The sequence below is a fragment of the Rana temporaria genome, chromosome 10 (genome assembly GCF_905171775.1).
Source record: "Rana temporaria chromosome 10, aRanTem1.1, whole genome shotgun sequence".
Classification (NCBI taxonomy): Eukaryota; Metazoa; Chordata; class Amphibia; order Anura; family Ranidae; genus Rana; species Rana temporaria.
Window position 1 is genome coordinate 133,437,440 of NC_053498.1, and position 144,179 is coordinate 133,581,618.

Here is a 144,179-nt window from a genome sequence, read left to right on the forward strand (position 1 = left end):
ACGTCGCTGCATCATCGTCGCAGCGACGGCGCGGCCACGTCACCGCGGATGTATTCCGCGGGGATTTTGATCTGATGGTGTGTACAGCCATCAGATCAAAATCCGCCAGAGGATTTATCCGCTGGAACCGGTCCGGCGGACCGTTTCCAGCGGAAATCCTCTCGTGTGTACAAGGCCTAAGTCTTGTTTTACATGGGGATCAAATACTTATTTCACTCACTGAACTGCAACTCCATTTATAGCATTTTGTTTTATGTGTTTTTTAGTCATTTTTTTGTTTTTAAATACACCTATGATAAAAAATGATAGACCCTTAATTTCTTTGTCAGTGGAAAAACTTACAAAATCTGCAGGGGATCAAATAATAATTTTCCCCACTTTATAATATTTGGGTGTTCTAAGTAATTTTCTAGCAAAAAATACAGATTTTTACTTGAAAACAACAAATAATAATAATAATAATAATAATAAAAAAAAGCCTGGTTTTAAAGTGGTTAAAGTGGTTGAAGTGATGAAACCTTTGAAAACTCAGGTGACAATCATACCTCAGTCAGCACTATCCCCATGACTGCTTTATAAATATATTTTATGATTATATTACAATGAAATGTAACCACCTTATTTCAAAAGAATATAAATAGAACTCAAACATTAAAGCTTAGTTGAAATCAGAAATCAAAGCGGTGAAGTTCAGCATTGCAGGACGATGGATTCCACAACACCTAAACTCTATCATGTACATGGAATGGATTCCAGAAGTCATCTGGATTTATATTTCTCTAATAAGGAGGAGATGGTCTTTGCAGAGGATTCTTTAAAATTTCCAATGGCGTGTCTTCACTATCTGCTCAGCACCGGTATGTACAGCATAGATTGATATTTTTACAAAAAATACTAATGTACATTATAATGTTGTTAATAAATCTAATGCCGCATACACACCATCACTTTATGTGATGAAAAAAAGTTTTTAAAAACGTCACTTTAAATTACCGTGTGGGGGGGAAAACGTTTTATGTCTTGTGAAAAACGACAAAAAAAAATTGAAGCATGCTTCAATTTTATGTGTCGTTTTTCAAAACGTTGTTTTTTACTTCACAGAAATTGACCGTGTGTAGCAAAAAACAATGTTTAAGACAACGTTTTTACACCCGCGCATGCCCAGAAGCTAGTTATGAAGCGAGCTTCAATGAAAAAACGTGGTGAACGTAACCTCGCTTTGCTAGAGCATTGTGAAAAAACAATGGTGTGTAGGCAACTTCGTCTTTGAAAATTGAAGTTTCAAAAACTTAGTTTTTTACTTCACAGAAAATTTCCTTTTTTTTCATCATATAAAGTGATGGTGTGTATGCGGCATAAGAGTATCACTCACATGAGTGGAGTCCCCATAGTTCTGTCCTTACAGCTTCCTATTGCTGGTAGAGGAGGAATGTTTTATTTCTTGCTCAAAAATCAAGCTGCTTCTATAGAAAAGGTTATTCACCTCACTTTGGGCTCTTCCACATTTTGTTGTGTTACAACCTGCAATTGAATTGATTGATATTTGATATCGCTGAGGTACATGAAATTAAATTGAATTTGTAAATAAATAACAAAGATCAACACAAAAAAGTTGGGTTTCCTCTGGAGCAACCAATCGCCCTTCTGATTTAGTATAATTGGTTGAATGAAGCCTACCTTTGGGTAATTAAAGGGGTCGTAAAGGTTCGTTTTTTATTTTCTAAATAGGTTCCTTTAAGCTAGTGCATTGTTGGTTCACTTACCTTTTCCTTAAATTTCCCTTCTTAATGTTTTTTTTCTTTGTCTGAATTTCTCACTTCCTGTTTCTCCTCAGTAAGCTTGCCCCCATCATCCATGGAGGTTAGTCAGCTTACTGAGGAGAAACAAGAAGTGAGAAATTCACACAAAGAAAAAAAACATTTAGAAGGCAAATCGAAAGAAAAAGGTAAGTGAACCAACAATGCACTAGCTTAAACCCCCTGGCGGTATTCCCGAGTCTGACTCAGGGTGAGATTTTCATACCAAAAGCGGTATCCCCGAGTCAGACTCAGGCTCGCCTCGCTGGATCCACAGGCAGTGTTTTCTTACCTTGTCCCTGGATCCAGCGATGCCACCGCGCTGTGTGAGCGAGCGGGACCTCGCTTGATTCACACAGTGTCCTCCTGTGCCGCCGATCTCCGTTCCCTGCGACGTTACGACGCACGGGAGCGGAGAACGGCGCCAAATTCAAAAATGTAAACAAACACAATACATACAGTATACTGTAATCTTCCAGATTACAGTACTGTATGTAAAAAATACACACCCCCCTTGTCCCTAGTGGTCTGCCCAGTGCCCTACATGTTCTTTTATATAATAAAAACTGTCCTTTCTCCCTGCAAACTGTAGATTGTCCATAGCAACCAAAAGTGTTCCTTTACAGTATGTCAAAAGTGGTTTTAGATCAGCTAGAAAACAGCGATAATAAATTATAATCACTTGCAGAATTGTGCGATAGCGATTTGTGGGGAAATTCATCATAAAAAAAATAATAATAATGACAGCGACAATTCTGCAACTGAGCAAATTTCAGTGATTTTGAGTTGATTACATTATTGAATAATTTTTATTAGAATTATATTATTATTTGTTATAATTATTTATAATTATTTATTATATTATAATTTATAATTTTGTTTTTAAAAAAAATGTCATACCCGGGATGCCTACTAGACTCTTGTTTGGTCAGATTTAAGTGAGTTATTCCTAAGAATTACAGACCTACAGTATAAAACGCCAAATTTCCTTGCAAATAATGGTACCGCTTTCAGCATCTTTTTTCTGAAAGAATCATACCGCCAGGGAGGTTAAAGGAACCTTTTTAGAAAATAAAAAACAAACCTTTACAACCCCTTTAATGTCCCTGGAGTAAGCAAGTCCAGGATAAGGGTTTAGACAAGTACAGTAAACCCTTGGATTGCGAGCTTAATTCGTTCCAGAAGCATGCTTGTAATTCAAAGCACTCTTATATCAAAGCAAATTTTCCCATAAGAAATAATGGAAACTCAAATGATTCTTTCCACAACCATTTATTCATAACTCCTTCCGCTTATATAAAAAGATTATAGCAATGTGATAAGTTGTGTAACCATAAAATGTCCATCCACAAATGGAAGCCTCTACAAGGGGATTAGAAGCAAAATCCATCAGGAGCTACAGAGTATAAAAAAGAATAGAGGAGCCTCCATGTGTAGCAATAAGTTGCTAAATGTTGTACCTTCATTAAATGTAACCATTTTGCTACACTTAGAGGCGCCTCTCTTCTCTTTTATACTCAGTTGTAACATGACGCTGCTCTTATATCAAGACATCGCTTGTAAATCAAGTAAAAATGTATTAAAATATTTTGCTTGTCTTGCAAAACGCTCTCAAACCAAGTTACTCTCAAACCAAGGTTTTACTGTACCAATAAAGGTTGGGTTCTAGAAATAATTTTTAGAAACTTCTCCAGTGGGTTTTAAAAAAACATTTTATTGTAAAAAGCTGTCTTGGGTGCCACTTCCATGGGAGGCAAACAACAACTTCAAGATTTAAGCCTCATACACACGGACAGACTTCAAACAAACTTTTCTGTGGATTTTTGTCCGAAGGGAGTTGGCCAGGCACACCCAAAGCATACACACGGCAGGACTTTTTCAGCAAACTTTCCCAACATCACGTGGTTTTTCTGCTCTTTACCGCCACCCTTTGGTCAACTTTTGCTATTGTTGGTTGATTTTAACATTGGTTCTGTTGCCTTATAAAAATGTTATGTCTAATCGCCATTAGCAACTAGGAATAATTGTACATAGATATAATATACAATAATGATAAAATGTATAGTGTGTAAGGGAGCATTCCAGGAACGGTTTGAACTAGACTCAGAGTCTAGTGTGTAAAAATCTATTCAACACCCTCCGTTTGATATGCATGAAGGCAAATGGATAATGTCGCAAGAGACGGCCCATCCACCTCACCTTTATGATATACAAACAACCCAGGAAGAGAGATAACAGCAGGAGGCTAGATGACACCTAGACACTGTAAATGACTCTTCCTGGACAGGAATGGCCATTGAAGGGATGTTGATGAAACATGAGTTAATTAACTTGTCTTCAAATCTATTTCATTCCTCAATTTAAGGTGGAAGGAAGCTGTGACCATATTAGGAAAGGATAGTAATGTCCAATCAGAGTGGGCCTCAGGGACCTAAAGTTAAGGTGGAAGGAAGCTGTGACCATATTAGGAAAGGAGAGTATTGTCCAATCAGAATGGGCCCCAGGAATATAAATTAAGACCTGGCAGTCTAGTTAGTTAGATAGAAGATATGAGAACAGATCCTGGGCCCAGGGGAACACCGTTCTGAAGGTAATATCAAGGAATCTTCTCCTCACGCACTTATCATAGCTTAATCATAATTTGTTTTCTCAATACTTTTAGTGTGATGTACTTACTTTGTATTTGAAACTAACTTTTATTTCCCTTACTTTAAAACTGTATATGTATGCAGTATGTTAGATAGCTAATATCTTTTCTATAAATAAATGTGTTATGTTGAAACTTTCACTCTGAATTGAACTCTCTTATTGTTAACCACATATCATATATGTGAGTTATTAAATCTTAAATATAAAGTTACTGGTTAACAGTTCTGAGCATGTGTGTTTGTACTTCGGACAAAAGTCCGATGGATTTCTGTACAAACGATAGGACTTTGCACCCTAGGACTTTTGTTGCCGAAAAGTTTGTCCGTTTGCAGAGCGAACTTTTGTCCGATAAAAAACGAAAAAGTTTGTCCGATGGAGCGTACACACGGTCGGATTTTTTGAAAACTTGCTTATTTTGAAGTTAGTTGGCAAAAAGTCAGATCGTGTGTATGGGGCTTAAGCCTCTATCCATTTACTCCATCCAATGGCACAATGAAGGGATGGAAAACTACAACTTGAGGTGGAGAGGTCAACAACGGCTGCCTGATCCAAAGAAGATTATTGTAAAACAGAATCATAAACTGGTACCACATTATGATGAGACAATAAGAAATTATCATTTATTTCTTATGGCTGTTTTATTTGGTGAATATGTCACTCTTATGCCTTGTACACACAATCGAAATTTCCGATGGGATAAAATCCGATGGAATTTTCCGTCGGAATTCCGTTCAAGCTGTCTTGCATACACACTGTCAGACCAAATTCTGACTGTCCAAAACGCGGTGACGTAAAACACTACGAAGAGCCAAAAAAAGAGAAGCTCAATGCTTCCGAGCATGCGTCGACTTTATTCTGAGCATGCAAGTTTTTTTCTCCTTTGGGGTTCCACACAGACTATTGGAATTTTCGATCAGAAAAAAAATAAAACATGTTCTATTTCTAAACTCAGACGGAAAAAAGTCAGATGGGACCCACACCCGGACGGAATACCCGATGAAAAAATTCCGTCTGACTTTTTTCATTGGAAATTCCGATGTACAAGGCATAAGTCATTATATTATCACTTTTTATGTTTTTGCTTGCAAAAGGTCAATTCACAAACGGAGGGGGTTATTTACGAACGGGAAATCCCCTTTGCACTACAAGTGCAAACTACAAGTGCAAAATGCACTTGAAATTGCACTGAAAGTGTACTTGGAAGTGCAGTCGCTGTAATTCTGAGGGGTAGATCTGAAATGAGGGGAAGCTCTGCTGATTTTATTATCCAATCATGTGCAAGCATGTGCAAGCTAAAATGCTGCATGTCCCCCTCGGATCTACAGCGACTGCACTTCCAAGTTCCCCTTTTAGTGCAATTTCAAGTGCACTTTGCACTTTCAGTTTTCACTTGTAGTGCAAAGTAGATTTGCCTTTCGTAAATAACCCCCATTATCTTACTTGTTTTCTATCTTTAAGGCCCAGTTTACACTTGTAGTGCTTGGCATGCAACTTTGGACCCCAAAGTCATATGACAAGCTGCACCCCATGTTTTCCAATGAGTGGCGTTCATATTTGTGCAACTTAGGACTCATGCACACAGAACTTTTTTCCTTCTGCTTTTAGGAGCGTCAGGCTTTTTTTTAAAAACATCTCTCCATGTTATTCTATGTGTCCACAAAGTCTTTTAGGAGCTTTTAGTGGCATGAGCGTTTTCAAGCTGCAAAAAGCGTGTTCTTGAGCAGTAGCGTTACAGCTGTAAAAATGCCTGACGCAGCTAAATGCATGTTAATGTGCTAAATGTGCATTAATAGCAATGATTTTCTTTTAACGCACTGTGTGCATGATGCCTTAAAGTCACAGCGACTTTAAAGGGGTTGTAAAGGAAACATTTTTTTTTCATAAGGCCCCGTACACACGACCAGTTTCCTCGGCAGAATTCAGCTTCCGACCGAGTTTCTGGCTGAATTCTGCCGAGAAACCCGGCCGTGTGTACACTTTCGGCCGAGGAAGCCGTCGAGGACCTCGGCGAGGAAATAGAGAACATGTTCTCTATTTCCTCGTTGTTCTATGGGAGCTCTCGGCCCGCCGAGGTCCTCGGAGGCTTCAGGGCTGTACTGGCCGAGGAACTCGATGTGTTTGGCACGTCGAGTTCCTCGGCCGTGTGTACGGGGCCTAATAAGCATCCTTTACCTGCAGACATTCCTCTTTTCACTTCCTCATTATTCGTTTTTGCTCAGAAGTTGCTCTATTTCTTCTCTGTTCTGTTCACTTCCTGCTTGTCTGATTGTTACTCACCACCGTGAGGGGAGGCTTTACTGTGGTGGTCAGTGACGTGCTCACCCCCTCCTGGGAACTACATCTGTGTGGCAGGACGCTCTCTACGTGTTAGAGACTTCAAGGAGGTGTGAATTACTGGGCGTGCCGCAATGCATACTGGGAAATGTAGTTCTTACATGAACGAGCACCGCAAACCAGGAAGTGAATGAGAGAACAGAAACTAGAATGCCGGAGGTGATATAGATGAAGGAATTTAATAGGTATTTACTATTTTTTTTAACAGAATCATTACACTATTCTGTCTGTCTACCTTGCAGACATTAATTTTAGGCAAAAAAATGTTTTCCTTTACAACTCCTTTAAAGTAGTTCCTCCTGTAATAGTTTGGTCAGACTTTCATGCAACATGAGGGCCATAGACTTCAATGTAAAAACTCAAAAGTCACATGAAAGTCACACCTGAATCATATACTTGTGTGTGACTTTGTAGAGCCCACGCAGTCTCATGGTCGAAGCCAAAGACGTAACACACTCGTCCAAAGTGGCATCAAAGTGGCATCTCCTTATACTCTCCTTACTCTCTCTTTCTCTCTCTCTCTCTCTCTCTCTCAGCTCCTTGCTCATCAGGCGCTTTCATATATGGAGGATAATGTGACAAAAAATGGTTGCTGGCCTAGCAGGAAATCCGAGAGCCATATTATATATTGGTTGGGAACAATTTTTTAAAGCTATTTTCACCTAGCAGTGTCATTAAATGCCAAATGCTGTGAAAAGGTGAAATCTCTTTTTTGGCAGTGAAATTAGTTATGGCTAAGATAACATCTGAATCTCTAATATTCCTCCAGGTCGAGTTAAGGGTACGTTTTTGATTGACATCAGCATTGGTTCCACCATTCACCATCTTTATTCCGCCTCCAATTTCTTCAAAAAAATTATCCTATTAAAATTCCAAGAGAGATGTATCATGGAACTGAACAGATGGCTACATGACCGTACCGGAGCATATGATTGGTCACATACATCATCAGCCGCAGCTGAGTTAGAAGGAACGAGGTGACTTGTCCCCTAATGATTCCTCACTTTCTGACTTTTCTTTCAGGTTTCTTTAACGACAACATCTATGATTTTGGAGTGTATTTAATTTTTTGTTTTGTTAAATATAATCTTTTTTTTCATGTTTTTAGTCAGGTAACTTTGAAATATTGTATTTGAAAAGTTGAAATCTATGTTTTCATCCATCAGATGGAGCTCTCAGCTCTTTATAATGTTTTTATTCAGGCTCTCCTTATCTACTGTGCTGGAAAAGGGTATTCACATTGTGTAAAGTAGAAGTCCAGTCACATTTAAACTTAACCTTGCTCTCACTCCCATTCTAAGCCCTATACTAACTATCCTGTAAAGGAATGATGCCTATGCTTACCTATTCTGAGGGCTCTCCCGTCCAGACCGACTACAGATGCCCCATAGTAAGCCTATGGGCGATGAGTAATCACTGCTCAAGGTTGGTCTCCACCTGTACCACCTCCACTACAAGGTTTTGGCCCCATCCATTACAGGCTTCACAGCCTGTACATTGTGAAGTGTCTATTTTAGAATATGTCTAAATTAAGGTGATATTATCGGATGTGTGGCTGACCAGACCCTTTTCCTCTACTGTGAAGCACATAATGAACAGGGCCAGCCCCTGGTATTATGCACTGGAGGTGGTACAGGTGGAGACCAAACATGAGCAATGATTACTCGTAATCTATAGGCTTACTATGGGGCAGCCTTAGTCAGTTGTCCCTCCAATACTCTAAAGTCTCTGGGAGCTGATCATGTGACCAACCAGACCATTTTCCTTTACTGTGAAGAGCACATGTTCATGTGGTGATAGAAGGAAGGAGCAGAATGACAGAGAGAGCATCACTGTGCTTCCTCTCATATCACTGTCCAGTCACAGAGTGGGGCGGGTCCAGCACAAACTGGACTTAGAGAAAGTGGGTTGAATGATCCTGGCTCCTAAAATTAATAGATATAAAGTTGATAGTATAGAGTAGATATAAACTAAAATCATGTTTAGTTGTATTTGATCAGAAATGAGTGGATGTGCTTTCCAGATATGTTGGAGTAGCTAGTGTATATTAGAGTGGTGTATTAGGCTGCCCATATTGATCAGATGCCCCTATACACACATTCAAGGTGGATGAATGAATCCTTCCCGCCGACCCTCCTCCAATGCTGTGTCCCGCCGACAACCCTCCTCCGATGCTGCGTCCGGCTGATATGTCCGTACCGATGTCAAGCATGTATTAGATAATGGGTCGGTGGAGTCAGAGGAAGAAGAATACCAGACAAAGAAGACAGAAGAAAGAAGAAGAGCGGAAGAAGAAGCAGCGAGAGAAGAGCAGCGAGAGAAGAGCAGCGAGAGAATGAGAAGCCCGGAGGAGGAAGATGCGGAATAAGATGAGGAAGACTAGAGGAAGAAGCGGGGAAGAAGCCCGCTGACAGCTGATGACTTATTGGTTGTTAGGGACGCGGGGGGCCGGTTTCCCGACCCCCTCCTTAGCAACCAGCTATATAAAGTGTAAAAAAGAAGCAAATCACTGTAAAAACGTGTGTCCAAAAACGCTGCAAGCACCACAAAAAGCACTGCAGAAAGGCTCAACATGCATAGATGTGAATCGAGCCTTAATCTTACCTCAAGTTTACTTTTTTCTGTGGGCTACGTCAGTCTTGTAATATTTAACCACACAGATTTACCTCTGAGTTCAGCACTTAAGGGTAACTCCACTTTCGTGGGGAAAAAAATAGCAAATGAAGAAAAAATAATATAGCGTGCACAATTGCGATACAATATTGTAATTGAATGTTATAAAAAAATACCTTTCCTTTTCAATCTGCAGCCGCTCTCTCCTGGGAACAGTGTGTTTTCCAGGAGACAGCGGCGGGGGTGGGTTGGGACGGGAAGTGGCGTAGACTCTCACGGTAGTCTATGCCTGGAAGGGGGTGCAAAATACCTGTCTTAGACAGGTATCTGCACCCCCCACCCCCCTGAAAGGTGCCAAATGTGTGTGACGTTCCTGTCTTGATATATGTGGTTTGATTAATTGGATCTCAGCTGCGGAGGTTTCTCAGGTGTCAACCAATTATCACTCTAATATATGGTAAGAGTTAATGGTTTAAATCATCACAACCTCAGAGTACCAACACAATCAAAGAGCTTATTGATTCATAAGCTAATATTAGTATTATAGGCATGTGCGGGAGCACGTAAATAATAGTGAGGATTGTAGTATATATTTAACAGAAAGTCTCTGGTATAAAGACAGCAGTAATGAGTTAAATTGTTGGCATATGACAGTTCATATAGATGAATCTTGGCAGATCTCAAATAAGCAGGATGGATAATATACATAAACAGAGTTCCTTAGGAAATGAAGCTAATACAGCCTGCTATCACTTTAAATCATAGATTCAGATACTTGCGGTACTGATGTCTTCCATGAGGAATAGCTGCAGACTGGAGTGGTGTGAGATATTCTCTGTAATGCTGGAAGCTGCAGAGGGTAACCTGAAGTCTGGGGAAACCTGGAGTGATGAGTGGAGGGGTTCCTGGTTGCAGACTGGGATGAGGAACCACGGCCTCAATTGAATACTCCTTCTGGGGTCTTTAGAGTGTTCCCGGGTGACGGCAGGGGTCCAACAAAATAGTGGAACACCCTGCCGTCATTGCTGTGGGTTTAAATAGCCCGCTGAGCGCGGGAATGGACGGCGTACGCTGCGGCGCGCTTCCGCGTTCCAGCGTGGAACGCAAGCCGCGGCGCACCGGAAGTGACGCGGCGAATGCAGGGAGACGAGCGCAGCTGTAGAAATCAGGTAAGGCTGCGCTCGTTTCACACAGGATAACGCCAGTGGCGTTACATACTCCCCTCCTCAAGGGGGCACTACCAGTGTTGTTATTAGGAGATGGACGATTAGGATATCTACGGTGAAATTGCCTGATCAAGCGAGGAGCATGTAGATGCGAAGAATTTTCCCAAGAGTCTTCAAGTTGGGTGTATCCTTTCCATCTTATTAAATATTGAATTATAGAGCCTCTTTTCCTAGAATTCAGAATTTTCCCAATTTCGTATTCAGTTTCGCCCATGACTTCAACCGGAGGAGGGGGAGGTGAAATTCTGTTAGGGAATGGGTTAGGTATGAATGGCTTGATAAGGGAAACATGGAATGAGGGATGAATTTTCCAATCAAGAGGTAGCTGTAGTTTTACTGCATTGGGATTGATCACATGAGAAATAGGATAAGGCCCTGTAAATTGTCGTCCAAGTTTTTTCGAGGGTATATTTAGGCGTAAATTTCTGGTGGAGAGCCAGACTAAGTCGCCCACCTTGTAGACAGGAGGTACTGATCTGTGGGTATCGTAATTGCGTTTTTGTCGTAATTGGGCAGCTTCTAAATTTGAACGTAGAATAGGTAATGTTTGTTTCAAATTGGCTAGATAATGATCTACTGCGGGGACGTTGTTTGGGAGGTAGGAGGACGGTAAACTGTTTGGATGGAATCCGTAGTTTGCGTAGAATGGTGAAAATTGAGATGAAGAGCTGGTAGAATTATTATACGCAAATTCAGCGTGGGGAAGTAGTTGAACCCAATCATCCTGAAGGTGAGTGCAATAGCAACGTAAGTACTGCTCCAAGATTTGATTTATGCGCTCCGTCTGTCCATTTGTCTGGGGATGGTAAGCAGTGGACATGCGGTGATCAATCTTTAAGGCATTACATAGAGCTTTCCAGAACTTAGAAGCAAATTGAGAACCTCGGTCTGAAATAATCTGAGAGGGTAACCCGTGAAGTTTAAGAACGTTATTAATGAAAGCTTTTGCTGTCTCAAGAGAGGTTGGTAGATTTTTTAAGGGAATGAAGTGTGCCATCTTTGTTAGTAGGTCCACTGTTACCATGATGGTATTTGCACCGTTTGATCTAGGAAGGTCGACTATAAAATCCATTGATACAACCTCCCATGGTCTATTTGATATTGGGATGGAAGCTAGAAGACCAAAAGGAGGTTTTCTAGATAATTTGTTACTGGCACAAATCTCGCAGGAGTTGACATAATCATGGACCATTTTAGCTAAATGGGGCCACCAGTAATGTCTTTTAACGAGATGAATCGTCTTAGTGATTCCAGGATGGCCAGCTAATGGGGAATCATGAAGTTGTTTGAGTAATGACAACTGTAATTCTGGAGGAACGTACAATTTATTCTTGTAGGTGTATGAACCATTTGATTGTTTTATGATTCCTTTAGGTAGATGGCATATATCCTTGGATGTAGTCTGAGAGAGCAACTGTCTGAAGGAAGTGGTTATTCCAATGAAATGGTTAGAAGGTATGATGGAATGTGGAGGAATTTCAGTAGATTGATCTTCAAACATGTGGGATAATGAGTCAGCCTTAATGTTTTGTGTACCTGGTCTATATGAGATATAGAAATAAAATCTGTCAAAAAATAAACTCCACCTCACTTGACGGGCGGAGAGAGTTTTACAGGCCTTCAAATGTTGTAGGTTACGGTGATCTGTGAGTATGGTGATAGGGTATGTAGACCCCTCTAGTAAGTGTCTCCAGTTGCCCAAGGCATCTTTGATTGCGAGGAGTTCTTTTTCCCCAATTGGGTAATTCTTTTCCGCGGATGTTAGAGTTCTGGAATAGAAGGCCACTGGGTGTAGGGGTTCAGACAAACTTGGTCTTTGGGAAAGTACAGCACCCAAAGCGAAATGTGACGCATCCACTTCTAAAGTGAAATGAAATAGGGGGTTTGGTAGTTGGAGGATCGGAGCAGTGGTATAAGAGAGCTTGAGTGAATCAAAAGATCTTTGTGCTTCAATTGACCAATTGAAGGGTGTGTTCTTGCTAGTTAAAGCATTCAGCGGTTTGACTATGTCCGAGAAGTTTTTGATAAACTTGCGATAATAATTTGAGAATCCAAGGAAGCGTTGTAAGGCCTTCCTTGAATGGGGAGTTGGCCAAGAGAGGATACAATCAACTTTGGAATGATCCATCTGGATTCCTTCAGGAGTAATTTGATACCCGAGAAAGGAAATGGTTGTTTGACTGAAAACACATTTTTCAAGCTTGACATATAAACAATGTGTTCTGAGTCTACCCAAGACCCATCTTACATGTTTAGTGTGTTCTTCAAAAGTGTCAGAGAAAATCAAAATGTCGTCGAGGTAAATTACAACACAAATGTCTAACAAATCACGAAAGATGTCGTTGATGAATCGTTGGAAAGTTGCAGGTGCATTGCATAAACCAAAAGGCATTACCAAATACTCAAAAAGTCCATATCGAGTCTTGAATGCGGTCTTCCACTCATCCCCTGGACGAATCCTGATTAAGTTGTATGCGCCTCTAAGATCTAATTTTGTGAAAATCTTGGAGGTCTGCAGACGCTCTATTAATTCTGGAATAAGTGGCAGGGGATAACGATCTTTTACCGTGATGTTGTTCAGAGATCGATAATCGATTATAGGCCTAAGTGAACCATCCTTGTTTTTTACAAAAAACATGGCTGCACTTGTCGGGGAAGTGGAGGGTCTGATGAAGCCTTTTCTTAGGTTATCGTCCAGGTAGTCCTTAAGATGAACCAGTTCAGGCTGAGATAATGGATAAATCCTAGCGGTAGGAATAGGCCTATCTGGGATAAGATCAATTGGACAGTCATATATTCTATGAGGTGGAAGTATCTCTGCATTGGTTTTGCTGAAAACATCAGAAAAATCATGTAGATAAGTTGGAAGACCCTGACAGTTAACACTAGTTAGGAGTAGGTTATAGACCGGGTAGCAAGTTTCTTTACAATATGCAGAGTCTAAAGTAAGTGAAGTATTGGACCATTGAAAAGTTGGTTGATGGAGGTGTAACCAGGGTAAACCTAAAACTATTGGAAATAAAGGTGAAGGAATGATGTCAAATACGAGGGTCTCGGTATGAGCATTACCACAAGTAACCAACAGGGGTGCAGTTTGAGATTGAACTGGGCCAGAAGAAGAAGTAGAACCGTCAATAAAAGTGACAGACAAAGGAGTTTGCTTTAACACATAAGGGATTTTATTTAAATTAACAAAACCTAAATCAATAAAGTTGCCACAGGCACCAGTGTCGACCATGGCATCAATGGTTGTCCTATCTTGGTCCCACTGTAAGGTAAGGGTGAGAAAGATATAGTGATTAGTGGTAGAGCCAGATGTAGTACTAGCTACATTGAATTTACCAATATTACAATTATTACCTTCAGACCTATTCTTTAGGATTGGGCAAGTAGACACCATGTGGTCAGGAGCGGAACAGTAAAGACAGAGATTCTGGGCTCTTCTTGTAAAAGATAAAAAGGAGTTGGCATATATTAGGGGAGGTCAGTTCCTCTCCAAATATAGGGATTTTTTGATGTGAGATGTGTTGCTCTTGGTATCCAAGGTAGGCGCACAAAACACAAGGTTTAAAGTAGTATCAAAAATAATTTAATCATGTAAATATAAATATAAAATATCATATTTCATACAGTCATTAATACAATGAGATATATATATGGTCAGAACCACAATTACATGAAAAACAGGGTATGGGGGAAATTGGTTATTTTAAGGAAGATTAATGCGGATTTAGCCAACTAGTTTCGCACTATGTGTGCTTCATCAGGGCTTGCATAATGTTCCTGTTCCTTTAATGCATGTAGCGGTCTGTGTATGACATAAAGATTCATCATTAATACAGATATAGTACAATAATTTAATATGTTTTATTTTAAACATTTGAAAAAATGTGTGTTTTTAACACATATATACATAAAGAGGGATATATAGTGCGCTTACCATTTCCGTTAAAAAGAGCTCCGAGAGCCGGGCAGAAAGGTCTGCCTAGAAATCTACAAAGAAGCACTGGATGCAATCAGGAGATTAGTTATTCCACTTATAATCAGTGGAAGCCAGATCCACTTGATTTTAGCAGGTGCGGACAATGAAATGTTTATGAGGATTTCCTCCCACAAAGAAGGAGAAGATACAGATGACAAAAAATGTATCTATATTCTTCCTAAAAGCAAGCAAAAAGATAAGGGTAATAGTAGAGAATATTGAAAAATATGTCTATAAATATATATTGTATAAATGAATTGTTAATGCATTTAATAGTAATGGAAAAGAGAATATCTAATGAAAGCTCAATGGAGATGTTTACCTCTATAGTAGCAAGGTTAAGCTTAGTGCTGCCAGATGGATCCACAGAGGTTCCCAATAGGTTCCCACAAAATTCTATTGATAAAAAATAAGTATATATATATATATATAAATATATCAGAAACTAAAGATTATCCCATATATAAATAATAGGACACAGTGCCTATAACTATTGTCATAGTAGGGCAACTGTCCATATATATATATGAAAACTAGATAGAGAAATAAGCAAGAATTTTTACCTTAAGTGGTGATAGAAAAAGAAAATTATATAGTACAGTGATGTTTCCTGTTGTAATTAGGGGATATAATGCCTCCGTTGAATTACACTTCAGGGTAGTATTGATGTAGTGGTTCAAAAACAATACCACATATTACCACTTAGAATCTAAAACAAATTGAATAAGAAAAGAATTTAATATTTTAGAATGGTGCATGTGGCTAGATAGCCTAAGTGGGGCATAGATTCATTGAATCAAGGAATAATTACCTTTGCTGAATGGTAATAGCATAAGGACGAGTGGAATCCGTATGCTGGCGTCTCGCATAAGATTGTATGGTCCTTCCTCCAGCCGTCCAAGCCAGCGTCTGACATGTCCATCGTCAGCGCTGACTTAAATAGCTACATTTCCACCGGAGGTGAAAAGAGTCAAGCTGACCCCTGGCGTCACCTCCGGTTCACGTGTCCCAAAACAGTTGCGCACGCAGATAGTGCGCTCCAGCGTGATGACGTATGCTGGAGCGCATAAGGAAGAGACATAAAATCGCTGTCTCTTAACAGCCAAATGGTAAACAGTTGGCTGGATGTGCGTGCGCGTCCCATCTGATGTTACTGATGGGAAACAGAGGCGTCTAAGAGACCGCGCCCCTTGTGTTGGGACATGTGATTGGCCGCATCACGCTTAGTGAAAATTTCAACCTCCCCCTGCATCCAGAAGCCCCCTGCGTAATGAATCATACAGCTCAGAGTTCAAAAAACGGAAATAATAATTTGATATGAAAGAATAAATAAAATATATACACAATTAGACATATATATAACTCCAGAGAAAAAGGCCAGAGTTTGTTTCTTAATTTTACAAAAATAAACATCCGATAAGGGTTCATTTTTACATTGTCTACCTAGAGGAGAAGATTGATAGAGGCAGTGTCCATAATAATCACGATTATTAGGGATTTTTATGCTGTCCAGCTATTTTATCTTATCATACAACCGGACAGAATAAGAGAGATAATCAGCAATGGATGCAAAATAAATCAACAACAGATACAGAAAGATCAAATAAAACAAAACAAAACAAAACCAAGTATAACACCATAAATGTAAAAATGCAACAAGTACAGAGATTATATATATATGAGTTGGACGCCAAGGGCGGAGCAATTGAGCCATCACAGTAGATAAGAAGTTATATATCTCTCGGAGAGTCCTCTAAGTATACAATATGCAAACACAATGTAGAGGCACACCTGCCAATGACCCATATATAGCAACTGAGAATAGATTATTTATACGGGGTCTTTTAAATGACATCTCTGTGATTCAAAACAAGTAACAACCAGTTTGTCATATAAGCAAATAATAATGAGCAACTGATAGACTTTACTTATAAGAAGGGTTTGAATGACAGTGACGTATTAAGCCCTGGTGAATATGTGGCTCGCTGGTCAAAAATCCAACGAGCCTCGCGTTGGAGGATTTTTTTGTCAAAATCCCCACCTCTTTCTGGTAGGGGGATGACTTCCAAAGCGAAAAAAGAAATAAATGAAGGGTCATAGCTATGGTGCAAGCCTACATGTTTGCAGATAGGAGTATAGAGCAATCCCGCGTCTAGGTAATAAAGATGGTCTTTAATTCTTCTCGCAAAGGTTCTCTTCGTCTTTCCTATATAGAATGCGCCGCAGCGACATTTAGCAAGATATACAATGCCTATGGTTGTACAATTAGCATGCCTCTTGGACTTAAGGAAGCCTCCTCTAGGGAGGAAACAGCCGTCTCCTTCCTCAATCCAAGGGCAAACATCACATTGTCCGCACTTATACGTGCCTGGTGTCTCAGGTTCCTGAAGATCCGGAGCATCAGGTACCAGATGGCTATGTGTAAGGCCGTCCTTAATGGATCTACATTTCCTATAAACAATTTCAGGTCTCTGAGAGATGTATTTTGAGATAATAGGGTCTTCGGCAAGAAAATGCCAATTATGACTAACCAATTGGCGAAAGATGTTTTGATCAGAGCTAAATGTGGTTATGAGTTTGGTTGTCGGATTGTGCTCTTTTTCCCTCTGCTTAAATAGTAATGTATCTCTGGTATTTGTCTTAGATTTTGTATATGCTTGTTTCAGAACCTTTTTGCTGTATCCTCTCAGTAAAAGTCGTGAATAAAGGGCAGATGCTTCTTTTTCAAAATCCTCCTCCTTTGCACAATTGCGCCGAAGTCTTAGGTACTGACTGTAAGGAATGCTTCGCACCAAAGATCTTGGATGCGAGCTAGAGTAGTGAAGAATAGTATTTCCTGCTGTTTCCTTTCTATACAGATTAGTGTAAAGGGTACCATCATCATTTATTGAGATTGTTAGATCGAGGAAGGGGATGCTTTTTGTATCTGACTGGATAGTAAATTTTAGGTTGTAATCATTAATGGATAAATATTCCATAAATTTACCTAATAGGTCCGCGCCACCCGTCCAGACGACTAAAACATCATCGATATACCTCCGCCACAGTAAGATGTGGCGGAGGTATATCGTGGCGGAGTCATCTGAAAAGATGGCTCTTTCCCACCCCCCCAGGTACAGGGTGGCATACGATGGGGCACAGGAGGTCCCCATCGCCACACCCTGCACCTGGAGGTAGGTTGAGCCATTGAAAACAAAGACATTGTTAGTCAGTATGTGCTCCAATAGAGTTGTAATGAAATTACACAATTTCCAATTATTGTGATCTTGCTCCCGCAAAAACTGGGAAACAACTTGGATCCCCTTTGTATGCGGGATACTGGAGTAAAGGGCCTCCACGTCTATTGCTGCCAAAATTGATCCTGCGGGTACACTCATACCTTCCACTATTTTAAGGAGTTCCAATGTATCTTTAAGATATGATGGCAATGCCATTACATGAGGTCTCAGTTGCATATCAACATACTTACTTGCAGTTTCCGTATGGCTGCCTATACCCGAAATAATAGGACGGCCAGGTGGAACCCTGATGTCCTTATGTATTTTTGGCAGTGAATAAAACGTAGGGGTTATTGGCCATTTAATCTCTAAATATTCCCTAAGGTCTTGATCAATCAGACCTTGTTGAAATGCTAACGAGATCAGGGAAATATAACTGGATCTGGCTTTTGGAACGTCATCTTCCGATATTGTCCGATACCAGTTACCATTGCATAAAATTTTGTTACACATTCTGATATACTGAGTCTTGGTCATTACAACCACATTACCCCCTTTATCAGAAGGTTTTATCACCAAATCACTATTACTAGTGAGTTGGGTAAGTGCTTGTTGTTGCTGTCTTGATAGATTGTTATCAGAGATTTTAGGGATTACTAGATTTTCAATTTGTTTCCTTGTTTGCTTAAGGAAGGCCCATACTGCTGGGGAAGTTTGTAGATTGGGGAATCTTTGTGATTTTGTCCTAAACTTACATGGTTCTGAGATCGGTTCTACCTCTAGTTCAGCTTCGTCAGAGAGATCAATTAGATCTTCCGAGCTCTCATTTTCATCCAACAGTTGGATTAAGATTTTTAAAGCCCTAAAGTCTTGTACTTTGAAGTCTTTGTATAGTTCCTCTTCCCTAGAGGCTATACGTCCCCTATCGGTGTCAAACATAAATTTATATGTAAGGTTTCTAGCAAACAAATGTAGATCTTTAATTAAAGTAAATTTATCCACTTTTTGTGAGGGGCAGAAACTAAGACCCAGTCTCAGCACCTCAATCTCAGTGGGGGAAAGGTTGTATGTTGAAAGGTTTACAATGTCTAGTCCTGAGTCAGCTGTATCTGTTTTACTACAAAAGGATCCATTTTTCCCAGTTTCATTGTCGGTAGTGGTGTAGACGGAATTAGGCAAGGTCCTAAAGGGATATTACCTAGGTTGGTTTGTCTATTACTAGTTTTGGGAATAGCTCCCTGTTCTTTTTGACTTATAGTTTCCCTTTCATTAGAGAACATTACCAAAGGAGTGTTACCCACCACCAGGTCACCACTTGTGTCTATTCCCAACTCTTGGTTCTTTATGGGTTGGTCAGTGGGAGCCTGAGGAGAGACCATGCGTTTTTTAAGTGTCCCCCCTTGTGCGTTATGCCCACCACCGTTACCGCGTTTGGGTGCACGTCCTCGTCCTGCTGGTCCTCGAAAGGGTTTTGGGATGGTTCTCTGTGAAGAAATAGAAGAGGATGAAGCTGATACATCTGAGTCAGATTTATATGCAGTCGGTTCATATTGATTATTACGTCTAAAGGTTTTCTTTCCCTTCTGATTAGGGTTATGATGCCACTTATATGCATAACCTCCTGCAAATGCTAGTTGATCCTTGTAGAACTTTTGGTCCTTCCTCATAATTACGTTCTTATTGTAGTTTTCTAAATGCTGTATCAAATCTGATTCCTTTTTCTGATATTCACTATTAGAGGTTAAGTGATTGCTTGAACTACGTAAGTTTTCAATCTCCCTATCCAATTCTGCAAGATCAATAATGTGTTTGTCCCTCAGCATTATCATCATATTAGAAGAACATGTATTCAAATTTTCCTCCCATTTGTCTTTTAGTGCTGATTCAGTCATTTCAAACGTGGGGAAAATTTGCACTCTCAATCCTTGAGGGTTGACCCTTTCTTTCAAATATCGATCAAAAAATCGAATATGCCAACCTAAGTTGGATTTTCTTTCCATTAATTTTTTAAGTTTCAGAAAGAAGACATCGAGTCCTACTTCCGTCTTTGCTTGGGATTTGTAAGAATTTTGGATAGTATCCAAAAACTTCTCCCAATCCAAGCCTGAAAACTGTGACATTATAGAAGTGAGAAAAAAGAAGGAAAATATGTAAGTAGCAAAGGAGAGAGAAAAGAGACCAAAGGAGAAAAAAGCAGAAAATATCTATCCTCAGTACTTGTACCTAATTCGGAACAGAGTTATACAATCAGACAATGTTGAACCTAGGTTGTTTTTTAGAGTTTCATAAAGAGTTCAAAGTAAGTAAAACTGATGTTTTTTGTTGTCACCTTAGTACTGGAGGTCATTCATCACTCAATTGCGGGTTTTGCACCCAAGGTAAAGTCAAGAAATAAATTATGTAAGTGAATGAATGACTTCCTCTCGAGCAACAGTCACTCACAATCCCATCAAAATTTGTAAAAGATAAAAAGGAGTTGGCATATATTAGGGGAGGTCAGTTCCTCTCCAAATATAGGGATTTTTTGATGTGAGATGTGTTGCTCTTGGTATCCAAGGTAGGCGCACAAAACACAAGGTTTAAAGTAGTATCAAAAATAATTTAATCATGTAAATATAAATATAAAATATCATATTTCATACAGTCATTAATACAATGAGATATATATATGGTCAGAACCACAATTACATGAAAAACAGGGTATGGGGGAAATTGGTTATTTTAAGGAAGATTAATGCGGATTTAGCCAACTAGTTTCGCACTATGTGTGCTTCATCAGGGCTTGCATAATGTTCCTGTTCCTTTAATGCATGTAGCGGTCTGTGTATGACATAAAGATTCATCATTAATACAGATATAGTACAATAATTTAATATGTTTTATTTTAAACATTTGAAAAAATGTGTGTTTTTAACACATATATACATAAAGAGGGATATATAGTGCGCTTACCATTTCCGTTAAAAAGAGCTCCGAGAGCCGGGCAGAAAGGTCTGCCTAGAAATCTACAAAGAAGCACTGGATGCAATCAGGAGATTAGTTATTCCACTTATAATCAGTGGAAGCCAGATCCACTTGATTTTAGCAGGTGCGGACAATGAAATGTTTATGAGGATTTCCTCCCACAAAGAAGGAGAAGATACAGATGACAAAAAATGTATCTATATTCTTCCTAAAAGCAAGCAAAAAGATAAGGGTAATAGTAGAGAATATTGAAAAATATGTCTATAAATATATATTGTATAAATGAATTGTTAATGCATTTAATAGTAATGGAAAAGAGAATATCTAATGAAAGCTCAATGGAGATGTTTACCTCTATAGTAGCAAGGTTAAGCTTAGTGCTGCCAGATGGATCCACAGAGGTTCCCAATAGGTTCCCACAAAATTCTATTGATAAAAAATAAGTATATATATATATATATAAATATATCAGAAACTAAAGATTATCCCATATATAAATAATAGGACACAGTGCCTATAACTATTGTCATAGTAGGGCAACTGTCCATATATATATATGAAAACTAGATAGAGAAATAAGCAAGAATTTTTACCTTAAGTGGTGATAGAAAAAGAAAATTATATAGTACAGTGATGTTTCCTGTTGTAATTAGGGGATATAATGCCTCCGTTGAATTACACTTCAGGGTAGTATTGATGTAGTGGTTCAAAAACAATACCACATATTACCACTTAGAATCTAAAACAAATTGAATAAGAAAAGAATTTAATATTTTAGAATGGTGCATGTGGCTAGATAGCCTAAGTGGGGCATAGATTCATTGAATCAAGGAATAATTACCTTTGCTGAATGGTAATAGCATAAGGACGAGTGGAATCCGTATGCTGGCGTCTCGCATAAGATTGTATGGTCCTTCCTCCAGCCGTCCAAGCCAGCGTCTGACATGTCCATCGTCAGCGCTGACTTAAATAGCTACATTTCCACCGGAGGTGAAAAGAGTCAAGCTGACCCCTGGCGTCACCTCCGGTTCACGTGTCCCAAAACAGTTGCGCACGCAGATAGTGCGCTCCAGCGTGATGACGTATGCTGGAGCGCATAAGGAAGAGACATAAAATCGCTGTCTCTTAACAGCCAAATGGTAAACAGTTGGCTGGATGTGCGTGCGCGTCCCATCTGATGTTACTGATGGGAAACAGAGGCGTCTAAGAGACCGCGCCCCTTGTGTTGGGACATGTGATTGGCCGCATCACGCTTAGTGAAAATTTCAACCTCCCCCTGCATCCAGAAGCCCCCTGCGTAATGAATCATACAGCTCAGAGTTCAAAAAACGGAAATAATAATTTGATATGAAAGAATAAATAAAATATATACACAATTAGACATATATATAACTCCAGAGAAAAAGGCCAGAGTTTGTTTCTTAATTTTACAAAAATAAACATCCGATAAGGGTTCATTTTTACATTGTCTACCTAGAGGAGAAGATTGATAGAGGCAGTGTCCATAATAATCACGATTATTAGGGATTTTTATGCTGTCCAGCTATTTTATCTTATCATACAACCGGACAGAATAAGAGAGATAATCAGCAATGGATGCAAAATAAATCAACAACAGATACAGAAAGATCAAATAAAACAAAACAAAACAAAACCAAGTATAACACCATAAATGTAAAAATGCAACAAGTACAGAGATTATATATATATGAGTTGGACGCCAAGGGCGGAGCAATTGAGCCATCACAGTAGATAAGAAGTTATATATCTCTCGGAGAGTCCTCTAAGTATACAATATGCAAACACAATGTAGAGGCACACCTGCCAATGACCCATATATAGCAACTGAGAATAGATTATTTATACGGGGTCTTTTAAATGACATCTCTGTGATTCAAAACAAGTAACAACCAGTTTGTCATATAAGCAAATAATAATGAGCAACTGATAGACTTTACTTATAAGAAGGGTTTGAATGACAGTGACGTATTAAGCCCTGGTGAATATGTGGCTCGCTGGTCAAAAATCCAACGAGCCTCGCGTTGGAGGATTTTTTTGTCAAAATCCCCACCTCTTTCTGGTAGGGGGATGACTTCCAAAGCGAAAAAAGAAATAAATGAAGGGTCATAGCTATGGTGCAAGCCTACATGTTTGCAGATAGGAGTATAGAGCAATCCCGCGTCTAGGTAATAAAGATGGTCTTTAATTCTTCTCGCAAAGGTTCTCTTCGTCTTTCCTATATAGAATGCGCCGCAGCGACATTTAGCAAGATATACAATGCCTATGGTTGTACAATTAGCATGCCTCTTGGACTTAAGGAAGCCTCCTCTAGGGAGGAAACAGCCGTCTCCTTCCTCAATCCAAGGGCAAACATCACATTGTCCGCACTTATACGTGCCTGGTGTCTCAGGTTCCTGAAGATCCGGAGCATCAGGTACCAGATGGCTATGTGTAAGGCCGTCCTTAATGGATCTACATTTCCTATAAACAATTTCAGGTCTCTGAGAGATGTATTTTGAGATAATAGGGTCTTCGGCAAGAAAATGCCAATTATGACTAACCAATTGGCGAAAGATGTTTTGATCAGAGCTAAATGTGGTTATGAGTTTGGTTGTCGGATTGTGCTCTTTTTCCCTCTGCTTAAATAGTAATGTATCTCTGGTATTTGTCTTAGATTTTGTATATGCTTGTTTCAGAACCTTTTTGCTGTATCCTCTCAGTAAAAGTCGTGAATAAAGGGCAGATGCTTCTTTTTCAAAATCCTCCTCCTTTGCACAATTGCGCCGAAGTCTTAGGTACTGACTGTAAGGAATGCTTCGCACCAAAGATCTTGGATGCGAGCTAGAGTAGTGAAGAATAGTATTTCCTGCTGTTTCCTTTCTATACAGATTAGTGTAAAGGGTACCATCATCATTTATTGAGATTGTTAGATCGAGGAAGGGGATGCTTTTTGTATCTGACTGGATAGTAAATTTTAGGTTGTAATCATTAATGGATAAATATTCCATAAATTTACCTAATAGGTCCGCGCCACCCGTCCAGACGACTAAAACATCATCGATATACCTCCGCCACAGTAAGATGTGGCGGAGGTATATCGTGGCGGAGTCATCTGAAAAGATGGCTCTTTCCCACCCCCCCAGGTACAGGGTGGCATACGATGGGGCACAGGAGGTCCCCATCGCCACACCCTGCACCTGGAGGTAGGTTGAGCCATTGAAAACAAAGACATTGTTAGTCAGTATGTGCTCCAATAGAGTTGTAATGAAATTACACAATTTCCAATTATTGTGATCTTGCTCCCGCAAAAACTGGGAAACAACTTGGATCCCCTTTGTATGCGGGATACTGGAGTAAAGGGCCTCCACGTCTATTGCTGCCAAAATTGATCCTGCGGGTACACTCATACCTTCCACTATTTTAAGGAGTTCCAATGTATCTTTAAGATATGATGGCAATGCCATTACATGAGGTCTCAGTTGCATATCAACATACTTACTTGCAGTTTCCGTATGGCTGCCTATACCCGAAATAATAGGACGGCCAGGTGGCTCGTTGGATTTTTGACCAGCGAGCCACATATTCACCAGGGCTTAATACGTCACTGTCATTCAAACCCTTCTTATAAGTAAAGTCTATCAGTTGCTCATTATTATTTGCTTATATGACAAACTGGTTGTTACTTGTTTTGAATCACAGAGATGTCATTTAAAAGACCCCGTATAAATAATCTATTCTCAGTTGCTATATATGGGTCATTGGCAGGTGTGCCTCTACATTGTGTTTGCATATTGTATACTTAGAGGACTCTCCGAGAGATATATAACTTCTTATCTACTGTGATGGCTCAATTGCTCCGCCCTTGGCGTCCAACTCATATATATATAATCTCTGTACTTGTTGCATTTTTACATTTATGGTGTTATACTTGGTTTTGTTTTGTTTTGTTTTATTTGATCTTTCTGTATCTGTTGTTGATTTATTTTGCATCCATTGCTGATTATCTCTCTTATTCTGTCCGGTTGTATGATAAGATAAAATAGCTGGACAGCATAAAAATCCCTAATAATCGTGATTATTATGGACACTGCCTCTATCAATCTTCTCCTCTAGGTAGACAATGTAAAAATGAACCCTTATCGGATGTTTATTTTTGTAAAATTAAGAAACAAACTCTGGCCTTTTTCTCTGGAGTTATATATATGTCTAATTGTGTATATATTTTATTTATTCTTTCATATCAAATTATTATTTCCGTTTTTTGAACTCTGAGCTGTATGATTCATTACGCAGGGGGCTTCTGGATGCAGGGGGAGGTTGAAATTTTCACTAAGCGTGATGCGGCCAATCACATGTCCCAACACAAGGGGCGCGGTCTCTTAGACGCCTCTGTTTCCCATCAGTAACATCAGATGGGACGCGCACGCACATCCAGCCAACTGTTTACCATTTGGCTGTTAAGAGACAGCGATTTTATGTCTCTTCCTTATGCGCTCCAGCATACGTCATCACGCTGGAGCGCACTATCTGCGTGCGCAACTGTTTTGGGACACGTGAACCGGAGGTGACGCCAGGGGTCAGCTTGACTCTTTTCACCTCCGGTGGAAATGTAGCTATTTAAGTCAGCGCTGACGATGGACATGTCAGACGCTGGCTTGGACGGCTGGAGGAAGGACCATACAATCTTATGCGAGACGCCAGCATACGGATTCCACTCGTCCTTATGCTATTACCATTCAGCAAAGGTAATTATTCCTTGATTCAATGAATCTATGCCCCACTTAGGCTATCTAGCCACATGCACCATTCTAAAATATTAAATTCTTTTCTTATTCAATTTGTTTTAGATTCTAAGTGGTAATATGTGGTATTGTTTTTGAACCACTACATCAATACTACCCTGAAGTGTAATTCAACGGAGGCATTATATCCCCTAATTACAACAGGAAACATCACTGTACTATATAATTTTCTTTTTCTATCACCACTTAAGGTAAAAATTCTTGCTTATTTCTCTATCTAGTTTTCATATATATATATGGACAGTTGCCCTACTATGACAATAGTTATAGGCACTGTGTCCTATTATTTATATATGGGATAATCTTTAGTTTCTGATATATTTATATATATATATATATACTTATTTTTTATCAATAGAATTTTGTGGGAACCTATTGGGAACCTCTGTGGATCCATCTGGCAGCACTAAGCTTAACCTTGCTACTATAGAGGTAAACATCTCCATTGAGCTTTCATTAGATATTCTCTTTTCCATTACTATTAAATGCATTAACAATTCATTTATACAATATATATTTATAGACATATTTTTCAATATTCTCTACTATTACCCTTATCTTTTTGCTTGCTTTTAGGAAGAATATAGATACATTTTTTGTCATCTGTATCTTCTCCTTCTTTGTGGGAGGAAATCCTCATAAACATTTCATTGTCCGCACCTGCTAAAATCAAGTGGATCTGGCTTCCACTGATTATAAGTGGAATAACTAATCTCCTGATTGCATCCAGTGCTTCTTTGTAGATTTCTAGGCAGACCTTTCTGCCCGGCTCTCGGAGCTCTTTTTAACGGAAATGGTAAGCGCACTATATATCCCTCTTTATGTATATATGTGTTAAAAACACACATTTTTTCAAATGTTTAAAATAAAACATATTAAATTATTGTACTATATCTGTATTAATGATGAATCTTTATGTCATACACAGACCGCTACATGCATTAAAGGAACAGGAACATTATGCAAGCCCTGATGAAGCACACATAGTGCGAAACTAGTTGGCTAAATCCGCATTAATCTTCCTTAAAATAACCAATTTCCCCCATACCCTGTTTTTCATGTAATTGTGGTTCTGACCATATATATATCTCATTGTATTAATGACTGTATGAAATATGATATTTTATATTTATATTTACATGATTAAATTATTTTTGATACTACTTTAAACCTTGTGTTTTGTGCGCCTACCTTGGATACCAAGAGCAACACATCTCACATCAAAAAATCCCTATATTTGGAGAGGAACTGACCTCCCCTAATATATGCCAACTCCTTTTTATCTTTTACAAATTTTGATGGGATTGTGAGTGACTGTTGCTCGAGAGGAAGTCATTCATTCACTTACATAATTTATTTCTTGACTTTACCTTGGGTGCAAAACCCGCAATTGAGTGATGAATGACCTCCAGTACTAAGGTGACAACAAAAAACATCAGTTTTACTTACTTTGAACTCTTTATGAAACTCTAAAAAACAACCTAGGTTCAACATTGTCTGATTGTATAACTCTGTTCCGAATTAGGTACAAGTACTGAGGATAGATATTTTCTGCTTTTTTCTCCTTTGGTCTCTTTTCTCTCTCCTTTGCTACTTACATATTTTCCTTCTTTTTTCTCACTTCTATAATGTCACAGTTTTCAGGCTTGGATTGGGAGAAGTTTTTGGATACTATCCAAAATTCTTACAAATCCCAAGCAAAGACGGAAGTAGGACTCGATGTCTTCTTTCTGAAACTTAAAAAATTAATGGAAAGAAAATCCAACTTAGGTTGGCATATTCGATTTTTTGATCGATATTTGAAAGAAAGGGTCAACCCTCAAGGATTGAGAGTGCAAATTTTCCCCACGTTTGAAATGACTGAATCAGCACTAAAAGACAAATGGGAGGAAAATTTGAATACATGTTCTTCTAATATGATGATAATGCTGAGGGACAAACACATTATTGATCTTGCAGAATTGGATAGGGAGATTGAAAACTTACGTAGTTCAAGCAATCACTTAACCTCTAATAGTGAATATCAGAAAAAGGAATCAGATTTGATACAGCATTTAGAAAACTACAATAAGAACGTAATTATGAGGAAGGACCAAAAGTTCTACAAGGATCAACTAGCATTTGCAGGAGGTTATGCATATAAGTGGCATCATAACCCTAATCAGAAGGGAAAGAAAACCTTTAGACGTAATAATCAATATGAACCGACTGCATATAAATCTGACTCAGATGTATCAGCTTCATCCTCTTCTATTTCTTCACAGAGAACCATCCCAAAACCCTTTCGAGGACCAGCAGGACGAGGACGTGCACCCAAACGCGGTAACGGTGGTGGGCATAACGCACAAGGGGGGACACTTAAAAAACGCATGGTCTCTCCTCAGGCTCCCACTGACCAACCCATAAAGAACCAAGAGTTGGGAATAGACACAAGTGGTGACCTGGTGGTGGGTAACACTCCTTTGGTAATGTTCTCTAATGAAAGGGAAACTATAAGTCAAAAAGAACAGGGAGCTATTCCCAAAACTAGTAATAGACAAACCAACCTAGGTAATATCCCTTTAGGACCTTGCCTAATTCCGTCTACACCACTACCGACAATGAAACTGGGAAAAATGGATCCTTTTGTAGTAAAACAGATACAGCTGACTCAGGACTAGACATTGTAAACCTTTCAACATACAACCTTTCCCCCACTGAGATTGAGGTGCTGAGACTGGGTCTTAGTTTCTGCCCCTCACAAAAAGTGGATAAATTTACTTTAATTAAAGATCTACATTTGTTTGCTAGAAACCTTACATATAAATTTATGTTTGACACCGATAGGGGACGTATAGCCTCTAGGGAAGAGGAACTATACAAAGACTTCAAAGTACAAGACTTTAGGGCTTTAAAAATCTTAATCCAACTGTTGGATGAAAATGAGAGCTCGGAAGATCTAATTGATCTCTCTGACGAAGCTGAACTAGAGGTAGAACCGATCTCAGAACCATGTAAGTTTAGGACAAAATCACAAAGATTCCCCAATCTACAAACTTCCCCAGCAGTATGGGCCTTCCTTAAGCAAACAAGGAAACAAATTGAAAATCTAGTAATCCCTAAAATCTCTGATAACAATCTATCAAGACAGCAACAACAAGCACTTACCCAACTCACTAGTAATAGTGATTTGGTGATAAAACCTTCTGATAAAGGGGGTAATGTGGTTGTAATGACCAAGACTCAGTATATCAGAATGTGTAACAAAATTTTATGCAATGGTAACTGGTATCGGACAATATCGGAAGATGACGTTCCAAAAGCCAGATCCAGTTATATTTCCCTGATCTCGTTAGCATTTCAACAAGGTCTGATTGATCAAGACCTTAGGGAATATTTAGAGATTAAATGGCCAATAACCCCTACGTTTTATTCACTGCCAAAAATACATAAGGACATCAGGGTTCCACCTGGCCGTCCTATTATTTCGGGTATAGGCAGCCATACGGAAACTGCAAGTAAGTATGTTGATATGCAACTGAGACCTCATGTAATGGCATTGCCATCATATCTTAAAGATACATTGGAACTCCTTAAAATAGTGGAAGGTATGAGTGTACCCGCAGGATCAATTTTGGCAGCAATAGACGTGGAGGCCCTTTACTCCAGTATCCCGCATACAAAGGGGATCCAAGTTGTTTCCCAGTTTTTGCGGGAGCAAGATCACAATAATTGGAAATTGTGTAATTTCATTACAACTCTATTGGAGCACATACTGACTAACAATGTCTTTGTTTTCAATGGCTCAACCTACCTCCAGGTGCAGGGTGTGGCGATGGGGACCTCCTGTGCCCCATCGTATGCCACCCTGTACCTGGGGGGGTGGGAAAGAGCCATCTTTTCAGATGACTCCGCCACGATATACCTCCGCCACATCTTACTGTGGCGGAGGTATATCGATGATGTTTTAGTCGTCTGGACGGGTGGCGCGGACCTATTAGGTAAATTTATGGAATATTTATCCATTAATGATTACAACCTAAAATTTACTATCCAGTCAGATACAAAAAGCATCCCCTTCCTCGATCTAACAATCTCAATAAATGATGATGGTACCCTTTACACTAATCTGTATAGAAAGGAAACAGCAGGAAATACTATTCTTCACTACTCTAGCTCGCATCCAAGATCTTTGGTGCGAAGCATTCCTTACAGTCAGTACCTAAGACTTCGGCGCAATTGTGCAAAGGAGGAGGATTTTGAAAAAGAAGCATCTGCCCTTTATTCACGACTTTTACTGAGAGGATACAGCAAAAAGGTTCTGAAACAAGCATATACAAAATCTAAGACAAATACCAGAGATACATTACTATTTAAGCAGAGGGAAAAAGAGCACAATCCGACAACCAAACTCATAACCACATTTAGCTCTGATCAAAACATCTTTCGCCAATTGGTTAGTCATAATTGGCATTTTCTTGCCGAAGACCCTATTATCTCAAAATACATCTCTCAGAGACCTGAAATTGTTTATAGGAAATGTAGATCCATTAAGGACGGCCTTACACATAGCCATCTGGTACCTGATGCTCCGGATCTTCAGGAACCTGAGACACCAGGCACGTATAAGTGCGGACAATGTGATGTTTGCCCTTGGATTGAGGAAGGAGACGGCTGTTTCCTCCCTAGAGGAGGCTTCCTTAAGTCCAAGAGGCATGCTAATTGTACAACCATAGGCATTGTATATCTTGCTAAATGTCGCTGCGGCGCATTCTATATAGGAAAGACGAAGAGAACCTTTGCGAGAAGAATTAAAGACCATCTTTATTACCTAGACGCGGGATTGCTCTATACTCCTATCTGCAAACATGTAGGCTTGCACCATAGCTATGACCCTTCATTTATTTCTTTTTTCGCTTTGGAAGTCATCCCCCTACCAGAAAGAGGTGGGGATTTTGACAAAAAAATCCTCCAACGCGAGGCTCGTTGGATTTTTGACCAGCGAGCCACATATTCACCAGGGCTTAATACGTCACTGTCATTCAAACCCTTCTTATAAGTAAAGTCTATCAGTTGCTCATTATTATTTGCTTATATGACAAACTGGTTGTTACTTGTTTTGAATCACAGAGATGTCATTTAAAAGACCCCGTATAAATAATCTATTCTCAGTTGCTATATATGGGTCATTGGCAGGTGTGCCTCTACATTGTGTTTGCATATTGTATACTTAGAGGACTCTCCGAGAGATATATAACTTCTTATCTACTGTGATGGCTCAATTGCTCCGCCCTTGGCGTCCAACTCATATATATATAATCTCTGTACTTGTTGCATTTTTACATTTATGGTGTTATACTTGGTTTTGTTTTGTTTTGTTTTATTTGATCTTTCTGTATCTGTTGTTGATTTATTTTGCATCCATTGCTGATTATCTCTCTTATTCTGTCCGGTTGTATGATAAGATAAAATAGCTGGACAGCATAAAAATCCCTAATAATCGTGATTATTATGGACACTGCCTCTATCAATCTTCTCCTCTAGGTAGACAATGTAAAAATGAACCCTTATCGGATGTTTATTTTTGTAAAATTAAGAAACAAACTCTGGCCTTTTTCTCTGGAGTTATATATATGTCTAATTGTGTATATATTTTATTTATTCTTTCATATCAAATTATTATTTCCGTTTTTTGAACTCTGAGCTGTATGATTCATTACGCAGGGGGCTTCTGGATGCAGGGGGAGGTTGAAATTTTCACTAAGCGTGATGCGGCCAATCACATGTCCCAACACAAGGGGCGCGGTCTCTTAGACGCCTCTGTTTCCCATCAGTAACATCAGATGGGACGCGCACGCACATCCAGCCAACTGTTTACCATTTGGCTGTTAAGAGACAGCGATTTTATGTCTCTTCCTTATGCGCTCCAGCATACGTCATCACGCTGGAGCGCACTATCTGCGTGCGCAACTGTTTTGGGACACGTGAACCGGAGGTGACGCCAGGGGTCAGCTTGACTCTTTTCACCTCCGGTGGAAATGTAGCTATTTAAGTCAGCGCTGACGATGGACATGTCAGACGCTGGCTTGGACGGCTGGAGGAAGGACCATACAATCTTATGCGAGACGCCAGCATACGGATTCCACTCGTCCTTATGCTATTACCATTCAGCAAAGGTAATTATTCCTTGATTCAATGAATCTATGCCCCACTTAGGCTATCTAGCCACATGCACCATTCTAAAATATTAAATTCTTTTCTTATTCAATTTGTTTTAGATTCTAAGTGGTAATATGTGGTATTGTTTTTGAACCACTACATCAATACTACCCTGAAGTGTAATTCAACGGAGGCATTATATCCCCTAATTACAACAGGAAACATCACTGTACTATATAATTTTCTTTTTCTATCACCACTTAAGGTAAAAATTCTTGCTTATTTCTCTATCTAGTTTTCATATATATATATGGACAGTTGCCCTACTATGACAATAGTTATAGGCACTGTGTCCTATTATTTATATATGGGATAATCTTTAGTTTCTGATATATTTATATATATATATATATACTTATTTTTTATCAATAGAATTTTGTGGGAACCTATTGGGAACCTCTGTGGATCCATCTGGCAGCACTAAGCTTAACCTTGCTACTATAGAGGTAAACATCTCCATTGAGCTTTCATTAGATATTCTCTTTTCCATTACTATTAAATGCATTAACAATTCATTTATACAATATATATTTATAGACATATTTTTCAATATTCTCTACTATTACCCTTATCTTTTTGCTTGCTTTTAGGAAGAATATAGATACATTTTTTGTCATCTGTATCTTCTCCTTCTTTGTGGGAGGAAATCCTCATAAACATTTCATTGTCCGCACCTGCTAAAATCAAGTGGATCTGGCTTCCACTGATTATAAGTGGAATAACTAATCTCCTGATTGCATCCAGTGCTTCTTTGTAGATTTCTAGGCAGACCTTTCTGCCCGGCTCTCGGAGCTCTTTTTAACGGAAATGGTAAGCGCACTATATATCCCTCTTTATGTATATATGTGTTAAAAACACACATTTTTTCAAATGTTTAAAATAAAACATATTAAATTATTGTACTATATCTGTATTAATGATGAATCTTTATGTCATACACAGACCGCTACATGCATTAAAGGAACAGGAACATTATGCAAGCCCTGATGAAGCACACATAGTGCGAAACTAGTTGGCTAAATCCGCATTAATCTTCCTTAAAATAACCAATTTCCCCCATACCCTGTTTTTCATGTAATTGTGGTTCTGACCATATATATATCTCATTGTATTAATGACTGTATGAAATATGATATTTTATATTTATATTTACATGATTAAATTATTTTTGATACTACTTTAAACCTTGTGTTTTGTGCGCCTACCTTGGATACCAAGAGCAACACATCTCACATCAAAAAATCCCTATATTTGGAGAGGAACTGACCTCCCCTAATATATGCCAACTCCTTTTTATCTTTTACAAATTTTGATGGGATTGTGAGTGACTGTTGCTCGAGAGGAAGTCATTCATTCACTTACATAATTTAATTCTGGGCTCTTCTTCTCTGTTTCTCAGCTGGGGATAATGGGCCTTTGATTGTGCCAACTTCCATAGGTACATCCCTTGGAGGGGATCTCCTGAAAGGTGGGGGTTGGTAGGAATTGGCACGTTCAGCCTTTCTTTCTCTGAGACGTCGATCAATAGAGAGAGAGAGATGCATGAGATCTTCTAAAGATGCAGGAATTTCAACACGGGCAAGCTCATCCTTCATAGACTCAGATAGACCAAGACGAAATTGATTTCTGAGGGCAACATCAGTCCACAAGGTCTCACGGCACCAGCACTTAAATTCTGAGATGTAGTCTTCTACAGGTCTTTTCCCTTGTTTAAGGTTCCTGATGGTATTTTCTGCTGTTAATTGTTTGTTTGGGTCCTCATATAGGTTAGACATTTCATCTATGAAGGTGTTAAAAGCACCTAAAAGGTCGCCGTGTTCTTCTACATAGGCATCAGCCCAAACTCTAGGTTCTCCTCTAAGATATGATATCAAGGTCAAAATTCTGACTCTGTCAGAGTAGTAAGTCCGGGGGCGTAACTCAAACATGAGACGGCATGAAGTAATAAATTGACGGAAATTTTTTCTGTCACCTGAAAAAATTTCCGGGGGGCAGACCTTAGGCTCAGGTCGCTCCCTAGGTTGAGCAAAATTTTGATTTCGGAGGAGCTCATTTTCTAACCGGAGGTCATTCATATTAGTGGTGAGAGTGTCCACACGCTGTGATAAACCCACTAAATGATTTGCAAGCTCCGCTGGATCCATTTTTATAAGGGGTTCCACTATTATGTGACGTTCCTGTCTTGATATATGTGGTTTGATTAATTGGATCTCAGCTGCGGAGGTTTCTCAGGTGTCAACCAATTATCACTCTAATATATGGTAAGAGTTAATGGTTTAAATCATCACAACCTCAGAGTACCAACACAATCAAAGAGCTTATTGATTCATAAGCTAATATTAGTATTATAGGCATGTGCGGGAGCACGTAAATAATAGTGAGGATTGTAGTATATATTTAACAGAAAGTCTCTGGTATAAAGACAGCAGTAATGAGTTAAATTGTTGGCATATGACAGTTCATATAGATGAATCTTGGCAGATCTGAAATAAGCAGGATGGATAATATACATAAACAGAGTTCCTTAGGAAATGAAGATAATACAGCCTGCTATCACTTTAAATCATAGATTCAGATACTTGCGGTACTGATGTCTTCCATGAGGAATAGCTGCAGACTGGAGTGGTGTGAGATATTCTCTGTAATGCTGGAAGCTGCAGAGGGTAACCTGAAGTCTGGGGAAACCTGGAGTGATGAGTGGAGGGGTTCCTGGTTGCAGACTGGGATGAGGAACCACGGCCTCAATTGAATACTCCTTCTGGGGTCTTTAGAGTGTTCCCGGGTGACGGCAGGGGTCCAACAAAATAGTGGAACACCCTGCCGTCATTGCTGTGGGTTTAAATAGCCCGCTGAGCGCGGGAATGGACGGCGTACGCTGCGGCGCGCTTCCGCGTTCCAGCGTGGAACGCAAGCCGCGGCGCACCGGAAGTGACGCGGCGAATGCAGGGAGACGAGCGCAGCTGTAGAAATCAGGTAAGGCTGCGCTCGTTTCACACAGGATAACGCCAGTGGCGTTACAATGTGTCACCGGAGTGGGGGAGGGTTTCCGAAAAGCGGAAGTTTCATTTTTGGGTGGAACTCTGCTTTAATATTAGTTATTTTGTCCTTGATCCACTCAGATCAGTTGGGCTTCATGCCTAGAGATCTCTTAAAGGGGTTGTAAACCCTCCTGTTTTTTCACCGTAATGCTTCCTATGTATTAAGGTTAAAAAAAACTTCTGTCAGTCACCGGCCCCCCAGCCCCCCGTTTTACTTACCTGAGCCCTGGAATGTCCCACGGTGAGGACGCTCTGTCTCTATAATAAACAAAAAATTGCGCTAACCCAAACCAAAATTAATATAGTGACAATATTGAACCAGAAGGCTGCAGTAAACAGTGTGAATACACATAAAATACAAAAAAAGGAACACAAACTGCGCCAACAAAAATCAGCTAGCACTCATGCTAGATGAATGGAAACATAAATGAACATGTAAGTCAATCATGTGAAAAAATGTCCCAAGAAATAAAAATAATAAAGAATCTTGTAGGTGTCAACATCTGAGACGAACAGCACCACAGTGAACGTTTAAACCATCCGTGAGAACCGCCACCACATGGAAAGCCTCTTACCAGATTGATAAGTAAACACAGCCTTAAAGACATATGATTTCCGTCAATGGATTAAACACAGGGTCCGGGAGCCACAGGATCAATCATCCAATGAGGGATCGCTACCTCCTTTGCAAAGATGGTCCGTGGATCATAGATGACAAAAACAGACTATAGCATAATACCGTTTGGTAACGTTTATTAAGTAAAAAAGGTTGTACTTACAAACACAAATTCAAAAGCGTGTAAAAGATGCCGGCCGGCACTAGAGGAGCCCTTCCTCCTTCACATCGAACATGGTGACGTCACTGTACGCCGTCCCAGACGCGTTTCGTCATAAGTTGACGTTTTCAATGGGGATGGGCAATACATTGACTCACCGCAATAAATAACCAGACCTCATTCTGACGTGCAAGGAAATGGCAGCAACAAAACACCATCTTAACTATGGGAAAGATAGCAATAATGCCCTCAGTGGCTCTAGAATAACTACCTAATTCAGATTAGCTATGCACCATACGAACAAAGGGTATATTAGTCACCAGAAAGTTAAAAAACAATTAAGTAAATTTATATGGAGCCGTTACCATTAGTTTAAAAAGTTTATTTATATACAACCAAAAATATATAACTAAATGACGGTAAAGGATCTTGTTACCGTACATATTACCTAGCGACCCCTAGTGGATACAATTGTTAATCACCTATTACAGAGCAATTAACAAATGGAAGACAAAAAACTGTTTGGACTGAAGAATTTATATGGTCACGCCAACAGCGTATGTGTGATCATACAATGCGTGCAACAACTAATATTAATAATAATATTGGTGAAGAAGAACCAATACAAAAATTACACTATTCATGACTGAATAGCATAAACAGTGCTAATATTATACTAATAGGGCCAGATCCTCAAAAGGGATACACCAGCGTATCTACTGATACGCCGTCGTATCCCTGTTTCTATCTTTGGAACTGATCCACAGAATCAGTTTCCCAAAGATAGGCAGAAGATCCGGCATGTGTAAGGGACTTACACTGCCGGATCTTAGGATGCAGTACCACATCCGCCGCTGGGGGCATTTCGAGTCGAAATGCCACTTCGCGTATGCAAATGAGCACTTACGGAGATCCACGAAGCGGTTTAGCTTCGTGAAATCTCCGTAAATACTTACTTTGCAATCGTAAAATTAGGGCTGCTTTTACAAAGTGTAAACTGTTTACACCTTGTAAAAGTAGACCCTTCTATGCAGCGACGCTGATTTTTTTTTTTTCGCCGTATCTTTTTTTTTTCCCAACGCAACTTTTTTTACCCGGCGCGATTCACAAAACACGGCGTAACGTAATTTCGCGCTATGCCCGTCGGGAAAATGAAGTCACGAGCATGCGCAGTACGTCCGGCGCGGGAGCGCGCCTTATTTAAATGGGACTCGCCCCATTTGAATTGGGAACGCCTTGCGCCGGCCGGATTTAAGTTACACAGCCGAAAATTTCTAGGTAAGTGCTTTGTGGATCGGGCACTTAGGTAGAAATTTTGCGGCAGTGTAACTTAAATCAGAATAGTTAAGTTACGGCGCCTCTTTGTGGATCTGGCCCATGATACTAAATATCAAAAACCTGTGACTGGTTAAAAATGTATCAATTAATTAGACCTCCCCAGAGTGGAAAAAAAACAAGGGGAATATTAGATTAATGTGTAAGGTAAGAGGAGGAGCGCCCAATCGCCTCCCCACCTTGCGACACCCAATCAGTGAATATTGAATCGATGAACCATACGCCATGTAATTAAATACATGATAATATGTTAAATTAAAAGAAAAATATATATTTAAAAAAAAAAAAAATTTATGTTATAAACATTCAAAAAAATCCAAAAACGAAATATAGAAAAAAAAAAAACATCCTTGCATGTCACAACTAGGTATAAAGAATACATTATGAAGCATCACGCATTGTTTATAAATGCATTTACATCAGTATCTATATTTAAACCATGAGGTATATAAGACTTTAATCGGTATATACACGCTTTTAATGAATTTGTGTTTGTAAGTACAACCCTTTTTACTTAATAAACGTTACCAAACGGTATTACGCTATAGTCCGTTTTTGTCATCTATGATTCACGGACCATCTTTGCAAAGGAGGTAGCGATCCCTTGTTGGATGATTGATCCTGTGGCTCCCGGATCCTGTGTTTAATCCATTGACGGAAACCATATCTCTTTGAGGCCTCGTACACACGACAGAGTTTCTCGGCAGAATTCGTCGAGAATCTCGGTGAAGAGCCGGATTCTGTCGAGAAACTCGGTCGTGTGTACATTTTCGGCCCGATGGAGCCGCCGAGGAACTCGTCGAGCAAATAGAGAGCAGGTTCTCTATTTTCTCGATGGCAGTGGATTTTGGCTCGACGAGTTCTTCATCGGGCTGTTTTTTAAACGAGAAACTCGGTCGTGTGTATGCTAAGAAACCTGTCAAAAACTTAGACACTGGAGACCAACATAGGTAAAACTAGCGTTTGGAATGGAGATAGCACATTCGTGTCGCTTCCAACATTATTTAATCGTTTATTTGCAGCGCTTTACACAATTTTTCCTAAGGGCACAAAACAGCAATATAATAATTTTTTTTTACGATATTCACACAGAGTTCCTTAAAATTAGGTGGAACCTTTTTCTTACTGGACTCAATATTTTTTATTTTTTTTATTGTCACCTTATTTTGGTCGTGTGTTTTAAATCCTGCTTTTAATCACCTTAATTTTAAAATTTTAAAAAATGCAAATCCTTTTATTTTTTGTAATGTCAAGTTCCCCCCATAGAAACCTTATTGCTTTGTCTTATCTCATGTGTCCCTTTCAAATTACACCTTATATCCAATTTTTACAAAATAAGAACCTGCCTTCTCACTTGCAAAATTGAAATGTAAAAAAATACAAGGACAAGTATGAACTGTAAAAAAAAAATGTACCATTTATTTTGGTAATAAAAAAATTTTTTATATGCAAAAGTCAGCACTGGAGAGCTTGCTGCCATTTGTGCACAGCCAGGTGTGGCCTGATGTGACTGGTGATCAGTTGGAGGCCAAAATGGGGACTTGAGAGGTTCATTCAGGAAGTCACGCATCAAGGTCTTGGACTCCCCGAGGTCAGAAACTGGAGCAGGGCAGGCAGATGTCACCAGGTTGTGGTACTACAGCAGCCTGAACTCTGGTACACCACATGGAAGTAAGGGAGTCACTTTCTTGATTTCTTCAAGGCCTTCCTTGGTGGCTTCCCTGCAGCCTGCTCTTTCACCTTCTCTGCAGCCTTCTCAGCAGCCTTCCTCTTCTGCCTGGCTGGAGGTGGTGCCACAGGGGTAGTACTCATGCCAGGAGGAGGAGTAGACGAAGGTGGTGGAGGATGAGTAGCCGACGGTGGTGGAGGAGGAGGTGGAGGAGGAGGAGGAGCAGTAGAAGGAGGAGGAGTAGTAGAAGGAGGAGTAGAAGGAGGAGGAGCAGTAGAAGGAGGAGGAGCAGTAGAAGGAGGAGGAGTAGAAGGAGGAGGAGCAGTAGAAGGAGGAGTAGAAGGAGGAGGAGCAGTAGAAGGAGGAGGAGTAGAAGGAGGAGGAGCAGTAGAAGGAGGAGGAGTAGAAGGAGGAGGAGCAGTAGAAGGAGGAGTAGAAGGAGGAGGAGCAGTAGAAGGAGGAGGAGTAGTAGAAGAAGAAGAGGAAGCAGAATGTTCAGATGGAGCAGGAGAAGAAGAGGAAGAAGAATGTTCAGATGGAGCAGGAGAAGAAGAGGAAGAAGAATGTTCAGATGGAGCAGGAGAAGAAGAGGAAGAAGAATGTTCAGATGGAGCAGGAGAAGAAGAGGAAGAAGAATGTTCAGAAGGAGCAGGAGAAGAAGAGGAAGAAGAATGTTCAGGTGGAGCATGAGAAGAAGAAGAAGGTGGGGGAGCTTGAGAAGGAGCATGAGAAGAAGAAGAAGAAGAAGAAGGTGGGGGAGCTTGAGAAGGAGCATGAGAAGAAGAAGAAGAAGGTGGGGGAGCTTGAGAAGGAGCATGAGAAGAAGAAGAAGGTGGGGGAGCTTGAGAAGGAGCATGAGAAGAAGAAGAAGAAGAAGAAGGTGGGGGAGCTTGAGAAGGAGCATGAGAAGAAGAAGAAGGTGGGGGAGCTTGGGAGTTATGTGGTGTGTGAGGATGGGGATGGCGGCAAATCACAGTGTCCTCCGTGAGAAGACCCCTCACCCCCTGATTTGCGAGGGTGATGAGGAGGCCCTCAAAGAGGAGGCGTTGGTCTAATGTCATTTCTGACATTTTGGCCAAAACCACTGTGACAAATCCCTCCTGAGCAGTGGGAGGCTGTTGCAGGGTTGCATGTGCGTCCCGAATGAGGGCTAGTGAGGCGTCACGCACCCTTGTATCCCTCACCTGCCTTCTCGGACGCAGACGAAGAGGAGACACCTGGCATCTTGTGCTTGGCCCAGCAACCTCGTGCAACCCACTTGGGCCTGCCACCTCATCCGCTCCACTTGGGCCTGCCACCACGTTACTGATACTTGGGCCTGCCAACACGTCCAAGATACTTGGGCCTGCAGCCTCCTCCAAGCCACTCACCCTGTCCTCCTCCTGCCTGGCATTTTCCTGATCCTCCTGCTGCCTGGTCTCGTCCTGTGTATGGAAAAAAAGTAAAGTTTTACTATTTTAAAAAATTTTTGTTTTATTTATTTAAGCTCCTGACTGTTGCATTTTTTTTTGTCACGACTTAGCTAAGCCAATCATTCTGACCCATGTTTTATGGTCAATCACACCACAAAAATTCATGGCCAATACTGACAAATTTTAGGAATAACACTTTTAGATCTAATTTTTATTTACCTTTAATAGCTTAATTTACATCTCTTTAACAACATTTAAACACCACACATTTGCACATTGAAAGTACTATATACCTGGCTCCAGCTGGGCAAATCCGGATCTTCATCCAGGATGGAAGGCTGCTGAGAGGGTTCTTCTGCAGAGGGAGCAGCAGGTTGGCTGGAGGGAAGGCTGGACCTTCTGTGGCTTCTGGGGCGAAGGCTAGAAAGTGACTCCCTAACCTCCAGGTGTTCATCCAGGAAGCTCAGTTTGCTGTAGTACCACAACTTGGGTTTAAATACCCGCCCTGCTCCAGCTCCAGACCTCATCGAAGCCAAGACCTTGTTGCGTGCCTTCCTGTAGGTGCCTCTCAAGGTCCCAATTTTGACCTCCAACTGGTCAGTTGTCACATCAAACCCCACCTGTCTCCGCACAAGTGGGAGCAGGCTCTCCAGTGCAGTTTTGCGCAATTCTCTATTTCTAGAGATGGGGTCTTTGGTGGCCCACAGAACAGGAAGTTCTTGCCACCTATCAATGAAGATCTCCAAGAAGTCGGGTCGGTTAAAGAGATTCATCTTTTCCTGTCCAAAACCAAGGATAAAAAAATAATGTCACTACACAATCTATAAAGTCAATTACTCTTTCTCACAAGCTAGCCCTTAAAGGGTCACTAATGGATAACTATATTTTTGGAGGAAATGACTGTTTACAGTGTCTAGAGACATACAAGTGCATACATATAATGTGCCTCTAGTTTAACTTTTGTTTTTAAATTTAGTTATTGTTTCTGTGAAGTAAAGAGACACACAGAACCCAAAAAAAATAAAAGCAGGGCATATTTTAATTTCTAAAATTATTAGCATTGTTTTGGTTGATTTTTAGACACACAGCTTAGACCACAGTGACAAGCTCCCCTGATAAATTTGAGAGGGAGCAGAACCAGGAAGTGATGATTTATGCAAATGATTACAGCTGCTTAAAAGCAAAAAGGGACAATGAGGACATGAAATCAAGACTGATATAATGTAAAGTTAGTTATTTCTGCCCCAAACAATTTTGGCTTATTGCTCCTTTAAATGTCTGTGTTTCCTGAATATGCCACTGCTGTCCCAAGTTCGAAGCATACCTACACGCTTGTCGTTCAAACGTCTTTCTTACGCAACCCGGTCGTATGGACGCTACATGTGTTCGAGCCTTATATACACTCCGCACACGACATCCGCCCATGCTTAAAAAAAATTGATGTTTCCCCCCCCGCCCCTTATCTTCCGTCGCAAAAACGACAAGGTGGAATTGGCAGCAGATCATGTTGGGTCAGTTCCTAGGAAACAGATGACCAGTTGTGTCGAACTAATAAGCCAGATCTCATCCTCATTTGTGTATGAAACGTTAGTTAGATAAAAGCACTCCCGATATAGTTTGGTCAAGACATAAAAGCGACCATTTGCATCAAGTTTAAACCGACTTGTTTTTAGAAGACATCCTGATGAGAACCGAGATTGCCCACACAACAGTAGTTGGATCAAAATGCATAATCAAAGCGTTGTTTACGTACGACGGCACTATAGCGGACCATTACCTTCAAATTTCAAACTGGCTATGTTTTAATTTATGAACCTAAGATGTAGGCCACAAAATCATTCAATCAAGAAAAACATGTAAAATGTAGTTACATACCGGTCTTTGACCCGATCGTTATCTCCGCCGTCTTCCACAAACTGTGAACGCCCCTTTTACTCACGTGGTAGCCCTTTATACACGCGCATGTGGGACTTTACGCACGTCTCCCCGCCCCTGACGTTCATGGTATCGTATTTTCCCCGCCCCTTTTCCATCTTTTTTTTGTTGGAAGCACATGGAGAATATGGCAGCACGGCGAATCCGTTGTAAGGCCTCCAACATGACCTTTGAGGAAATGGTGGAGATGGTCCTCATCCTCAAAGCAGAGGACTACGATGGGAGGCATGGGCCATATAAGTACCCGAACAAGGTCAAGGCCGCAATAATGGAGAAGGTGAGGAGGAGTCTCCATCGCAAATTTGGAGTGAAAAGGTCCAAGGAACAGATCCGAAAAAGGTGGTGTGACCTTAAGAAACGTGAGCCGGAACAAATGAAGAGGATCAGGAGAGTGATTAGAAGAAGTAAGTTTGTTATATATTTTGTAAGATTTGTTCCGCGCCATGTGTTTTTTATTTCAGGTTGTACTGTAATATTTTTTTAGGCACAATAATTTGTCGTCAAACTGGACGTCCATTCGGAACGACTAAATATTGTGTTTAAAATCCTACAAATTATGACATTTTTTTAAAATTGTGGTGAGATCAATCGTGAAAATAATGTAGATGTGCTATTAAAACCACAAAACTTTTTTTATTAATTAAATATACAGTAAAAGGAGAGTCTGCTCAGCAGTCGGTGACACATGTGGACTCATTTGCATAATTGTTGTCCCCTTTAATAACCCATTTTGGGCTTCACACAGAGCTGAGGTGATCCAGTGTATACTTTGTTGGCTTACATGTTTAAAAGTAGACCAAAGCTACAAGATTTGTCAGGATCTTTGTGAATGCCTTCAATCCTGTGTTTTGCCCTGAGGGGTTTTTCTAAACATCAATAGTCCCAGAAATTTTATAAAGTGAATCATATTCCTCTTTCAGGCCTATAAGCTATAAAAATCCTGTTTCCATTTTCTTCATTCTCGTAGGGCGTCATGAAGCAAGAAGGGAGCAAGAAGTCCAGCAAGCCACACCCCCGAGGGATGGTGATGATGCGCAGCCTGCCACCACATCAGGTAAAGTAACATATAACTAACCCAGCTTCAGGTAATGTAGATGTAGGCCTGCCTAATTTAAAAAAATTGTTTTGTCCCACATTTCAGGATCAGGTGGTGGCTTGGACAGGCATACTAAACAGATGCTGATCTCCGAAATATGGGCCTGCAGAGAAGAGGTGGAGGAGATACATCTGGCCAACAGAAAAATAAACGAAAGAGCAAGGAGGGTGGAAACTAAATTAAAAAATTTATTGGATGTTTTGGGGAGAGTCTGAATCTGAAAAAAATACCAAAAAAATTTTTAAATACCAGATTTTGATGTTTATTTAATTAAAAAAAAAACAAAAAAATAATAAAACCAGATTTTATACTTTATTTAATTAAAAAAAAACAAAAAAATAATAAAACCAGATTTTATACTTTATTTAATTAAAAAAAAAACAAAAAAATAATAAAACCAGATTTTATACTTTATTTAATAAAAAAAAAATCAAAAAAATAATATAACCAGATTTTATACTTTATTTAATAAAAAAAAAACCCAAAAAATTATAAAACCAGATTTTATACTTTAATAAAAAAAAAACCAAAAAAATAATAAAACCAGATTTTATACTTTATTTAATAAAAAAAAACCCAAAAAAATAATATAACCAGATTTTAATGTTTATTAAGAAAAAAAACCAAAAAAATTACAAAAATGATTGTATATTGTATGAGAAAAATCACCCACAAAAATACAAAAATGATTGTATATTGTATGAGAAAAAAAAACCAAAAAAATTACAAAAATGATTGTATATTGTATGAGAAAAATCACCCACAAAAATACAAAAATGATTGTATATTGTATGAGAAAAAAAAAACAAAAAAATTACAAAAATGATTGTATATTGTATGAGAAAAATCACCCACAAAAATACAAAAATGATTGTATATTGTATGAGAAAAATCACCCACAAAAATACAAAAATGATTGTATATTGTATGAGAAAAATCACCCACAAAAATACAAAAATGATTGTATATTGTATGAGAAAAAAAAACCAAAAAAATTACAAAAATGATTGTATATTGTATGAGAAAAATCACCCACAAAAATACAAAAATGATTGTATATTGTATGAGAAAAATCACCCACAAAAATACAAAAATGATTGTATATTGTATGAGAAAAATCACCCACAAAAATACAAAAATGATTGTATATTGTATGAGAAAAATCACCCACAAAAATACAAAAATGATTGTATATTGTATGAGAAAAAAAAAACAAAAAAATTACAAAAATGATTGTATATTGTATGAGAAAAATCACCCACAAAAATACAAAAATGATTGTATATTGTATGAGAAAAATGACCAACAAAAATACAAAAATGATTGTATATTGTATGAGCAAATATACCAAAAATTTTTGTAGGGTATTTATGAAAAAATAAAAATAAAAAAATTAAGAAAATAAAGAGCTTTTGAACATCAAAAAAGTGTGTGGTGTTTTTCCTAAAATACGTAAAATTTTCTATGTGTTTGGTTTGGGGGTCACCTGGGAAATGTTTGCTAGTTGATAATGAAAATACACTTAGTTACACTTAGTAAAGAACTCCAAACAACACAAGCAAGACATAACAAGTTTAGAAAAAAGATTATGATTTATTTTTTTGAAAGCTACAATTAGGGCAAATTTGATTGAGATGGTATTGCCCCCCTACCCATGAAATAGTCCATGTATTTGTCCCGGACTTCACGGGCACTCTGGGGGGGCAGTCCTGTGTGGCCAGCTTCAAGGCCCGCCAAAGTTTCTGCAGGGGTCAAATGTTGTGCCTCGGGCCCAACCAGGGCCATATAATTTGGAGATTGTCTCCGCAAAAAATTGTGGAGAATGCAGCAGGCAAAAATAATTGTATTCCACTTATATTCCGCCATGTGGAGAGCGGTGAGGAAAAGGCGGAACCGGCTGGCCATGATGCCGAAAGCGTTCTCAACCACTCTACGTGCTCGGCCCAGCCGGAAATTAAAGACACTCCTCTCTGGGGTGAGGGTGCGCTGAGGGAATGGCCTCATAAGATGGGGTCCCAGGGCAAACGCTTCATCAGCCAGGAAAACAAATGGCAGGCCTTCTACATTCTGGTCATCCGGTGGCAATGACAGATCATCATCCTGAAGGCGAAGCGCGAACTCCGTCTGCCTGAAGGCTCCCCCATCCGATACCCGTCCATTCATCCCGACATCCACAAAAAGGAATTCATACTGTGCTGACACCACCGCCATCAGCACAATACTGTTGAACCCCTTATAATTAAAGAACTGGGATCCTGAACGGGGTGGAGGCACGATGCGGACGTGCTTCCCGTCGATGGCTCCCCCGCAGTTGGGGAAGTTCCATCGGGTCTGGAAGTCCAAAGCCACAGACTGCCACTCCTGTGGTGTGGACGGAAGCTGGGGAAGAAAAAAAAAAAATTAGCCACATAACCTTGCAAGCAGATTATACAAAGACATTATAAGCATTATAACATTTCTGGGAACTAGCATATTATATCTAAATATATTTAGCCAATTAACACATTAAACACCCCCTCTGATGGGCCAGTGCCCAAGTTTGGGGGAGGGCTAGATGAGTTTGGGAGTACTAAAAAAAAAAAATTTTGATTATTGGTGAACATAGACTTTACAACACATTTTGGAGGGGAGGGCTAGATGAGTTTTGGAGTCCTAAAATTAAATTAAAAAAAAATTAAATATTGGTGAACATAGACTTTACAACACATTTTGGAGGGGAGGGCTAGATGAGTTTTGGAGTCCTAAAATTAAATTAAAAAAAAATTAAATATTGGTGAACATAGACTTTACAACACATTTTGGAGGGGAGGGCTAGATGAGTTTGGGAGTACTAAAAAAAATTAATTTTGATTATTGGTGAACATAGACTTTACAACACATTTTGGAGGGGAGGGCTAGATGAGTTTGGGAGTACTAAAAAAAATTAATTTTGATTATTGGTGAACATAGACTTTACAACACATTTTGGAGGGGAGGGCTAGATGAGTTTTGGAGTCCTAAAATTAAAATAAAAAAAAATTAAATATTGGTGAACATAGACTTTACAACACATTTTGGAGGGGAGGGGGGGGACATTACAATGGATATAACACAATACATTGGGAAGTGACTAGACTAGGTAGGTTGGGGCCCAGGATAGCATGCTGGGGAGGTAAGTGATGGGAAATATGCATGTAGGCCAAAAAAGGGGCATCAAAGTTTACATCATGCATGGGGGCAAAGGGGACATTCACAGCATATTCCAGACATGGTAATTAGGGAAGGAGGAGATAACTACAAGACATTAGCATACATTATAGACATAAAATGTGATATTAAAGGAGAAAACTTACCCTCATATATTCCTCCTGCAGAACCTGGATGATGGCAGAGCAGGTGTCAGGAATGATGAGGCCCAGAGCCTGGGGGGAGATGCCCGTCGAGAACTTTAAGTCCTGAAGGCTTCTCCCAGTTGCCAGATAACGGAGGGTGGCAACTAGCCTCTGCTCAGCACTGATGGCTTCCCGCATAACGGTGTCCTGCCTGGTAATATAGGGGGACACCAAAGCCAACAGGTGCTGAAAGACGGGATCAGACATCCTCAGGAAATTCCTGTAATCAACAGGATTATTTTCCTGAAGCTCCCGCAGCAAAGGCATGTGAGAGAATTGGTTCCTACGGAGCAACCAATTCTTGGTCCATGAACGTGTCCTCCTCCTGTTCATGAACTCCTCATCGTCTAGGTCATAAACAAACAGACCTATAGACAGAAGATGCTTAGCACGAAGTCGGCGACGACTAGGTGCCTGCAACATGGCTACAAGGCTAGTTACGAACGACAAATCAGAATTGCACTAAACAGACCGCAGTGAAGAACAGCAAGACCTATGAAGAACGACCCTGACAATGAAAAACGCGGGGACAGGACCGCAATGTAAAACAATACGACCTGACCGCACGTCTCGATTGCCTAGATACGACCCACACAAGTACAAACTGAACGGCAGAGATCAATCTGAAAGCACAAAGACTGAAAAGCACGAATCGTCACTCACCAAACTTTTACTAACACGCGTAAACACGGAATCAGCAAAAGGAGCCCCAAGGGTGGCGCCAACAAAATCAAACCTCCCCTTTATAGTCGCGTCATACGTCGTGAGCGTCATCGCGCCGGAGAACGACCAGATTTTGGTATGTTACGTGTGTACGCAAAGCAAGCCTGCCGAGCTTCTCGACAAGTTCAACAAGAAACTCGACGAGCAACTCGACGGGCTTGGCACGTCGAGTTTCTCTGTCGTGTGTACGAGGCCTAAGGCTGTGTTTACTTATCAATCTGGTAAGGGGCTTTCCATGTGGTGGCGGTTCTCACGGATGGTTTAAACGTTCACTGGTTTAAACGTTCGTCTCAGATGTTGACACCTACAAGATTCTTTATTATTTTTTATTTCTTGGGACATTTTTTCACACGATTGACTTACATGTTCATTTATGTTTCCATTCATCTAGCATAAGTGCTAGCTGATTTTTGTTGGCACAGTTTTTTTTCCTTTTTTTGTATTTTATGTGTATTCACACTGTTTACTGCAGCCTTCTGGTTCAATATTGTCACTATATTAATTTTGGTTTGGGGTAGCGCAATTTTTTGTTTATTATTTGATTCCTTTTATTATTGCAGCTTGCCAGATTTTTTTCTGTATAGCCTTAAATGGATATATTTGAATTCCGGGCCACTAAGGTGGTTAATTAAGACAGTGTTTTTGAAAGGTTTAAAGATGATGAGGATGACCTGGGTGGGACCTTCACTAGGTTAAAAAATCTCATGATATCTGAAAACCATACCAAATGGGCTTATCTTGAAACAAACATCGGTCATCAGATGGTCCCCAGAAGCCTTAGGTGGGATGTAGCCCCGCAGAAGGGTGATACTGACTTGGAGGAATGGTTCAAATATTTTAACCAGGCTGGGGTGTCGTTTCTCAGATTTTTGGTGGGGAGAAAGTCCACCAAACTGTTGAAACCCGATGATGAGATCAAACTCATCAAAGATAAACTGAACCCTCTCACGGGTAGTGAGGAGTATAAGGATAAATCCCAAGGTCTCCTCAAAGCCCTTGAAAAAGAGGATAAGGATCAAAGAGCTAAGAAAAAGAAAAAATGCAACAGGGATTTGGGTGACTACCATGGCAACATTGTATTTAGTTGGCAAAAGGAACTGTTGGAGGAATTAGCAGAAGCAGCTTCCAGCGATATGGAGGTTTCCGCTCCTCAAGTGGGAGGAGCTGGTGTTGAGGTCCCTCATATGGTTCTGACCGTCTCCCGGTGGTTAATGGGGCCGGCCATAATCAGGAATTTGGGCCTCAATATTATGGTCCCCCATCTAGACCTAGGGGTCAGCCCCCTAGAGGTAGAAGGTGGGGACAAGGCACCCAAAGGGGGAGGGGATCACACATTGATCATTTAGATGGTTGGAGACAAGGTCCGGAGTCTGACTGGGACTCCCAGTCACCCTCCTACTATCAATCTGGGGGGTTGTCTGGATGGGATTATAATGTCCCAGTACAGAACTCATTTTTTCCCTTGGGGGATAGAGATGGCCCTGATGGTGATTGGAGGAATAGTAGCGTTCAGTACTCCCAACCCCAATATCAAGGTGGTATGAATGGTGCATACTCCCAACAGGGTCATAATAGGCCCCCTAACTCCCGAGCCCCTGTAACGCCCAATGGTTCTGCCAGTTGGGGTTTTCACAAACCCACGCAGGGCAAAAAAAGACAGGGAGAAAGAGGAGAGGAACCGGAGGGGGGAGGCGGGCTAGAGCAGCTCAAACGACCAAAAATATAGGAATAGGACAGGGTATTTTTAATTTAAGTTCTAAAGTGCTAACTATGTCTGAGCAACAAGTTCTGGATCAGGGCCTTAAATTTGCGACACCTAAAAGTTTAGACAAATTCCATACATATATGGACATCCATAAGTTTATCAGAAAACTCAACATTAAACGATATATGGCAGGTATTCCTTCTTCTGATCAGGCCAGTCCTAGTGAATACATCCACTCTGGGTTGTCCAACGCTTCGCTTTTTAACCCTCCGGGCACCTTAGCTCCATCTCTTAAGGTGTTCCGAGATGTGTTGTTAGGGGATCTTGATAAGATGAATATTTAAAAAGCTCATCTGAAGAAAGATTTACAGGAGGGATTGGATTCCCTCTGTAATAATAAAGAGTTGGTGATTAAACCAGCGGATAAGGGGGGGGGGGGTATTTTGGTCCTAGACAGGGCTGACTACCTTAAAGAAATGTATAATATTGTTGGAGATACCAATACATATTCAATATTACCATGTGACCCTAAAGTCAGGTTCACAAGGGATCTTGAGGCCTTAGTAGCTAGAGGTTTCTATGAGGGGACCCTTACCTCCAGAGAGAGGCTATACTTGGTACCTAAAGCCCCCCATACTCCTACCATCTATTATTTATCCAAACTACATAAAGATCCGGTCTGCCCCCCCCGGGACGTCCCATCGTGAGTGGTATAGATTCTATCACGTCCAGGGTGGGCAGATATGTGGATTTTTTTCTACAGCCGTTGGTGTGGGAAATACCGTCCTATGTTAAGGATTCCAGACACATTATTAACTTATTGTCGGGTATCCCCCCTAAGGCAGATATATGGATGGTGACTATTGATGTCACATCCCTCTATACTATCATTCCACATAATCTTGGTCTTGAGGCAGTGGAATATTTTTTGAGTAAGAGTTCAGGCCTTCCTGAGAGACAGATTGATTTCCTTATGTCTCTTCTTAAATTTGCGGCAGCCTCCAATTACTTTTGGTTTAAGGGGTGCTTCGATAAACAAGAGACTGGGGTCACCATGGGCGCGAAATACGCCCCGAGTTTGGCTAACCTATTTGTGGCCAGGTGGGAGGAGGATGTCATCCACTCTAGGGATATACCACAAATAGCCCTGTGGGCTAGGTATATCGATGACATCCTCCTCCTATGGGATGGCCCCTATGCTGATTTGGAGGAGTTCATGACCTCCCTGAACCAAAATCAGAGGGGGATACATCTAAAATTTGAAGCTAGCCAGTCTGAGATCCATTATCTGGACCTCAAAATCCGGATCAGAAGAGAGTAATTTACCACCTCCACTTTCTTTAAGGTGATCGATCGGAACTCGTTTATTCCAACTAGCAGTTGTCATCATAGTTCCTGGCTTAGGGCAGTGCCGAAAAGCCAGTACCGTAGGCTCCGTAGGAACTATTCCGATCCCCAGGAGTTCCTTGAACAGGCTGAGGCAGCCCTCAAAATTTACACTCGCCTGCTCGCAAAATGTGAGTACATTTTGAGGGCAGGAGAGTGTGGGCTGCCTGGGACCAGGGGGGGGGGGGGCGAGCAAGAAGAGGAGAGTCCCTGCTGCCGCTGCTGTTTTCGCCATCGCCGCCGCCACCGTCTGGTCCCCCCCACACTATTGCAGACAACCTTTGCTGGGTAGGAGAGGAGCCGCCGCGTTGTTCAAACCGCGGGGAACATGACAGCTTTCCATTCAATAGCTATGTTCCCCGCCGTGCGCGTCATATACAGCCCCTCCCCCCTTGTCCGGGAAACTTTGATAGACAAATCACCCATCCCATCCATGGGATGGGTGATCTGTCTATCAAAGTTTCCCAGACAAGGGGGGGAGGGGCTGTATGATGCGCACGGCGTCGGCGAGGAACGCAGCTATTGAATGGAAAGCTGTCATGTTCCCCGTGGTTTGAACAACGCGGCGGCTTGGGGCATCTGACCACAGGAGTGCAAAGGAGAATGGGCTGCTTGGATAGGTCAAACATCACGATGGAGCCTATGGGAGTGGTGGATCCGGTAAGTAAAACTGCTTTACCTCACGTGTAGCGTAGCTTTGAGAAAGCCCGCTGGGCACCTATGCATATGGTGGGCGGTGGCAGAATCACGCTGGGACTAGGTGGAACTGTGTATGCTGAGGATTGTATTATGAAATGGTTGTTTTTTACTTCTTAAATGTGAGTGGATTTTTATATGGAAATAAATACTTTTTATTAGCGATATGTTTTTTTCCTCTTGCCTCCTATATGATTGACACCAAACTGAGAGCTGCTCAGAGCCATGTATTTATTTGGAGTGTACAGCCAGTGGGAGCGGTGCCTCTTATAGCACTACAATGCACATATAGAACTCCTGTAATTAGTGAGGTCCATTCAAGCGATGCACTGTTTTGTGACTATATATATATATATATACAGCCCTCAAAATTTACACTCGCCTGCTCGCAAAATGCCAGTACATTTTGAGGGCAGGCGAGTGTGGGAAGCCTGGGAGCAGGGGGGGTGAGCAAGGAGAGGAGAGTCTGAAATAGTGTGGGGGGGGGGCTCTGGCTGAAATAGTGTGGGGGGGGATTCTGGCTGAAATAGTGTGGGGGGGATTTTGGCTGCAATAGTGTAGGGGGGGACTCTGGCTGCAAAGTGGGGGACATTTTGCTGCCCTGGGGACACATGCTGCATTGGTAGACATGGGCAGGCTGCATTTTTGGGCACGGATGAAGTTGTTGTTAATATTTATTTTTATAGGTTAATTCTGCATAAAATATTTAAGTGTCATTTCGTGAGATTTATAAGGGCGTGTCTAGGGGCGGGATTATGGGGTGGGGAATGGTAGGGGTTGGGCGGGGCAACTGGTGGCGAGTACGCCTTGAGGCCTGGCTAGTAGCTCAGGACTTGAAATTTTGAGCCCTGGGCTGAGGTATTGACGGGTCGGTTTGTCGAGAAAGGATACCAAAGGGAGTTTTTGAGGGACACTTTGGAATCTGTTAGGACAACTGTGCGAGAAGACTTGTTGATTGAAAGGGGCCCCCAGGATCGTGATCGTTTCCCAATGGCTGTGCCTTTCGTTACTTCTTATCCTATTCAACATAGAGGTATTAAACAATTAATTAACAAACATTGGCACATTGCAAAAAATTATACGGTATTGAAGAGCATCCTAACGGATAAACCAAGGGTCATTTTCAAGGGTATATCTTCTTTACGTAGTCATATAGCACCTAATGTTATACAGTAAATCCCCCAGTCAGTACTAGGTTTTTTTTTGCCAACTTTCTGGCTTTTATCAGTGCAGAAGTTGTAGAGTGTGCTCCCTCAACTCTTGTACTAGTCGAAGGACTACCACCTTCACATGTACTGCCACTCAGAAAACCCTGTGCCACCGTGGGGGTAGTCTACATGCTGCAGTGGCCCTGTGGCCTGCAGTATGTGGGCCGGACTAAACGCCCGCTTCGGGTACGCTTGAACGAGCACATTACCAATTGGGATGAGCTGAACATACCCGGGTTCGGTTCGCATCAGAACGTTCGAACAGACCGCGGGTTCGCGCGAACATTTAGAACCCCATTGAAGTCTATGGGACTCGAACGTTCGAATTCAAAAACGATCATTTTAAAGACCAATATTCAATTTAATGTTGGTAAACGTCTTTCAGAACCCGGGTCTTGCCCCAAGGAACATGTATCAATCGAAAAAAATATTTTAAAAACGGACGTTTTTGCGGAGCAGCGATTTTAATGATGTTTAAAGTGAAAAAAAAAAAATGAAAAATTACTTCAAATATCACACCTGCTGTGTGTCTCTAGTAGTGGCACATGTTTAGAAATGTCCCTGCACAACATTAAATTATTATAAGAACAAAGTAATTTAATACTGGTTGCGCACGTGCTGTGTGGGAACAATATCTCGATTATTTTAGGGGTGGTGGGGGGGTGGCATTATCTTTTTGGGAAAGCAAAATTGTAGAAAAAAGGGCACCCCTCAAACATACTGTAATTGGAGCGCAACAAGGAGCCACGTGCAAAGTATTGCATCAAAAATTGTTATTAGGCGCCCCTGTTACACAGGGGCATAAAAATGTGTCCGTAGGCGCAACATAACACTGCAACCCCTCCCAATATCTGTAATTGGAGCGCAACAAGGAGCCACGTGCAAAGTATTGCATCAAAAATTGTTATTAGGCGCCCTTGTTACACAGGGGCATAAAAATGTGTCCATAGGCGCAACATAACACTGCAACCCCTCCCAATATCTGTAATTGGAGCGCAACAAGGAGCCACGTGCAAAGTATTGCATCAAAAATTGTTATTAGGTGCCCCTGTTACACAGGGGCATAAAAATGTGTCTGTAGCCGCAACATAACACTGCAACCCCTCCCAATATCTGTAATTGGAGCGCAACAAGGAGCCACGTGCAAAGTATTGCATCAAAAATTGTTATTAGGCGCCCCTGTTACACAGGGGCATAAAAATGTGTCCGTAGGCGCAACATAACACTGCAACCCCTCCCAATATCTGTAATTGGAGCGCAACAAGGAGCCACGTGCAAAGTATTGCATCAAAAATTGTTATTAGGCGCCCCTGTTACACAGGGGCATAAAAATGTGTCCGTAGGCGCAACATAACACTGCAACCCCTCCCAATATCTGTAATTGGAGCGCAACAAGGAGCCACGTGCAAAGTATTGCATCAAAAATTGTTATTAGGCGCCCCTGTTACACAGGGGCATAAAAATGTGTCCGTAGGCGCAACATAACACTGCAACCCCTCCCAATATCTGTAATTGGAGCGCAACAAGGAGCCACGTGCAAAGTATTGCATCAAAAATTGTTATTATGCGCCCCTGTTACACAGGGGCATAAAAATGTGTCCGTAGGCGCAACATAACACTGCAACCCCTCCCAATATCTGTAATTGGAGCGCAACAAGGAGCCACGTGCAAAGTATTGCATCAAAAATTGTTATTAGGCGCCCCTGTTACACAGGGGCATAAAAATGTGTCCGTAGGCGCAACATAACACTGCAACCCCTCCCAATATCTGTAATTGGAGCGCAACAAGGAGCCACGTGCAAAGTATTGCATCAAAAATTGTTATTAGGCGCCCCTGTTACACAGGGGCATAAAAATGTGTCCGTAGGCGCAACATAACACTGCAACCCCTCCCAATATCTGTAATTGGAGCGCAACAAGGAGCCGCGTGCAAAGTATTGCATCAAAAATTGTTATTAGGCGCCCCTGTTACACAGGGGCATAAAAATGTGTCCGTAGGCGCAACATAACACTGCAACCCCTCCCAATATCTGTAATTGGAGCGCAACAAGGAGCCACGTGCAAAGTATTGCATCAAAAATTGTTATTAGGCGCCCCTGTTACACAGGGGCATAAAAATGTGTCCGTAGGCGCAACATAACACTGCAACCCCTCCCAATATCTGTAATTGGAGCGCAACAAGGAGCCACGTGCAAAGTATTGCATCAAAAATTGTTATTAGGCGCCCCTGTTACACAGGGGCATAAAAATGTGTCCGTAGGCGCAACATAACACTGCAACCCCTCCCAATATCTGTAATTGGAGCGCAACAAGGAGCCACGTGCAAAGTATTGCATCAAAAATTGTTATTAGGCGCCCCTGTTACACAGGGGCACAAAAATTGTGCCTTAGGCCACGTGCAAAGTATTGCATCAAAAATTGTTATTAGACGCCCCTGTTACACAGGGGCACAAAAATTGTGTCTTAGGCCACATGCAAAGTATTGCATCAAAAATTGTTATTAGACACCCCTGTTACACAGGGGCAGAAAAATTATGCCTTAGGCCACGTGCAAAGTATTGCATCAAAAATTGTTATTAGACGCCCCTGTTACACAGGGGCACAAAAATTAGGCCTTAGGCCACGTGCAAAGTATTGCATCAAAAATTGTTATTAGGCGCCCCTGTTAAACAGAGGCAGAAAAATTAGGCCTTAGGCACTGGTGGCGGAGCACAGAAAAACAAAATTTCTTACTAGCTAACAGCATGAAAAGTGAGGAGGAGAAGGATATTCCATCAGCAGCACAACAGGACAGTCACTCAGCATCAGCAGTCTCAAAGGGATCTGATATTTCAACACAAAATTCTTATTCAGTAACATCAGCATCAGGTGCTTGGTAGCCGGTGTTGATCCAAGCCTGATTCATTTTGATGAAGGTCAGTCGATCAACAGAGTCGGTGGAGAGGCGTACCCTGTGATCGGTCACAAAGCCTCCAGCAGCACTGAATGTGCGTTCTGAAAGAACACTGGATGCAGGGCAAGCCAGTAGCTCAATTGCGTACTGTGCAAGCTCTGGCCAGTGATCCATCCTCAAGACCCAGTAAGCCAGAGGATTTTTCGTGGGGAAGGTGTCCAAGTCGGATCTTGCCGCTAGGTATTCCCGGACCATGTAAACCAGACGCTGGCGATGGTTGCTGGAACCGGTCAGACCTTGGGGCTGCGGACTAAAAAATTGTCTGAACGCATCGGTCAGACGGCCACCTTCTCTACCGCTCCTTCTCTGACTCACCGAAGCCTCAGCAAGACGTTGTCCAGGGCCAGGTTTTGGTAATCCCCCCGGTTCTGGGAACGCATTGCACAGACCCTTCTGCAAGGCCTCCCGCAGTAGTTTCATCTTCTGCTCCCTCTGCGATGGCAACATAAGATCTGTTACCTTACTCTTGTAACGTGGATCAAGGAGAGTTGCCAGCCAGTAATGATCCCTCTCCTTGATAGCACGTACACGAGGATCCTTACGCAGGCTTTGCAGGATCAGGGAGGCCATGCAGCGTAGGTTTGCAGAGGCATTCGGGGCACAGTCCTCTGGGTCACTGAGGACGACAGGATCCTCAGCCACCTCATCCCAGCCACGTAAAAGTCCACGTGTTCCTTGGGACTGTAAATGATCCCTTGAAGACTGCTGCTGTTGATGCTGAGTGCTAGGCTCCACCTCCATGCTGCTGATACAATCCTCCTCCTCCTCCTCTTCCTCATCCTCCTCCTCCTCTTCCTGTGTTCCAGGTGGGCAAGCAGGAACAGTGTCTGGATAAAGGGGGCCTTGAGAGGTAAGGAAGTCCTCCTCTTCCTCCCTCTGTTCTGCCTCAAGGACCCTGTCCATTATTCCACGTAGGGTGTGCTCCAACATGTGAATAAGCGGGACAGTATCACTGATGCATGCACTGTCACTGCTCACCATCCTCGTGGCCTCCTCAAATGGTGACAGGACAGTGCATGCATCCCTGATCAAGGCCCACTGGCGTGGTGAAAAAAAACCAAGCTCCCCTGAGCCAGTTCTGCTGCCATATTGGCACAGGTACTCATTGATGGCCCTCTGCTGCGTGTGCAGCCGCTGCAGCATGGCCAACGTAGAGTTCCATCTGGTGGGCATGTCACAGATTAGGCGGTTCTTGGGCAGGTTGTATTCCCTCTGGAGGTCTGTCAGCCGAGCAGTGGCATTATATGACCTCCGGAAATGCACACAGACTTTCCTGGCCTGCCTCAGGACATCCTGTAAGCCAGGGTACCTGCCCAAGAACCGCTGCACCACCAAATTGAGAACATGCGCAAAACAGGGCACATGGGTGAGTTTTCCACGTCGCAGGGCAGAGAGGAGGTTGGTGCCATTATCGCTGACCACCATTCCAGGCTTCAGCTGGCGTGGCGTCAACCACCTCTGAGCCTGCCCCTGCAGAGCTGAAAGAACCTCTTCCCCAGTGTGGCTCCTGTCTCCCAAGCACACCAGCTCTAGGACCGCATGGCATCTCTTGGCCTGCATTCCTGCGTAGCCCGTCGTACGCCTACGGAGCACGGCTGGTTCTGAGCCAACATCACCACAGGAAGAGGCCACAGAGGAAGAAGAAGAGGAGGGGGTGGAGGAGAGAGGTGTGTCACAAGCAGTTGTAGTGTTTTGGAGGCGTGGTGGTGGAACAACCTCCAAAACTACTGTACCTTGACCTGCGTCCTTCCCAGCTGCCAGCAGAGTCACCCAATGGGCCGTAAAAGACAGGTAACGTCCCTGTCCATGCCTGCTGGACCATGAGTCAGCGGTAAGATGCACCTTACCACTGACCGCCCTGTCCAGCGAGGTATGGACATTGCCTTCCACATGCCGGTAGAGAGCCGGAATCGCCTTCCGTGAAAAAAAGTGGCGTTTGGGTACTTGCCACTGAGGTACTGCACATTCCACAAACTCACGGAAGGGGGCAGAATCTACCAACTGAAAAGGTAGCAGTTGAAGTGCTAGCAATTTTGCTAAGCTAGCATTCAACTGCTGGGCATGTGGATGGCTGGGAGCGTACTTCTTTCGGCGCTGCAGCAGCTGGGGCAGGGAAATTTGTCTGGTAATATCAGTAGATTGGCCGGATGTACTACCACTACTACGTTGTGACACACCTATTTCTACACCTTCGGTGCAGGCTGCAGAGAGGACTGGGGGTCTAGTGGGGTTTGAGGTCACAGAAGGGCAAGGGGAGGACCGCTTTGGTCTTTGGTGTGGGTCTTTCTGGTATGCCTGCCAACGAGCTGCATGGCAGGTCGACATATGTCTGGACAAGCATGTGGTGCCCAAGCGGGTGATGTTTTGGCCACGCGAGATACACTTGAGACATATGTTGCAAACAGCAAAGGTAGGATCTGATGAACAGGTTTCAAAAAAGGCCCACACCAAAGAACTTTTGCTGTACCGTTGAGACACAGCAGCGCCACGTAATGCAGTTGGTGTACTGCCCTTAAGCTGACCCCTGGAGGGCTTCCTGCCTCTTTGAAGATGTGCCTGTGCCTCGTCCTCTTCCTCCTCCTCCTCTCTCCTACCAGGCACCCAGGTAGAGTCAATGACCTCATCATCCCCTCCCTCCTCATCATCACTGGCGACAACCTGGCAGTATGCTCCAGCTGGGGGAACATCACTCCCAGATTGTTGTCCCTCTCGGCCACCCCCTCTCCCTGGGCTCACATCAATGCCTTCCTCTATCAGTGTTCCGTCATCGGAGTCTTCAAAACGCTGCGCATCTTCAGCTAGCATGTACCCAACACTGTGTTGAAACAGTTCGGGGGACTCCTCAGGAGGACACGGTGGGACTAGGGAAGGATTGTGTGATCCCATTGTGCAGAGGGTAGAGGACGCCTTGGCAGCTGCTTTGCCAGACAAACTATAATCAGTCTGTGTGAGAGAGGATGAGGAGGATGAGGACGGCTTGGTCATCCACTCAACTAATTTCTCAGCATGTTGAGGCTCAACACGGCCAGCTCCCGAAAAGAAGGACGAGCGGCCACGGCCACGTGCTGAAGAGGATGCACCACATCCATCACCAGCGTTACCTCTAGATGCAGAGCCTGCTTGCCCTCGTGACTCTCTGCCTCTCTTTGTCCTTCCAGCCATAGTTATGCGTTCAGGTGTTATGTAACAAAATAGTCGCTGTCACACCAACTGCGTTCAGATGGTATTAAACAGCAACCACACAGTAAGAGCGACTTGGCTCAAGTGTAAAGTAACAAAATAGTCGCAGTCACACCAACTGCGTTCAGATGGTATTAAACAGCAACCACACAGTAAGAGCGACTTGGCTCAAGTGTAAAGTAACAAAATAGTCGCAGTCACACCAACTGCGTTCAGATGGTATTAAACAGCAACCACACAGTAAGAGCGACTTGGCTCAAGTGTTATGTAACAAAATAGTCACTGTCACACCAACTGCGTTCAGATGGTATTAAACAGCAACCACACAGTAAGAGCGACTTGGCTCAAGTGTTATGTAACAAAATAGTCGCTGTCACACCAACTGCGTTCAGATGGTATTAAACAGCAACCACACAGTAAGAGCGACTTGGCTCAAGTGTTATGTAACAAAATAGTCGCTGTCACACCAACTGCTTTCAGATGGTATTAAACAGCAACCACACAGTAAGAGCGACTTGGCTCAAGTGTAAAGTAACAAAATAGTCGCTGTCACACCAACTGCGTTCAGATGGTATTAAACAGCAACCACACAGTAAGAGCGACTTGGCTCAAGTGTTATGTAACAAAATAGTCGCTGTCACACCAACTGCTTTCAGATGGTATTAAACAGCAACCACACAGTAAGAGCGACTTGGCTCAAGTGTAAAGTAACAAAATAGTCGCTGTCACACCAACTGCGTTCAGATGGTATTAAACAGCAACCACACAGTAAGAGCGACTTGGCTCATGTGTAAAGTAACAAAATAGTCGCAGTCACACCAACTGCGTTCAGATGGTATTAAACAGCAACCACACAGTAAGAGCGACTTGGCTCAAGTGTTATGTAACAAAATAGTCGCTGTCACACCAACTGCTTTCAGATGGTATTAAACAGCAACCACACAGTAAGAGCGACTTGGCTCAAGTGTAAAGTAACAAAATAGTCGCAGTGACACCAACTGCCTTTAGTTGCTATTAAACAGCACGCACGCAGTAATAGCGACTGCGGTCAAATGCGATTTAACAGCACGCACGCAGTGACACCAACTGCCTTTAGTTGCTATTAAACAGCACGCACGCAGTAATAGCGACTGCGGTCTAATGCGATTTAACAGCACGCACGCAGTGACACCAACTGCCTTTAGTTGCTATTAAACAGCACGCACGCAGTAATAGCCACTGCGGTCAAATGCGATTTAACAGCAAGCACGCAGTGACACCAACTGCCTTTAGTTGCTATTAAACAGCACGCACGCAGTAATAGCCACTGCGGTCAAATGCGATTTAACAGCACGCACGCAGTGACACCAACTGCCTTTAGTTGCTAATAAACAGCACGCACGCAGTAATAGCGACTGCGGTCAAATGTGATTTAACAGCACGCACGCAGTGACACCAACTGCCTTTAGTTGCTATTAAACAGCACGCACGCAGTAATAGCGACTGCGGTCTAATGCGATTTAACAGCACGCACGCAGTGACACCAACTGCCTTTAGTTGCTATTAAACAGCACGCACGCAGTAATAGCGACTGCGGTCAAATGCGATTTAACAGCACGCACGCAGTGACACCAACTGCCTTTAGTTGCTATTAAACAGCACGCACGCAGTAATAGCCACTGCGGTCAAATGCGATTTAACAGCACGCACGCAGTGACACCAACTGCCTTTAGTTGCTATTAAACAGCACGCACGCAGTAATAGCCACTGCCGTCAAATGCGATTTAACAGCACGCACGCAGTGACACCAACTGCCTTTAGTTGCTATTAAACAGCACGCACTCAGTAATAGCCACTGCGGTCAAATGCGATTTAACAGCACGCACGCAGTGACACCAACTGCCTTTAGTTGCTATTAAACAGCACGCACGCAGTAATAGCCACTGCGGTCAAATGCGATTTAACAGCACTCACGCAGTGACACCAACTGCCTTTAGTTGCTATTAAACAGCACGCACGCAGTAATAGCGACTGCGTTTCTGTGCAATTCAATAGCCCAGTTGCATTAACAGCGACTGCGCTTCTGTGCAAATAAATTGCACACGTGCAGTAACAGGTAATGCGTCTGTGTGTGCAATTAACTAGCACACGTTAAATAACACAGAATAATTATATTTAAAGTAAATCCCTAATGCAGGCAATACAACACGTTAGAGCGCTGCATGTAGAACAATCTCCTGCCTGACAGATACTAATAGATAAACTAGCTGAGCTGTACAGTTTATAAATATATTGACAACGCCTAAGGATGTGAATATATTCTCTACAAACTGTACTTTTAACTATACTGACTACACTTCCTACTCTATCTATCTATCTATCTATCTATCTATCTATCTATCTATCTATCTATCTATCTATCTATCTATCTATCTATCTATCTATCTAGTTAAGACACTGTGTCTCTATCTCTCTATCTCTCTCTGTCTGACTGACTGATCTTCTCTAGAACCGCCAACACACTACACTAGGCAGCCGTGCAGGCTGCCTTTTATAGTGGGGGGCGTGTACTAAATCCCCCTGAGCCATAATTGGCCAAAGCCACCCTGGCTTTGGCCAATTATGGCTCTTCGTTTTTTGAGCGCTGTGATTGGCCAAGCATGCGGGACATACAGCATGCTTGGCCAATCATCAGCGCTCAACGCCCCAGTGAATTATGGGACGTTTTGTGTCATTCGAATTTGGCGCGAACGACCCGTTTTGTTCGATTTTCGACGAACGATCGAACGAGCGATGTTCGAGTCGAACATACGTTCGAATCGAACGCGGAGCTCATCCCTAATTACCAACATTACTACTGGTTTTAAGAATCACTCAGTGTCGAAGCATTATCTTTTAGCACATAATCGGGATCCATCTGGGACTTTGTTTTTGGGGATCGACAAATTTAAACCTAATTGGAGAGGAAGCTCTCTGGTGAGGGAGATATCTAAGTTAGAAATGGCTTGGATATACCGATTAAAGTCTTATATACCTCATGGTTTAAATATAGATACTGATGTAAATGCATTTATAAACAATGCGTGATGCTTCATAATGAATTCTTTATACCTAGTTGTGACATGCAAGGATGTTTTTTTTCTATATATCGTTTTTGGATTTTTTTGAATGTTTATAACATAAAATTCAATTTTTTTTTTTAATATATCTTTTTCTTTTAATTTAACATATTATCATGTATTTAATTACATGGCGTATGGTTCATCGATTCAATATCCACTGATTGGGTGTCGCAAGGTGGGGAGGCGATTGGGCGCTCCTCCTCTTACCTTATACATTAATCTAATATTCCCCTTGGTTTTTTCCACTCGGGGGGTCTAATTAATTGCTATATTTTTAACCAGTCACAGGTTTTTGATATTTAGTAATTATTAGTATAATATTAGCACTGTTTATGCTATTCAGTCATGAATAGTCATAGTGTAATTTTTGTATTGGTTTTTCTTCACCAATATTATTATTAATAGTTGTTGCGTGCTGTCTCTATGCCTGGGGTTCTCGGCTCTTGATTGGATAGATTGTTAGCAGCGCAGCCATTGGCTTCCACGGCTGTCAATCAAATCCAATGATACGAGCGTCGGGGCGGGGCCGAGTCCTGTATTCGACAGCTATGGATGCCAAATGCTGGACTCGGGAGCGCACCCCGCCTAGGGGGTTATCCAATGCGGGGAGGAGCCACGAGAGTCGCCGGCGGACCCCAGAAAATAGTATTCGGGGCCACTCTGTGCAAAACAAACTGCACAGTGGAGGTAAGTATGACATATTTGTTATAAAAAAAATACAAACTTTAGTATCACTTTAATCTTATGCCGTGTACACACGATCAGTCCATCCGATGAGAACGGACCGACGAACCGGTGTCATAGGTTAACCGATGAAGCTGACTGATGGTCCGTCGCGCCTATGCACCATCGGTTAAATAACCGATCCTGTCAGAACGGGGTGACATAAAACACAACAACGTGCTGAAAAAAACGAAGTTTAATGCTTCCAAGCATGCGTCGACTTGATTCTGAGCATGCGTGGATTTTTAACCGATGGTTGTGTGTACCAACGATTGGTTTTGACCTATCGGTTAGCAATCCATCGGTTAAATTTTAAAGCAAGTTGCCATTTTTTAACCGAAGTTTAAATAACCTATGGGGCCTACACACGATCGGTTTGGACCGATGAAAACGGTCCATCAGACCGTTGTCCTCTGGTTAACCTATAGTGTGTACGAGGCCTTAGACGTCTGTTCATGAATCTACAGGCCTCCCATGATGACATTGGCACAAGAGTTCTAGTTGCTTTTAGATGCAGCCAAGGCCTTTGATTTGGTTGAGTGGGGCTAGATTCTGCAAAGAATGCAATATTACGGTTTCAACAGATCTCTGTTGTGAATTTATTAGCTAATGAATGGGCCTGTGTTCCGTTCCCTCTCTCTAGGGGGACAGGGCTGCCCACTTTCCCCACCCCTTTTGCTCTGGTGGCAGAACCCTTAGTGATGTAACCCCTTTATACATGATTTATGAATAGGCCCCTTAGTTGAGACTTTTTGTATGTATGCAGATGATGTGCTTTTACATGTCAGACTTAGGCCCCCTTTTACGAACCACTTTGCAGACCATTGAACACTTTAAGAAATTTTCTGGTCTCAAAATGAATTGGGACAAATCCTAGATCCTGCCTCTTGACAGCTTCCTGCCACCCAGTGATCAAGATCCTCTACCTCTGACAAGGGTTAATGAGCTAAAATATCTGGGTGTGCTAGTTACTAAGCCCCCTGCAAATTATACCTCCCTCAATATTTTACTCCTTTATAATATGGCTAAAGCTAAGATTCAGACTGTGAAAGTCTGAATCTTAGCTTTAGCCATATTATAAAGGAGTAAAATCATGGGAAGGATAAATCTGGTCAAAATGATCCTGCGACCTAAGATACTGTGCCTTTTATGGCACTCCCCTGTCTATCTACTGTACCTCTAAAACATCTTGAGGCTATACTTAGGTCCTTTGTCTGGGACTCCAATAGACTTCATTTGTCCTGGCGCACTTTAAAAAATCCTACAGGTTTGGATGGGGTTGCCTTGCCAGACTTTAGTCTGTAATACTCTGCTGCCCCTCCTCTGCCCCACTCAGAAGCAGATGTCACCCAGTTCCCCAATATCACATGATCGCACTAACCTACTGTACCATTACAAAAGGATAGGGATGGGCCCAAAACCCCCCCTGTTCGGTTCGCACCAGAACTCCGGAACAGGAAATATTTTAACCCGAACGACAAACCCCATTAAAGTCTATGAGAGCCGAATAGGAAAAATCAAAAGTGCCAATTTTGAAGGTTTATATGCAAGTAATTGGCCATAAAGAGGGTATGGGGGTATGGGTACTGCCCTGGGGGGACATTAATCAATAACATTTTTTTTTTTAAAACTATTGTTTTTTAGGAGCAGTGATTTTTAAATTATGCTTAAAGTGCAACAATAAAAATAAAAAATTCCTTTACATATAGTGCCTGGGGGGTCCCCTTAAAGCGGGAGTTCAACCAATTCCTTTTTATTAATTTTTTTCCCCTTAGCTTCCTGCTCGTTTGGTCTAGGGGAATTGGCTTTTAAAATTGGAATTTAAAATATGATCCGTACTTACCCGTTTTCGAGATGCATCTTCTTCCGTCGCTTCCGGGTATGGGTCTTCGGGAGCGGGCGTTCCTTCTTGATTGACAGTCTTCCGAGAGGCTTCCGACGGTCGCATCCATCGCGTCACTCGTAGCCGAAAGAAGCCGAATGTCGGTGCGGCTCTATACTGCGCCTGCGCACCGACGTTCGGCTTCTTTCGGAAAATCGTGACGCGATGGATGCGACCGTCGGAAGCCTCTCGGAAGACTGTCAATCAAGAAGGTACGCCCATTCCCGCAGCCCATACCCGGAAGCGACGGAGAGGATGCATCTCGTAAACGGTAAGTACGGATCATATTTTAAAACAATTTGCCGATTCCCCTAGACAAAACGAGCATTAATCTAAGGGGAAAATGTGCTCTCTGAGGGTGAACCTCCGCTTTAATGTGCCTCTAAAGTGGTACATCTGTAGCATGCAAAAAACATGTTACAGCTAAAATGTGATTTCTAAATAAAAAAATAAAAATGATTTGCAGTTACAATTGCCAACAACCAGCTATTGAAAAAATAAAGAAAAAAAATGGCATGAAGTCCCTTCAGTCCATACCAGGCCCATACCACACCATAATTAAACAACGTAGGGCCCCCCAAAATCCAAACCAGACCCTTATCCGAGCATGCAGCCTGGCAGGTCAGGAAAGGGAAGGGGACAAGCGAGCCCCCCCTCCTGAACCATTCCAGGTCACATGCCCTCAAAATGGCAGGCTCTGCCTCCCCCAAAGCACCTTTTTCCTATGTTGATGGGGACAAGGGCCTCTTCCCAACAACCCTGTGCTGTTGTTATCAGGGTATGCTATGCAGGCAGTGGGGCTTATTCCCTACCCATTCGCCAAAAAAGCATAATAAAGTAATAACCTAAAAGAAACCGTTTTTGACAAGTCCATTATTAAAACATTTTAAAATATTGTCCCTCGATTTAAAGCGGGATTCCACCCGCAATTATTTTTTTTTTTAAAGTCAGCAGCTACTAACAGTGTAGCTGCTGACATTTACTAAGGACACTTACCTTGTCCTACGTGCCCGCGCTGATGGCCCCCCCGATGCCGATCCCACGATCGATGCAGGTCCCGCGCCGCCATTCACACTAGGGGAAACAGGCAGTGAAGCCTCATGGCTTCACTGCCCATTTCCTACTACGCCTGTGTGAGTCTCGTGCCGGCTTGTGAATGGGCGGCTGCTCTCTGAGAACACACACAGTTCCCAGAAAGCAGCGCGCCCCATTCACTAGGAGAAGAAGAAGAAGAAAACATTCCGCGGTGCCGAAGAGGCAGATTACGGACTTCCGCATAGCAACAGGTATTTCGGGTGAGTATAAATTTTTTTTTTTTTTCACTTTTATTTTATTTTATTTTTTTAGTACTTTTGGCCAAATGTTGTTTTCCTGGGTGGAACTCCGCTTTAAATCCGTCATCAATCACAACGCCCGACACGAAAAATAGAAAAAAATTAAAAAGCTCTTGCCTCCTGGGAGGCCTCCCCCGCTCTGTGCTTTGACAGTTTTTACATAGGCAAGGGGCGTGACATCAGAAGGGGGGTGCCACCCAGTGATGTATCCAGGTGGCCCCGCCCCTTGCCTATATAAGAACTGCCAAAGTGCAGAGTGGGCAATCGGTGGGAGGCCTCCCAGGAGGCGAGAGCTTATTTTTTTCTATTTTTCGGGTGAATGGGTAGGGATACAATGTACCCTATTCACATAGGGTGGGGGACGAGCCCCACCACCCCAAAGCACCCACCTCTCCATGTTGATGGCATGTGGCCTGGTATGGTTCAGGAGAGGGGGCACTCGCTTGTCCCCTCCCCTATTCTGACCTGCTGGGCTGCATGCTTAAATAAAGGGTCTGGTATGGATTTTGTTTGTAAAATGTTATCATTGGGTGTCCCTTAAAATCTATACCAGACCCGAAGGGCCTGGCATGGACTGGGGGGAGGGGGGACTCCACGACATTTTTTTCTTTATTTTGTTACCAGCACTTATTATTCAGCTGTCAGCGGGGAAACCCATTGATAGCTGATGACTCAACGGTTGTTACAGACGCAACAGCCGGCTTCCTGATCCCACTCCTTAACAACCAGCTTACACTGCGCCATGACTGGGCAAAGCACAGTGCATTGAAGGGTGTTTGTTGGGGTGAACACCCAGCGAACACCCTGCAGGGGACCTTGAGGGACCCCTGCCAGGAGGGGCTTTACCTTGGGCTAGAGTTCAGGAGGCTGATCTGGAAGGATTCCACCACAGGAGGCAATTGGAGGCAGAGAGACAGTGACAACAAGGAGAGACAGTGAGTAGATCATAGACATGTGCATTTTGTTTCGTTACAAATTCGGACGAATTTTTCATTATTACAAAATTAACGAACGAAAACAAATTCGAATCGAATTTGAAAATAAATTTGAATCGAATTTGAAAAAATAGAAATCGATTTTCGAAAAACTACAATAAAATAGAATATAAAACAATAAAGCAATAGAATCAAAAAGAATAGAATAGAAGTTAATAGAATGTAATAAAAGAGAACATGACAGTCTTCCGAAATTCGAAATTCGAATAGTATAAATTTGAATTCTAGAATAGAAATTCGAATTTCTTATTGAATGAAATCGAATTTGAATAGAAAAGATTATAAAAGATAATTTTTATATTAGAATTTGAAAAAAATTTGACCGAATTCCTAAAAAGTCGATCAAATTTGAAAAATTTAATTAGATTGGAAAAAATTGACTGCATTTGAAAAAATTCTACCGCATTTGAAAAAAATCTACCGAATTAGAAAAAACTACCTCATTTGAAAAAAATCTACTAAATTAGAAAAAAACTACCACAATCGATTTTTTTTTACATATAACCATTTTCCAAAATTCAAATTTCATATAGAATGAAATCGAATTGGAATAGAATATATTATATTTTTTTCTATTCTGTTCTATTGTTTTTCTATGCTTTTCTTTTCTATTATTTCCTATTCTATTCTAATCTTTTCTATTGGAATTCTATTTCATTCTATACGACTTTCGAATTTCAGGAAATGGTTATATATCGTTTTGTTTAAATGTAGTAGCATTATTTCGAATTTGATAATTTTTTTCGAATTCGGTAGATTTGTTTTCGATTGCGTTAGAATTATTTTGAATGCGGTAGAGTTTTTTCGAATGCGGTAGAATTTTTTTCGAATACGAAATGAATCCCGAAAACTAATGTAATGAATGCAACAAACTTAACTAAACAAATTTAATTAAATAACGAATCGAAATGAAACGAAACAATTTTTTTCATCCTGCACATGTCTAGTAGATCAACACAGTGCAGGGACAGACAAGGGGAGTGACTGCCAGCTGTAGCAGTGCTCTTAAAGGCAGTAGTGTGCCAAGTCTTCATCCAACCTTGCCCTGGGGAGTCTCCATGTGTGTGTCAGTTGGGAGGACTGGTAAGAGAAAGCAGCCAAGTGAACTGGGACGAGCCTCTAAGAAGAGACAGAAGGTTGTGTGAGATGCTGTTCACTCCACATTGAGAGAGACAAATTATGTGGTTTGTGGCACCATCAGTAAATGGCCTCCATCCCAAACTTGGACAGAAAGAAAGAACATTTTGGTCAGGGGGACTTTGAATGAGGCCAATCACTATATAGAGTAATCACATAGGATATAAAGCACAGTATTGCTTGTATGAGTTTTTTACATAATATCCAACAAAAAAGTTATTTTTTGGGGGGACTTTGAATGAGAGATGTATACCAAAAAGCAGTCATTGCAAAGAACATATTACTGTAACTTGTGAGATCTTATACAGCATATTCAATGACAAAAAATGCATACACAAAATTGCATATACGCAAGGCATGCTAAAAACCACATATACATATTGACGCCATGATACTTTGCCATACCATGGGATGAAGACAAGTCCTACACAACATAGGCCACTGGAAGGGCTGGATGGTATTTAAAAGTCTTGAGTGGAACAATGTAAAAGACATATAAAATCATCTGTATGGACATCATGCATCTATGTGGATCTGACGCGTTTCGTTTACTCCACATTGCAACTTTACCAAGGGACTGTTCCTAGCCTGTAAAGGGCTGTTGCTGAACTAACTAGAGACTGCAAGTTCCCCAAGGAGTGAACCAGCAGGAGCTGTACAAGGGAACCAAGTTTGTGCAGGTGGAAGGAAGAAGAGGAATCTGTAAATAGGGAGGAAGTTGTCCCTGGTTTTAATTGTTGGATATTTTCATGTTGGGTATCACATAATCCCTTACCTTACACCATCCAAGTTATCACCCCCTAATAAAATAACAAAAAAACATGACCACATGACTGTATATTGAAATCTTTCCTGTAATGTCCATATTATGTATTTGTTTTTTCTTTCAGAGATCAACTTCAGGAGAAAGAAATGCGCCTAAGGTCGTCCATCAAGCAGATTTTGAAATGTGATTTTGAAGAGGAAAACATAACTTCCCCGGCGCTACTACCACTTGCTGATTGTATTATCAGTGCGTTGATACTGGAAGTTATCAGTAAAAATGAAGATGAATACATGAGGAATCTGGAGAAGATAATAAATCTGCTAAAACCCGGAGGCCAACTGTTACTTATTGGGGCATTAGATATGACTTACTGGACTGCTGGAGCAGAACGGTTCCATTGTTTTAAATATAATGAGGAGTTTGTGAAAAATGCCTTTGGTAAGGTGGGTTTAGTCATTGATTACTGTGCAGTGCAGAGGAGAAGCAATGTCAGCGATCTCATTGATTATAAAGCGATTATATTCATTGTAGGATGCAAAGGGGAGTAGTTGATTGGAGCACAATAGAGCCAAATAGAATTATGTAATGACCTACTAATGGCAGCCAGAAATCACAGCAGTTGCGCTAAAGTCAGTAATGTTATTTTGCAATAATCTGTGTTAAATTGTGTTATCAAATATCACTATCTTAATAAAGATCATTCAGAATATAAATGTGTGTTGACTTGTCTTGGAACAATATTGTAAACCTTTTATGTATACAACATATCTTTATTGATAACCAACGCATTTCAGGACATTTACTGTGTCCCTTTCATCAGAATATGGATAAAGATATATAAAAATGCAATATCAGCTCCAGTGTATGGATAATATATTAGAAAACATAAAAAAACATAACATAAAACTTAAAAAATTAACATTATCAGGTTAAATACCCAAACATTATTAAAAGTGTATGATGAGAACAAATATAAAAGAGATTACATTGATAAGTGTTGTACAGGAGGGCAGGGATGGGTCCTGGATGGCAGCTATATTTCCCCACTTTTACCCCTTTGCTGCCCAGGCCAATGTTCAGCTTTCAGCGCTGTCACACTTTGAATGACAATTTTGCGGTCATTCTACGCTGTACCCAAATGACATTATCATTTTTTTTTCACACAAAGAATCTTTTGGTGGGATTTTTTTTTCTAAACAAAATAAAAAAGACCAAACATTTTTTTTAAATGTTTTTTTTTTTCATAGTTTGTTATAGAATTTGGCAAACAGGTAAACGTTCTCCTTCACTGATGGGCATTGTTAGGCGGCACTGATAGATGGCACTGGTGGGCACTGATAGGTGGCACTGATGGGCACTGATAGGTGACACTGGTGGGCGGCACTGATGGGTGGCACTGATGGTCACTGGCAGCACTGGTGGGCACTGTTGGGACTGAATTGATAATCAATTCACTGATAATCAGTGCCCTTATTATCATTGTTGATGTCCCTTTAACACAAGCCGGTTATCGGCTTCCTTCTTCTCTCTTAGTGCTGTCAGTGTAAGGAAAGAAACACAGCTTTTGTTTACATCTGTGATCAGCTGACATTGGACACAGCTGATCCCATGGTAAAGGACCGCTGTAATTGGCCCTTTACCCCAATCTGTGATCAGTGAGTCTGAAGCCGAGGGAGAGAAGAGGACTGACTCCAGGTCCTCTCTGGATTGATAAGTCCTCATTTGGGACCCGAAATTTGGAGTTTCAGAGAAATATTTGGCTGAGAAAGAACCTCCTTCCCTCATTACAGGGACTTTCACTCAGAAAGGGTTCACCTGTTTGCATCAGAGTCCAGAAAAGGAGAAAGAAGGAAAAGTGCCAGTCTGTGAGGTGGAGTAGAGAAGAACACAACAAAATGAGCAATGTGGTCTTACGCGTGGCTGAGACAAGGTTGCTGAACTCTGATGACCTTCTCTTTGGGACCCCTTAGGAGAAGTGTGACTTGCAGTGAGCCGAGCGTTTATGTTTTGTACCAATAATTGATCAATTATTTTTGCTTCCGGAGGACAAGCTATTTTTTTCCATTGGCCTATTTTTGACTGTAAAAGGAACTGTTTGCTTTGACTAAGGTGCTCGGCTGATGATCTCCGGCTCCAATATCACAGTGTATAAATAATAAATACAAGTGAAATAAACGCTCAATAAGTGACAATATTACATCTCTTGAGAAGATGTCATGGGAGTGCATAAGAATCGAATATTAGGACAAATAAAATATACCAAACTAATATGTTGACTCCACAAGTTAAGTCCAAAAAGTTGTGCAAGGTGAATTCAATTAGAATCAGCAAAAAAATATATATAAAAAATAAAAAGTAAAAAGGTAGGAATGTGTAAAAAAGTGTCTCTTGATTGCCACAGTGGATAACACCATTCATAGGAGATCGCTTTCACAGGATGTTTCAATTGATGATCATGCAAACAATTCTGATAATACTGCAGCCACCACCATCTGATTGACTTTCACCCGATGTGCTCTTATATAGGCATGCGCTTACCAGAAAAAGTGGACCACTTTAGTGAAAAAGTAGGTCTGCAAAAGCTTGACAGGTTAAGTGCCTGTACACTAATCATCACACTTGAAGACTGCCACGCTTGTTGGATCAATGATATCCCAGAAATTCCATCCACAAAAAGACAGGAGAAAACTATAGTGCATTACCACTTTAATTAAAACATCTTTAAAACAAGCTGAATTGGCCTCTTACTTTTGTAGGTGCCTACCCGGCACTAGGACTGCATGCGTGGCTAGGGTACCCCAATTGGGTCTCGTGTGTTGCCGTGTTTTAGACGTAGATTCGTCTCTGCAAGACCTAGGAGCCGGATCAGCTGGGGAGCGTTGCTGTCAGACTCGCCGCCGACATATGTTTCGTGATTTACACGTCATCAGGGGGGCGTGTCTGACCGCGGGGTGTTGTGGTATATGTAGGCAAGATGGAGCTGGTGGGAGGTGTTAATGAGCATGTGATTCCAATACATGCAATCCCAGCGCCGCGCGGCATCCCGCCTCCAGAGGCTCATTATAATATACATCTCCATATTATTCTTACATTGTATTAAACCAGGGGTGGGGAACCTTTTTTCTGCCAAGGGCCATTTGGATTTTTGTAACATCATTCGGGGGCCGTACAAAATGATCAACTTAAAAATTAGCCTGTTATATTTGGTCAAACATTTTTTCAGGGGGGGGGGGGCGCTTCAGCAGCAGCGATACACAGTCGCATTTAACCCTTTCTTCATCCGCTAGCGGGGATTAAATGTGCCCCCCCCCTTGCATCACTGGACCCCTTTACATTACACAGCACCTTGCACCTCTGGACCCCTTTACATTACACAGCACCCTGCATCACTGGACCCCTTTACATTACACAGCACCCTGCATCACTGGACCCCTTTACATTACACAGCACCTTGCATCACTGGACCCCTTTACATTACACAGCACCTTGCACCTCTGGACCCCTTTACATTACACAGCACCCTGCATCACTGGACCCCTTTATATTACACAGCACCCTGCATCACTGGACCCCTTTATATTACACAGCACCCTGCATCACTGGACCCCTTTATATTACACAGCACCCTGCATCACTGGACCCCTTTACATTACACAGCACCCTGTACCTAGGGACCCTTTACATTACACAGCACCCTGCATCACTGGACCCTTTACACTACACAGCACCCTGCATCACTAGACCCCTTTACATTACACAGCACCCTGCACTGTGCAGGACATTAATACATGAGTTACCATGATCATTGACCAGTGCAGGACATTTACCTAGGGTTGCCACCTGTACGGGATTGACCCAGACAGTACGGGGTTTGAATCATGTGTCCGGGTCTCCTTCCGCCTTCAACCCGGACACATGATTCAAACTGTACTGGTGAAGGAACACTAGTAGTTAAATTGGGTAGGGGAAAGTTCTTATCCTTATACAGCAGTTCGGACAATTTAATCTGAGCCCCAATGTCCTCTTCTATACAGATACACTGAGTAATGTAATTGCCGGGAATCAGCAGCACAAGGATTACTCTGCTGGGACTATTTGATGATTTTCGGGCTCAGGCGAAGTAATCCTTGTGCAGAGGTTCTCGGCAATTACATTACTCAACCAGGGTATCTGTATAGAAGAGGATGTGGGGAGATTAGATTGTCGGGACTCAGAACTGCTGAATAAAGATAAGAACTTCCCCTAATGACATTGTGATTTTTTTTAATATGCAGCATGGGGGGAGGGGGTAAATGTCCTGCACTGGTCATGGTAACTCACAGTGCAGGACATTAATACATGAGTTACTATGACCTGTGCAACTGTGTAGGTAGGACATTTACCCCCTCCCCCCGCCGCCATGCTGAATATTAAAAAAATCACAGACAGTCATCACAGTTAATAATCTTCAGACTGCATACAGAATGATGCAGTCTGAAGATTATTAACTTTGATGACTGTCTGTGATTTTTTTAATATGCAGCATAGCGGCGGGGGGAGGGGGGTAAATGTCCTGCACAGTGCACAGGACATTAATACATAAGTTACCATGACCAGTGCAGGACATTTACTCCCCCCCCCCGACATGCTGCATTTTTTAATATGCAGCATGTGGGGGGGGGTAAATGTCCTGCACTGGTCATGGTAACTTATGTATTAATGTCCTGTGCACTGTGCAGGACATTTACCCCCCTCCCCCCGCCGCTATGCTGCATATTAAAAAAATACGCTATATGTCATGATGCTGTCAGCATGGCTTACTTGCTGCTGTAGAAATAGTTTGTCGTCGGTGGAGTGAGTCGGTGAGTGACGTCACGCCGCCAGGACGGGCGCCGCAGCCGGGCGGGGCTGCAAACCAAGGGGAGCAGCTCATCAGCTGCAGATGCAATCATCCTATTGGCTGAAGGCTGGCGCCGGCTAACAGGGACGGGCCGCAGGAGAGGAGTAAATGTATTGCTAAACACACTGACAATGAATGAATGATCGCCATGATCATTCATTCATTGTCAGTGTGTTTAGCAATACATTTACTCTGCTCCATAGTGACAATCGGCGGCGCTGTTTTACAAACCCATGGGGGGCCGGATGGAATGATTTTGCGGGCCGCAGGTTCCCCACCCCTGTATTAAACAATCGTAAACGTGTTAAAATATAAAAAATAAAATACGAACAGCAAATCAAGTGGCACGCAATGTACCTGACCCACCCAAAAAAACACTAACATTCCTCGACATACCAGGATTTCACTATTGCACCAGATGCAAAGCTTGTAAAACGACACGGAAAGCCAGTGCTCCCAGAAAACGCACACAATTTAAATCACATGTAACGGAAGAGATTTTACAGATTAAACCCCTGATAACATGCAATTCAGATCACGTAACATATGTGGTAGAATGTCCTTGCCCACTGCAATACGTGGGGAGAACCACGCGAAAATTGAGAATAAGAATCAATGAACATTTAGCTAATATCCGTAATGATGTCCCAAATCATAGCGTGCCAAGGCATTTTACCAGTCATCACAACAGTGATCCCACTTTGTGTACTTTTTATGGAATAGATAAAGTATCCAAACACTGGAGAGGAACACATATGACACGGAGTATATCACAAAATGAAACCATGTGGATACACAGGATTGGGAGTATGCACCCTAAGGGGTTAAATATAGAATTGGATCTGAATTGTTTTTTGGCCAATGACTGATGATGTATGGTATTTTATTTCCCCTGTGTATAAGTGATTATGAACCATTTACCAGCATAGCCTATCTAACATAATATAGCTCAAGGTCCGTGCACAATGGCCATCAGATCCAATACTATATTATCCAAAGTTGTGTTATCCTATGGTTTAAATTCCAAAACAATTAAAACACTTCTAATTCACTAGATGGCAGCATTATCTCCCACTGAATAACTTAGAATTTCCTTCCCCATTTATTTTATTTTAATATTTTAAAAAACTTATAATTTTTATCAATTATATGTACAAGTCATAAATAATGTAGTAACTGGGGTTAAATAGTAATGTACTTTTGATGCAGCTATGTATCACTATGTAGGGCATCCGATTGGGTCAAACCCTGTTGACATAATATTGATGTCCCACACTAAGTAGCAGTTCGATCGTTACATACAATGTAAGAATAATATGGAGATGTATATTATAATGAGCCTCTGGAGGCGGGATGCCGCGCGGCGCTGGGATTGCATGTATTGGAATCACATGCTCATTAACACCTCCCACCAGCTCCATCTTGCCTACATATACCATAACACCCCGCGGTCAGACACGCCCCCTGATGACGTGTAAACCACGAAACATATGTCGGTGGCGAGTCTGACAGCAATGCTCCCCAGCTGATCCCGCTCCTAGGTCTTGCAGAGACGAATCCACGTCTAAAACACGGCAACACACGAGACCCAATTGGGGTACCCTAGCCACGCATGCAGTCCTACAAAAGTAAGAGGCCAATTCAGCTTGTTTTAAAGATGTTTTAATTAAAGTGGTAATGCACTATAGTTTTCTCCTGTCTTTTTGTGGATGGAATTTCTGGGATATCATTGATCCAACAAGCGTGGCAGTCTTCAAGTGTGATGATTAGTGTACAGGCACTTAACCTGTCAAGCTTTTGCAGACCTACTTTTTCACTAAAGTGGTCCACTTTTTCTGGTAAGCGCATGCCTATATAAGAGCACATCGGGTGAAAGTCAGTCAGATGGTGGTGGCTGCAGTATTATCAGAATTGTTTGCATGATCATCAATTGAAACATCCTTTGAAAGCGATCTCCTATGAATGGTGTTATCCACTGTGGCAATCAAGAGACACTTTTTTACACATTCCTACCTTTTTTACTTTTTATTTTTTATATATATTTTTTTGCTGATTCTAATTGAATTCACCTTGCACAACTTTTTGGACTTTACTTGTGGAGTCAACATATTAGTTTGGTATATTTTATTTGTCCTAATATTGGTTTCTTATGCACTCCCATGACATCTTCTCAAGAGATGTAATGTTGTCACTTATTGAGCGTTTATTTCACTTGTACTGTTTAACATTACACTATATATCACTGGGATCCTCCTAGTGAGGGTGTCCTAATTGGTAAGATCACATACACTAGCGCCCTCTCTTATACCTATATCCAATTGCACAATATATCACTGTATATTTTGATTCAGAGGCGCAGCTTGTTAATTTAAGTAGTTTTGTTATTTATGTCATATGGTGATTTAATTAATTTACTTTTCACATTTGGCGTGGAAATACACCAAACATCCTATAAATAATAAACTCTTCTGTAAATAGTAGACATGTGCACACTGAAATATTTTGTTTCGTAATTTAGTTTTCGTTAAAATACATTTATTTTGTTACGTTTTTCATTAAAAAAAATGCATTGGTCCGAAAATCCAAATTAAGGTCGAATCTGTCATTGAAGGCTTATGGTGTCTGTCGAATGTTCTAAGAAGAAGAAGAAGAAGAAAAAAATTTTTTTTTTTTGACTCTTCATGTCTCTCTATGTCGAATCTTCATGTCTCTATAATGTCGAATCTTCATGTCTCTCTATGTCAAATCGTTTCTCTATGTCGAATCTTTTCTCTCTATGTAGAATAATATTGGACTAATAGAGTTAAGGTTAGGCACAATTAAGGTCGAATCTGTCATTGAAGGCTTATGGTGTCTGTCGAATGTTCGAAGAAGAAGAAGAAAAAAAAAAAAGAAGAGAAGAAGATTCGATAGAATCTTTTAAAAAAAAAAAATTAAATATTTGACTCTTCATGTCTCTCTATGTCGAATCTTCATGTCTCTCTATGTCGAATCTTTTCTCTATATGTCGAATCTTTTCTCTATATGTCGAATCTTTTCTCTTTATGTCAACTCTTCTTCATGTCTCTATAATGTGGAATCTTTTCTCTCTATGTGGAATCTTTTCTCTTTATGTAGAATAATATTGAGAGGGGGATCAGAGTGTAGTTACACTCTGATCCACATTGTTATGTTCAAAACAGGGTCTCTGTCTCAGCTTGGCTGTGCTGTGGGCTCATTCTGTTGTGCTGGGGTTTTCTTCCCACCCCAGTGCAGTAGATGGCAGCAGTGGAGTCAAGGTTTGGGTGCTCTTCCCCAGCAGCCAATCAGGATGTTGAGCCTCGCTGTGCATGCTGGGGAAGGGTATTTATGGGGCAGACGCCATTGGTTCTGGGTTCGTCTTCATCGTCCAGTGTGGCACCCACCTTTAGGGTGGCCACATCACGGTGCCCTGGCGTTATGACCTACCTGGCCGGGGCGTGCGTGCCATGCGGTGTTCCTGGTTCCGGGACCATGTTGGTCCAGAACATTTGATTTGAACATTTGGAACAGTGAGCTACTGGGTTCCCACCTTTGAGGATCCCAAGCGGTATTGCTGTTCGGTGGGGAGTAGAATTTGAGTAGCGCCAATGAGAGGCTGGCGGTCCAATAGGATTTCGTCAAACCACCGGGGATCAAGGTAGCCGGACACTGAAGGATTGATCACCTGTCAGTCGGTACCTAGGCAACATTAAGAAGGAGATCCAGGCGTAATTCACTTAAGGAGGATTTCCTCCGTAACTACAATCAGAGTGGGCCTGTGGCAGAGGTGTCTCCCTGACATTCACCAAGGAGGGTCTGTGGCAGAGACTTTATCCTACAAAGGTTCGAGTGATACTCCGGCTCCCAGGTCAGTGAGAGAGGCCTAACCGGGTACAATAAACCCACTCAGGCAGGAGTGGTGAAGAAAGTGTTACATATTGGAGCAGGACTGTTCCAAATACTATGCCTGAATCTGCTGTTCTTCTTCTTACAAACTCTATCCCTTTCATCACCAGATCATTGTTTTTACCTGGGTAATAAAGAGCACAGCAAAGGCACTTGTTGCGGACATCCTTTTAACTATTGCTATATGCACCATACACCCCTAGGAATTCTGAAGAGCCACGAGGTAAATGTGCCACCCAAAACAACCAGCAGCTCCTCTGGGGGTAATGCTACATATAATTACTTGGAATTAGAATTAGAATTAAAATTTACTTGGATATCTGGTGTTATTAAATACTTATATTTTTTCAATTTTATACATTTTTGTTCACATAAATGAGCTTTTTTTTGGTGGTCACCGCTGGGTTTTTTATTTTTTGTTATAAAATTTTGCAAATGGTAATTTTTCTTCTTCACTGTTGTGCTCTGATAAGGCTGCACTGATGCACACTGATGAAGCTATACTTATGGGCACTGATGAGAATGCACTGATAGGCGGCACTGATGGGCACTGATAGGTGACACTGATGGGAACTGATAGGTGGCACTGATGGGCAATGATAGGCAGCACTAAAGGGCACTGGTAGGTGACACTGATAGGTGACACTGATGAGGGGGCACTGATGGGCACTGATTGGCAGCACTGGTGGTTACTGTTGAGACTGCACTGATGATCAGGACACTGATCATCAGTGTCCTGATTATTGGTGTAGATGTCTCTTTTACACATGCCCTTTATTGGCTCTCCTCTCCTCACGCTGTCAGTGTGAGGAAGGGAATGCCGATAACTGGCTTGTGTTTACATTGTGATCAGCTGTGATTGAACACACCTGATCACATGGTAAAAGACCGCTGTGATTGGCACTTTAGCTCTATTTGTGTGACACAGTGATCACAGAGCGCGCCGCCCATGTACTGCAGCGAGCGCACTACATACGTGATCCTGGCAGGAAAAACTAGCCAGCCGCACTGTAGCCGTCATTTGGCAATAGCGCAATTGACAAGTGGGTTAATACAATATAATATTCGTTAATTATTACTGTAGCATGATGATATAGAAGGACACATGTCTCCAGTAAGTTTTTCATAGCTTTATTGAGGTACTGTATTTTTGTTCTGAAATGTTAAACATAAAAAAATTGCATAAAATAGAAAATAGGGGGCCAGATTCACAAAGGTTAGCGGATCTTTAGATCCGTGTAACCTATGTGTTTTAAGATCCGCCCTCGCAAGTTTGTGAGGAAAGTGTCAAATTCACAACACACTTACCTCCAAACTTGCGACGGCGGATCCTAACTCCCCCGGCGGAATTCTAATTCCGCGGCTGGGGGAGTGTACTATTTAAATCAGGCGCGCTCCCGCGCCGATTTAAATACGCATGCGCCGTCCGGGGAATTTCCCGGCGTGCATTGCTCCCACTGACGTCGCTAGGACGTCAGTGGTTTCGATGCGTACGCAAACTACGTAGTTCCGTATTCGAGAACCACTTACGGAAACTACGTAAAAAAAATACAAATCGACGCGGGAACGACGGCCATACTTAACAATTCTTACCCCTGCTTTTAGCAGGGGTAAGTATACGACGGGTACCGCGCTACGGAAACGTCGTAAGAACACAGCGTCGGGTCCGCGTACGTTACTGAATTTCGCGTATCTCGCTGATTTACATATTATTCAGTGTAAATCAGCGGGAACGCCCCCGGCGCCATTTTTAAATCCAAAAAAAGATCCGACAGTGTAACACAGTGTAACACTGTCGGATCTCAGCCCTATCTATGCGTAACTGATTCTATGAATCAGGCGCATAGATAGGACCAGTAAAAATCAGAGATACGATGGTGTATCTGTAGATACACCGTCGTATCTCTTTGTGAATCTGGCCCAGGTTATATAATAATACAAGTCACCTTCATGTTGACAAGAATAGAATAGACAATAATAAATAGTGAGTTGAATTGCAAACCTTTATTTTATTTAACCACTTGACACCCGCACGCCGTCATATGACGTCCAAAACGGGGACCTGTTATCCTGGGTGGACGTCATATGACGTGATGGGCTTTGCGGGGGGATATCTCAATGATGCCTGCACCCGGAGGCATCATTGAGATATCATTTTTTAGCGGCGGCGATCCTGCGCACCGTAAGAACGATCATAGCGGCGGTTCCGCCGCTAGATCGTTCTTACAGGCGGGCGCCCGGGCGCGATGTGATGACGTCACGCCCGGGTCCCCGTAAGTAAACAAACCGCAATTGCGGCTAGTTTGAATGAGATCTGTGAATTTTTTTTCACGATCTCATTCTTTCCAGCCTGCAGGAGAGATGTGGGGTCTTATTGCCCTTTATTGGCTCTCCTCTCCTCACGCTGTCAGTGTGAGGAAGGGAATGCCGATAACTGGCTTGTGTTTACATTGTGATCAGCTGTGATTGAACACACCTGATCACATGGTAAAAGACCGCTGTGATTGGCACTTTAGCTCTATTTGTGTGACACAGTGATCACAGAGCGCGCCGCCCATGTACTGCAGCGAGCGCACTACATACGTGATCCTGGCAGGAAAAACTAGCCAGCCGCACTGTAGCCGTCATTTGGCAATAGCGCAATTGACAAGTGGGTTAATACAATATAATATTCGTTAATTATTACTGTAGCATGATGATATAGAAGGACACATGTCTCCAGTAAGTTTTTCATAGCTTTATTGAGGTACTGTATTTTTGTTCTGAAATGTTAAACATAAAAAAATTGCTTAAAATAGAAAATAGGGGGCCAGATTCACAAAGGTTAGCGGATCTTTAGATCCGTGTAACCTATGTGTTTTAAGATCCGCCCTCGCAAGTTTGTGAGGAAAGTGTCAAATTCACAACACACTTACCTCCAAACTTGCGACGGCGGATCCTAACTCCCCCGGCGGAATTCTAATTCCGCGGCTGGGGGAGTGTACTATTTAAATCAGGCGCGCTCCCGCGCCGATTTAAATACGCATGCGCCGTCCGGGGAATTTCCCGGCGTGCATTGCTCCCACTGACGTCGCTAGGACGTCAGTGGTTTCGATGCGTACGCAAACTACGTAGTTCCGTATTCGAGAACCACTTACGGAAACTACGTAAAAAAAATACAAATCGACGCGGGAACGACGGCCATACTTAACAATTCTTACCCCTGCTTTTAGCAGGGGTAAGTATACGACGGGTACCGCGCTACGGAAACGTCGTAAGAACACAGCGTCGGGTCCGCGTACGTTACTGAATTTCGCGTATCTCGCTGATTTACATATTATTCAGTGTAAATCAGCGGGAACGCCCCCGGCGCCATTTTTAAATCCAAAAAAAGATCCGACAGTGTAACACAGTGTAACACTGTCGGATCTCAGCCCTATCTATGCGTAACTGATTCTATGAATCAGGCGCATAGATAGGACCAGTAAAAATCAGAGATACGATGGTGTATCTGTAGATACACCGTCGTATCTCTTTGTGAATCTGGCCCAGGTTATATAATAATACAAGTCACCTTCATGTTGACAAGAATAGAATAGACAATAATAAATAGTGAGTTGAATTGCAAACCTTTATTTTATTTAACCACTTGACACCCGCACGCCGTCATATGACGTCCAAAACGGGGACCTGTTATCCTGGGTGGACGTCATATGACGTGATGGGCTTTGCGGGGGGATATCTCAATGATGCCTGCACCCGGAGGCATCATTGAGATATCATTTTTTAGCGGCGGCGATCCTGCGCACCGTAAGAACGATCATAGCGGCGGTTCCGCCGCTAGATCGTTCTTACAGGCGGGCGCCCGGGCGCGATGTGATGACGTCACGCCCAGGTCCCCGTAAGTAAACAAACCGCAATTGCGGCTAGTTTGAATGAGATCTGTGAATTTTTTTTCACGATCTCATTCTTTCCAGCCTGCAGGAGAGATGTGGGGTCTTATTGACCCCGCATCTCTCCTTAAAGAGGACCTGTCACACACATTCCTATTACAAGGGATGTTTACATTCCTTGTAATAGGAATAAAAGCGATTGAAAAAAAAAAAAGTGTAAAAAAAAGTGTAAAAAATAAAGAAATAAGTAAAATAAAAAAGAAAAAATAATAATAAAAAAATTAAAATGCCCCTGTCCCCGGTAGCTCGCGCTCAGAAGCGTACGCACACGTAAGTCCCGCCCACGTATGTAAACGTCGTTCAAACCACACATGTGAGGTGTCGCCGCGTGCGTTAGAGCGTGTGCAACAATTCTAGCACTAGAACTCCTCTGTAACTCTAAACTGGCAACCTGTAAAAATTTTAAAGTGTCGCCTATGGAGATTTTAAAGTAACGAAGTTTGGCGCCATTCCATGAGTGTACGCAATTTTAAAGCGTGACATGTTAGGTATCTAGTTACTCGGCGTAACATCATCTTTCATATTTTACCAAAAAATTGGGTTAACGTTACTGTTTTTATATTTTTTAATTTATGAAACCATTTTTTTTACAAAAAAAAGCCGTTTAAAAAATTATTGCGCAAATACGGTGCAAGATAAAAAGTTGCAATGACCGCCATTTTATTCCCTAGGGTGTCTGCTAAAAAAACATATATAATGTTTGGGGGTTCTGAGTAATTTTCTAGCAAAAGAATGAGGATTTGTACATGTAGGAAAGAAGTGCCAGAATAGGCCCGGGAAGGAGGTGGGTTTTAAAGCCCGGTATTGAAGTGGTTAAAAAAAGAACTTGACAATCACAGCTCTATCAGCTGAAATCCCTGTGACCAGCATGTGGATTTAATAACATTAAAATTCATTTACTTAGCTGATCATGGATAAAAATATACTGAATGTTATGTACTTTGTAATGTTGAAACAAACGAAGATGGATTCTGTGACAAAAATTCTACCCCATCCATGGATTTGATGTTAAACGTTGATATCCATGTCTTTTTAGTTTCTATAAGGCCTCGTACACACGACCGAACATGTCCTCTGAAACTGGTTCGCGGACCAGTTTCAGCGGACATGTTCAGTCGTGTGTACATCCGACCGGACAATTTTACGGCGGATCGGACAGGTTTCCAGCGGACAAATGTTTCTTAGCATGCTAAGAAACATGTCCGCTGGAAGTCTGTCCGTCGGACATGTTCGGTCGTCTGTACGACTTACCGGACATGTCCGCTCGGCCAAAAGCCCTTGCATGCGTCAAAGTTATTCGACGCATGCGTGGAAGCATTGACCTTCCAGGGTCACGCACGTCACCGCGTCTTCGTCGCGGCCGCGTATCCTGTCCGCAGGGATTTTGGTTAGATGGTGTGTACAACCATCAGACCAAAATCCGGCAGCGGACATGTCCGATGAAAACGGTCCGGCGGACCGTTTTCATCAGACAGTCCGTCCGTGTGTACGAGGCCTAATGTGTACATCTAATTCATATTTAACATCATTTATTTATCATGCTATTTACAAACAGTAGTTTATTTATTATATATACACTGTGATATTGGTGTAGCGCCTGTGTACTTATCAGTACAGGTGCTATATAAAATTTAGTGGATGAGAGACTTACAGTACTTGCTCTCATCTGTGTTTGATTTAGTTAAAATTGGCTGTCGCCAACCCCAAGCTGTCCTGTGGGTCACTCTGTTCTCCAGAGATGCTGTCTCATTTCTGGACGGTAGGTGGCGCCAGAGGGGTTCGGGCGGAGCCGCTTTTCCTTAGCAGCCAATTAGAGGAGTTTTCCCTCGCGGAGCATGCTGGGGAGGAGTATTTATGTGGCGGAGGCCTCGGCTAGGGTTTCTTCGTGGGTTCCGGGTGCGGCACCCACCTTTAGGGAGTGCGCACATTACAGGCCCCGGCAAAATAGCCTACCAGGCCGGGGCGCACGTGCTACGCGGAGTTCCTGACTCTGGGCTCCTAATGCCCGGAGCAACTGATGCTAAAAAGGGGCCCTAGTGACTTACTGGGTCCCCCCATCTCTATTGAGAAGATCCCAAGCTGGGTGCTGTTCGGTGGGGGATCAGTCTGAGGAGAACCCGGAGGCAGGTGATCCAACAGGGGTTGAACGAACCATCGGGGATCTGGGTGACCAGACACTGACAGGTTGTATGTGGCAAACTGTCGGTCGGTAACCCTAAAAATATATACAGTATACTAGGAGGATTCGCTCTACTATCTAAGCTTCACATTAGGCCTGTGGCAGAGGTCTCATCTTTAAACCTTATACTCTATTAGAGCCAAGTCTGTGGCAGAGACTTGTTCCTTTCCCAGAAGTTTAATTGGCGCTCTGGCTGGCAGGCCTGTGAGAGGGGTCTGTCCAGGGGCACTTTACCCACTCCGGCTGGAGTGGCGACGTGAGAAAGTATAACTTTTGAAGGCAGGACTGCTTTCTTTATCCAAGGCCTGAATCTGTGAAGTTGTTCTCGTTTCACCAACCTATGCTGTCTACCTCAAGTTGACTGTTAGTCGTGTTGACCAGGATTAATACAAGCATTGAAAATGTCAGTCAACTGTTTGGACATTCCGTCATTGCTCTCACTGCCGTCATCACCCTTAGACACATCACAGAGGTAACTTAAATATGCCGATCCCAAATCTAACCAGCGGCTCCTCCGGGGGTAAGCGCTACATTGGAGCCGGAGATCATCAGCCAATCACCTTAGTAAAAGCAAGCAGTCCCTTTTACATGTACATCTACTAGGGGGGCACCCAATTTAACAACATAAGGGGCATGGACTTTTTCATCCATATTTTAAGTTGCAGCACTGTGTATGAGACCTTACTGTTCCAACAGCACAAGCACTTTTTTCGCTGGGGATTTAGTTTTTTTGTGTTTTTTTAGTGTTTTATTATTTTATTTAGTGTTTCATTATTTACTTTGTTGTATGCAGCATTTAGCGTGGTCTATTCTTTATTACCCTTCCCATAATCTCTGCTGCACTTATACAGTATATTATGACCACCCACACCAGCCTGTGTAACAGACCTCACACTTGAATTTTTCACGGCACAGCTCTTGGGGGGCAGCTCTTGTACTATCACAACATGACCAAGCTGACTAATGGCAATCTCTTCTGAGCCTTTTTTTTACAGGATGTCCTAGAAAAAAATAAGAGATTCTCATTGGTCAGCATGGTCACTTGGCCACATTGACCAAAGAAGACAACTCTCTATTGCATGCACTGTAATGTTACACAGCCTTCGAGGCTGTGTGCAGAAATGGCCTATTGCATGCATCTTGTATTCACCCTAATTTCTGTTCCTTTACATAGTTATGCAGTTTATAATGTTGATAAAAATACATCCACTCCTATGTAGTGTGATTTTTATTCTCTAACAATCCAGGTAGCCTTGTGTATTCTGTCTTGTGAAGAAGACATCTAAAGTTTTTTTTTAAGTATAGTTCTCTACTAGGGATGAGCCGAACACCCCCCAGTTCGGTTCGCATCAGAACGTGCGAACAGGCAATAAATTAGTTCGAACATCCGAACACCGTTAAAGTCTATGGGACTCAAACATGAAAAATCTAAAGTAATAATTTTAAAGGCTTATATGCAATTTATTGTGATAAAAAGTGTTTGGAGACCTGGGTCCTGCCCCAGGGGACATGTATCAATGCAAAAAAAGTTTGGTAAGTACCCCTTACCAATTCACATAGAGGGGCCGGGATCTGGGGGTCCCCTTTATTAAAGGGGTCTTCCAGATTCCGATAAGCCTTTTTTTTGCATTGATACATGTCCCCTGGGGCAGGACCCGGGTCCCCAAACACTTTTTATGACAATAACTTGAATATAAGCCTTTAAAATTAGCACTTTAGATTTCTCCCATAGACTTTTACAGGGTGTTCTGCGGCTTTTCGAACAAGAGTTCGACTCGAACTCAAAGCTCATCCCTATTCTTTACTTACATGGCTCCATTTATGTGGCCTCAAAAATCCTGGTCAGCACATCTTGTAATTGGCTACTATGCAGCTTCTGCCTGAAGACCTGCAGATGCCCTTTTGCAGGTAATTTGCATAAGTCTTTTATGTTAGTACTGTACCTGGTGCTGTTTAAAAAAAAAAAAAACACTACCTTAAGAGCCGGTTCACACAGGGGCGACTTGGGATCCGACTTGAAGTCGCCCCAAGTTGCGCTGTTGAGAAAAGCAATGGAAGTGAATGGAGCCGCCTTAATGTACACTACTCAAGTCGCTTCGACTTCAGAAAAGGTTCCTGTACTCAGGGGCAGACTGACCATTCGGTCAGTCGGGCACTGCCCGAGGGCCCCATGGTGGGAGGGCCCGGGCCGGCTTAGTCCGCCCCTGAAGGTGCCCGCAGCAGCGCAGCTTATAATACACAAAATAAAAAAAACTGTACCCCCAAGGAAGCAGTGCCATTGAACCATTGGCTGTGGCTATATGATCGGCTCGGAGGTATGAGATGGCCGGGATGGATGGCTCATCAGAGCCCTCGAGCCGTGCAGGGATGTTCAGTGACAGGCGCTCCGGCCACCTCTCTCCCTAGGGCATTCAGCTGATGGGGCGGGGCCATAAGTCACTGCCTTGGGGTACAGTCTGTGAAGGAGCTGGAGGCAGAGAGCACTGCACACAGAGCTGAGTGGACTGAGTCAGCCTGGAATTTTCCAATGGCATCCACACTGACCTGCCTTGTGTGCAGCAGCAGGTCAGTGTGATAATGAAAGCACTGCAGTTACTGTGTCTGTGTTCTAAGAGCCATGCTGAGTGTTACTTCCTGGTTCCTTCCTTCTTGCCCTGTGCTGTGTGCCTATTTAACAGGTGGCAGGTCAGGTCAGGTGCTATTCACTAGTGCACACTGATATCTAGTACACTGAATGCCACTCCATGCACTCAGTGTACAGTATTATATATAGGGAATAGCACTTAGCCCTGCTTCACTTTGGAGCAATTTGCCAAATCGCATGGCAATGGCACTACCCGCATCGGTGCGATGCACCATTTGTGCGCCGCACCGATTCCCAAAAGTAGTTTCTGTACAACTGTTGGTGACTTCTGGGTGCGATTTCCATAGACATCTGTGTAGCAACCCGCACAGATGTCTCTAAAATCGCCCGCCAAACTCGCACTGACATGCGGGTATGAAATCGTGCGAGTTTAGCTGAACTTGCACGATTTCATTCCTGCTGTCAGTGTGAACCTGGGCTAAGTGAGTGTTATTCCCTATATATACATTTCATATATATATATATATAGCGCCTGTGTACTTTCAGTACAGGTGCTATGTTAAATTTAGAGGGGGATGAGAAAGTTATTTTGCTCTCATCCATGTTGATTTGGTAAATTGGGTTTTTGCCAGGCTGGGCTGTCCTGAGGTTTCATTCTGTGTTCCAGAGATGCCTTTCCCTCTCTGGGTGACAGGTTGCGCCAGAGGAGTCCAGGCGGTGGCACCTTCCTGCCAGCAGCCAATCAGAGGAGTTTTCTCTCACGGGGCATGCTGCGGGAGGGTACTTCTATGGTAGATGCCATTTTGTAAGGGTCTTTGCCCGTTCCTGGTTCCACCTTTAGGGTGTGCGCACATCACGGGCCCCGGCGAGATGGCCTAGGTTCCACTCCTAATTCTAATCCTATTAGAGCCAAGTTGGTGGCAGAGACTTGTTCCTTCTCAAAGGTTCCGAGTGATACCCTGGCTGCCAGGTCGGTGTGAGAGGCCTGTCCAGGCTGGAGTGGCGACGTGAGTTAAAGTCCCATTGGAGGCAGGACTGCTTCCGTTATCCATAGACCTGAATCTGCAAATTCTCCTTTCACCAACCTTTCTCTATCTACCTCAAGTTAACTGTTTGCCATGTTGGGCAAGTAACAAAAGCACATAAAACAACATCCTGCTGTTTGGACATTCCGTCATTGTTCTCATCATCATCCCTAGACACATCACAGAGGTAACATAACACGCCGTCCCAATCTAACCAGCGGCTCCTGAGGGGGTAGCGCTACACGTGGGGGCTCGTCCGGGATCGGCTTTTACCTCTGGCAACGGAACTGTGAGTTATTTTATTATTGAGAGCAAGGAATTGTTGTGTGTCAAACTGTGCGGTGAAGAAGGAGTTAACCTCAGGTAGCCAAAGTCTGGGCGTATGTGCAGCGGAGTGTGTGCCTGCAACATGTCCAGACAAGTTCTTCAAGTGGGAGGAGCTACCCACCCCTGCGTGAGACGTAGGGCAAAGTTCTGCGCCAAACCAGCAGAATGATTGCCCGCCTACGAGAGAGTACCACATGCAAAATGTCTGCTCCCTTGGTGCCGTCCACCACTTTTCAGAGATTGAGAGCCCCGATGACTGCTCCGGGAGTGAAATCGTCATCGTCTCATCCACCATGACTCTGCTCTCGGCTACCTCACCATCCCGTTCTCCGGAGGTAAGCGAACTGGATGAAACGAAAAGAAATGACTGTGTGACTGGCGTGACAAGCACGCAAACCGAAGCTGTGTCTGAGGCTACCACCGTTAATGTGGTCTCAGTATGGCGTGCTGCTGCCAGAGAGGGCCCTACACAGCTCTCCCGGTCTACTGTCCCATCCAAGAAATCTCAGTATTTGCCTGCAGAGGAGTAATGGGGTACACATATACAATACAATGATTTAAAAACATCTATGACAAATGGTGCCCTGTGTGTAAGGAGAGTTTAAAGTTTGGATGAATATGATGTCTTGTATGGTAGACAGAGCTGGTTTAAGTCTTTTGTTTTAACCTGTCTGAATACCTAACAACAAACTATCTTATTGGAACTTAACTTTTATCTTTTTGTCTATGCGAATGTGTTGATGAGACTGATTTTGAATAATGTAGATATATATAGAATGAAATTGCAGCAGGGTGTCAGTGCGGATAATAAGGATTCTGTTTGGAATCTTGAAGACAGTGGCCCAGATTCGGAAGGGACTTGCGACGGCGCAGCGCCAGGTGTGCCGCCGTGGGTCCTAATCCGAGCCGTCGTATCTATGCGCCTGATTCTTAGAATCAGTTACGCATAGATATCCATTAGATCCAACAGGCGTAGGTCTCTTACACCGTCGGATCGTAACTTCATATTTTTTTCTGACCACTAGGTGGCGCTTCTGTCGAATTCCGCGTTGAGTATGCAAATTAGCTAGATACGCGAATTCCCGAACGTACGTCCGGCCGACGCAGTAAAGTTACGTTAGGCTTTTCCCGGTGTATAGTTGCCCCTGCTATATGAGGCATAAGTGCGGCGTACCAATGTTAAGTATGGCCGTCGTTCCCGCGTCAAAATTTGAAAAAGTTACGTTGTTTGCGTAAGTCATCCGTGAATGGGGCTGGACGTCATTTACGTTCACGTCGAAACCAATGACGTCCTTGCGGCGTACTTTGGAGCAATGCACACGGGGAAATTCCGTTCGGAAAAAACGTCAATCACGTCGGGTCACAGTAGATTTACAAAAAACACGCCCCCCTGATCCAAGTTTGAATTAAGCGGGCTTGCGCCGGCCGATTTGTGCTGCGCCGCTGCGACTTACGGAGCAAGTGCTTTGAGAATACAGCACTTGCCCGTCTAGGTTGCGGAGGCGTAGCGTAGAGCGGATACATTACGCGCGGACAACATTACGCCGCTTACTGTGAATCTGGCCCAGTGTGCCTCTCTGCAGTTGACCCTTTGAATGAGATTAGGCCAATCTTTGTGAGTGAAACACATCTATACTTTTGGGCTGCGTGTCCACTGGTGCAACTCCATTGTCGCCTGATTCAGGGTGCGATTTTGTGATGCAGCTTTAGTGCGACTGCGGTGTGGCTTTGAATGCGTTTTTGATCCAGAAGTCACATCGAAATGGTTCAGGTACCTTTATCAGTCACTGCAGCATTGAGCCACATAGATTGGAATGGGTGCTATTGAAATCAATGGGCTGCGAGTTGTAATGCGACTTTGGGTCCAAAGTCGCATGGCAAATCGCATCAGTAGAAACGGAGACTAAATCACACTGAATTATCTGGATGTATGTGAATCTATTCCTCTGTTTAAACTAATAACTGGGGATTGTAAGTGGTGTAATTCAATCTGGAAACACTGGCTATATTGTAACTGCTAAAAAAAAAAATCATAGTGTAATTAGGTGTTCGTCAGTTAAAATTGCCTCCTGTAGTACAAGCCATCATAGGGTCTAATCAAGCTTAACGCTTGGGAAGCCCTGTGGTACAGTAAGCATTTATTTTGGAATACTTTGGAAAGTCTAAGGGGAGAGTGAACCATTTGGTTTGGAAAATCTCTGGGCTAATTTTTTGAAGGACTATAATCAGTACATGGATTGTTCTGGCAAGTAGTGAAAAAAAAAGGTAAAGGTGGACGGGGAGGTACCCGCCAACCCAATCATGTCAAAGTGTAGCTAGCTTTGGAATAAGCGACCTATAAGGTTTGTGGGATCAGCTCAAAGTCCTTCGTCCGTAAAAGCATGGGAAATCAAATCGCTTCAAAATGGAAGTCTGACCGCGGGGAACCTTACTACTTGACTCCGAGGGAAGAAATTATAGATAAATATGGACCTTGGGTTGTGAAATATATAGATGATGGGAATCGCTAGACTGGAAATGGTATTTTTAAGAGAAATGAGAGATGCTTGGAGGGCAAGGATGGTAGGATAACAGAACTGATGAGGTGAGTATTTTTAATAGGGACAGCCACGAACAATTCACATCCCCAGAGAAGTGATGAACAGAGGTTATGGGTTTAAGTAGGATATAGAACATGCGGATCTGTGTAAGGTCTTGAGGTCATATTTGACCTAGCTAAGTGTGTTGTGCGGAAATGTGTGAGATCCATGGATTGTGAGGTTGTGTGTGATGGCATGATGATTTGTTTTGTGTTGGTTAAGGTTTACAAATTGGGAATGGTGTTCTATAGTTCAAAGAGCAACCACCCCCCTCTCTTTCCTTGACACAAGTTAAATTGAGAGTGTGTGACGTGTGTTCTCAGCTGCTGACTCAGTGCTGACAGCCCAAATGACCCCTCTTTTTTCCAGGTCTGTGAGAGTGTAAAAGAGATCATATTGACTTGCAAATGACCTGAGCCAAGGAAACTTCTGTAATGGTGAACCGAAAAGGGCATTTAATAATTTTTTTTTTTTTTTTTTACAGAAGGTTCTTCGAAAACGTTGTGATGAAGTATTATGATTGGTTAATAAATGGTACCGTTAAAAGTTTTTTTTACGAGTTGCTAATTTTTTCCTCCTACCATGGTGAAAACATATTTTTGGGGGGGAATTATTGGTATACCATAAAACAAAAATCCATATGGCATTAATATGTATTATAGTAATACATATTGATGAAAAGTTGAGCTCAACAATTTTTGGTATTTTTTTTAAAAAAAGTGCACGGTTTATGTAATATAATGTAATGTATATTTGTGTTTCATATGCTAATGTCTTGTTACAGGTATATAACCATTGTTTTTTTTGTTTCCAGGTTAAGAAAAAATTGAATGTTTATTACTAACAATTTGTGTTTTATCCCTCAGAATCGATAACTGGGTTTTCAGGATTTCAGAATAAGAGGAAATCTTTATGTTGGTCAGTCGGTCGGGTTTCACAAGGTTTAGGTTTTCATGACCATTATCTAGTTGGAACGTCTAGTGGTCAGTCCATTTGGCTATGTTTTTGGACCACCTAGTGGGGGTTACATGTTCGGATCCACTGAATAGCAGAACCAACTAACTGAAGTCTGTTTATTATTTTTTTATGAAAAGTTGAGTAAGACTGCAGGGGATAATTGGCACTCTAACACATATATTAGGCTAAGTAGCATTCAGGGGTGCCACACTTAGTGTTAAAAGGGTTTTGGGGTATTCTCCAGAGGTTGAAATGGATCGGCCATATATCCGTGGCATATCTGTTTTCTTATTACCGAAGATCAGCCATGCTGACACGTGTAGTTCCATAGACTGCTTAGCCTCAGGCTAAGGTATGCTAATGTCCCTAGCTATCTGTATGTCCCCAAATGAAGTTCACAACGGTTTCCTTCTGTGTCACAATGCGACACTATTTTCTCCTAGAGTTTATTTTTGTCAGTTGTGGTGGCTATTTGTTACCAATTGCCTAATGAATAGCTGTGTGTGTCCAGGCACACTGGTCGGCTCGTGTATCCCCTACTGTTCAGTGATCCCGGCGCCTCAGTGCTACAAGGGATTTTTCTTAGTCTATTGGTCAGTTGTGTCTGGTAGCACCCGTTCCCTTGAGCTGGATACACATTATGCAATTCTTGTTTTCCAATTTCTGTTAGATTTACCGGCAGACATGTAGTACGAGGGCCTGCCTGGTGGCATACGAGTTGAAAGTGCATAGGTATGGCCTCGTATTGTATAGTTTTTGGGTTGAGTCTGGAGAAAAGGTGTGCAGGAAGATTGTATGGGGTGATATAAGCTCTTGGCTGTTCCAGAGGCCCTCACTTCCGATATATATGTGGGCATGCAGTATTCTCCTCAGTTAATATCCATAGGTGTCCTTCCTGTCCCAGATTACTTGTGTACCTTAACTGGTGGTCTGTGACTTGCATGCCAAGAATATCAGTGCCCCAGGGTGGTACTAGACTCCTGTCTTTCATGGGAGTCCTGTCTGAATGGTGAAGGCAGTTTGTTTTGTAGGGGTGAAGGATAACATAGTCTAATTACTGAATTGATAGAGGAGGGAGAAAGTGTGCAGCCTCTATGAGGGATCGGGTGTACCTGGTGGCAGGTGGTTTTCAATCCGGGTATCCAGACTATTTCCCATACTAAAGAGAGGCTCAATGGCGACTGTCTTTGGAGCGGGAGGTGGGTCATTGGGTACCGTAATCACTATAGAGCTGGAGATAATAAGGAACACATTGGGAGGCCCTGGGCTACATATCAGGGAAGGGTTAGGTAAATCCAACTTGTTCTATTCTCATCCCTAAGGGCAGGGACGGAACTTTGGGCATGGACGGAACTTTGTGCATATATCACGGTCAATTTGGGTACTATCCTATCACTCTGCTGGGTTACACCCCGGAGTCCATCCGGTTCTGAGGGTTTTGAGTCCAGACAGGAATTGAAAGAAATATTGGAATGGGTGACTAGTATGACATAAATGTATGTGGTGCAGGTACCCAGGAGACTGGCACCTATGCATAATAAGGTGTCTGTTGGCCAAACTAGAGGGTGCCAGGTGATACATCAATAGGGTGAAAACTTCCTCGTAGAGGCAGTGTCTCAAGCTTACCAGTCCTATAGAGAAGCTCTCAGTTACTGGACATGGGAGAGGTACACCTAGTTGATGTCTCACCTGAGCGGTTAAATCCCTGCACAAGTAATGCCAGTAACTACATACAGGAACATGCCCTGTTAAATAAAGGGAATAAACGCTGGCTAACAGGGTACAGTATGCCTTCATCACATGGCGCTGCAGCATCTCACAGTGGTTGATAAGACTATTACCCTGTATGTGCTGAGTATACACTGAATCAAGTGATTGTTAGGTGACCAGTGGCTTTCTCCCAGAGATGTGCGGACACAGAATGAGGTTCATGCAGGACGTTAATTTCCGAGGAGTAACCCAACAGAGGAGGGGTGTATTCAGCACTTTATAGGGGGAATAGGAGCTGGGATGGGTGTTAGTAATAGAATGGACGGCAGTCTCCTGAGGAACAAACCCGCAGCCATGGCTTCAGACAATAAACACGGCTTTGTTGCTCAGAGAGATTGGTGACAGTTGTGACAACATGCAACAAAGTTACATAAATACCCAGTTTAATATGGCTCAAGATTTTATTGACCATGATAAGGGGTTGGAAGAGAGTGTGATAGGGTATAGGACAAAAATATGTCAGTGGCTCTGGCGTACATGCAGGGGCAGGCGGAGTTATTGACCAGTATCAAGCTGATTGTACAAATATCTGTATGATGGGCGGTAGTCTGAGGAGTTAGCATCACCACTCCGTAAGACTTTGACAAAACTCGTCGCTTACACTAATCCAAAGTGGTAGCCAAATGCCGGGATGGGCTGTACTGGTTTGGATTGTGAAAGGGGAGGTGTTGTATGATCCCATATACGGAAGTGCAGACTCGGTCTGTAGATTTATTGAAATCAATGAGCTTACTGACTGGGGATTCTATCTTGGTGCATTTGTGGCTAAGTGACCCACATGTGAGCAGAGGTTACGGAAGCTGAGAGCAGGTTGATATTTCCCCTCTCAGAAGTGTGACCACAATGTCTTTTGCATTCCAGGTCAATACACGGTGGTGAATGAGGAATGTTGGGAAGGTATTTCACTCTGTGTTCTGGATGGGGAGATCATTGCGGGGGAGGAAACACCTAGGTATAATTTAGGACATAGGCGAGTTTTGTTTCTTTGTCCTAGAGGATACCGATGGGGTGTTAGTCATGGAACTAGGGTGTTCCTTGGACCTACCAGGTGGTAGTGGGGCATGGTCACTGAAATCAAGTCACAGGGATGGAGTTTTTGTGGGTTTGGTCATTATTTCAATGGTATATGTGCTGTTAGACTCAATACCAAATGCCGGGGTACTGGTGCTGGTATCACATGTCTAATCATGCACTGTTGTCAGCACTAGGTTGAATTGTACTCAGCTAGGTACACTACCTTGGGGAGTCCATTGTACCTCTTTTCTTGTCCTTTGGATGGATATAGACGGAACCCCGGGTTACAACCCGAGTTGCCCTGAAGAAAGGTTTTATAGCAAACCTGACATCCCCTTTACACTTACTGAAACTTCCGTTGGGATTCGGGGAGGAATTAAAAGTTAGGTAGTTAAACTTCGGGCAACAGGATTTAAATGGTGCCAACAGTTTGTGCAAGGCGTGAATAAAAAGGCCCGTCTCAAGGGGTTTATAATCTAAGGGGAGGGGGGTGGAACAAATATAATAACTGCTGGGAATTATCGGACATGGAGCTGGCTGAGAGAACATTTTAGGTGGAGGTTGGGTAGGCTTCCTGGATAAAATATTTTTTTGGACACCTAGGTGTGGAAAGGGTAGCGCCTGGCTGGACATATGGGGGGGGGATATTCCCCCATTAGAGCAAAGAGAGACCTAATAGATACTGCCTTAGGAGCAGGAGGTGTTGTCCTGAGTGGCCTAAACACAAGGGATTTAGAGGTACTCAGAAACAAGCTAGGTAGGTTGGCACAGCAGGTTGGGGAAGGGGTTGAGGTGCAGCTAGATGTGAATCATATTCTTGAAAATCTACAACATGCTCATATTGATGCTACTGCCTCATTGTCTGAGATAATGAAACAGAAGTTCACCGGACTGATAGCGGGATTATCCAAGGTACAGGAAGACATACAACTTGCTTTATCTTGCACCCAGGTACAATCAGAACTGTCCCAGGACCTCAGAGCAATGATTGCTTCAGCAGGACAATTTCCACCAAATCTGAGAAAACAAGCAGGTAGGGTAGTATCCAAATTTGCTATGAGTCATATGGATTGGTGGATGACTCAATTCCATGGCTGTCAAAACCTGACATGCACAGTCTCATCCCTGATTCCGGTCGCCGGGACTGAACATCGTGCTTATACCACAGTTGTTTTAGGTACTATCCTATCGGGCACTACCGTGTTACACCCCCGAGTCCATCATGATCTGATGGTTTATGAGTCTGAACAACCTCAAATGATTGATACTGATGGGTGCTGGAGGAAGGAAGAGGTGGTATTATGTCAAGGGAAACCGGATAGGATCATAAGACAACAATGCTGGCACAAGGAAGTGTCGTGTCTCATGGGTGCAGAGGAATTGTCCCAACCTTATGTAAAATACTTGGGGCAAGGGTATTGGTGCTGGTGTCAAATGTCCAATGATGCTCTATATTCTGCCTACGGGTTGAACTGTACTCAACGGGATACAGTACCTCAGGGAGTCTACTGTACATCTTCCCCGGTCCTGGGAATAGATATAGCCGGGACACAAGGACGTACCCCTGTTACCCCAGAGAAAAGGCTTGATATCAAACCTGACACCCCATACATCTACAGAAACTTCCTCTGGGATTTGGGGCTGAGTTAAAAGCTTGGCTGGTAGATTTTGGACAACAGGATGAAATATTAAATGTGCTGAGAGATGCTGAGAAACAAGCCACTATACAACTCACCCATGATCAAAATAAGTTGATCCAAGTATCCCACGCTTTAGAGGCAGACGCTAAGATTTCCTAGTGGGAAAGTATCTTTTGGTATAGTCCTAACGCTTCAGCTTTCCTAAACATTTTGCTCCACCCTGTTGTTGTTCTAATCTATGTAGCTTTATTGCTCTCCCTGATGCAATCAATGATGTGCATTACTATCAGGAGAATGAACGCCAAAACTATGAGAATGTGCACCTCAAAAAGGTATCTTCTCTCAAGGAACAGAAAAGCCACTAACTCAGAAACAAATTTCTGAAGAAGCCTGTTCCAATCCAGACCAGTACAAATGTACCGTTTTTAATACTCCTAGTTTAAATTTTTATCATGTTCGTGTAATTTTTTTAGTAATTTTTATTTCAATTTTTTTATTCATTTTTTATCCATTACAATTTTTTACTTTTCATTTTTCTACATTTTTTTTTATTTTTGTAAAATTTATTTTTTATTCATTTTTTCTCTCGGTTTTATTTCAATTTTTATTCATTTTTTAATCAATTTTCTCATTTTTTATTTTTGTCAGTTTTTTTTTTATTTATTATTTTTTTTCTCTCATTTCTCTCCCTGAAGTGTTATGGTTATAATTTTTTACTTTTAATTTGTTTTAAAGTTTTTTTCATTATTATTTTTTTCTCTCTCATTTCATTCAGGTGAGAAAAGTTCCAAAAGGTTTGAACTTTGTCCACCTGAAGGGGGGAGTAGTGCATAGACCTGGAAGGAAAAACTAAATAATGCATTGTCTTTTTAATTTCCCTTTTGTTGGAGAACTATATATTATTTTGTATTATTATTCTTTGGTTTGGGGAAAAGCCTCTAAAATTTTTTAGTAAGAAGTACAGTCGGGTTTGACTAAATTCTAAAAAGTTTGTTGGCAACCATTGTTTAGTCGCTCCTTTTTAATATTTTAATTTTTTATGTTTTTAACCCGACTTGTACATTGTTAAGTGACCATGATCATGTTCCCCTGTTGATCACCAATAGGGCAGAAAAGTCTATTTTTATTTTTTGTTCTTTTTTTTTTTTTTAAGAGAGGACCCTAGAACTATGAAAAATAGGGGGTGTAGTGGCGCTTACCAATATGAATTAACGAAATAATAAATAGTAAAAAATACACATATAAACGCACAGCAATGTGTAAAGCTTGACCAGTGTATCCAATTAAACGTGTTCCACTCCTATTTCCTTATATCCCACCATACATCAACAACCATGATGTGAGGGATGGATAATGTGAAGATAATGGGATCCAAAATAAATGACTAAAAAATGTATTTTAGTCAATACAAAAATCCAAATAAATAATGTGAAAAAATTATTTGCAATAATACGTGATAAAATCCAGTGCAATAAATAAATAATGAATGAATTAGTGAAAGAGGTAACATCCAAAAAATAAATAATTAATAAAAACACCTTAAAAAGTTATAGAAAAAATGTCAATATCTGCACTATATTGTGCTAAGAAAAGAATAGTGTTCAAACAATTGGTGTTCAAAAAATATATATAAATATGTGCTTCAATAAAATCTCCAAAGTGCATGGTGCTCTACAAAATAAAGTCCAAAATATCCAAGTGCTTGATTGAATATTTCCCCAAAGGTGCAATAGTGCTTGAACAAAGATGATGCTGCAATCCACTGCACGATCATTCAGTGTAGTTGTGCAGATCAAGCCTTATTAAAGGAAATTCTAGCCTCTCACCTCAAATCAGGCTATATATAGCCTATACTGATGTCAGTGTAGCCCAGCAGGTTCAGCTGTGGATGTATATCTCCAGGTCAGCTCAGCTCACTCCAGTCATCCGACCACAGATTTCCCAGAATGCTCTCAAACTGGCACTCAACAGAAGCACAATAGAATCCCCAAAGTGTAGTAGGCAATATGCGTTTAATAAAAAATAATATAGCACTCACATTTAAATTCGCTGTAATCAGCATGCAGATGATGACAGAAACAAATAACAGCAGTTCTCCGCTCTCGGCCGCGAGCGGAGATGACGTCACCGACAGCACTCCTCCTCCTGACGCGTTTCATGGCAGATCAACGCCACTTAATCATAGGTTGAGTTAGGCCCTAGAACTATATTTTTTCCTGTTGATCTAGGAATAAGCCTCTTCAATTTGTAATAATAAAGTGCGGTCAGGTTTACCCACATTCTACAAATTTAAATCATCTCTCTCTCGTTATTATCTGTGTACCTGACCAGCAAAAATTTCACCAATTACTAGTATGAGAGAGGAGTCGTTTGTTAACAGAACAATGTTTTATTTTTTATTTTTTTCTCGCTGTCAGCTAAAATTGACAGGGCAACTAGGTATTAGGTTTTTTGAATACCGATTCAATGCTCTTTAACAATCTAAAGTGGAATCTAAACTGCTTGGTTGGAGCAGCATTAAATCTGTAGTTTTTATTTTTTGTTTTTTCTATTCTCCATATTCTTTTTCATTACTCACCTCTCTTCCTTTCCTCCTTTAATAATATGCTCTCTAAGTTTTTCTTTTGGTTTCTATCATCCATCTTCTCAGGATAATGTAACTAGGACATCAGTCATATACGTTTTTAAGACGCATGAGCATTCCTACCCACCAGTGCCATATTGTACACCCAGTGAAACCAAAGTATCCCTGGACATCCAGGTTTTCATGTCTTAAAGTAATTCTACCTCCCCTAGTCTACCTATGGCTTTATAGTCATAAAGGCCACCCCACGGCTCCAGTCTGACATTCCTCCAATAACTGTATACTGACGTTCTCCTTTCTCCTTTTGTATTTATACATGACTGTCTGGCGGCCCACCCAACCACCACCTGAAGAAGCAACGACAACCAAGTCATTTTTTTTAAGACAAACGTGCCATGAATAAGACACTCCGAAACCTTCCTTCATCATGCTGAAAAAGTACTGTCTTGCAGTCCGATCCAATGGTGACGATCAGAACACCATCTTTCCAAGATACAGGACTAAATATATAAGGATTCCGCCATCAATGTTGGAATTCCACTCCTCCAATGCAGAGGGGTGATGAAACATTGCAGTACAGACACTCAGGGTTCGGATCTGAAGTCTCAAAGGCACCAGGACTGTCTCAAGTCTACCTTGATGAGTTATGGCGAGTTCAAGAAAGGAAGAGTCCGCAGTGGTGGTGGGGGAAGGGCCGGGGCTTCTGGGCCGTTGTGGGTGGGTACCGGATCATTGAAGGAGGACATAAGTTCAAGGATGAACTTCAGGGGGAACTGTGGTAGAGATTTTTCAAATCCATATTTATAAGATTTGTATGAAGATGTATATGTCTTTCTTTTACAAGGCTTTTTATTAATGTGACTGGGATTTGTCGTTAGATGACTCTGTCATCTAAGGAGCATGTTTTTGGAGTCAACGGCTTGCCCAGCTGTGAAAGTTCACCTAACCAAAGGTTCTTTTGAACCTATGTTGGCATAGGGATGTTACCTCAATGGGGGGGGGAATCTGATAGGAAGTGTCCCCTCATTGTATTAAAATAATTTCCTGCCATCTCCTGTCTGAAGACCACATTTAGATGGACTGTGTTAATTAGATAATAATACCAGGTGTGTGTGTATAGAGATTGGCCAGACAGGAAATATCCATTTAGCCAGGTGTCTTGTGAGATGCTAATTGTGGGAACTGGATGCCAAGACAATTCCTATGGCAAGAGGATGTGACAACAGGGGATTACTGGGGGGGGGGTCCTTATGTGCCATTCTGAAAAGACACATATTCAACCAATCATATCAAAGGTTTTTGGAGGGAGAATGTATAGACTGAGGGGTATAAAAACCAGTCAAGTTAGATTGACTGGTTATAAGTGTATGATGTCCTGATCAAGCAGACTGAATTATGATGGATGAGCTGACCTAGACATGGTGATGTAAATCTCTCTCCCTCTCTCTCTCGCCTTCCCTCTCTCTCTATCCCTCTCTCTCCCCCCCTCTCTCTCTCTCTCTCTCTCTCTCTGTCTCTACTTCCCTCTCTCTCCCTCTCTATCCCTCTCTCTCTCTCTGTCTGTCTCTCTGTCTCTCTCTCTACAACTTATCATTACTTATTGTTGAATCCTCTATAGCCATATTCTTATTAATATCATGTATGTTGTATCAGTATTCAGTAGTATCCTCTCTGTTTTAACAAGTAATATCATTTAGGCTATGGTTGTAAATATTGAATTAATACAAGTGTCTTCTCTGTATCAATAAATGTAATCCCTTTTCTCTTTTTCGCACCCCTATCGTTTGCTTTAATTTTTATATAGACAAAAAGGTTTTTATAGCTTATTTTAATTATTTACATGCAATATTTGCAATATTAAGATTTTATATGACAATGTATTGGGGTTAATTATTGCAACTATTGCCCACAAGTAGGTGGACATAGGTTAACCACTAGGGTATTGCAATCCATACACTATACTCATTCTTATTTTGGACAAAACACCTTTGAGTGTCTTGCACCTTTTTTTCTGATTGCAGCACACCCACCATTATAGAACAATTTTGGTTTTCATTTGCTCCAGCAACATTTGCATCGTAATTCATGAATCGACTTGAACATAAATCTCATCCCTAGTGCACATCAGTGCCATCTATCAGTGCCGCCTCATCAGTGCCCATCAGTGCAGCCTAATAATGCCCATCAGTGAAGATGAAAAATTACGTTTGCCAAATTCTATAACAAACGATGAAAAAAAATAATCTTTTTGAAAAATGTTCGGTCTTTTTTCATTTGTTTAGAAAAATAAATAAAAACCCAGTGGTGATTAAATGCCACCAAAAGACTCTATTTGTGTGAAAAATGTCATATGGGTACAGTGTAGCATGACCGCTGAATTGTCATTCGAATTGTCATTCAAAGTGTGACAGCGCTGAAAGCTGAAAATTGGCCTGGGTAGGAAGGGGGTAAAAGTGCCCAGTAACCAAGTGGTTAAAGGGACCACAACCCAAATAGTGGGGAACTATAGCTGCCATCCAGGACCCATCCCTGCCCTCCTGTACAACAATTATCAATGTAATCTCTTCTATTTTTCTTCTCCTCATAAACATTTAATAATGTTTAGGTATTGAACCTGATAATGTTTTTTTTATGTTTTCTTATATATTATCCATACACTGTATCTGATATTGTATTTTTATATAATATTTATCCATATTCTGATGAAAGGGACACAATAAATGTCCTGAAATGCGTTGGTTATCAATAAATAGATAAAAATATATATTGTATACATAAAAGGTTTACAATATTGTTCTAAGACAAGTCAACACACAATTACAGTATATACTGAATGATCTTTATTAAGATAGTGATATTTGATAACACAATTTAACACAGATTATTGCAAAATAACATTACTGACTTTAGCACAACTGCTGTGATTTCTGACTGCCATTAGTAGATCATTACATAATTCTATTTGGCTCTATTTGGCTCCAATCATCTACTCCCCTTTGCGTCCTACAATGAATAGAGCAGCTTTATAATCAGTGAGATCGCTGACATTGCTTCTCCTCTGCACTGCACAGTAATCAATGACTAAACCCACCTTACCAAAGGCGTTTTTTACAAACTCCTCATTGCATTTAAAACAATGGAATTGTTCTGTTCCAGCAGTCCAGTAAGTTGTATCTAATGCCCCAATAAGTAACAGTTGGCCTCCAGGTTTTAGCAGCTTTATTATCTTCTCCAGATTCTTCATGTATTCATCTTCATTTTTACTGATAACTTCCAGTATCCACACACTCATAATACAATCAGCAAGTGGTAGCAGCACCGGGGAAGTTATGTTTTCCTGTTCAAAATCACATTTCAAAATCTGCATGATGGACGACCTTAGGCGCATTTCTTTCTCCTGAAGTTGATCTCTAAAAGGAAAAAATACATAATATGGACATTACAGGAAAGATTTCAATATACAGTGATGTGGTGTGATGAGCAATTCTGCCAACATTCAGTTAGACTGTAATTTGACAAATTAAAATAAAATTGTCATACTAGTATAGCACCATTGGCGGCTGGTGCTCAAAATGTTTGGAGGGGGCGCAAACGTAAAAAAAAAAAAGAAAAAAGAAAAAAATTGCAGCCTCACTGTGCCCATCAAATGCAGCCACTGTGCCATCAATTGTCACCACTGTGCCATGCCATCAAATGCAGTCACTATGCCATGCCAAACGCAGCCACTGTGGCATCAATTGTCACCACTGTGCCATGCCATCAAACGCAGCCACTGTGCCATCAATTGTCACCACTGTGCCATGCCATAAAATGCAGTCACTATGCCATCAATTCGCACCACTGTGCCATGCTATCAAACGCAGTCACTGTGCCATGCCATCAAACGCAGCCGCTGTGCCATGCCATCAAGCGCAGTCACTGTGCCATGCCATCAAACGCAGTCACTGTGCTATGCCATCAAACGCAGTCGCTGTGCCATGCCATCAAACGCAGTCGCTGTGCCATGCCATCAAACACAGCCACTGTGCCATCAATTGTCACCACTGTGCCATGCCATCAAACGCAGCCACTGTGCCCCTTAATTGTCGCCACTGTGCCAATTGTCACCACTATGCCCCTCAATTGTCGCCACTGTGCCAATTGTCACCACTGTGCCCTTTAATTGTCGCCACTGTGCCCATTGTTGCCACTGTGCATGTCACTGTGCCCTTTAAAGGGTCACTAAAGGAAAACAAAATTTTAGCTGAAATGACTGTTTACAGGGTATAGAGACATAATAGTTAACTGATTCCCTTTAAAAATTATTAAAAATAGATAAAAACCAATCATATAATGTACCTACAGTTTAGTTTTGTTTTTGCTGTTGTTTCCTGGTTCTCTGATGTACAGAGCCAGTAGAGGGCAGTGATGGATTGTAAAACAAAACTGATTTGTGCTGAGGGGTTTTAGACACACAGGGCCAGATTCAGATAGGTTAGCAGATCTTTAGATCCATGTAACCTATCTGATTTACGTTACGCCGCCGCAATTTTTTGAGGCAAGTGCTTTATTCAGAAAGCACTTGCCTCTAAAGTTGCAGCGGCGTATCGTAAATCCCCCGGCGGTACAATTTAAATCAGGCGCTTCCCCGCGTCGATCGAACAACGCATGCGCCGTCCGCAAATGTTCCCAGCGTGCATTGCTCCAAATGACGTCGCAAGGACGTCATTGGTTTCGACGTTAACGTAAATTACGTCCGGCCGTATTCGCAAACGACTTACGCAAACGACGTAAAAAATGCAAAACTCGGCACGGTAACGACGGCCATACTTAACATAGGATATGCCGCACTTACCCCTCCTATAGCAGGGGTAACTTTCCGCTGGAAAAAGCAGAACGCAATCGACATAAAAAAAAAGCGCCGGGCGGTCGTTCGTTTCTGAATCGGCGTAAATGCTCATTAGCATATTCGACGCATAAAAGATATGGAAGCGCCACCTAGCAGCCGGCCTGGAATTGCAGCCTAAGATCCGACGGTGTAAGTCACTTACACCTGTCGGATTTTAGGCATAGGCATAGGCGTAACCTGATTCTATTAATCAGGCGCATAGATACGACGGCCGGAACTCAGAGATACGACGGCATATCAGGAGATACACCGTCGTATCTTCTTTCTGAATCCGGCCCAAAGTAATCACACCTCCTTGATTAGTGACCACAGAGAGAAATCTCCCAGTACTGTGGTTATCAGGAAACAGACATCCAGGAAGTGTCCAGAACAGAGAGGAATTACAGCAACATCAAAGCAAAAACAAACAATGAGGACATGAAACCAGGACTGCAGTAAGGTAAAGGAAACTATTTAGCTAAAATTTTTTTTCCTTTAGTGACCCTTTAATTGTTGCCACTGTGCCCATTGTCACTACTGTGCCCATTGATGCCACTGTGCCCTTTGTCGCCACTGTGCCCATTGATGCCACTGTGCCCTTTGTCGCCTCTGTGTACATTATAGAGGCTGATTACATCATAGAATAACATTGCATGTAATATGTACATTATAGAGGCTTATTTACACACCATAGGTTACACAGCGCAATTGCTTACTTGCTCCGGCGTTACGAATGCTCCTGATTCAGGAACATTGTAACGCCAACTGCAGCCTAAAATCTGCGTGGCATAAGGCTCTTATGCCACGCTGATTTTAGGCTGCATTCTTGCATTGACCGCTAGGGGGCGCTCCCATTGTGATCAGCGTATAGTATGCAAATTGCATACTAACACCGATTCACAAAGTTGCGCGGGCCCTGCGTACGCAATGTACGGAGTTTCCGTACAGCGTTTTTAGCGTAAGGCTGCCCCTTCTAATAGTAGGGGCAGCCAAAGCTAAAGTATACCCGCCCTTCCCGCGTCGCGACGTTCAAATTTTACGTAGTTTGCGTAAGTGATTCGTGAATGGCGCTGGACGCCATTCACGTTCACTTTGAAGCAAATGACGTCCTTGCGACGTCATTTGCCGCAATGCACGTCGGGAAAGTTTCCTGACGGAGCATGCGCTCTATGCTCGGCGCGGGAGCGCGCCTAAGTTAAATGATTCCCGCCCCCGGCGGGATCATTTACATTGCGCGCACTTACGCCGGGCAATTTTGCCGGCGCGCCCTCGCAATTTACGGAGATACTGCTCCGTGAATCGAGGGCAACGGCGCAAATTTGTGGGGGCGCAGGGCAAAATCGTTGCCCTGTGCCTCCGCAAAAAAAGAGCAAATCTCTTTGAATCTGGGCCACTGATCCTATATGAATAACATTGCTCTATGTAATATGCACATTATAGAGGGTCGTTTATTCTGATCATGTCTAAGAATAGCACTGCTCTGTTTAATGTGTACATTATAGAGGCTGATTCACCCTGATCATGTCTAGGAATAGCATTGCTTAATATGTACATTATAGAGGCTCATTACATCATAGAAAAACATTGCACAATGCAATATGTACATTATAGAGACTGATTTACCCTGATCATGTCTACGAATAGCATTGCACTGTGTAATAGAGGCTGGTCATGTCTGGGAATAGCATTGCTCTGTGTAATATGTACATTATAGAGGCTGATTTACTATATCTTGTTGACTTTGCAAACTGTAACTTTCTATACTGGAAATGTGATGAGAAGGACAGCTGTACATTTCAGCCCCTGTCTGTACACAGGGATGTCCATTTTATTGCAATCACAGCTGATTTACTAAAGTAATTAATATCCCGTTCGCATGTTATGTTCCCCTACAATTACAGATGTGATGGGAATAAAATAAAATCAGGTTTTCATGACACGATTGATCACAGCACCACTGTAAAATGCACTTACCTTTCTGCTTTCATGTCCCTCGATGTCTTGAATCTTCTCCCGCCTTGGTGACGCTTCAGCCAATTAGGTTACCAAGAACAAGAATCCGGGAACCTGATTGGCTGAAACGGCCGTCAGTCTTATCCAAGGAACGCAGGGGGGCTGCGTTCCGAGGATAGTCATCCGAGAGCCGGAGGGCTGTACTCGGAAAGCCTATCAGAGCCGCTGGCTTCCGCTCAGCCAACCAGCTGCCGTTATTCATGTAATCGGCGCCCTAAGGTCCAGTTATATGAATAGACCAGCGGCAGCTGGCAACAATAATAACATACATTCATGCAATACATGAATGTATGTTATTTGCGAGAGAGGGTGGCGTTGCAGCGCCCTCTATAGACAGCCGCCAGAACTGCAGTTAAAGTTAAAGTTAAAATGACAAAACAAGCAAAATAAAAATTCTTAAAGGGCCCAATTTTTTTTTTGTGACTACAGGAGGGGCGGCGGCGCCCGGGCGTCCCCTATGGACGGGCCGCCACTGTATAGCACTACCCCCGTAGGAGTTGCTAATGGCAGGGTTCCCCACTACTGCACAGCCAGTCACACAGCATTTCCTTCTTGTATCCAGGCACAGTGATCAATCAGACCTTTGGCTTGTTTTTGTTGTTGTTTTATTAGTGGGTGACAACTTGGATGGGGTAAAGGCAGGGTCATGTTAATAGCATCATGGGCTCCTGGGCAAAGTAATGCATTGGGGCCCCTATCAGCTTGCCCCAATTTACACACCTACTTTCAAGAAATAAAGTATAAATAGTTGATAGAATTAAACATAGATTCAGTAGTACTTTCAATAAAATACATTTTACAAAAGGAAAGCATTCCATAAATCAAACACTAACCAATACAAAGGGCACAGCACAGAAGGGAATGCAGAAAGACACAGTACAGGAGGGGTCAGGAGGGCACAATACTGGGATCAGGAGGGCACAGTATAGGTTCTGGGACGCTTTCCGAGTCACGGCCTTTTCGGGACAGTTTATAAAAAGCATGAATGTCCCAGACAGTTGGCAAATATGATGTAATGCAAGATTACTGTATTGTGGGGCCCCATGCACCTTGGGCCCCTGGGCAGTGCCCAGGAGTGCCCTTGCATTAATATGGCCCTGGATAAGGGATTAGGGGATGCCCAATTGGAAAATGTCCAACAATTAAAAACAGGGACAACTTCCTCCCTATTTACAGATTCCTCTTCTTCCTTCCACCTGCACAAACTTGGTTCCATTGTACAGCTCCTACTGGTTCACAACATTTTTAAAACTGGCCCTTTAAAAAAAAGAAAGGGTCCTTAGGTGCACTGTGTTCGGACGCCGGACTTTTGAGCTGCTTTGTGGCGCAGTCCATCGCGCCGGACAACCTCTGCCTGGTGCCCATTGTGTATCACTACGGCTGGGAGCTTTGATGGACATTGGTACCACACAAGGACATGGGCGGTGCTTTCCATCCAAGTTACGACATCACTTCCGGTTTCCCTTGCCAGTGGTAAACTGGGAAGTGATGTCGCACGCTCCGTGGAACGCATGGCCTGTGTCTGCACTCTGCACTGTCTGGACTGGAAAGGAGGTGTTTCCCGGGCCACACTGTGTTGCTGCTGTGCCCGCTGACCAGCCAACTGGCCGACCCACCAGCCGCCGCTGGAAGGTACCATGTGAAAATGACATTAAGTAAAAACAGGGCTGATTTTGATAATTATACATAAGTGATGTGATGAGGAAAAAACAGACATACAAAATTCTAAAAAAGTATAAAAGTGGAAAATGCACAACATTGAAAACTAGAGTATTTCTTTTGCACTGACGGTCCACCGGTGCAGCAGCAGTCCACTAGTGCCTCTGCACTGAAAACCGAGCGATCGAACATCGCCGATTGCTCTGTTTTCACAGCTCTGTGAGCTGAGAGCTGTAGACTGGCAGTCACAGCTTTCTGCTCATCTCCCTCCGTGCTCATTGGAGCACTAACCTCTTGAGGGGCTGCTCGCTGAGAGGCTGAGACGGGTGTCAGTCCAGGCACCTTGTGGATCCCGACTCCCATTGTTGGGATGATGCAGTGCCTGGACAGATATCTATGACATCAGCAGAGAATGGACTTCAGATACACCTCCCTTATCAAAGGGCCAAAAGTGACCATCAAAAAATGTACCCCTATTGACTTCAACACAGTTAAAAACCTTTGTCTGCATTGGGGACACCCAAGCTGATGTCTATCAGAAAAACTAGAGAGAGCTGGAACTCCAAGGAGTCACTAATCTAAGTCCTATACATAAGTTACAGATTGAGCTATTGAACTAGAAGTCCAATCAAATACTCTCTAAAATTCAACCTGCTCCCACTTGTATTCTAAGCCTTATATTAACTACCCTGTAAAGTAAAGATGTCTATACTTACCTAGTCTGAAGGTGCTCTAGTCCGGTCACATGATCTTCTCAGCAGTCGGCTTCCTTGGAGAGGAGAGATCGCCGACAACGGCTGCAATGCCTGGGTGGTGACATCTCCCATAGGCTTCATAGTAGAGGAAAATGGTCTGGTTGGTCACATGTTACGAGTAATCACTGCTTAAGGTTGGGCTCCACCTGTACCATCTCCTGCATAATACCAGGTACCAGACATGTGCACACTGAATTTTTTTAATTTGGAATTTCGTTTTCGTCCAAAAATTTAAATAATTTAGTTACTTCTGAAATTTGTTTTTATTTATTTGGTTTCATTATAAAATGCATTCGTAAAATCCAAATTAATTAAGGTCGAATCTGTCAATTGAAGGCTTATGGTGTCTGTCGAATGTTCTAAGAAGATTCGACGGAGAAGCTAAATTGTACAATGCCGCAATCGTACATTTCCAGTCGAATGTTCCGCCCACAAGCTATATTAGAATTCTAATGTTGTATGACTAGTAATGATAATATTTATTAATTATTATTACTAGTCAGCCAACATTAAAATTCTTCTATAGCCTATGGGCGGAGCATTTGACCATAAATGTCCGCTCGTGGCGATCGTATGTTTTTAGCTGCTTCGTCGAATCTTCATGTCTCTCTATGTCGACTCTTTTCTCTCTATGTTGAATTTTCATGTCTCTATAATGTTGTTGAATCTTTCCTCTCTATGTAGAATAATCTCGGACTAATAGAGTTAGGTTAGGCACATTCAACCGCAGATTCAATAGACACAGATCGCTATTGTCACCGTCATGTCGAATCTTCTATCTATATCCAACTGTTGTCGGAACGAAACAAAAATAAAGCATTTTTTATGTCGGATCTTTTGGATTTCAGACTCTGCACATTCGTTATCGTTTGTTAAAACGAACGTGAAAATCCCTGAAATTCGACGAAAATGATTGCACATGTCTACCAGGTATCGGGCCTGTTCGTTATTGGCTTCACAGTAGAGGAAAAGGGTCTGGTTGGCCACACATCCAATAATATCACCTTAATTTAGACATTTATTTATATTTTCCCTCAATTGTATATTGTAAAGTGCCTATTTGGAATAGAAAGTTGCCTTTAAAGAAACAATCTTCTGCAACCTAAAATGCAAAAATTAGAAAGGGACAAGTCACCTCGTTCCTTCTAACTCAGCCGCGACTGATGATGTATGCGACCAATCATATGCTCCGGTACGGTCATGTAGCCATCTGTTCAGTTCCATGATACATCTCTCTTGGAATTTTAATAGGACTATTTTTTTGAAGAAGTTAGAGGCGGAAAAAAGATGGTGAATGAAGGAACCAAGGCTGATATCAATCAAAAACGTACCCTTAATTCGACCTGCAGGAATATTAGAGAGTCAGATGTTATCTTACCCAAAACTATTTTCACTGCTAAAAAAGAGATTTCACATTTTCATAACATTTGGCATTTAATGACAGTGCTAGGTGAAAATAGCTTTAAAAAATTGTTCCCAACCAATATATAATATGGCTCTGGATTTCCTGCTAGGCCAGTCACCATTATATGTCACATTATCATCCATATATGAAAGCACCAGATGAGCAATGAGCAGAGAGAGAGAGATAGAGAGAGAGAGAGAGAGAGAGAGAGGGAGAGAGAGAGAGAGAGAGAGTAAGGAGAGTATAGGGGTCAGAGGGCCAGTTGCATAGGAACAGTCACTATGCTCTACATCTGTTCTGATCATTTAGGCTCCATTCACACTTGTGCGACTTCAAAATTGTGTGATTTCCACTGCGATTTTACAGTGTGACTTGATGTGACTTTGATGCCACTTTGGACAAGTGCAACTTTGCTGCGACTCTGGCTTTGACCATGTGACTGCGTGTGCGCTACAAAGTTGCACACGCATGTATATGATTCAGGTGTGACTTTCATGCAACTTTTGAGGGTTTACTTAAAAGTCACTATGACTTTAAGGCTTCATGCACACAGTGTGTTAAAAAAAAAAAAACACGCTGCAAAGCCAGTACCGACACCAGGAAAAACGCGCTTTTAGAAGAGTTTTGCATTGGTGTTAATGCCTATTTAGCTGCGTATAACTGCGTTAGCTTTTAGCAGTGTTTCTCTACCCTCTTCTATTTTCCACTTCCAAATCCAATTGCTACAGCTTAACCACTTTAGCCCCAGAGGATTTGACTGCCAAATGACCGGGCCATTTTTTGCGATTCGGCACTGCGTCTCTTTAACTGACAATTGCGTGGTCGTACAAACAAAATTGACGCCCTTTTTTTCCTACAAATAGAGCTTTATTTTAGTGGTAGTTGATCACCTCTGCAGTTTTAATTTTTTGCGCTATAAACAAAAAAAGAGCGACAATTAAAACAAAAAAGCAATATTTTTAACTTTTTGCTATAATAAATACCCACAAAAAGTATATAGAAAAACGAATTTCTTTCTCCGTTTAGGCCGATATGTATTCTTCTACATATTTTTGGTAAAAAAAAAAACGCAATAAGCCTGCGGTATATTGATTGGTTTGTGCAAAAGTTATAGCATCTACAAAATAGGCATTTTTATTAATATTTTCTTTTACTAGTAAAGGCGGCGATCTTTGATTTTTATTGTGATTGCGACATTATGGCGGACACATCAGGCACTTTTGACGCTATTGTCATTTATACAGCGATCAGTGCTATAAAAATGCACTGATTACTGTGTAAATGACATTGGCAGGGAAGAGGTTAACCACTAGGAGGCGAGGAAGGGGTTAAGTGTGTCCTATTGAGTGATTCTAACTGTGGGGGGATGGGATACCAGTGACATGACACTGATCACTGCTCCAGATGACAGGGAGCAGTAGATCAGCTGTCACAAGGCAGAACAGTGAAATGCCTTGTTTACATAGGCATTTCCCTGTTCTGCATCTCTGCGACACAATTGGGGGACATTGGTGGACATCGAGTCCGCCGGTCCTGTGGGCACGGCCACGGAGCTTGCGGCAGGGGTGTACGCGCGCCCGCACTGTGGTATATTCAAAGGGATGTACAGTTACGTCCCTTCGCGCAGCCGCGCCATTCTGCCAATGTAAATGTACATGCGGCGGTCGACAAGTGGTTAAAAACTATTGACGTGGCCTAACGCTGTATACAGCATTAACATGCGTTTAGCTGCATCAGGCATTTTTACAGCTGTAATGCTGCTGCTCAAGAATGCGCTGGCCTTGGGGTTTTTTGCAGCTTGCAAACGCCTATGCCACTAAAAGCTACTAAAAGCCTATGTGGACACATAGAATAACATGGAGAGACATTTTTAATCTGTAAAAAATAAATTAAAAACGCCTGATGCTCCATAAAAGCGGAAGGAAAAAAATCCTGTGTGTCACACAAATATGAACGGTACTCATTGGAAAACATAGGGGGTGCAACTTGTCATGTGACTTTGGGGTCCAAAGTTACATGACAAGTCCTACAAGTGTAAGCTGGGCCTTTAAGATAGAAAACAAGTGTGATAATGTTTATGAATTGACCTTTTGCAAGCAAAAACATAAAAAGTGAATTTCTGATGGAAAAAGTCAGACGGACCTTTTCCATCGGAAATTCCGATCGTGTGTAGCCCCATCTGAGTTTTTTCATCGGAAATTCCGATGAATTCCATTGGAGTTTAGATATGGAACATGTTCTATTTTTCTACGATGGAATTCCGATGTGATTTGGCCGGGCAAAAGCCTGATCGTGTGTACACGGCATAAGAGTGACATAATTATTTGTTATTGTCTCATCATAATGTGGTACCAGTTTATGATTCTGTTTTGCAATACCGTATTTTCCGGCGTATAAGACGACTGGGCGTATAAGACGACCCCCTAATTTTCCAGGAAAAATTTTGGTTTTGGGATATACTCACTGTATAAGACTACCCCCTTCTTACTAGTTTTTCTGGAAGCTGAGGGGGAGCCAGAACCGCTGACAGAAACAGGCTTTTTCAAATCTCACTGTGCCATTACATTACATTCCTCACTGTGCCATTACATTACATTCCTCACTGTGTCATTACATTACATTCCTCACTGTGCCATTACATTACATTCCTCACTGTGCCATTACATTACATGCCCCGACTGTGCAATCACTTTGCCCCACTGTGCCATCACTTGCCCCTCACTGTGCCATCACTTGCCCCCTCTCTGTGCCATCACTTGCCCCCTCTCTGTGCCATCACTTGCCCCCACTGTGCCTGAGCTTGCCCCCCCCCAGTGCAATCAGTGCAATCACTGCAAACTGCCATCACTCACTTTTTTTCTGAATGGTGCGGTGACAGTCTCCGTGCTGCGAGCGTCAATGATTTAAAAGACGCGTCTTCTCCTCAGAGTGTTCTGTGATAGGCGGAACACAAAATTTCCCAGCAGCGACTCTGTACTGTGTTCCGCCTATCACGGACATCTTCTCATCTCGTCCGAGGATGAGAAGGCATCTGTGATAGGAGGAACACAGAACAGAGGCGCTGCTGGGAAGATTTGTGTTCCTCCTATCACAGAACACTCTGAGGAGAAGGAGCGTCTTTTAAATTATCGACGCTCTCGCAGCACGGAGACCGTACCCGGCGTATAAGAGGACCCCCGACTTTGGATGCATTTTTTTGCATCCAGAAAGTCATCTTATACGCCGGAAAATACAGTAATCTTCTTTGGGTCAGGCTGCCACTGTTGACCTCTCCTCCTCAAGTTGAAGTTCTCCATCCCTTCATTGTGCCATTGGATGGAGTAAATGAGGCTTAATCTTGAAGTTGTTGTTTGCCTCCCATGGAAGTGGCATCCATTTTTTAAACCCACTGGTTTAAATTGTTTCTAAAAATTATTTCTAGAACCCAACCTTGATTGGTATTTGTCTAAATTCTTATCCTGGACTTTCTTACTCCAGGAACATTAATTACCCAAAAGTAGACTTCATTCAACCAATTATACTAAATCAGAGGGCGATTGGTCGGGAGGTAATCCAATTTTTTTTGTGTTGATCTTTGTTATTTATTTACAAATTCAATTACATTTCATGTATCTTAGTGATATCAAATATCAATCAAATCAATTTCAATTGCAGGTTGTAACACAACAAAATGTGGAAGAGCCCAAAATGAGGTGAATAACGTTTTCTATAGAAACAGCTTGATTTTTTAGCAAGAAAAAAAGCATTCCCCCTCTACCAGCAATAGGAAGCTGTGAGGACAGAACTATGGGGACTCCACTCATGTGAGATTGTGAGTGATACTCTTTATTAACAAAATTATAATGTACATTAGTCTTTTTTGGTTGAAAATATCAATCTATGCTGTACATACCGGTGCTGAGCAGATAGTGAAGACACGCCATTGGAAATGTTATAGTATCCTCTGCAAAGACCATGTCCTCCTTTTTAGAGAAATATAAATCCAGATGACTTCTGGGATCCATTCCATGTTGATGATAGAGCTTAGGTATTGTGCAATCCATCGTCCTGCAATGCTGAACTTCACCTCTTTGATTTCTGATTTCAACTAAGCTTTAATGTTTGAGTTCTAATTATATTCTTTTGAAATCAGGTGTTTACATTTCATTGTAATATAATAATAAATATATTTATAAAGCAGTCATGGGGATCGTGCTGACTGAGGTATGACTGTCACCTGAGTTTGCAAAGGTTTCATCACCTTAAGCCCAGGCTTTTTTTTATGTTTGTTGTTTTCAAGTAAAAAATCTGTGTTTTTTGCTAGAAAATTACTTAGAACACCCAAATATTATACAGAGGGGAAAGAAATTATTTGATCCCCTGAAGATTTTGTACGTTTGCTCACTTACAAAGAAATGAAGGGTCTATAAATTGTTATCATAGATGTATTGTAAAAGATAGAGACAGTATTTGAACTAAAAGTCCAGAAAAAACGCATAAAACAAATGCTATAAATTGAGCTGCAGTTCAGTGAGCAAAATAAGTATTTGATCCCCATGTAAAATACGTCTTAGTACTTGGTGGAGAAAACCTTGTTGGCAAGCACAGAGGTAAGACAATTCTTGAAGTTGGTTACCAGGATTCAGTATTGCCAACTCCCCGAAGTACAATTTACTGGCAGGCAGTGGCGTACTATGTGGGGGCGGGCCGCCCTGGGTGCCACACACTGTGGGGTGTCAGGCCGGCGCCCTCCCCCTCCGCAACTGAAGAGGAGACAGCGCCGCGGGTTAGGCAGCAGCACCGTGCGCGGAGAGCCCGAGGCAGTGGCTTTACAGGGGGGGGTGCGAGCCGCACCCAAGAGGCGCCTGTAACCCAGGACCCGGCACAATGATCCTCTTCTCTCCGTGGTCACGGCCCTGATCAGTCTCGGCAGACGCTGTCACAGATGAGCAGAGTGAAGCCGCCTCCCCCTCCTCCTTTATGTCTACACAGTGCTGTGCATGCAGGAGGAGGGGGAGGCGGCTTCACTCTGCTTGGTTGTGACAGCCGCTGCCGAGACTGATCAGAGCCGTGACCACCGAGAGAAGGAGATCGTTGCGCTGGGTCCTGGGTCTCTGTGTGTGTTCTGAGGTACATTATGGGTCTGAAGGGGGGGGGGTCTGCACTGTAGGGGGGTACATTTTGGTTCCGCAATGAATCTATCAGCAACATCTACAAGTTATATTCAGAATTGATTGTAAAGATGTTTTTTTTCTTAAAAATAACAAACATGTCATACTTACCTCCTCTGTTCAGTTGATTTGCACAGAGCAGCCCAGACCCTACTCTTCTCGGGTCCCTCTTCGGCTCTACTGGCCCCTCCTTCCTGTTGAGTGCACACACAGCAAGCAGCTTGCTATGGGGGCACCTGAGTCAAGTCACAGCTCCCTGTGTCCATTCAGACACAGAACTGCGGCCTGGCCCCACCCTCTCTCTCTCCTAACTTTGATTGACAGCAGTGTGCGCCACTGCTGAGTTTCAGCCAATCAGGAAAGAGAGTGTCGGACGGCCGAGACACTCTTGGACACTGCTGGACAGAGATGGGGCTCAGATAAGTATTAGGGGGGCTGATATTTGGCCCTTCTGTTGAAGGGGCATGACCAAAAAAGTTCTGCTGTTTGCCATGGAGACCCAAGAACTGTACTGTGACTCTAATGTCTGGTTGTGACATAAGAGAGTCTGATATACAAGATTAAACAAATTTGGAACCCCAGAATTATTCTCTGGAGACTGGAAACCGAAAAAAGAAAAGACTGTCGTGTACCAGAAGACCAGAACTGGCAAGGTGGAGCCTCAAATGCGGTGAGTAAAATATTTCCTTTTTGTTTTTAATTATTAATAATATAGTCAAAATGCTTACTCAGTGTGAAGCAGGTGTCAGTTCTGATAAAGTTAACATATGGGTATTAAAATGTATTAAGCGTCATGGCGGTCCTTATGAAATTCCAGAAAAATGTATGCAGACGTGGACTATGATGAAGGAATTTTTAGAAAAAAGTGTTTTTGATAGCAACATTTCAGAAAGTAAAAGAAAGGGTTGTATTGTGCAGGGCTTGTTATCTTTCTGTTTAACAATGGAAAATTCTTTGAATGATAAAGGTGAGGAAATTGCACAGTTACAGAATGCAGTTGATAATAGCCATAAGGTTTGTCAGAAACTGAGACAGTAAATTTTAAATTGCATGCAGTTACCATAGGGGGAGCTTTGCTTGAGAAATCTAAACGTTGTGATGAATTATCAGAGGAAAATGAGAGATTAAAATTAAGAATTATGGAATTAGAAAAGAGATCTCGGGGGTGCAGATGTGCATCAAATCTTGGATTCAGCAATCTGCAACAAAATACAAACACAAACGTTCTATCAAATGAAACAGAACCTCATATTAAATCTGATAATTCATTGCCAGCCGCACCCACTGAGACCACCACAGTTTATAACAATAATAATTATACAGGTGAAGTTTAGCTTATAATGAAGCATTTGAAACCAAAATAACTATATGCAATTCTTAAAGAAATAGGAATGGTTCCCTGCCATGATTTAAACAGATTTTTAAAATGGTTTAGTAACTTGCAGCAGGTCAGAGATATGTACAATCTCAACCCATCTGACTTAGAAAGAGTTTTGCAACATTCTATAGGAAATAGTCTTTGGATGAGAATTAAACAGATCTGTATTCAGCCTCTGAGGACAAGGGACATATTACTGGAATTATTATGTGTTTTGTATGGAGTACGTTCTGATGTTACTATTCATGGGAAGATCCACCAAATGCAAAGTGAATCTCCCTATGAATTGTCACACAGGCTAGAAACTATTATGGAATTGTTGGTCGGTAATAATCTTACATTTGAGCGGGGAGGCTCGATACATATCAGTATGTTTCTAGATGCTTTGCATGAAGATATAAAACAAAATATTTTATTAGTTACCCCGAATCCTCATGATTTAAAAGACGTTGAGGGCAGATCATTTATGGAGAAAGTCAAATGAGCAAGCTGTCAGAATTGATGTAGCCACATTGTTTAGGACAAACACTGAACAGAAAGATCAGAAGATAATGGGGCAGATCCACGTACCTGCGCGTAAGGATCCGCCGGGCGCAGCGTATCTAAGATACACTACGCCGCCGCAACTTATTTATTTTTTTCGAATCCTCAACGAATTTGCGCCGTAAGTTATGGCGGCGTAGTCTATCTTTGGCGGCGTAGGGGCGCAGAATTCAAATGGATGTAACAGGGGCGTGTTTTATGTAAATACGTCGTGACCCGACGTAAACAGCGTTTTTTTTAACTGCGCATGCGCCGTCCGTGGGGGTATCCCAGTGCGCATGCTCCAAATTAAACCGGAACCAGCCAATGCTTACAACGGTGACGTCATTCTACGCAAATCCCTATTCGCGAACGACTTACGCAAACGACGTAAAACATTCAAAATTGGACGCGGGAACGACTGCCATACTTAACATTGAGTATGCCACCATATAGCAGCTTTAACTATACGCCGGAAAAAGCCAAACGAAAACGACGTAAAAAAATGGGCCGGCCGGACGTACGTTTGGGGATCGCCGTAAATAGCTCATTTGCATACTCGACGCGGAATTCTACGGAAACGCCACCTAGCGGCCGCCGAAATATTGCACATTAAGATCCGACGGCGTACTAAGACGTACGCCTGTCGGATCCCTCCGAGATGCCGTCGTATCTTGTTTTGTAGATACAAAACAAAGATATGACGCGGGAATTTTAAAATTACGCCGGCGTATCAATAGATACGCCGGCGTAATACTTTTGTGGATCTGCCCCAATATCTAATGATCACAACAAGAGGTGGAACACCGGGTCAAACATAGGTGATATTAATATGAAAAACAGAACTGACCAAAATCATAATAAGAAAAAGACCTGGATACCATTTCCTCAGTTAAAACAGAAATATGACCACCTGAAGATTGAGTATGAAAAGATGAAAATAGAATATTACACATTATTAGAACAGTTGAAGGGTCCAGATCTGTTTTTGAATGAAAATGACGCTTCTCTAGCAGTGGGGGTGAATTAGCTTCAAACTGTAAACATGTAAATAGTACTTTGTTTAAGGACCTTGCTAATGAGTTTGTGTTGGAGAGTTTTTTGTCTTTCAGATCTATTGCTGGAGATACTCGTTTGCATTTGAATAGCAGGAGAAATTGCTGGCTAGTGGGGGAGAAACGCTGAATGGACAATATGGGCCAGATTCACGTAGAGCGGCGCAAATTTAGTTTGTCCTAACGTATGTCAGTTAAGTTAAGGCGGCTGAATTTTGTGACGTAAGTGCCCTATCCACAGAGCATTTGCGCCCAAATGTGCGCCAGCGTAACGTAAATACCGAGGCGTAAGGCGGGGTTATTGCAAGTGGGAAGGAAGTGGGCGTGCTCCATTGAAATGAGCCGTGACCCCATGCAAATGAAGGGCCGGCCGTACTGCGCATGCGCGCACAAATCTGCACCTCACTGGGCATGCTCAGAACTCGGGCCGGCGCAATCAGTGAGATAGGAAAAAGGCCAAGCATACTTAGTGAGATACGCCCTATGTATAAATAGCCCCACACAAACGCACTTCCATTGCAAAAGTACATCCCTGTGTTCCCTTTCCTAAAGCAAGTTGCTTTTGCTCTGTTGTCTGTTGGTGTTTGTTGGTGAGTGTAGTATTGTTAGATAAAAGATTTATAGAAGTAGGAGATTGTAGTAGGTGTGTGTTTTTTCTGAGTGTTTTTTCTGTTTGTTTTTTTCTGTGTTTGTTTTTGAATTTTGTATTAGCTGTCTGCTTATTTTGTTTGATTTTGTTGTCTTGTGTTTGTGGTTTGTTTTTTGGGTGTGTTTGTTCTGTGTCTTTTTGTGTGTGTTTGTTCTGTGTCTTTTGTGTGTGTGTGTGTGTTTGTTCTGTGTCTTTTTGTGTGTGTTTGTTCTGTGTGTATTTGTGTTTGTTTGTTGTGTTAGTTTTTGTGTGTGTGTTTGGTGCTGAGTGTTGGGTGGGATGGCACCAAAGAGATGTAAGTTGAATTTTTCGGTGAGAGAAAAGCAAATACTTGCAATGGCCATCACCCGATATGGGCGATATTTACATGGCCCTGAGAGCCGGGACATCACCCCGACCAGGAAGAAGGCGATCCTTCAGCAAATTACTGATGAGATTAATGCGTTGGGGGGGAGAGACGAGGACCACCAGTGGAATAGCTAAGAAGATCAATGATCTCAGGAGCCTGGTCCATGACAAGATGGCCAAGATAAATGCCCATGCCACGGGCACTGGCGGAGGACCACCCTGCTCCGTCAGGCTGACTGAGGAGGAGTGGGCAGTGGCCCGGTGCTTCCACAGCCAACAAGTGGTGGGCCTGCCTGGCTTTGACTCCGAGGAGGCCGTGAGGACAGGTACGTTTTTTTTTTCTATCTGGTGAGTAGCATGTGTGGGTGGGGGAAGGGAATATGTGCCAAGTGTGTGGATCCTCCAACCTGTGTATGTTTTGTGTCCTCCACAGATGGCCAGGAGATTGCTGGGCCATCAGGCCAGGCTGCACCATCCCCCGGACATCAGGCTGCTGAGGAGCCCCAAGAAGGGCAGGAGTCCTTAGGGGAGGGGAGTGGCCACACCTCACATCATGAGGAGGTTGAGGGGGAGGAGGATGAGGGGGGGAAGGATGAGGATGATCGGATGGACCTTGCCAGGGAAATCCTTTTGACTTTGGATGTGTTTCCCCCTGAGGCTACCCCTGTGGCTGGCAGCAGTCAGGCCTCCATCAGGGGTAGCCCCTCCCACTCCTCCCCCAACAGGGCTGCCCCCACAAGGGTCTCTCTCTCCCCTCCTCCCAGGCCACAAGCCTCAGCTGCAGGCAGGAAGGCTACCCAGAAGACCAGGGGGTGGCCGAGTTCCTGCCAGCCAATCTGCAGAGGGACCAGGCCCGGCAGACCCAACATCTGGGTCAGGTCACCCGGACTTTGGGCCAGATGGAGGACAGCCTGGGCTTAATTAAGGACTCGGTCAGTGAATTGAGCACAAACTCCTTGGCGGTCATAACATGGATTTGTGACCTGCAGACCGCCACAGCAGGCGTGTCCCTGGAGGTGAGTGCCCTGACCCAGGCTGTCCACGCAAACACCCAGGCTGTCCAGGCCAATACGGCTGCCCTCACTGTGGGTCTGACCAGGATAGCCGTGGCCTTGGAAGGCAGGCCAGCAGGAGGACAGTCACCAGGGGAGGCTCCTCCTTCCCCTGCTCCCCCCCCATGAGTCTCCCCTGGTTGGCCATGGCCGTGCCCGTGGCTGGCCCAGTTGTAGCTCACGCCGCCGCCATTAATTTTGGTTGTACTTTTGATTTTTGATTTTTATTATTTTTTTACTTATACTGTGATTATGATTTGTTTTATGTGTGTGAATGATGTTTGAATGTGGGGGTGACATTCCTGATGAAAAAAGGGTGTCACCCTCAGTTTTGGTGGAGTAGGGATCCCCAGGACCAGGGAGAAGTGATCCCAGGTCCATGTGAATGGTGTATGAATGCACAGTGACATAATTGGAGCCGTGGCGTGGCGTTGCTGCTCCCTAGTACCGTGGGGGGTACTTGGGTCTAATCCAATTCGATGAGGATGTGATGTGTCTGTGCTAGGGACCACATCACATGCATGGGTGTGCATGCATGCATTCTCATTGTGCCATGATTAATGTGTGTGTTTACTGTGCAAAGATGCATTCTGCGAGGCGTCTCCTGGCTGCTGTTCCCTCAGAAGAGGGGGTACCCTCGATTACTAAAGTCACTAGTATAGCTGTGAGCATGGATGCCCCTGGCATGTTGGCATACATATTGTTGTCCTGCAAGTGTGTGTGCTCAGCTCTTCCCTAACAGTGTTGCTTTAGCTGACATTTACACGGCTGGTGTAAAATTAGGGCAGCTTTTATAAGGTGTATTTTTACACCGTGAAACTAGCAGATGCGCACAGGGCGTAGCCTACGCCGCACAAGCGTACTTTTGTGGATCGCCGTATCTCCCTCATTTGCATATTAGCATAGAAATACAATGGTGTGTCTAGCGTATTTTGCGCTTCAAGATGCGCCGGCGTAAGTGCTTTGTGAATCTGGTCCTATATCACTATCAATGGACCCTCTTTTTTTTATTTTCTCCCTTTCCCTGATATATTTTTATTTTTAATTTTTATTATGTTTTATTTCTTGAACTTAATCTTAAAACCAGAGCGAAGCATTTAAACCTAAAATAATTTTATAACATCTCTACATATGACATAATGCATATTGATATCAATAGATTTGACATCTGAGGTGATGCTGCACAATGGCTTAGCATAGCATAAATTATAGTAGGTTGGGTCGTTTTCCTAAATTTATAAGAGGGGTGAGTGAAATTCATCACTCTAGTCATGATTTGAGACATTGTTGAATCAGTTGTTTATAATATGCTGAAGGCTATGACATATATGGATGAAAAAGACCTTTCTAACTTTCATAAAAAAAATACTGGAAAGAATTTCCACTGGCGCCTTGTCTGGACAGAAGATCTGATAAACACTGATGTCAAGCTGATTCTATCTAAACCATCGCATGGGGGAATATATATATATATGTTGGTATACCATTCTGGTGGAATTATGGACTGAATGATACAAATAACAGCTCTATTAAAGGCAATGAGGGGTCAGCCTACAGCACATTACGAAAGCAAATTGTTGCTGGCAATCAACAAATTCAGAATATTGAGGGTTTGATGTTAAAGGAACCAAGTGTCCTGATTGGTGTATTAATGATTGAAGGTGTCAAGTGCAAGGAAATAGTTTGCAGCACAGAATTTTTACTGCCGTATCCAAACCTTTTTGACCTTGAAAGTGAAGATGAAAGTAGAATTTCAAGATTTGTTGGTGTTTGTGTAAAAGCATCTTTAAAAATGAAAACTTTGAGCCTGGAGATGAGAGAATCCTGGACTTATGTGGATTGGACCTCCCAAAACATACCAAGCTTTACTTTCAGTGAGATGGTGAGAGATGTGATGAAGTCAGAATGGACGGTGAAATCAGCTCGTTTTTGCACAATATTCAAGATCGTGATGTGATTTACAAAAAAAAAAAAAAAAAGAGCAATCTTTGAAATGAGGCCTAACAGCTATACGGGCCACGGATGTTTACTGAATCCTTTTCCAGTCATGGTCTAAAGTTATATTATCTAATAACTGTTTCATGAGGATATTTTAGAGGTTGGTGAAGAGAGATGTAACCAGTCTCAACTTAATATTTCATATGAGCCATTGTAATGCATACAGTACCTCAAACCATAATGATGTTTGTTGTTTGAATTATGAGTCAGTTCTAGTAGTTAGAACCGACTCAAGTGGTTGTAATATTAATATATATGTGTAGGTATGTATGGCACAATATATTGTATTACATTACTATATTAACCAGGAACTCAGTTGAACTGTCCAAGCCAGCTGAATTCTAACATATCAAAGGTACAGAAGACCCTTTGATGTGTTAACCTTATGCAAGACTACCTAAGTGTGTGTGAGGTATGGCCTGCTAACCTCAAAGGATAAATTGCTTACATACATAAGGAAGTATTTATTGATGGTAATTAGACTTAAGGGGGTATTCATTCAGGGAAACATTTGGTTGACCTGGAAGAACCCCTCCCTCCAGTATGAGACCAGTATTTGAGACATACAAGCTGGCATTCAGTCAGTCTTGTCACTGAGTATATTCTCTATATAGGTCTAGGGAAAGATGAAACTTTGAATTACTCTGTTGGATATGTATCATCTGTGGAATTTGGACTTTGTTCTGTATTGGAAATCAAATAAATGCACTCTCTGGAGAGCCTGGTGTGTTGCTGCGGGACAATATAATGTACAGTCATCATACTAACGCCTAAATATAAATTATCTAACCGGACTCCACTATACACATTTATATCACTACAGGGACCACAACCCAAATAGTGGGGAAATATAGCTGCAATCTGGGACCCATCCCTGCCCTCCTGTACAACCTCCCTATGTTTCATCTCTTCATAAAGTATCAATGTTTAGGTATTGAACCTGATAATGTTAATTTGTTATGTTTTCTAATATATTATCCATACACTGTATCTGATATTGTATTTTTATATAATCTTTATCCATATTCTGATGAAAGGGAGACAGTACATGTTCTGAAATGCGTTGATTATCAATAAATAGATAAAAAGATATATTGTATACATAAAAGGTTTACAATATTGTTCCAAGACAAGTCAACACACATTTATATTCTGAATGATCTTTATTAAGATAGTGATATTTGATAACAACATTTAACACAGATTAATGCAAAATAACATTACTGACTTTAGCGCAACTGCTGTGATTTCTGACTGCCATTAGTAGCTCAATGATTAATTCTATTTGCTGCCTGTAGTTTCTTTATAAGATTTGCACACTGAGATGAATGCTATTGTCTTCAGTCATCTACTTCCCTTTGCGTCCTACAATGAATATAATAGCTTTATAATCAGCGACATCGCTGACATTGCGTCTCCTCTGCACTGCACAGTAATCAATGACTAAACCCACCTTACCAAAGGCGTTTTTCACAAACTCCTCATTATATTTAAAACAATGGAATCGTTGTGCTCCAGCAGTCCAGTAAGTTTGATCTAATGACTCAATAAGTATTAGTTGGCCTCCGGGTTTTAGCAGTTTTATTATCTTCTCCAGATTCTTCATGTATTCATCTTCATTTTTACTGATAACTTCCAGTATCCACGCACTGATAATACAATCAGCAAGTGGTAGTAGCACCGGGGAAGTTATGTTTTCCTGTTCAAAAGTACATTTCAAAATCTGCATGATGGACGACCTTAGGCGCATTTCTTTTTCCTGAAGTTGATCTCTAAAAAAAACAAAAAAAAATAATATGGACATTACAGGAAAGATTTCAATATACAGTGATATGGTGTGATAAAAATTTGGTTAAGACTGTAATTTGGCAAGTTAAAATAAAATTGACCTATTAGTATAGCACTACCCCCGTAAGATTTGCTAATGGCAGGGTTCCCCACTACTGCACAGCCATTCACACAGCATTTCCTTCTTGTATCCAGACACAGTGATCAGACCTTTGGCTTGTTTTTTTGTTAAGCAAATGTAAACATAGTGGGCCAGATTCAGATACATTGGTGCATATTTATGCCGGCGTAGCGTATCTTATTTACACTACGCCGGACCAGTGCTGAGAGGCATGTACTGTATTCAGAAATATATTACTCACCAAGATGCGCCAGCGTAACGTATTTTCGACGGCGTAGGGCAGCGTAAGTGGGAGTCACCCCATGCAAATGATGGTCCGACCGTGTCGCATTGATTTACGTTGGGCGTATCTTAAACGGCGCATGCGCTGTGACGTGGACGGATTGACTGCACCCATCTGCGCATGCTCACAACTACGCCCGGCATAACTCCTAAGATACGCCGGCCCAACGCCTACACCCAGTGCATAAATACGCCCAGACATGCGCCCGTCAAGTGCAAAAGTACACAAGCATTTTTTAGGACTGCTAGTACTTTTGTATTTTTTTGTCAGTGGCTAAGACTCGGAGGAAGCTAAATTACTCCCCTGAGGAGAAGGCTCTTATTATTGAGGGCCTCAATAAGTATGGGGCGTGCCTCTATGGGGCACAGACTGGCACTACCAGCAAGGTGGAGAAAGATAGGATCCTGCTGGAAATAACCACCCAGGTGAATGTCCCTGGCATTGCGGCTCGGACCACCAGGGATATTACAAAAAAAATGAACGATCTGCGGCGTCTGGTTAAAGAGAACCTGGGCAAGATCCGTAGACATGCCAGTGGCACAGGAGATGAACCAGCCACCAACATTTCCCTCACTGCTGATGATCTGATCATTGCCAGGTGCCTGGAGATGGAGATGGTGGAGGGCCTGGAGGGCTTTGATTCGGTCGATCAGCCCTTGTGGACAGGTAAGTGTGTTTTATCTTCTCTCTGGTGTGTAGCATGTGTGGGAGGCAAGGGAACATGTGACAAGTGTGTGGGTCCACCAACATGTGAATGTTTTGTGTCATCCACAGATGTCCAAGAGGTAGCTGGGCCGTCGTCGGCTGCTGGGCGACCGACCCCATCCCTGGCCGAGAGTGTCCCCTCCTCACCTGTAGAGGAAGTGGAAGAGGAGCAGGTCACTATTGAGGAAGGGTTCTTTATAGTGGAGGAGACCCACATACCTGTTCCCTCCCCAACCTCAACCCCCATTAGGGATAGCCCCTCAAGGGCCACCCCCCCCATCAGGGATAGCCCCTCAAGGGCCACCCCATCCAGCCTGCCCCCAAGCCTTTCCTGCCCCAAGGAAGGCTACCCATAAAACAAGGGGTGTCCCAGAGGCATTGGAGGAGAATTTGGCGAGGGACCAGGCCCGCCAAACCCACCATGTCTGCCTTAGTGGGGGACCTGCACCATGTTGCAGAGAGCCTGGCCTCCTCGGCTCAGACCCAGGCTGCCTGTACGCTATCTGTGCAGCAGGCCCTCACCCAGCAGGCGGTCATAATGTTGCCTTCAATGAGAGCCTGCAGGACGTGAGTGCCAATTGTACAGGGATTCTCACATGTCTGGGGGAACTGCAGGCCACCACATCAGGCCTTGTAACGGAGGTCCGGAGCCTGGCAGAGGCAGTCTAGGCCAATACAGCTGCCATGCAGGTGGAGGGGAGGAGCCTGGCAGCTGCCGTACAAGAGGAGAGGAGGCAGACACGGCGCCACCTGCGCAATACCACCACCCGCCAGCTGCGGATGCAGGTGGTGACAAACACTTACCTCCACCGCATTGCCCTGGCATTGGAGGGCAGCCTGGCAGCCAGGGAGAGACTTGGGGATGTACCTCCACCACACAACCGCCCCCACCTGAGGCTCCCCCCAGGCAACTGCAGACCAGGAGCCTAGGCACTAGGCACAGCCCACACCAGGGCAGATGATTTTTTTTTTTGCTTTTCTTTTCTGCTCAAATGATGAGTTTTTTTGTTTAATTTTTATACTCAGGTGATGAGTGTTTTTATTATTTTCACTCAGATTATGAGTATTTTTTGGTTTAATATCCCTGCACACGGTCAGGAGTGCAGGCTACAGTGTGACTGGTGTGTGAATGTGGGGGTGACACTCCTGCCAGTAAGGGGTGTCACCCTGGCTTGTTGGGGAGAATTTATCCCCACGGCCGTGTGAATGTGGTATGAATGGACAGCAACATACTTGGAGCCTTGGCGTGGCATTGCTGCTCCCAAATCTTGAAGGGTGGACTTGGGCTAATCCAATGTGATGTGGATATAGGGTGTGTGCTAGGGACCACAGTGGTGTGCATGCGTGCATTCTCCTTGTGTCATGATGAATGTGTGTGTTTAACTTGTAAAGATGCGTTCCACAAGGTATCTCCTGACTGCTGATCCCTCAGCAGACGGGGTTGCCTAGGGCAGGGGGACACTTTGGGGTTCGGGGGTCAGGTCTTCACGTAGGGCAATCTCCAGGCCCTTTCTCATGGCGTAGTTGTGCAGAATGCAACATGCACCGATGATCTGGCACACAAAGTTTGGGGAATACAACAGGGTCCCCCCTGATTTATCCAGGCATCGGAAACGGGACTTCAGGATGCCAAATGTGCGTTCCACCACTGCACGGGTACGTACAGTACAGACCAAAAGTTTGGACACACCTTCTCATTTAAAGAGTTTTCTTTATTTTCATGACTATGAAAATTGTAGATTCACACTGAAGGCATCAAACTATGAATTAACACATGTGGAATTATACATAACAAAAAGTGTGATACAACTGAAAATATATTTCATATTCTAGGTTCTTCAAAGTAGCCACCTTTTGCAGCAGACACAGCTCTAGAACTGTTAGGAGGAGACTGTGTGAATCAGGCCTTCATGGTAGAATATCTGCTAGGAAACCACTGCTAAAGAAAGGCAACAAGCAGAAGAGACTTGTTTGGGCTAAAAAACACACGGAATGGACATTAGACCAGTGGAAATCTGTGCTTTGGTCTGATGAGTCCAAACTTGAGATCTTTGGTTCCAACCCCCGTGTCTTTGTGCGATGCAGAAAAGGTGAACGGATGGACTCTACATGCCTGGTTCCCACCGTGAAGCATGGAGGAGGAGGTGTGATGGTGTGGGGGTGCTTTGCTGGTGACACTGTTGGGGATTTAATCAAAATTGAAGGCATACTGAACCAGCATGGCTACCACAGCATCTTGCAGCGGCATGCTATTCCATCCGGTTTGCGTTTAGTTGGACCATCATTTATTTTTCAACAGGACAATGACCCCAAACACACCTCCAGGCTGTGTAAGGGCTATTTGACCAAGAAGGAGAGTGATGGGGTGCTGCGCCAGGTGACTACCTCTTGAAGCTCATCAAGAGAATGCCAAGAGTGTGCCAAGCAGTAATCAAAGCAAAAGGTGGCTACTTTGAAGAACCTAGAATATAAAATATATTTTCAGTTGTTTCCTACTTTTTTGTTATGTATAATTCCACATGTGCTAATTCATAGTTTTGATGCCTTCAGTGTGAATCTACAATTTTCATAGTCATGAAAATAAAGAAAACCCTTTGAATGAGAAGGTGTGTCCAAACTTTTGGTCTGTACTGTATGTGTGCATCATTGTATTTGCTCTCTCCTCTGGTTTGGGGGTTCCGGAATGGAGTCATGAGATGGGGTCCAAGTGCATATGCAGAGTCACCTGGAAGGGAAAAGACAGGAGGATGTTAGCCGTGCATGTGCCCCTCGTGATGTCTGCATCATGGGGTCGGACAGTCATGCCTGACTCCCATGTCACTCACCAACCAGCCATCTGTTCCCGTACACGTTCTGTTCAAAATCCGTTGGGATGGTGCTTTGACGGTATATGTAGCTGTCCTGGCTGGCCCCTGGGTGTTTGGCACGGACGTGCCATATGAGGCATTGGGCATCGACTATTGCCTGTACGTTGATGGAATGCCAGTGCTTCCGATTGCGGTATATGTGCTCTGTGGCACAGGGGGCCGTAGTGCCACATGTGTGCAATCAATGGCCCCCACGGTGCGTGGGAATCCTGCAATTCTGACAAAATCCACCATTGCCTTATTCCGCAGGTGCTCCTGGGTGGGTCTGATGATGTGGTTGGTCATGCGTCTGAGGATTGCGGGGACGACCTGGTGCACACATCTGCTCATGCTGGTTTGTGACATCCCAGCCAAAACTCCACTTGTACGCTGAAAAGATCCACTGGCGAGGAAATGCAGTGTTGCCAGGACCTTGACCAGTGGCTGCACTGCATGTGAGCGGTGTGTCTGGCTGGTGATGTCATCATGCATGGTTGTGGCTAATTCCAGGATGGCATCAGTGTTGAATCTGAAGATAAGATACACCTCCGAATCCCCCATGCCAAAGATGTTCATGCGCGTTCGGTATATCCTCTCCTGTGCCCTCCTCCTTCTTTGCACCTGGGCACACACTAGTAGTGCTATGACCATGCCTGCCCCTGGCATGTTGGCATACGGATGTGTTGTCCTGCAAGTGTGGTTGCTCAGCTCGTCCGTAACGGTGCTGCTGAAGCTGCTCTCCAGCTGACCTGCACACGTCTGGTGCAAAGTTACCCCTGCTTTATGAGGGGTAACTTTAGGCCGGACGTACAGCTTACGCGCACCGCGCGTAGCCTGCGTCGGGCGTACGTACGTACGTACGTTCGGGAATCGGCGTATCTCCCTCATTTGCATATTTGAATACAAAATCAATGTGAGCGCCAGATGCGCCCAGCGTAAATATGCGCCCACGCTACGGCGGCGTAGAAAAGTTACGTCGGTCGGAAGAAGCCTATTTTCAGGCGTATCTGGTTCTGTGGGTACGGCGCATAGATATGCCGGCGTATATATACACTTACGCCGCGCATCTCGAGATACGCCGGCGTAACTTCTTTGAGAATCTGGGCCTGATTATTTATTTATGTCATGGTCTTACCTCTTTGCAGGCTTCTCTTCACTGACATGTGCTGGCAGCCATCTTGCTTCATGGGGTTCTTGTAACCTGCCTCACCCTGCAGCTCCTCCCTCCCACTGGGAGGAGCTGACTGCTCAGCATATATATATATCACGGCAGCTGCAGCATTTCCTTGCTTGGGCCTTTCGTCTGATACCTCATCCATGATCGTGCTGCTTGCTCCTGGTGACCAACCCGGCTACGGACGTTCCTTCTGGTTCCTGATTCCCGGCTTTGTTTCACCCCGTCTCTGGCTACAGACTCCGGCTTGGCTGACTCCCATCCCTGGCTATCGACCCTGGCTTTGTTGGACGACTCTTCTGGCAGTTTCGATCGTTTGATCTTGCTGTTTGATTTTCAATAAAATCCCCTTATTCATTTATTTGTGTTGTACGTCTGATTCATGCTTCCATGACATTAGGCCCAAGCCATGAATCCTGACGGTACAGGGCCATCCACGCTACCCATGCTGGTTGCCAGACTTGATCAGCAGGATCGCCTGCTGGGTCAGTTCGCTCAGGTGTTGCAAACCCTGCTTGCACGCACTGCTCATCTCGCTCCTGTTGCTGATAGGCCGGTTGTCGCTCCTGTTTTCGCTCCTACTGCCGCTCCGGTTGTTGCGCCAGAGTCTACCCCGGCACCCGTTGTTGCGCCTGCGGTGTCGCGGGGAATGACCGGTTCTGCCCCCCTCCCACATCGCTTTGGGGGTGAGCCAACTCAGTGTCGTAGCTTCCTTAACCAAGTGGACATTTATTTCGAGTTGCTGCCACATGCTTTCCCTACTGAGAGATCGAAGGTGGGCTTCCTGATCTCGCTGCTCTCTGACAAGGCCTTGGCCTGGGTAAGTCCCTTATGGGAGGACAATAATCCGGTGGTTGCTGAGTTTTCCGGTTTTGTTGCTTCTCTTCAGAGGGCTTTCGATGTGCCGGCTTGCTCTGCCTCTGCTGCGAAGCTCCTCATGTCCATCAGACAGGGTTCACGATCGGTAGCCGAATACGCCATTGAGTTTCGTACCCTGGCAGCAGAGGTGGGCTGGAATAATGAGGCCCTGGTGGCAGCCTTCTCCCATGGTCTCTCTGACACCCTGAAAGATGAGATTGTGGCTAAGGACCTACCCGTGGAGCTCGAGGCTCTCATTTCTTTCCTGATATTGATTGACACCAGACTCAGGGAGAGACCTTCCTTTAAGGAGAGCCTGCGGAGGCCTCCCAGCAGATTGGCGCCTACGTTTGCTGTCCCACCCGTGCCTCCCTCTCCTCCCACGCCTCCTGGGGTTGACGTGTCTGGGGGTGAGCCCATGCAGCTGGGGTTTGCTCGCCTGTCTGAGGGGGAGAGGGCACTTCAGAGACGTGAGGGTCGTTGCATGTACTGCGGTCTCAGTGGGCATTTTCGGTTGTCATGTCCGAACCGTCCGGGAAACGCTCGCACCTGAGATCCTGTCGGGGACAGATCTTGGGTGGAGTTTCTTCATCCCCGGTTTCCCGTGTTAATAAACCACTGCTCACCATTGTCCTCTCCTGGGCCGGGGGCTCGGTGGCGGCCCAGGCGTTGGTGGATTCTGGTGCTGGTGGTCTTTTCATCGACAGTAGATTTGCTGCCGCAAACTCCATTCCTCTGCAGGCTCGAGCTTCTCCGCTGGTTCTTGAGGCGATTGACGGCAGACCCCTTCAGCCACCGCAGGTGACTCATGAGACCCTTCCAGTGGAGATAGCCATTGGGGCCGTTCACAGGGAGTCGGTCTGCCTTTAAGTCATTTCGTCTCCTCACTACTCGGTGGTCTTGGGGTACCCCTGGCTCCAGAGGCATAATCCGACTTTCAATTGGAGATCGGCTGAGATCCTCTCGTGGTCCCCACAGTGTGGGGCTAGTTGCATCCATGGGCCTGTCAAGGTGTTGTGTGCCTCCTCGGACTCCGTGTTGCCCTCTGAATACAGGGAGTACCTAGATGTATTCGATAAGGTGCGCGCTGGTGCCCTGCCTCCGCACCGCCCATACGATTGTGCCATAGATTTACAACCTGGTGCCATTGCTCCTCGTGGCAGGGTATATCCACTGTCAGTTCCTGAGAATGAAGCCATGGAGGGGTACGTGAGGGAGGAGCTTTCTCGGGGGCACATTCGCAAATCCTCTTACCCAGCGGGGGCTGGATTTTTCTTTGTAAAGAAGAAGGGCGGAGAATTGAGGCCGTGCATCGACTATAGGGGCCTAAATCGCATCACGATTAAGAATGCATACCCGATTCCGTTGATTTCCGTCTCAAGGGGGCAACGGTCTTTACCAAACTCGACCTGAGGGCTGCGTACAACCTTGTAAGGATCAGGAAGGGTGATAAGTGGAAGACCGCGTTCAACACCAGGACCGGTCATTAGGAATCCCTGGTTATGCCCTTTGGGTTGTGCAATGCGCCCACAGTCTTTCATGAATTTATCAATGATGTTTTTCGTGACCTGTTGCAGCAGTGTGTAGTGGTCTATTTGGATGATATCTTGGTATATTCCGAATCCATGGAGGTCCACATTCTGGATGTCAAGCGAGTGTTGCAACGGTTACGAGAGAACAAGCTTTTCTGTAAGCTTGAGAAATGCGAATTTCACCGGTCCCAGGTAACCTTCCTGGGTTACATCATTTCCGCGGAGGGGTTCTCCATGGACCCTGAGAAGGTTTCGGCAGTCCTACAGTGGCCACAGCCCACTGGTCTTCGTTCCCTGCAGCGCTTTTTGGGCTTCACCAATTATTACCGGAAGTTCATCAGGGACTTCTCCATGCTGGCCAAGCCTCTCACGGATCTGACCAGGAAGGGCAGTAATCCCCATGATTGGCCGTCCGAGGCCATCCTGGCTTTTGAGGCTCTAAAATCAGCCTTTGCTTCGGCTCCAATACTGTTTCATCCCAATCCTGGGTTGCTCTTCGTCCTTGAGGTGGATGCCTCTGAGACGGGAGTAGGCGCCCTTCTGTCTCAGCGTCAGACACCAGAGGGACCCCTGCTTCCATGTGGGTTCTACTCCAGGAAACTGTCTCCTGCGGAATGCAACTACCAGATTGGTGACAGAGAGCTGTTAGCTATCGTGCAGGCTCTCAAAGAATGGAGGCACTTGCTCGAGGGTTCTGTGGTTCCGGTTCTCATCCTGACCGACCACAAGAATCTGACGTACCTTTTTGAGGCCAAGAGATTAACACCCCGTCAGGCCAGATGGGCTCTGTTCCTGTCACGCTTTAATTACGTGGTCTCCTACTTACCCGGTTCCAAGAACGTCAGGGCGGATGCCTTATCACGTCAATACTCCGAGCTTATCACGTCAATACCTCTTTGCAGGCTTCTCTTCACTGACATGTGCTGGCAGCCATCTTGCTTCATGGGGTTTTTGTAACCTGCCTCACCCTGCGGCTCAGCATATATATATCACGGCAGCTGCAGCATTTCCTTGCTTGGGCCTTTCGTCTGATACCTCATCCATGATCGTGCTGCTTGCTCCTGGTGACCAACCCGGCTACGGACGTTCCTTCTGGTTCCTGATTCCTGGCTTCGTTTCACCCCGTCTCTGGCTACAGACTACGGCTTGGCTGACTCCCATCCCTGGCTATCGACCCTGGCTTTGTTGGACGACTCTTCTGGCAGTTTTGATCGTCAGCGTGGACTTTGATCTTGCTGTTTGATTTTCAATAAAATCGCCTTATTCATTTATTTGTGTTGTACGTCTGATTCATGCTTCCATGACAATTTAGTTATAGAAAATAACAGAATAGTATAGAAAAAAACAATAGAATACAATAGTACAGAACAGATATAACCATCTTCCGAAATTCTAATTTAGAATAAAATAGAAAAGAATTGAATAGAAAAAAAAATAGAAAAAGAATAGAATAAAAAAAACACTAGAATAGAATAGAAAGAATATAACCATTTCCCAAAATTCAAATAGAATCAATTCAAGCTGCTGTCTACCAGTTAAATCTAGAGAGAGCTGGAACTGCCCAACTCCAAGGCATCGCTGATCTAAGTTCTAAATATAAATTACAGATCGAGCTACATCCAATCAAATATTATCCAAACTTCAACCTGCTCCCACCCCCATTCTAAGCCCTATATTAACTACCCTGTAAAGGAAGATGTCTATACTTACCTATTCTGAAGGTGCTCTGGTCCAGTCACATGATTACTCAGCAGCTGGCTTCAGTGAAGATGCGAGATCGCTGACAACGGCTGCAATGCCTGAGTGACATTACCCATAGGCTTCACAAAAGTGGAAAAAGGTCTGTTTGGCCGCACATGCAATAAAATCACCTTTATTTAGACACTTTCCGAATAGACACTCCACATTGTACAATCGGGGGAAAATGGCACACCAGCTAGTGCTATTTTTCCTCAATTGTACATTGTGGAGTGTCTATTTGGAATGTTTCTAAATAAAGGTGATTTTATCCGATGTGCCAACCAGACCCTTTTCCTCTACTGTGAAGCCTGTAATGAACAGAGGTAGTGTGCAGTGCAGGTGGTTCTGGTGGAAACCGACCTTGAGCGGTGATTACTTGTCACCCATAGGCTTACTATGGGGCATTTGTAGTCAGTTAACTCTCCAATACACTGAAGCCTGCGCTGGGAGCCGATCATGTGACCAGACCGGATGGGGCCTTTAGAATAGGTAAGTATAGACATTTTTACTTTACAGTGTAGTTAGTTTAGGGCAGTTATGGTGAACCTTCGCACCCCAGATGTTTTGGAACTATGTTTCCCTATACTGCAGAGTGCATGAGCATCATGGGAAATGCAGTTCTAAAACATCTGGGGTGCCAAGGTTCGCCATCACTGGTATAGGTCTTAGAATGGGGGTGCAAGCAGGGTTACGTTTAGATAGGATGTGACTGGACTTCTACTTTAAACATTGTGAATAGTCTTATTGCAGCACAGTAGATAGGGAGAGCCTGGATACAAATATTATAAAGAGCTGAGAGCTCCATCTGATGGATGAAAACTTTGAACTTTTCAAATGCAATATTTCAAAGTTACCTGACTAAAAACATGAAAAAAAGGTTATATTTTAAATAACTTAATAAATGAAATATACTCAAAAACAATTAAAGTTGCCTTTAAAGAAATAATCTTCTGCAACCTAAAATTTAAAAATAAGAAAGTGATAAAACATTAGGGGATAAGTCACCTCGTTCCTTCTAACTCAGCTGCGGCTGATGATGTATGCGACCAATCATATGCTCCGGTACGGTCATGTAGCCATCTACTCAGTTCCATGATACATTTCTCTTGGAATTTTAATATGATAATTTTTTTGAAGAAATTGGAGGCGGAATAAAGATGGTGAATGAAGGAACCAATGCTGATGTCAATCAAAAACTTACCCTCAATTCGACCTGGAGGAATATTACAGATTCAGTTATTTTACCCAAAACGATTTTCACTGCCAACAAATTTCACCTTTTTATTACAGTTGGCATCTAATGACACTGCTAGGTGAATATAGCTTTATAAAATTGTTCCCAACCAATATAGGATATGGCCCAGCCACCATTATATGTCACATTATCCTCCATATATGAATTACAGTAAGACCCAGATCAGCAAGGAGCTGAGAAAGGGTAAGGTGAGTATAAAGGGGGCAGAGCAGTGTTGCCAACAGTCAGTATTTTCTCCTGTCAGTAAATGCCAGTGACAGGAAAAGGTTGCCAGTAAAAAATATGGCTGTGACGCTTGGTTCGCAGTTCTGGTTCGAAGCCAGCCGAGGCCATCCAAGTGCCTGCTACAATGTGTTTTGGCAGGGCTGGCGGAGGCAGCGCTTCAACGTGTTGTGTGATGTCATGGTGCAAATGAGCCAAACGGAGTATCAAGAGCCTCGTGTGCGGGTCTTCAGGATGGCAGCAAGGCAAGAAGGGAGCACCTTGACATGGAGAGAGACTGTCACTGTGACTCAGGAGGGGACATGTCGTGTCGGTGTGGTGTCATCATCATCTGTGCTGCTGTCAGTGTCACTGTGAGAGTAAATTTCATGTGTGTGCCTGCCCATTCAAATTTCTTGAACTTCTGAGTCCTGTCCCTGAGCTATACACTTTATCGAGACTAAAATAAGAAATGTTTTTGCTAACTGATTCACACATTCATTCGATTTCAATTGCAACTTTACAGTGCAACTTTGATGTGATTTTGATGCAACTTTGGACGAGTGTACCTTTGTTGCAACTTTGGTTTTGACCATGTGACTGTGTGTGCTCTGAGGGTTTACATTGAAGTCTATGGTTCTCATGTCGCATGAAAGTCGGACTAAAGTCTGGCAACAAATGTTCGCTATGAGCTTTTGGTCGGATATTCCGAACGCGTGTAGGCTCCATCGGACATTTGCTGTCGGAATTTCGGAAAACAAATGATTGAGGGCTGGTTCTCAATTTTTCCGACAACAAAAGTTCTTGTTGGAATTCCGATCATTTGTAGTCAATGCTCGGAATCAATTTGACGCATGCTCGGAATCATGAATCACTTTTCTTGGCTCGTTGTAGTGTTGTACGTCACCGCGTTCTTGGTGATCGGAATTTCCGACAACATTTGTTTGACCGTGGGTATGCAAGACAAGTTTGAGCGAACAATCCGTCGGGAAAAAATCCACTGTTTTGTTGTCGGAATGTCCGATCGTGTGTATGAGGCATAAAAGTTGCTGTGACTTTAAGTCACACAGATATAAACGGTACTCATTGAAAAACATGGGGTCCAACTTGTCATGTGACTTTGGGGTTCAAAGTCACATCACAAGTCGTACAAGTGTAAATGGAGCCTCAAAGATAGAAAACAAGTATGACAATGTTTATGAATTGACCTTTTGCAAGCAAATATATACAAAGTGATAATATAATGACTAATGCCGCGTACAGACGGTCGTTTTTTGTGATGAAAAAAAACAACGTTTTTAAAAACGTCATTTAAAATGACCGTGTGTGGGGAAAATGTTGTTTTATGTCTTCTGAAAAACGACAAAAAAAAAAATTGGAGCATGCTTCAATTTTTTGTGTCGTTTTTCAAAACGTCGTTTTTTGTGTCATTTAAAATGATAGTGTGTGGGTAAAACAACGTTTAAAACAACGTTTTTAAACCCGCGCATGCTCAGAAGCAAGTTATGACTCAAGCTTGAATGGAACAGAGTGCCGTCGTACGTGCTGAACATAACCGCGCTTTGCTAGAGCATTTTGAAAAAACGATGGTGTGTAGGCAACGTCGTTTTTTAAAATGAAGTTTAAAAAACTTTGTTTTGTTTCATGATAAAAAACATTGTTTTATTTCTTCATCACAAAAAACGACCGTGTGCACGCGGCATAAGAGTGACATATTCATCAGAAATAAATGATAATTTCTTATTGTCTCATCATAATGTGGTACCAGTTTATGATTCTGTTTTACAATAATCTTCTTTGGATCAGGCTGCCACTGTTGACCTCTCCATCTCAAGTTGGAGTTCTCCATCCCTTTATTGCGCCATTGGATGGAGTAAATGAGGCTTAATCTTGAAGTTGTTGTTTGCCTCCCATGGAGTTGGCACAAAAAGACAGCTTTTCACAATAAAATGTTTTTAAAAGCCCACAGGGGAAGTTTTTCAAAATATTTCTAGAATCTAACCTTGATTGGTACTTGTCTAAACCCTTATCCTGGACTTGCTTACTCCAGGAACTTTAATTATCCAAAAGTTGCTTACAAATTAAATGTAATTTTATGTACATTAGTGATATAAAATCTCAATCAAATCAATTTAAATAGTAGGTTGTGACACAACAAATTGTGGAGCAGCCCATAGTGAGGTGATAACTTTTTCTATAGAAACAGCTAAATTTCTGGGCATGAAATCGAGTTTTCCACCACAAACAGCAACAGGAAGCTGTGAGGACAGAGCTATGAGGACTAGGGATGAGCTTTATGTTCGGGTCGAACTTATGTGAGTGATATTCTTAGATTTATTAACAATATATCAATATATGCTATACATACCGTTGCTGAGCAGATAGTAAAGATTCACCATTGGAAATTTTATAATATCGTCTGCAAAGACCATGCCCTCCTTATTAGATAAATATAAATCCAGATGATCTCTAGAATCCATTCCATGTACATGATAGAGTTTAGGTGTTGTGGAATCCATCGTCCTGCAATGCTGAACTTCACCTCTTTGGTTTCTGCTTTTGACAAAACTTTAATGTTGAAGTTCTATTTATATTCAGTTAAAATAAGGTGGTTACGTTTGAATTTAATATAAGCATAAATATATTTACAAAGTAGTCATGTGAATAGTGCTGACTGACTCATGATTGTCATCTGAGTTTTCAAATGTTTAAAGGAGAAGTACAGCCAAAACTAGTTTGCTGTGCTTTTTTTATGGATCACAGAAATACAGTTCATTCTGCACTCCTGTGATCCGCTTTTAACAGACTGAAGCCCGCTGTCAGCTGATATCACAGAGCCGGACCAGGCTCAGGTAAGATTGTGAAAATAAAGTCGGGATCCGCCCACATGCCTTGACCGGCACCCGGCTCAGACTCTCAGTGTGCCACTGAGAGCCTAAGCCAGGGGTTTCTGCCCGCTCCATAGCCCAGCGCTAAAGTTTAACCCCTTGATCGCCCCCAGGTAACCCTTTCACCCCCTTTCGCCAGTGTCACTAAGCGATATTTTTTCTGATCGCCGTATTAGTGTCACTGGTGACGCTAGGTAGCCAGTTGTTTTTTTATGTTCACCGTCAGGTTTTTATAGCATGAGGTACCTCCATATATTGCCTAATAAAGGTTTTAACCCCTATTTTTTCCCCTCTAGCGTTTTGGAGCGTCGCGCTTCAGGCGACAAAACGCTCAGGTGTGAATGGGGCCTTAGGGGGGCTGCTAATATTAAGGGACTCACCCCCCAGCACTGACACTGATCCCACCATCCCCCCCGGCACTGACACTGATCCCACAATCCCCCCCGGCACTGACACTGATCCCACCACCCCCCGGCACGGACACTGATCCCATCCTCCCCCCGGACACTGATCCCATCCTCCCCCCGGGCACTGACACTGATCCCACCATCCTCTCCCACTACCCCCCCGGCACTGAGACTGATCCCACCACCCTCCACCCAGGCACTGACACTGATCCCATCCTCCCCCCCCCCGGGCACTGACACTGATCCCACCCCCCCCCCGGGCACTGACACTGATCCCACCCCCCCCCCGGGCACTGACACTGATCCCATCCTCCCCCCGGCACTGACACTGATATCCCATCCTCCCCCCGGCACTAACACTGATCCCACCCTCCCCCCGGGCACTGACACTGATCCCATCCTCCCCCCGGCACTGACACTGATCCCACCCTCCCCCCGGGCACTGACACTGATCCCATCATCCCCCCCGGCACTGACACTGATCCCATCACCCCCCGGGCACTGACACTGATCCCACCCTCCCCCCAGGCACTGACACTGATTCCATCCTCCCCCGGGCACTGACACTGATCCCATCACCCCCTGGGCACTGACACTGATCCCATCCTCCCCCCGGCACTGACACTGATCCCACCCCCCCGCCGGACACTGACACTGATCCCATCCTCTCCCCGGGCACTGACACTGACCCCATCCTCCCCCCCAGCACTGACACTGATCCCATACTCCCCTCCCAGCACTGACAATTTGTCCGTAGTCTTTACAGCACATGCGCAGGAATAATGATCAGATTTTACTACCGCGGGAGAAATACCCATGGTAGTAAAATCCAATCGTTAAGGCTCCTTTCACACTTGTGCGACTTGAAAGTCACGTTATTTTGCCATTTTTGCCGCGACTTGAAGCAATGTCTGTGTAATCTTGTGGTCTCTGCCTCAAGTCCCGTCAAAGTCGGACAAAAGTAGTACAGGGACTACTTTGAAGTCACACAGTATCTCATGCAGTATGTCCACAGTCTCTGGTAATCTTGTGCAGTATGTCCACAGTCTCTGGTAATCTTGTGCAGTATGTCCACAGTCTCTAGTAATCTTGTGCAGTATGTCCGCAGTCTCTGGTAATCTCCTGCAGTATGTCCGCAGTCTCTGGTAATTTTGTGCAGTATGTTCGCAGTCTCTGGTAATCTTGTGCAGTATGTCACAGTATCTGGTAATCTCATGCAGTGTGTCCACAGTCTCTAGTAATCTTGTGCAGTATGACCGCAGTCTCTGGTAATCTCCTGCAGTATGTCCGCAGTCTCTGGTAATCTTGTGCAGTATGTCCGCAGTCTCTAGTAATCTTGTGCAGTATGTCCGCAGTCTCTGGCAATCTTGTGCAGTATGTCCGCAGTCTCTGGTAATCTTGTGCAGTATGTCCGCAGTCTCTGGTAATTACTAACAGTGTAATTTTTTTTGTTTGTTTGCGCCGATCTGTAAGGCTGTGTTATATACCATGATGTGTGATGCTGGGGCTATATACGATGTGCTGTGATGCTGAGCTGTATACTCCTGACACTATGAGTGGAAGCAAGTGGAATACAGGGGATGGAGTGGGTGGATTTTATAAGGGGTGTGGCTTATAAGTGGGAGGGGCCAAATGTGGAGGGGCGCAAGACTTGCGCCCCCCATCCTAAAACTTCACCAGCTGCCACTGGGGTCAGTGTATGTGTCAGGTAGGTGTCGGGGGTCAGTGTAGGTTTTTTGGGGGTCAGAGTATGTGTCAGGTAGGTGTCGGGGGTCAGTGTAGGTGTCGGGGGTCAGTGTATGTGTCAGGTAGGTGTCGGGGGTCAGTGTATGTGTCAGGTAGGTGTCGGGGGTCAGTGTATGTGTCGGGGTCAGTGTATGTGAGTAGTGCAGGAAGTAGGAGTCAGGTGGATCAGTGTGTGTGTCAGGGGGTCAGATAGGTCACATGTGTTCAAAAAATGGAAAGAGTACAGCGCTATGTGGTTAAAACCATGTGTGGAATAAATGTTATACCTTAAATTGTAAACAAATAATATGTGAAATATGTATTAAAAGGAAAACTAATGCAGAGTCCAAAAAGAACACAACATAGTCCGTGAAGAGTTAATTTGAAAATCAAATCCGTGAAGGGTTAACTCCCGAAAAAAGACACATTGCTTGCCAAGAAAGTGAAGATAGAGTTCGGTGAATAATAAATCCCAAAGTACTCTGGCAATACCCTGGTTTATTATGGCACTTTTTTTTCACCAAACTTTATCTTCACTTTCTTGGCAAGCAATGTTAGGTAGATTCACGTAGAGTGGCCTAACTTTAGGGCGGCCTAGCCTAGCCTTTTTAGGCTACACCGCCGTAAATTAGTTAGGCTAGTAGTGATTCACAAACCACTTACCTGCTAATCTACGGCGGTGTAGCCTAAAACGAGCGGGCGTAGGGGCGCCTAATTCAAATGACTTGGAGGGGGGCGTGTTGTATGGAAATGAGGCTTGACCTCACGTTTTTTGACATTTTTTGACACTGCGCATGCGCCGGGCGACTACATTTCCCAGTGCGCATTGCGGCTAAGTAGGCCATACGGGCCTATTGATTTCGACGTGTACGTAAACGACGTAAAAAATTCGAACCTCGCCGCGGGAACGGCGGCCATACTTAACATTGTTATTCCACCTCATAGGTGGAAAAACTTTAGGCAGCCTATCCCTTACGGAAACGACGTAATGCGACGGTGTAGGCCTGGCGTACGTTCGTGAATTGGCATATCCCCTCATTTACATAATCTACGTCGGCCGCAATGGAAGCGCCATCTAGCGAACAACAGAAACATTGCAAGCTAAGATAGAACGGCGCAAGCTGGCCTATCTTAGCTTTGTTTAAGTGTATCTCTGTTTGAGAATACACTTAAACAAACGCCGGCGTAGATTCAGAGTTAGGTCGGCTTATCTACTGATAAGCCGGCCTAACTCTTTGTGAATCTACCTATGTGTCTTTTTTTGGGAGTTAACCCTTCACGGATTTGCTTTTGGAATTAACTCTTCACGGACTATGTTGTGTTATTTTTGGACTGCATTAGTTTTCTTTTTAATACATTTTTCTCACATTTTTTTTCACATATCATTTGTTTACATTTCAAGGTTTAACATTTATTTCACACATGGTTTTAACCACATAGCGCTGCACTCTTTCCATTTTTTGATATCTATCCTAAGTTTTTTTGTACTGAAATTAAGTGCCAGCTGCTTTCTTATATTTTATCATCATTTTTTTTATTACCTTCTTAAATTAGTGCTGCGTTTGCCTTAGGGCTTCTTTTTTTCTAAGGTCACATGGGTTGCAGGGTAAAGTGGTTCAGGGCGCAGACTGGAGGTGGCGGGGGTGAGGGCGGTAACAATCCTTGCACCAGCCCTGGTGGTCAGTGTAGTGGTCAGTGTGCAGTGTGGTGGTGTGTGGGTTAGTGGTCAGTGTATAGTGTAGTGGTCAGTGTTTACTGTAGTGTAGTGGTATGCAGTGTAGTGGTCAGTGTGTAGTGTAGTGGCCAATGTAGAAATCGGGTAGGTCAGTGCAGTGGACAGGTAGGTAAGTATAGTAATCATGTAGGTCCGTGTAGAGGTTAGTGTAGTGGTCAGTCTAGGAATCATGTCGGTGTTGTAATATATGTTGTAACTAGCTGAATACCCGGCGTTGCCCGGTCTTCCTATCTTAACCTTTTGGGGAGGAAAATAAGGGTGTAGGTAAGGGTTAATTTAACTGTCATATATTTTTATTTGGCATATAAGTAATATGTGTACCAGGTATTATTGAAATGTCTCCAGGCGTACACAAGTTATGTGTGAACATACATTTCCCATTGATTTGCATGGGACTTTAAACAAAAACCCCGACCCTCACAAATGGGGGTAGTTAAGGGATAAATTAACTATCCTATAGTTTAAGTGGACATATAAGTAACATGTGACCAAGTGTTATCGAAAATTCTACAGCCGTTTGGAAGTTATGAAGTAACATGTATTTCCCATAGAGTTGAATGGGACTTTAAAGGAAAACCCCGACCATGGCAAATGGGGGTGGGTAAGGGTTAAACCACCTATCCTATGTTTGTTGCTGACATATAAGTAACATGTGTGCCAAGTTTCATGTTAATATCTTTAGCCGTTTGGACGTGATGCAGGAACATGAAGTAACATGTATTTCCCATAGAGTTGAATGGGACTTTAAAAAAAAAACCCGACCATGGCAAATGGGGGTGGGTAAGGGTTAAACCACCTATCCTATGTTTGTTGCTGACATATAAGTAACATGTGTGCCAAGTTTCATGTTAATATCTTTAGCCGTTTGGACGTGATGCTGGAACATGAAGTAACATGTATTTCCCATAGAGTTGAATGGGACTTTAAAGAAAAACCCCGACCATGGCAAATGGGGGTGGGTAAGGGTTAAACCACCTATCCTATGTTTGTTGCTGACATATAAGTAACATGTGTGCCAAGTTTCATGTTAATATCTTTAGCCGTTTGGACGTGATGCTGGAACATACATACACACACACACACACGTTGAGTTTTATATATATAGATATGTTGGCCGATTTATGTGGGATGTTATATATATATATATATATATATGTTGTAAGTCCAAAATTGACCAGGCCAGATTTCAGTCCAGGATGGGTCTATTTTACACATCAAACCTGTAATTACATGTTACACATCAAAAGACGCTTGTCGATTGTCAATAGGCAAAGAGACAGGATGGGTCTATTTTACACATCAAACCAATCAAACCATTACTCAGGCCACACGTAATCTAATTACTTATTAGAGGGAGCTTATTAGTATGCAAGGATGTATACTAATTAGTGACTCCGTCTGGGGTCATTACCTGTCACTCTGAAAGACAGGATGTAGATCAAAGACGGCCAATCAATTGCTCAGCTATTCAGTGAATAGGGAATATAGGGGCAAATCCACAAAGCAGATGCGCCGACTTAACTCGAGATTTCTAATTTTACTCCGCGCGTATCTTTGCGCCCGATCCTCAAAAGGAAAATTCCGGTTTTTCCGTCCTACTTAAAATAATTACTCCGGCGCATCCTCTGACGCAAATTACGCTAGTCACGCCGCTTTATTTGATAGGCAAAGATGCAAATGAGGGAGATAGGGCGATCCTCAAAATTAAGTGTGTGCGCCGTAGATTACGCCCTGTGCGCCGTAGATAACGCCCTGTACGCACCTGTTAGTTTTCTGGAGCAAAATTAGACTTTATAAAAGCAGCCCTAATTTTACACCAGCCCTGTAAAGGTCTGCTGAAGCAACACCATTTAGGAAGAGCTGCCAACACTTCTTTGCTTGACTTCATTGTGACTGCCAAAATGCCTGGGCCATCAATGATTATAACGGCACTCGCAACTTTACAGGCGCAGAGAAGGAGGAGGGCACAGAGGAGGAGGAGGAGGGCACAGGAGAGGATATACCGCCCACGCCAAGATCTCTTTGGCATGACTGCGTCTGAGGTCATTGGCAACTTCAGATTTAACCAGGAAGCCATCCTGGACTTAACCAGGATCCTGCAGGATGATCTGAACACCCCAACCCAACGATCCCATGCCCTGCCAGCTCACATTAAAGTTATGGCCACCCTGCATTTTCTGGCCACTGGGTCTTTTCAGAGAACATGTGGAGGTCTGGCTGGGATGGTACAGTCCTCGATGAGCAAGTGTGTGCACCAGGTTGTCCCTGCAATCCTGAGACGCATGGGCAGTCAATTTGAAAAGCCCACCCAGGAGGACCAGCGAATGAAGAGCATGGCTGACTTCTATCAGATTGCCCGATTCCCACGGACCATTGGGGCCATTGACTGTACCCATGTGGCACTACAGCCACCCCATGATACAGAGCACCTGTTCAGGAATCGCAAAAACTGGCATTCCATCAATGTCCAGGTAATCGTGGATGCCCATGGCCTCATCTGGCATGTGTGTGCCAAATTTCCAGGTTCGTGCCATGACAGCTACATCTTTAGGCAGACCAACATATCACGTGAATTGGAGCAGAACTTGTATGGAGACAGCTGGCTGGTTGGTGAGTGACATGTGTGTCAGGTATGACTGTCCCCCCCCATGATGCAGACATCACATGGGGCACATGCATGACTAATATCCTCCTGTCTTTTCCCTTCCAGGTGACTCTGGATATGCCCTGGGACCTCACATGATGACCCCATTCAGGAACCCCCAAACCCCAGGAGAGCAACGCTACAACGAGGCTCATATTCGCACCCGGGCAGTAGTGGAGCGTACTTTTGGCCTGCTGAAGTCCCGCTTCAGATGCCTGGACAAGACTGGGGGTACACTGCTGTATTCCCCAGACTTTGTGTGCCAAATAATAGGGGCTTGTTGCATTCTTCATAACTTTGCAATGAGAAGGGGACTGGAGATTAACTTACGTGCTGACCTGACCCCCCACCCAGGCAATCCCCCCCTAGCCCACTCTACCCGGTCTACTGAGGGCACAGTAGCCAGGAGACGCCTCGCAGAAGGCATCTTTTCTCAGTAAATGGCCAGAAATCATCTCACAATGATATTATTTGTTTTCACTGCAAACGCACATGAATTATGTGACAATGATATTATTTGTTTTCACTGCAAACGCACATGAATTATGTGACAATGAGAATGTTGCTTTGCACAGTAAACGCACATGTTTAATGACACATTGAGAATGTTTTTGTCTCTGGAAACGCACATGATTTATGTCACAATGAGAATGCATGAATGCACACCACTGTGGTCCCTAGCACAAACACATCACATGCACATCGAATTGGATTAGATCCAAGTACCCCCCCCCCTTTGGTACTTGGGAGCAGTAACGCCCCGCCACGGCTCCAATTATGTCACTGTGCATTCATACACCATTCAGGAACCTAGGATGACTTCTCCCTGGTCCTGGGGATCCCTTCTCCACCAAAACTGAGGGTGACACCCTTATTTTGTCAGGAATGCCACCCCCCCACATTCACACATCATTCACACACATAAACCAAATCATAAGTACAGTATAATAACCCAAATTTTAAAACCAAAAAAAAATAAAAAAAAAGTACCCCTGGTATTTAAGTCCGGCGGCGAGTGCTCCGTCTAGGCTGCCCACGGGCAGGGGCACGGGCACGGCCACTGGCACGGCCACGGGCACCTGGAGGATCTTCACGGGGGGGAGCAGGGGAGGGAGTATCTTCATTGGGGGGGGGAGCAGGGGAGGGAGTATCTTCATTGGGGGGGGGAGCAGGGGAGGGAGGAGCCTCCCCTGGTGTCTGACCTCCGGCTGGCCTGCCCTCCAAGGCCACTGCTATCCTGGTCAGGCAGTCAGTGATGGCAGCCGTATTGGCCTGGCCAGCCCGTGTGTTCTCCTGCACAGCCCGGGTGTTGTCCTGCACAGCCCGGGTGAGGGCAGTCACCTCCTGGCCCACGCCTGTTGTGCTCCATCTTGGCCATAGTTTTTTTGATGTCACCCAGACTGCGGGTCTGCTTGGCATTGTCCCTCAGCAGACTGGCCGGCATATGCTCAGACCCCACCCTGGTGTCCTGGGTCGCCATCCTGCCTGCCCCTGAGGCTTGTGGCCAGGTAGGAGGGGATAGAGTGACCCTTGTGGGTTGCGGCATGTTGTGGGAGGAGTGGGAGGGGCTACCCCTGATGGTGGCCTGACTGGTGCCAGCCTCTGGGGGAGCCTCTGGGGGAGCCTCTGGGGTAGCCTCTGGGGGAGCCTCTGGGGTAGCCTCTGGGGGAGCCTCTGGGGTAGCCTCTGGGGGAGCCTCAAGGGGAGCCTCAAGGCTAGCCTCAAGGCTAGCCTCAAGGGTATCGTCAAATGTCATCAGATCTGTGGCAATAATGATTTCCCGGCCAATCTGGAGATCTTCTTCCTCCTCCCCCTCATCCTCCTCCCCCTCATCCTCCTCCCCCTCA

General features: G+C 43.0%; 3 protein-coding genes across 3 annotated transcripts; 1 reads left to right on the forward strand and 2 right to left on the reverse strand.

Moving 5' to 3' along the window:
* Positions 1-650: 650 nt before the first annotated feature.
* On the forward strand, positions 651-68,916 carry LOC120915635 (indolethylamine N-methyltransferase-like). The gene is made up of 3 exons (XM_040326305.1): positions 651-857; positions 7,549-7,756; positions 68,328-68,916. The coding sequence occupies exons 1-3, from the start codon at positions 707-709 to the stop codon at positions 68,749-68,751; spliced, it is 783 nt and encodes a 260-aa protein (XP_040182239.1). The 5' UTR covers positions 651-706; the 3' UTR covers positions 68,752-68,916.
* Positions 68,917-100,402: 31,486 nt separating this feature from the next.
* On the reverse strand, positions 100,403-112,375 carry LOC120915636 (indolethylamine N-methyltransferase-like). The gene is made up of 3 exons (XM_040326306.1): positions 112,171-112,375; positions 108,009-108,216; positions 100,403-100,989 (listed from the first exon to the last, which is right to left on the reverse strand). The coding sequence occupies exons 1-3, from the start codon at positions 112,319-112,321 to the stop codon at positions 100,566-100,568; spliced, it is 783 nt and encodes a 260-aa protein (XP_040182240.1). The 5' UTR covers positions 112,322-112,375; the 3' UTR covers positions 100,403-100,565.
* Positions 112,376-121,610: 9,235 nt separating this feature from the next.
* LOC120915639 (indolethylamine N-methyltransferase-like) lies at positions 121,611-135,487 on the reverse strand. The gene is made up of 3 exons (XM_040326310.1): positions 135,302-135,487; positions 132,483-132,690; positions 121,611-122,202 (listed from the first exon to the last, which is right to left on the reverse strand). Exons 1-3 carry the CDS (start codon positions 135,450-135,452, stop codon positions 121,779-121,781), a joined length of 783 nt encoding a protein of 260 aa, XP_040182244.1. The 5' UTR covers positions 135,453-135,487; the 3' UTR covers positions 121,611-121,778.
* Between the last annotated feature and the right edge of the window lie 8,692 nt (positions 135,488-144,179).

Coding starts and splice junctions, on each gene's coding strand:
- LOC120915635 (XM_040326305.1), top strand. CDS start 707: ATGGATTCCACAACACCTAAACTCTATCATGTACATGGAATGGATTCC. Junction 858..7,548: donor TCACTATCTGCTCAGCACCG/GTATGTACAGCA, acceptor ATATTCCTCCAG/GTCGAGTTAAGGGTACGTTT. Junction 7,757..68,327: donor GCTGAGTTAGAAGGAACGAG/GTGACTTGTCCC, acceptor TTTTTCTTTCAG/AGATCAACTTCAGGAGAAAG.
- LOC120915636 (XM_040326306.1), bottom strand. CDS start 112,321: ATGGATTGCACAATACCTAAGCTCTATCATCAACATGGAATGGATCCC. Junction 108,217..112,170: donor TCACTATCTGCTCAGCACCG/GTATGTACAGCA, acceptor ATATTCCTGCAG/GTCGAATTAAGGGTACGTTT. Junction 100,990..108,008: donor GCTGAGTTAGAAGGAACGAG/GTGACTTGTCCC, acceptor TTTTCCTTTTAG/AGATCAACTTCAGGAGAAAG.
- LOC120915639 (XM_040326310.1), bottom strand. CDS start 135,452: ATGGATTCCACAACACCTAAACTCTATCATGTACATGGAATGGATTCT. Junction 132,691..135,301: donor TTACTATCTGCTCAGCAACG/GTATGTATAGCA, acceptor ATATTCCTCCAG/GTCGAATTGAGGGTAAGTTT. Junction 122,203..132,482: donor GCTGAGTTAGAAGGAACGAG/GTGACTTATCCC, acceptor TGTTTTTTTTAG/AGATCAACTTCAGGAAAAAG.